Source organism: Stylophora pistillata, unplaced genomic scaffold, assembly GCF_964205215.1.
Source record: "Stylophora pistillata unplaced genomic scaffold, jaStyPist1.2 SCAFFOLD_68, whole genome shotgun sequence".
Taxonomy (NCBI): Eukaryota; Metazoa; Cnidaria; class Anthozoa; order Scleractinia; family Pocilloporidae; genus Stylophora; species Stylophora pistillata.
In genome coordinates, this window is record NW_028290859.1 from 178,258 (window position 1) to 322,436 (window position 144,179).

A 144,179-nucleotide genomic window follows, 5' to 3' on the forward strand; every position below is an offset into this window, starting at 1 on the left:
AAACGCCACTAAAATGAAATCCCAGATGCACTAGACACAGGGGAGCCTCGGAAATAGAGCCGCAACTCCGAGAAATCACGGGCGACGGAGTGGCATGCGTGAGAGTGAGAGGCTGTGCAAAAGGAAGGGGTGAGCCTTGTAGTCACGCCTGCTACTTCCACCTATCACATGACCACGCGGCCAAAATGGATTCGCGGGTGCACTAGATAGTCCCAGGGGAGTCGGGGAGTAGGCGTGCACCTCCTGCCAAATCACGGGCGCCGGTGTGGCACGCCTGCGAGGGAGAGGCTGTGCACTATGAGGCACATGTGCTAAAAAAGGCGGTGAGTCTTGTACTCACGCCCGCTACTTGCACGAAACAAATGACCACGCGGCCAAAATGGATTCCCGGGTGCAGTAGATAGTCTCAGGGGAATCGGGGAGTAGGCGCGCTCCTCCTGCAAGTCACTGGCGTCGGCGTGACACGCCTGCGAGTGAGAGACTGTGCACTAAGAGGCACGTGTGCTAAAGAAGGCGGTGAGCCTTGTATGACAACGCATGCCATTTCCACGAAACGCATGACAACGCGGACAAAACGGATTCCCGGTTGCAGTAGATAGTCCCAGGGGAGTTGGAGAGTAGTCGGGCACCTCCTGCCAAATCACGGCAGCCGTAGTGGCACGCCTGCGAGTGAGAGGCTGTGCACTGTGAGGCACATGTGCTAAAGAAGGCGGTGAGCCTTGTACTCACGCCTGCCACTTCCACGAAACGCATGACAACGCCACCAGAATCAAATCCCAGGTGCACTAGAGCCAGCGGATCCTCGGCAATAGACGCGCAACTCTGGGAACTCACGGGCGACGGAGTGGCATGCGTGAGAGTGAGAGGCTGTGCGAGAGGAAGGGGTGAGCCTTGTACTGACGCCTGCTACTTCCAAGAGACACATCACCACGCGGTCAAAACGGATTCGCGGGTGCACTAGATAGTCCCAGGGGAGTCGGCGAGTAGGCGCGCACCTCCTGCCAAATCACGGGCGCCGGTGTGGCACGCCTTCGAGTGAGAGGCTGTGCACTATGAGGCACATGTGCTAAAAAAGGCGGTGAGCCTTGTACTCACGCCTGCCACTTCCACAAAACGCATGAAAACGCCACCAAAATGAAATCCCAGGTGCACTAGACACAGGGGAGCCTCGGAAATAGAGCCGCAACTCCGAGAAATCACGGGCGACGGAGTGGCATGCGTGAGAGTGAGAGGCTGTGCAAAAGGAAGGGGTGAGCCTTGTAATCACGCCTGCTACTTCCACCTATCACATGACCACGCGGCCAAAACGGATTCGCGGGTGCACTAGATAGTCCCAGGGGAGTCGGGGAGTAGGCGCGCACCTCCTGCCAAATCACGGGCGCCGGTGTGGCACGCCTGCGAGTGAGAGGCTGTGCACTATGAGGCACATGTGCTAAAAAAGGCGGTGAGCCTTGTACTCACGCCTGCCACTTCCACAAAACGCATGAAAACGCCACCAGAATCAAATCCCAGGTGCACTAGACCCAGCGGATCCTCGGCAATAGAGGCGCAGCTCCGGGAACTCACGGGCGACGGAGTGGCATGCGTGAGAGTGAGACGGTGTGCAAGAGGAAGGGGTGAGCCTTGTACTCACGCCTGCTACTTCCAAGAAACACATCACCACGCGGTCAAAACGGATTCGCGGGTGCACTAGATAGTCCCAGGGGAGTCGGCGAGTAGGCGCGCACCTCCTGCCAAATCACGGGCGCCGGTGTGGCACGCCTGCGAGTGAGAGGCTGTGCACTATGAGGCACATGTGCTAAAAAAGGCGGTGAGTCTTGTACTCACGCCCGCTACTTGCACGAAACAAATGACCACGCGGCCAAAATGGATTCCCGGGTGCAGTAGATAGTCTCAGGGGAATCGGGGAGTAGGCGCGCTCCTCCTGCAAGTCACTGGCGTCGGCGTAACACGCCTGCGAGTGAGAGACTGTGCACTATGAGGCACATGTGCTAAAAAAGGCGGTGAGCCTTGTACTCACGCCTGCCACTTCCACAAAACGCATGAAAACGCCACCAAAATGAAATCCCAGGTGCACTAGACACAGGGGAGCCTCGGAAATAGAGCCGCAACTCCGAGAAATCACGGGCGACGGAGTGGCATGCGTGAGAGTGAGAGGCTGTGCAAAAGGAAGGGGTGAGCCTTGTAGTCACGCCTGCTACTTCCACCTATCACATGACCACGCGGCCAAAACGGATTCGCGGGTGCACTAGATAGTCCCAGGGGAGTCGGGGAGTAGGCGCGCACCTCCTGCCAAATCACGGGCGCCGGTGTGGCACGCCTGCGAGTGAGAGGCTGTGCACTATGAGGCACATGTGCTAAAAAAGGCGGTGAGCCTTGTACTCACGCCTGCCACTTCCACAAAACGCATGAAAACGCCACCAAAATGAAATCCCAGATGCACTAGACACAGGGGAGCCTCGGAAATAGAGCCGCAACTCCGAGAAATCACGGGCGACGGAGTGGCATGCGTGAGAGTGAGAGGCTGTGCAAAAGGAAGGGGTGAGCCTTGTAGTCACGCCTGCTACTTCCACCTATCACATGACCACGCGGCCAAAATGGATTCGCGGGTGCACTAGATAGTCCCAGGGGAGTCGGGGAGTAGGCGTGCACCTCCTGCCAAATCACGGGCGCCGGTGTGGCACGCCTGCGAGGGAGAGGCTGTGCACTATGAGGCACATGTGCTAAAAAAGGCGGTGAGTCTTGTACTCACGCCCGCTACTTGCACGAAACAAATGACCACGCGGCCAAAATGGATTCCCGGGTGCAGTAGATAGTCTCAGGGGAATCGGGGAGTAGGCGCGCTCCTCCTGCAAGTCACTGGCGTCGGCGTGACACGCCTGCGAGTGAGAGACTGTGCACTAAGAGGCACGTGTGCTAAAGAAGGCGGTGAGCCTTGTATGACAACGCATGCCACTTCCACGAAACGCATGACAACGCGGACAAAACGGATTCCCGGTTGCAGTAGATAGTCCCAGGGGAGTTGGAGAGTAGTCGGGCACCTCCTGCCAAATCACGGCAGCCGTAGTGGCACGCCTGCGAGTGAGAGGCTGTGCACTGTGAGGCACATGTGCTAAAGAAGGCGGTGAGCCTTGTACTCACGCCTGCCACTTCCACGAAACGCATGACAACGCCACCAGAATCAAATCCCAGGTGCACTAGAGCCAGCGGATCCTCGGCAATAGACGCGCAACTCTGGGAACTCACGGGCGACGGAGTGGCATGCGTGAGAGTGAGAGGCTGTGCGAGAGGAAGGGGTGAGCCTTGTACTGACGCCTGCTACTTCCAAGAGACACATCACCACGCGGTCAAAACGGATTCGCGGGTGCACTAGATAGTCCCAGGGGAGTCGGCGAGTAGGCGCGCACCTCCTGCCAAATCACGGGCGCCGGTGTGGCACGCCTGCGAGTGAGAGGCTGTGCACTATGAGGCACATGTGCTAAAAAAGGCGGTGAGCCTTGTACTCACGCCTGCCACTTCCACAAAACGCATGAAAACGCCACCAAAATGAAATCCCAGGTGCACTAGACACAGGGGAGCCTCGGAAATAGAGCCGCAACTCCGAGAAATCACGGGCGACGGAGTGGCATGCGTGAGAGTGAGAGGCTGTGCAAAAGGAAGGGGTGAGCCTTGTAGTCACGCCTGCTACTTCCACCTATCACATGACCACGCGGCCAAAACGGATTCGCGGGTGCACTAGATAGTCCCAGGGGAGTCGGGGAGTAGGCGCGCACCTCCTGCCAAATCACGGGCGCCGGTGTGGCACGCCTGCGAGGGAGAGGCTGTGCACTATGAGGCACATGTGCTAAAAAAGGCGGTGAGCCTTGTACTCACGCCTGCCACTTCCACAAAACGCATGACAACGCCACCAGAATCAAATCCCAGGTGCACTAGACCCAGCGGATCCTCGGCAATAGACGCGCAACTCCGGGAACTCACGGGCGACGGAGTGGCATGCGTGAGAGTGAGACGGTGTGCAAGAGGAAGGGGTGAGCCTTGTACTCACGCCTGCTACTTCCAAGAAACACATCACCACGCGGTCAAAACGGATTCGCGGGTGCACTAGATAGTCCCAGGGGAGTCGGCGAGTAGGCGCGCACCTCCTGCCAAATCACGGGCGCCGGTGTGGCACGCCTGCGAGTGAGAGGCTGTGCACTATGAGGCACATGTGCTAAAAAAGGCGGTGAGTCTTGTACTCACGCCCGCTACTTGCACGAAACAAATGACCACGCGGCCAAAATGGATTCCCGGGTGCAGTAGATAGTCTCAGGGGAATCGGGGAGTAGGCGCGCTCCTCCTGCAAGTCACTGGCGTCGGCGTAACACGCCTGCGAGTGAGAGACTGTGCACTATGAGGCACATGTGCTAAAAAAGGCGGTGAGCCTTGTACTCACGCCTGCCACTTCCACAAAACGCATGAAAACGCCACCAAAATGAAATCCCAGGTGCACTAGACACAGGGGAGCCTCGGAAATAGAGCCGCAACTCCGAGAAATCACGGGCGACGGAGTGGCATGCGTGAGAGTGAGAGGCTGTGCAAAAGGAAGGGGTGAGCCTTGTAGTCACGCCTGCTACTTCCACCTATCACATGACCACGCGGCCAAAACGGATTCGCGGGTGCACTAGATAGTCCCAGGGGAGTCGGGGAGTAGGCGCGCACCTCCTGCCAAATCACGGGCGCCGGTGTGGCACGCCTGCGAGTGAGAGGCTGTGCACTATGAGGCACATGTGCTAAAAAAGGCGGTGAGCCTTGTACTCACGCCTGCCACTTCCACAAAACGCATGAAAACGCCACCAAAATGAAATCCCAGATGCACTAGACACAGGGGAGCCTCGGAAATAGAGCCGCAACTCCGAGAAATCACGGGCGACGGAGTGGCATGCGTGAGAGTGAGAGGCTGTGCAAAAGGAAGGGGTGAGCCTTGTAGTCACGCCTGCTACTTCCACCTATCACATGACCACGCGGCCAAAATGGATTCGCGGGTGCACTAGATAGTCCCAGGGGAGTCGGGGAGTAGGCGTGCACCTCCTGCCAAATCACGGGCGCCGGTGTGGCACGCCTGCGAGGGAGAGGCTGTGCACTATGAGGCACATGTGCTAAAAAAGGCGGTGAGTCTTGTACTCACGCCCGCTACTTGCACGAAACAAATGACCACGCGGCCAAAATGGATTCCCCGGTGCAGTAGATAGTCTCAGGGGAATCGGGGAGTAGGCGCGCTCCTCCTGCAAGTCACTGGCGTCGGCGTGACACGCCTGCGAGTGAGAGACTGTGCACTAAGAGGCACGTGTGCTAAAGAAGGCGGTGAGGCTTGTATGACAACGCATGCCACTTCCACGAAACGCATGACAACGCGGACAAAACGGATTCAAGGGTGCAGTAGATAGTCCCAGGGGAGTTGGAGAGTAGTCGGGCACCTCCTGCCAAATCACGGCAGCCGTATTGGCACGCCTGCGAGTGAGAGGCTGTGCACTGTGAGGCACATGTGCTAAAGAAGGCGGTGAGCCTTGTACTCACGCCTGCCACTTCCACGAAACGCATGACAACGCCACCAGAATCAAATCCCAGGTGCACTAGAGCCAGCGGATCCTCGGCAATAGACGCGCAACTCTGGGAACTCACGGGCGACGGAGTGGCATGCGTGAGAGTGAGAGGCTGTGCGAGAGGAAGGGGTGAGCCTTGTACTGACGCCTGCTACTTCCAAGAGACACATCACCACGAAGTCAAAACGGATTCGCGGGTGCACTAGATAGTCCCAGGGGAGTCGGCGAGTAGGCGCGCACCTCCTGCCAAATCACGGGCGCCGGTGTGGCACGCCTGCGAGTGAGAGGCTGTGCACTATGAGGCACATGTGCTAAAAAAGGCGGTGAGCCTTGTACTCACGCCTGCCACTTCCACAAAACGCATGAAAACGCCACCAAAATGAAATCCCAGGTGCACTAGACACAGGGGAGCCTCGGAAATAGAGCCGCAACTCCGAGAAATCACGGGCGACGGAGTGGCATGCGTGAGAGTGAGAGGCTGTGCAAAAGGAAGGGGTGAGCCTTGTAGTCACGCCTGCTACTTCCACCTATCACATGACCACGCGGCCAAAACGGATTCGCGGGTGCACTAGATAGTCCCAGGGGAGTCGGGGAGTAGGCGCGCACCTCCTGCCAAATCACGGGCGCCGGTGTGGCACGCCTGCGAGGGAGAGGCTGTGCACTATGAGGCACATGTGCTAAAAAAGGCGGTGAGCCTTGTACTCACGCCTGCCACTTCCACAAAACGCATGACAACGCCACCAGAATCAAATCCCAGGTGCACTAGACCCAGCGGATCCTCGGCAATAGACGCGCAACTCCGGGAACTCACGGGCGACGGAGTGGCATGCGTGAGAGTGAGACGGTGTGCAAGAGGAAGGGGTGAGCCTTGTACTCACGCCTGCTACTTCCAAGAAACACATCACCACGCGGTCAAAACGGATTCGCGGGTGCACTAGATAGTCCCAGGGGAGTCGGCGAGTAGGCGCGCACCTCCTGCCAAATCACGGGCGCCGGTGTGGCACGCCTGCGAGTGAGAGGCTGTGCACTATGAGGCACATGTGCTAAAAAAGGCGGTGAGTCTTGTACTCACGCCCGCTACTTGCACGAAACAAATGACCACGCGGCCAAAATGGATTCCCGGGTGCAGTAGATAGTCTCAGGGGAATCGGGGAGTAGGCGCGCTCCTCCTGCAAGTCACTGGCGTCGGCGTAACACGCCTGCGAGTGAGAGACTGTGCACTATGAGGCACATGTGCTAAAAAAGGCGGTGAGCCTTGTACTCACGCCTGCCACTTCCACAAAACGCATGAAAACGCCACCAAAATGAAATCCCAGGTGCACTAGACACAGGGGAGCCTCGGAAATAGAGCCGCAACTCCGAGAAATCACGGGCGACGGAGTGGCATGCGTGAGAGTGAGAGGCTGTGCAAAAGGAAGGGGTGAGCCTTGTAGTCACGCCTGCTACTTCCACCTATCACATGACCACGCGGCCAAAACGGATTCGCGGGTGCACTAGATAGTCCCAGGGGAGTCGGGGAGTAGGCGCGCACCTCCTGCCAAATCACGGGCGCCGGTGTGGCACGCCTGCGAGTGAGAGGCTGTGCACTATGAGGCACATGTGCTAAAAAAGGCGGTGAGCCTTGTACTCACGCCTGCCACTTCCACAAAACGCATGAAAACGCCACCAAAATGAAATCCCAGATGCACTAGACACAGGGGAGCCTCGGAAATAGAGCCGCAACTCCGAGAAATCACGGGCGACGGAGTGGCATGCGTGAGAGTGAGAGGCTGTGCAAAAGGAAGGGGTGAGCCTTGTAGTCACGCCTGCTACTTCCACCTATCACATGACCACGCGGCCAAAATGGATTCGCGGGTGCACTAGATAGTCCCAGGAGAGTCGGGGAGTAGGCGTGCACCTCCTGCCAAATCACGGGCGCCGGTGTGGCACGCCTGCGAGGGAGAGGCTGTGCACTATGAGGCACATGTGCTAAAAAAGGCGGTGAGTCTTGTACTCACGCCCGCTACTTGCACGAAACAAATGACCACGCGGCCAAAATGGATTCCCGGGTGCAGTAGATAGTCTCAGGGGAATCGGGGAGTAGGCGCGCTCCTCCTGCAAGTCACTGGCGTCGGCGTGACACGCCTGCGAGTGAGAGACTGTGCACTAAGAGGCACGTGTGCTAAAGAAGGCGGTGAGCCTTGTATGACAACGCATGCCACTTCCACGAAACGCATGACAACGCGGACAAAACGGATTCCCGGGTGCAGTAGATAGTCCCAGGGGAGTTGGAGAGTAGTCGGGCACCTCCTGCCAAATCACGGCAGCCGTAGTGGCACGCCTGCGAGTGAGAGGCTGTGCACTGTGAGGCACATGTGCTAAAGAAGGCGGTGAGCCTTGTACTCACGCCTGCCACTTCCACGAAACGCATGACAACGCCACCAGAATCAAATCCCAGGTGCACTAGAGCCAGCGGATCCTCGGCAATAGACGCGCAACTCTGGGAACTCACGGGCGACGGAGTGGCATGCGAGAGAGTGAGAGGCTGTGCGAGAGGAAGGGGTGAGCCTTGTACTGACGCCTGCTACTTCCAAGAGACACATCACCACGCGGTCAAAACGGATTCGCGGGTGCACTAGATAGTCCCAGGGGAGTCGGCGAGTAGGCGCGCACCTCCTGCCAAATCACGGGCGCCGGTGTGGCACGCCTGCGAGTGAGAGGCTGTGCACTATGAGGCACATGTGCTAAAAAAGGCGGTGAGCCTTGTACTCACGCCTGCCACTTCCACAAAACGCATGAAAACGCCACCAAAATGAAATCCCAGGTGCACTAGACACAGGGGAGCCTCGGAAATAGAGCCGCAACTCCGAGAAATCACGGGCGACGGAGTGGCATGCGTGAGAGTGAGAGGCTGTGCAAAAGGAAGGGGTGAGCCTTGTAGTCACGCCTGCTACTTCCACCTATCACATGACCACGCGGCCAAAACGGATTCGCGGGTGCACTAGATAGTCCCAGGGGAGTCGGGGAGTAGGCGCGCACCTCCTGCCAAATCACGGGCGCCGGTGTGGCACGCCTGCGAGGGAGAGGCTGTGCACTATGAGGCACATGTGCTAAAAAAGGCGGTGAGCCTTGTACTCACGCCTGCCACTTCCACAAAACGCATGACAATGCCACCAGAATCAAATCCCAGGTGCACTAGACCCAGCGGATCCTCGGCAATAGACGCGCAACTCCGGGAACTCACGGGCGACGGAGTGGCATGCGTGAGAGTGAGACGGTGTGCAAGAGGAAGGGGTGAGCCTTGTACTCACGCCTGCTACTTCCAAGAAACACATCACCACGCGGTCAAAACGGATTCGCGGGTGCACTAGATAGTCCCAGGGGAGTCGGCGAGTAGGCGCGCACCTCCTGCCAAATCACGGGCGCCGGTGTGGCACGCCTGCGAGTGAGAGGCTGTGCACTATGAGGCACATGTGCTAAAAAAGGCGGTGAGTCTTGTACTCACGCCCGCTACTTGCACGAAACAAATGACCACGCGGCCAAAATGGATTCCCGGGTGCAGTAGATAGTCTCAGGGGAATCGGGGAGTAGGCGCGCTCCTCCTGCAAGTCACTGGCGTCGGCGTAACACGCCTGCGAGTGAGAGACTGTGCACTATGAGGCACATGTGCTAAAAAAGGCGGTGAGCCTTGTACTCACGCCTGCCACTTCCACAAAACGCATGAAAACGCCACCAAAATGAAATCCCAGGTGCACTAGACACAGGGGAGCCTCGGAAATAGAGCCGCAACTCCGAGAAATCACGGGCGACGGAGTGGCATGCGTGAGAGTGAGAGGCTGTGCAAAAGGAAGGGGTGAGCCTTGTAGTCACGCCTGCTACTTCCACCTATCACATGACCACGCGGCCAAAACGGATTCGCGGGTGCACTAGATAGTCCCAGGGGAGTCGGGGAGTAGGCGCGCACCTCCTGCCAAATCACGGGCGCCGGTGTGGCACGCCTGCGAGTGAGAGGCTGTGCACTATGAGGCACATGTGCTAAAAAAGGCGGTGAGCCTTGTACTCACGCCTGCCACTTCCACAAAACGCATGAAAACGCCACCAAAATGAAATCCCAGATGCACTAGACACAGGGGAGCCTCGGAAATAGAGCCGCAACTCCGAGAAATCACGGGCGACGGAGTGGCATGCGTGAGAGTGAGAGGCTGTGCAAAAGGAAGGGGTGAGCCTTGTAGTCACGCCTGCTACTTCCACCTATCACATGACCACGCGGCCAAAATGGATTCGCGGGTGCACTAGATAGTCCCAGGGGAGTCGGGGAGTAGGCGTGCACCTCCTGCCAAATCACGGGCGCCGGTGTGGCACGCCTGCGAGGGAGAGGCTGTGCACTATGAGGCACATGTGCTAAAAAAGGCGGTGAGTCTTGTACTCACGCCCGCTACTTGCACGAAACAAATGACCACGCGGCCAAAATGGATTCCCGGGTGCAGTAGATAGTCTCAGGGGAATCGGGGAGTAGGCGCGCTCCTCCTGCAAGTCACTGGCGTCGGCGTGACACGCCTGCGAGTGAGAGACTGTGCACTAAGAGGCACGTGTGCTAAAGAAGGCGGTGAGCCTTGTATGACAACGCATGCCACTTCCACGAAACGCATGACAACGCGGACAAAACGGATTCCCGGGTGCAGTAGATAGTCCCAGGGGAGTTGGAGAGTAGTCGGGCACCTCCTGCCAAATCACGGCAGCCGTAGTGGCACGCCTGCGAGTGAGAGGCTGTGCACTGTGAGGCACATGTGCTAAAGAAGGCGGTGAGCCTTGTACTCACGCCTGCCACTTCCACGAAACGCATGACAACGCCACCAGAATCAAATCCCAGGTGAACTAGAGCCAGCGGATACTCGGCAATAGACGCGCAACTCTGGGAACTCACGGGCGACGGAGTGGCATGCGTGAGAGTGAGAGGCTGTGCGAGAGGAAGGGGTGAGCCTTGTACTGACGCCTGCTACTTCCAAGAGACACATCACCACGCGGTCAAAACGGATTCGCGGGTGCACTAGATAGTCCCAGGGGAGTCGGCGAGTAGGCGCGCACCTCCTGCCAAATCACGGGCGCCGGTGTGGCACGCCTGCGAGTGAGAGGCTGTGCACTATGAGGCACATGTGCTAAAAAAGGCGGTGAGCCTTGTACTCACGCCTGCCACTTCCACAAAACGCATGAAAACGCCACCAAAATGAAATCCCAGGTGCACTAGACACAGGGGAGCCTCGGAAATAGAGCCGCAACTCCGAGAAATCACGGGCGACGGAGTGGCATGCGTGAGAGTGAGAGGCTGTGCAAAAGGAAGGGGTGAGCCTTGTAGTCACGCCTGCTACTTCCACCTATCACATGACCACGCGGCCAAAACGGATTCGCGGGTGCACTAGATAGTCCCAGGGGAGTCGGGGAGTAGGCGCGCACCTCCTGCCAAATCACGGGCGCCGGTGTGGCACGCCTGCGAGGGAGAGGCTGTGCACTATGAGGCACATGTGCTAAAAAAGGCGGTGAGCCTTGTACTCACGCCTGCCACTTCCACAAAACGCATGACAACGCCACCAGAATCAAATCCCAGGTGCACTAGACCCAGCGGATCCTCGGCAATAGACGCGCAACTCCGGGAACTCACGGGCGACGGAGTGGCATGCGTGAGAGTGAGACGGTGTGCAAGAGGAAGGGGTGAGTCTTGTACTCACGCCTGCTACTTCCAAGAAACACATCACCACGCGGTCAAAACGGATTCGCGGGTGCACTAGATAGTCCCAGGGGAGTCGGCGAGTAGGCGCGCACCTCCTGCCAAATCACGGGCGCCGGTGTGGCACGCCTGCGAGTGAGAGGCTGTGCACTATGAGGCACATGTGCTAAAAAAGGCGGTGAGTCTTGTACTCACGCCCGCTACTTGCACGAAACAAATGACCACGCGGCCAAAATGGATTCCCGGGTGCAGTAGATAGTCTCAGGGGAATCGGGGAGTAGGCGCGCTCCTCCTGCAAGTCACTGGCGTCGGCGTAACACGCCTGCGAGTGAGAGACTGTGCACTATGAGGCACATGTGCTAAAAAAGGCGGTGAGCCTTGTACTCACGCCTGCCACTTCCACAAAACGCATGAAAACGCCACCAAAATGAAATCCCAGGTGCACTAGACACAGGGGAGCCTCGGAAATAGAGCCGCAACTCCGAGAAATCACGGGCGACGGAGTGGCATGCGTGAGAGTGAGAGGCTGTGCAAAAGGAAGGGGTGAGCCTTGTAGTCACGCCTGCTACTTCCACCTATCACATGACCACGCGGCCAAAACGGATTCGCGGGTGCACTAGATAGTCCCAGGGGAGTCGGGGAGTAGGCGCGCACCTCCTGCCAAATCACGGGTTCCGGTGTGGCACGCCTGCGAGTGAGAGGCTGTGCACTATGAGGCACATGTGCTAAAAAAGGCGGTGAGCCTTGTACTCACGCCTGCCACTTCCACAAAACGCATGAAAACGCCACCAAAATGAAATCCCAGATGCACTAGACACAGGGGAGCCTCGGAAATAGAGCCGCAACTCCGAGAAATCACGGGCGACGGAGTGGCATGCGTGAGAGTGAGAGGCTGTGCAAAAGGAAGGGGTGAGCCTTGTAGTCACGCCTGCTACTTCCACCTATCACATGACCACGCGGCCAAAATGGATTCGCGGGTGCACTAGATAGTCCCAGGGGAGTCGGGGAGTAGGCGTGCACCTCCTGCCAAATCACGGGCGCCGGTGTGGCACGCCTGCGAGGGAGAGGCTGTGCAATATGAGGCACATGTGCTAAAAAAGGCGGTGAGTCTTGTACTCACGCCCGCTACTTGCACGAAAGGAATGACCACGCGGCCAAAATGGATTCCCGGGTGCAGTAGATAGTCTCAGGGGAATCGGGGAGTAGGCGCGCTCCTCCTGCAAGTCACTGGCGTCGGCGTGACACGCCTGCGAGTGAGAGACTGTGCACTAAGAGGCACGTGTGCTAAAGAAGGCGGTGAGCCTTGTATGACAACGCATGCCACTTCCACGAAACGCTTGACAACGCGGACAAAACGGATTCCCGGGTGCAGTAGATAGTCCCAGGGGAGTTGGAGAGTAGTCGGGCACCTCCTGCCAAATCACGGCAGCCGTAGTGGCACGCCTGCGAGTGAGAGGCTGTGCACTGTGAGGCACATGTGCTAAAGAAGGCGGTGAGCCTTGTACTCACGCCTGCCACTTCCACGAAACGCATGACAACGCAACCAGAATCAAATCCCAGGTGCACTAGAGCCAGCGGATCCTCGGCAATAGACGCGCAACTCTGGGAACTCACGGGCGACGGAGTGGCATGCGTGAGAGTGAGAGGCTGTGCGAGAGGAAGGGGTGAGCCTTGTACTGACGCCTGCTACTTCCAAGAGACACATCACCACGCGGTCAAAACGGATTCGCGGGTGCACTAGATAGTCCCAGGGGAGTCGGCGAGTAGGCGCGCACCTCCTGCCAAATCACGGGCGCCGGTGTGGCACGCCTGCGAGTGAGAGGCTGTGCACTATGAGGCACATGTGCTAAAAAAGGCGGTGAGCCTTGTACTCACGCCTGCCACTTCCACAAAACGCATGAAAACGCCACCAAAATGAAATCCCAGGTGCACTAGACACAGGGGAGCCTCGGAAATAGAGCCGCAACTCCGAGAAATCACGGGCGACGGAGTGGCATGCGTGAGAGTGAGAGGCTGTGCAAAAGGAAGGGGTGAGCCTTGTAGTCACGCCTGCTACTTCCACCTATCACATGACCACGCGGCCAAAACGGATTCGCGGGTGCACTAGATAGTCCCAGGGGAGTCGGGGAGTAGGCGCGCACCTCCTGCCAAATCACGGGCGCCGGTGTGGCACGCCTGCGAGGGAGAGGCTGTGCACTATGAGGCACATGTGCTAAAAAAGGCGGTGAGCCTTGTACTCACGCCTGCCACTTCCACAAAACGCATGACAACGCCACCAGAATCAAATCCCAGGTGCACTAGACCCAGTGGATCCTCGGCAATAGACGCGCAACTCCTGGAACTCACGGGCGACGGAGTGGCATGCGTGAGAGTGAGACGGTGTGCAAGAGGAAGGGGTGAGCCTTGTACTCACGCCTGCTACTTCCAAGAAACACATCACCACGCGGTCAAAACGGATTCGCGGGTGCACTAGATAGTCCCAGGGGAGTCGGCGGGTAGGCGCGCACCTCCTGCCAAATCACGGGCGCCGGTGTGGCACGCCTGCGAGTGAGAGGCTGTGCACTATGAGGCACATGTGCTAAAAAAGGCGGTGAGTCTTGTACTCACGCCCGCTACTTGCACGAAACAAATGACCACGCGGCCAAAATGGATTCCCGGGTGCAGTAGATAGTCTCAGGGGAATCGGGGAGTAGGCGCGCTCCTCCTGCAAGTCACTGGCGTCGGCGTAACACGCCTGCGAGTGAGAGACTGTGCACTATGAGGCACATGTGCTAAAAAAGGCGGTGAGCCTTGTACTCACGCCTGCCACTTCCACAAAACGCATGAAAACGCCACCAAAATGAAATCCCAGGTGCACTAGACACAGGGGAGCCTCGGAAATAGAGCCGCAACTTCGAGAAATCACGGGCGACGGAGTGGCATGCGTGAGAGTGAGAGGCTGTGCAAAAGGAAGGGGTGAGCCTTGTAGTCACGCCTGCTACTTCCACCTATCACATGACCACGCGGCCAAAACGGATTCGCGGGTGCACTAGATAGTCCCAGGGGAGTCGGGGAGTAGGCGCGCACCTCCTGCCAAATCACGGGCGCCGGTGTGGCACGCCTGCGAGTGAGAGGCTGTGCACTATGAGGCACATGTGCTAAAAAAGGCGGTGAGCCTTGTACTCACGCCTGCCACTTCCACAAAACGCATGAAAACGCCACCAAAATGAAATCCCAGATGCACTAGACACAGGGGAGCCTCGGAAATAGAGCCGCAACTCCGAGAAATCACGGGCGACGGAGTGGCATGCGTGAGAGTGAGAGGCTGTGCAAAAGGAAGGGGTGAGCCTTGTAGTCACGCCTGCTACTTCCACCTATCACATGACCACGCGGCCAAAATGGATTCGCGGGTGCACTAGATAGTCCCAGGGGAGTCGGGGAGTAGGCGTGCACCTCCTGCCAAATCACGGGCGCCGGTGTGGCACGCCTGCGAGGGAGAGGCTGTGCACTATGAGGCACATGTGCTAAAAAAGGCGGTGAGTCTTGTACTCACGCCCGCTACTTGCACGAAACAAATGACCACGCGGCCAAAATGGATTCCCGGGTGCAGTAGATAGTCTCAGGGGAATCGGGGAGTAGGCGCGCTCCTCCTGCAAGTCACTGGCGTCGGCGTGACACGCCTGCGAGTGAGAGACTGTGCACTATGAGGCACATGTGCTAAAAAAGGCGGTGAGTCTTGTACTCACGCCCACTACTTGCACGAAACAAATGACCACGCGGCCAAAATTGATTCCCGGGTGCAGTAGATAGTCTCAGGGGAATCGGGGAGTAGGCGCGCTCCTCCTGCAAGTCACTGGCGTCGGCGTAACACGCCTGCGAGTGAGAGACTGTGCACTATGAGGCACATGTGCTAAAAAAGGCGGTGAGCCTTGTACTCACGCCTGCCACTTCCACAAAACGCATGAAAACGCCACCAAAATGAAATCCCAGGTGCACTAGACACAGGGGAGCCTCGGAAATAGAGCCGCAACTCCGAGAAATCACGGGCGACGGAGTGGCATGCGTGAGAGTGAGAGGCTGTGCAAAAGGAAGGGGTGAGCCTTGTAGTCACGCCTGCTACTTCCACCTATCACATGACCACGCGGCCAAAACGGATTCGCGGGTGCACTAGATAGTCCCAGGGGAGTCGGGGAGTAGGCGCGCACCTCCTGCCAAATCACGGGCGCCGGTGTGGCACGCCTGCGAGTGAGAGGCTGTGCACTATGAGGCACATGTGCTAAAAAAGGCGGTGAGCCTTGTACTCACGCCTGCCACTTCCACAAAACGCATGAAAACGCCACCAAAATGAAATCCCAGATGCACTAGACACAGGGGAGCCTCGGAAATAGAGCCGCAACTCCGAGAAATCACGGGCGACGGAGTGGCATGCGTGAGAGTGAGAGGCTGTGCAAAAGGAAGGGGTGAGCCTTGTAGTCACGCCTGCTACTTCCACCTATCACATGACCACGCGGCCAAAATGGATTCGCGGGTGCACTAGATAGTCCCAGGGGAGTCGGGGAGTAGGCGTGCACCTCCTGCCAAATCACGGGCGCCGGTGTGGCACGCCTGCGAGGGAGAGGCTGTGCACTATGAGGCACATGTGCTAAAAAAGGCGGTGAGTCTTGTACTCACGCCCGCTACTTGCACGAAACAAATGACCACGCGGCCAAAATGGATTCCCCGGTGCAGTAGATAGTCTCAGGGGAATCGGGGAGTAGGCGCGCTCCTCCTGCAAGTCACTGGCGTCGGCGTGACACGCCTGCGAGTGAGAGACTGTGCACTAAGAGGCACGTGTGCTAAAGAAGGCGGTGAGCCTTGTATGACAACGCATGCCACTTCCACGAAACGCATGACAACGCGGACAAAACGGATTCCCGGGTGCAGTAGATAGTCCCAGGGGAGTTGGAGAGTAGTCGGGCACTTCCTGCCAAATCACGGCAGCCGTAGTGGCACGCCTGCGAGTGAGAGGCTGTGCACTGTGAGGCACATGTGCTAAAGAAGGCGGTGAGCCTTGTACTCACGCCTGCCACTTCCACGAAACGCATGACAACGCCACCAGAATCAAATCCCAGGTGCACTAGAGCCAGCGGATCCTCGGCAATAGACGCGCAACTCTGGGAACTCACGGGCGACGGAGTGGCATGCGTGAGAGTGAGAGGCTGTGCGAGAGGAAGGGGTGAGCCTTGTACTGACGCCTGCTACTTCCAAGAGACACATCACCACGCGGTCAAAACGGATTCGCGGGTGCACTAGATAGTCCCAGGGGAGTCGGCGAGTAGGCGCGCACCTCCTGCCAAATCACGGGCGCCGGTGTGGCACGCCTGCGAGTGAGAGGCTGTGCACTATGAGGCACATGTGCTAAAAAAGGCGGTGAGCCTTGTACTCACGCCTGCCACTTCCACAAAACGCATGAAAACGCCACCAAAATGAAATCCCAGGTGCACTAGACACAGGGGAGCCTCGGAAATAGAGCCGCAACTCCGAGAAATCACGGGCGACGGAGTGGCATGCGTGAGAGTGAGAGGCTGTGCAAAAGGAAGGGGTGAGCCTTGTAGTCACGCCTGCTACTTCCACCTATCACATGACCACGCGGCCAAAACGGATTCGCGGGTGCACTAGATAGTCCCAGGGGAGTCGGGGAGTAGGCGCGCACCTCCTGCCAAATCACGGGCGCCGGTGTGGCACGCCTGCGAGGGAGAGGCTGTGCACTATGAGGCACATGTGCTAAAAAAGGCGGTGAGCCTTGTACTCACGCCTGCCACTTCCACAAAACGCATGACAACGCCACCAGAATCAAATCCATGGTGCACTAGACCCAGCGGATCCTCGGCAATAGACGCGCAACTCCGGGAACTCACGGGCGACGGAGTGGCATGCGTGAGAGTGAGACGGTGTGCAAGAGGAAGGGGTGAGCCTTGTACTCACGCCTGCTACTTCCAAGAAACACATCACCACGCGGTCAAAACGGATTCGCGAGTGCACTAGATAGTCCCAGGGGAGTCGGCGAGTAGGCGCGCACCTCCTGCTAAATCACGGGCGCCGGTGTGGCACGCCTGCGAGTGAGAGGCTGTGCACTATGAGGCACATGTGCTAAAAAAGGCGGTGAGTCTTGTACTCACGCCCGCTACTTGCACGAAACAAATGACCACGCGGCCAAAATGGATTCCCGGGTGCAGTAGATAGTCTCAGGGGAATCGGGGAGTAGGCGCGCTCCTCCTGCAAGTCACTGGCGTCGGCGTAACACGCCTGCGAGTGAGAGACTGTGCACTATGAGGCACATGTGCTAAAAAAGGCGGTGAGCCTTGTACTCACGCCTGCCACTTCCACAAAACGCATGAAAACGCCACCAAAATGAAATCCCAGGTGCACTAGACACAGGGGAGCCTCGGAAATAGAGCCGCAACTCCGAGAAATCACGGGCGACGGAGTGGCATGCGTGAGAGTGAGAGGCTGTGCAAAAGGAAGGGGTGAGCCTTGTAGTCACGCCTGCTACTTCCACCTATCACATGACCACGCGGCCAAAACGGATTCGCGGGTGCACTAGATAGTCCCAGGGGAGTCGGGGAGTAGGCGCGCACCTCCTGCCAAATCACGGGCGCCGGTGTGGCACGCCTGCGAGTGAGAGGCTGTGCACTATGAGGCACATGTGCTAAAAAAGGCGGTGAGCCTTGTACTCACGCCTGCCACTTCCACAAAACGCATGAAAACGCCACCAAAATGAAATCCCAGATGCACTAGACACAGGGGAGCCTCGGAAATAGAGCCGCAACTCCGAGAAATCACGGGCGACGGAGTGGCATGCGTAAGAGTGAGAGGCTGTGCAAAAGGAAGGGGTGAGCCTTGTAGTCACGCCTGCTACTTCCACCTATCACATGACCACGCGGCCAAAATGGATTCGCGGGTGCACTAGATAGTCCCAGGGGGGTCGGGGAGTAGGCGTGCACCTCCTACCAAATCACGGGCGCCGGTGTGGCACGCCTGCGAGGGAGAGGCTGTGCACTATGAGGCACATGTGCTAAAAAAGGCGGTGAGTCTTGTACTCACGCCCGCTACTTGCACGAAACAAATGACCACGCGGCCAAAATGGATTCCCCGGTGCAGTAGATAGTCTCAGGGGAATCGGGGAGTAGGCGCGCTCCTCCTGCAAGTCACTGGCGTCGGCGTGACACGCCTGCGAGTGAGAGACTGTGCACTAAGAGGCACGTGTGCTAAAGAAGGCGGTGAGCCTTGTATGACAACGCATGCCACTTCAACGAAACGCATGACAACGCGGACAAAACGGATTCCCGGGTGAAGTAGATAGTCCCAGGGGAGTTGGAGAGTAGTCGGGCACCTCCTGCCAAATCACGGCAGCCGTAGTGGCACGCCTGCGAGTGAGAGGCTGTGCACTGTGAGGCACATGTGCTAAAGAAGGCGGTGAGCCTTGTACTCACGCCTGCCACTTCCACGAAACGCATGACAACGCCACCAGAATCAAATCCCAGGTGCACTAGAGCCAGCGGATCCTCGGCAATAGACGCGCAACTCTGGGAACTCACGGGCGACGGAGTGGCATGCGTGAGAGTGAGAGGCTGTGCGAGAGGAAGGGGTGAGCCTTGTACTGACGCCTGCTACTTCCAAGAGACACATCACCACGCGGTCAAAACGGATTCGCGGGTGCACTAGATAGTCCCAGGGGAGTCGGCGAGTAGGCGCGCACCTCCTGCCAAATCACGGGCGCCGGTGTGGCACGCCTGCGAGTGAGAGGCTGTGCACTATGAGGCACATGTGCTAAAAAAGGCGGTGAGCCTTGTACTCACGCCTGCCACTTCCACAAAACGCATGAAAACGCCACCAAAATAAAATCCCAGGTGCACTAGACACAGGGGAGCCTCGGAAATAGAGCCGCAACTCCGAGAAATCACGGGCGACGGAGTGGCATGCGTGAGAGTGAGAGGCTGTGCAAAAGGAAGGGGTGAGCCTTGTAGTCACGCCTGCTACTTCCACCTATCACATGACCACGCTGCCAAAACGGATTCGCGGGTGCACTAGATAGTCCCAGGGGAGTCGGGGAGTAGGCGCGCACCTCCTGCCAAATCACGGGCGCCGGTGTGGCACGCCTGCGAGGGAGAGGCTGTGCACTATGAGGCACATGTGCTAAAAAAGGCGGTGAGCCTTGTACTCACGCCTGCCACTTCCACAAAACGCATGACAACGCCACCAGAATCAAATCCCAGGTGCACTAGACTCAGCGGATCCTCGGCAATAGACGCGCAACTCCGGGAACTCACGGGCGACGGAGTGGCATGCGTGAGAGTGAGACGGTGTGCAAGAGGAAGGGGTGAGCCTTGTACTCACGCCTGCTACTTCCAAGAAACACATCACCACGCGGTCAAAACGGATTCGCGGGTGCACTAGATAGTCCCAGGGGAGTCGGCGAGTAGGCGCGCACCTCCTGCCAAATCACGGGCGCCGGTGTGGCACGCCTGCGAGTGAGAGGCTGTGCACTATGAGGCACATGTGCTAAAAAAGGCGGTGAGTCTTGTACTCACGCCCGCTACTTGCACGAAACAAATGACCACGCGGCCAAAATGGATTCCCGGGTGCAGTAGATAGTCTCAGGGGAATCGGGGAGTAGGCGCGCTCCTCCTGCAAGTCACTGGCGTCGGCGTAACACGCCTGCGAGTGAGAGACTGTGCACTATGAGGCACATGTGCTAAAAAAGGCGGTGAGCCTTGTACTCACGCCTGCCACTTCCACAAAACGCATGAAAACGCCACCAAAATGAAATCCCAGGTGCACTAGACACAGGGGAGCCTCGGAAATAGAGCCGCAACTCCGAGAAATCACGGGCGACGGAGTGGCATGCGTGAGAGTGAGAGGCTGTGCAAAAGGAAGGGGTGAGCCTTGTAGTCACGCCTGCTACTTCCACCTATCACATGACCACGCGGCCAAAACGGATTCGCGGGTGCACTAGATAGTCCCAGGGGAGTCGGGGAGTAGGCGCGCACCTCCTGCCAAATCACGGGCGCCGGTGTGGCACGCCTGCGAGTGAGAGGCTGTGCACTATGAGGCACATGTGCTAAAAAAGGCGGTGAGCCTTGTACTCACGCCTGCCACTTCCACAAAACGCATGAAAACGCCACCAAAATGAAATCCCAGATGCACTAGACACAGGGGAGCCTCGGAAATAGAGCCGCAACTCCGAGAAATCACGGGCGACGGAGTGGCATGCGTGAGAGTGAGAGGCTGTGCAAAAGGAAGGGGTGAGCCTTGTAGTCACGCCTGCTACTTCCACCTATCACATGACCACGCGGCCAAAATGGATTCGCGGGTGCACTAGATAGTCCCAGGGGAGTCGGGGAGTAGGCGTGCACCTCCTGCCAAATCACGGGCGCCGGTGTGGCACGCCTGCGAGGGAGAGGCTGTGCACTATGAGGCACATGTGCTAAAAAAGGTGGTGAGTCTTGTACTCACGCCCGCTACTTGCACGAAACAAATGACCACGCGGCCAAAATGGATTCCCCGGTGCAGTAGATAGTCTCAGGGGAATCGGGGAGTAGGCGCGCTCCTCCTGCAAGTCACTGGCGTCGGCGTGACACGCCTGCGAGTGAGAGACTGTGCACTAAGAGGCACGTGTTCTAAAGAAGGCGGTGAGCCTTGTATGACAACGCATGCCACTTCCACGAAACGCATGACAACGCGGACAAAACGGATTCCCGGGTGCAGTAGATAGTCTCAGGGGAGTTGGAGAGTAGTCGGGCACCTCCTGCCAAATCACGGCAGCCGTAGTGGCACGCCTGCAAGTGAGAGGCTGTGCACTGTGAGGCAATTGTGCTAAAGAAGGCGGTGAGCCTTGTACTCACGCCTGCCACTTCCACGAAACGCATGACAACGCCACCAGAATCAAATCTCAGGTGCACTAGAGCCAGCGGATCCTCGGCAATAGACGCGCAACTCTGGGAACTCACGGGCGACGGAGTGGCATGCGTGAGAGTGAGAGGCTGTGCGAGAGGAAGGGGTGAGCCTTGTACTGACGCCTGCTACTTCCAAGAGACACATCACCACGCGGTCAAAACGGATTCGCGGGTGCACTAGATAGTCCCAGGGGAGTCGGCGAGTAGGCGCGCACCTCCTGCCAAATCACGGGCGCCGGTGTGGCACGCCTGCGAGTGAGAGGCTGTGCACTATGAGGCACATGTGCTAAAAAAGGCGGTGAGCCTTGTACTCACGCCTGCCACTTCCACAAAACGCATGAAAACGCCACCAAAATGAAATCCCAGGTGCTCTAGACACAGGGGAGCCTCGGAAATAGAGCCGCAACTCCGAGAAATCACGGGCGACGGAGTGGCATGCGTGAGAGTGAGAGGCTGTGCAAAAGGAAGGGGTGAGCCTTGTAGTCACGCCTGCTACTTCCACCTATCACATGACCACGCGGCCAAAACGGATTCGCGGGTGCACTAGATAGTCCCAGGGGAGTCGGGGAGTAGGCGCGCACCTCCTGCCAAATCACGGGCGCCGGTGTGGCACGCCTTCGAGGGAGAGGCTGTGCACTATGAGGCACATGTGCTAAAAAAGGCGGTGAGCCTTGTACTCACGCCTGCCACTTCCACAAAACGCATGACAACGCCACCAGAATCAAATCCCAGGTGCACTAGACCCAGCGGATCCTCGGCAATAGACGCGCAACTCCGGGAACTCACGGGCGACGGAGTGGCATGCGTGAGAGTGAGACGGTGTGCAAGAGGAAGGGGTGAGCCTTGTACTCACGCCTGCTACTTCCAAGAAACACATCACCACGCGGTCAAAACGGATTCGCGGGTGCACTAGATAGTCCCAGGGGAGTCGGCGAGTAGGCGCGCACCTCCTGCCAAATCACGGGCGCCGGTGTGGCACGCCTGCGAGTGAGAGGCTGTGCACTATGAGGCACATGTGCTAAAAAAGGCGGTGAGTCTTGTACTCACGCCCGCTACTTGCACGAAACAAATGACCACGCGGCCAAAATGGATTCCCGGGTGCAGTAGATAGTCTCAGGGGAATCGGGGAGTAGGCGCGCTCCTCCTGCAAGTCACTGGCGTCGGCGTAACACGCCTGCGAGTGAGAGACTGTGCACTATGAGGCACATGTGCTAAAAAAGGCGGTGAGCCTTGTACTCACGCCTGCCACTTCCACAAAACGCATGAAAACGCCACCAAAATGAAATCCCAGGTGCACTAGACACAGGGGAGCCTCGGAAATAGAGCCGCAACTCCGAGAAATCACGGGCGACGGAGTGGCATGCGTGAGAGTGAGAGGCTGTGCAAAAGGAAGGGGTGAGCCTTGTAGTCACGCCTGCTACTTCCACCTATCACATGACCACGCGGCCAAAACGGATTCGCGGGTGCACTAGATAGTCCCAGGGGAGTCGGGGAGTAGGCGCGCACCTCCTGCCAAATCACGGGCGCCGGTGTGGCACGCCTGCGAGTGAGAGGCTGTGCACTATGAGGCACATGTGCTAAAAAAGGCGGTGAGCCTTGTACTCACGCCTGCCACTTCCACAAAACGCATGAAAACGCCACCAAAATGAAATCCCAGATGCACTAGACACAGGGGAGCCTCGGAAATAGAGCCGCAACTCCGAGAAATCACGGGCGACGGAGTGGCATGCGTGAGAGTGAGAGGCTGTGCAAAAGGAAGGGGTGAGCCTTGTAGTCACGCCTGCTACTTCCACCTATCACATGACCACGCGGCCAAAATGGATTCGCGGGTGCACTAGATAGTCCCAGGGGAGTCGGGGAGTAGGCGTGCACCTCCTGCCAAATCACGGGCGCCGGTGTGGCACGCCTGCGAGGGAGAGGCTGTGCACTATGAGGCACATGTGCTAAAAAAGGCGGTGAGTCTTGTACTCACGCCCGCTACTTGCACGAAACAAATGACCACGCGGCCAAAATGGATTCCCCGGTGCAGTAGATAGTCTCAGGGGAATCGGGGAGTAGGCGCGCTCCTCCTGCAAGTCACTGGCGTCGGCGTGACACGCCTGCGAGTGAGAGACTGTGCACTAAGAGGCACGTGTGCTAAAGAAGGCGGTGAGCCTTGTATGACAACGCATGCCACTTCCACGAAACGCATGACAACGCGGACAAAACGGATTCCCGGGTGCAGTAGATAGTCCCAGGGGAGTTGGAGAGTAGTCGGGCACTTCCTGCCAAATCACGGCAGCCGTAGTGGCACGCCTGCGAGTGAGAGGCTGTGCACTGTGAGGCACATGTGCTAAAGAAGGCGGTGAGCCTTGTACTCACGCCTGCCACTTCCACGAAACGCATGACAACGCCACCAGAATCAAATCCCAGGTGCACTAGAGCCAGCGGATCCTCGGCAATAGACGCGCAACTCTGGGAACTCACGGGCGACGGAGTGGCATGCGTGAGAGTGAGAGGCTGTGCGAGAGGAAGGGGTGAGCCTTGTACTGACGCCTGCTACTTCCAAGAGACACATCACCACGCGGTCAAAACGGATTCGCGGGTGCACTAGATAGTCCCAGGGGAGTCGGCGAGTAGGCGCGCACCTCCTGCCAAATCACGGGCGCCGGTGTGGCACGCCTGCGAGTGAGAGGCTGTGCACTATGAGGCACATGTGCTAAAAAAGGCGGTGAGCCTTGTACTCACGCCTGCCACTTCCACAAAACGCATGAAAACGCCACCAAAATGAAATCCCAGGTGCACTAGACACAGGGGAGCCTCGGAAATAGAGCCGCAACTCCGAGAAATCACGGGCGACGGAGTGGCATGCGTGAGAGTGAGAGGCTGTGCAAAAGGAAGGGGTGAGCCTTGTAGTCACGCCTGCTACTTCCACCTATCACATGACCACGCGGCCAAAACGGATTCGCGGGTGCACTAGATAGTCCCAGGGGAGTCGGGGAGTAGGCGCGCACCTCCTGCCAAATCACGGGCGCCGGTGTGGCACGCCTGCGAGGGAGAGGCTGTGCACTATGAGGCACATGTGCTAAAAAAGGCGGTGAGCCTTGTACTCACGCCTGCCACTTCCACAAAACGCATGACAACGCCACCAGAATCAAATCCATGGTGCACTAGACCCAGCGGATCCTCGGCAATAGACGCGCAACTCCGGGAACTCACGGGCGACGGAGTGGCATGCGTGAGAGTGAGACGGTGTGCAAGAGGAAGGGGTGAGCCTTGTACTCACGCCTGCTACTTCCAAGAAACACATCACCACGCGGTCAAAACGGATTCGCGAGTGCACTAGATAGTCCCAGGGGAGTCGGCGAGTAGGCGCGCACCTCCTGCTAAATCACGGGCGCCGGTGTGGCACGCCTGCGAGTGAGAGGCTGTGCACTATGAGGCACATGTGCTAAAAAAGGCGGTGAGTCTTGTACTCACGCCCGCTACTTGCACGAAACAAATGACCACGCGGCCAAAATGGATTCCCGGGTGCAGTAGATAGTCTCAGGGGAATCGGGGAGTAGGCGCGCTCCTCCTGCAAGTCACTGGCGTCGGCGTAACACGCCTGCGAGTGAGAGACTGTGCACTATGAGGCACATGTGCTAAAAAAGGCGGTGAGCCTTGTACTCACGCCTGCCACTTCCACAAAACGCATGAAAACGCCACCAAAATGAAATCCCAGGTGCACTAGACACAGGGGAGCCTCGGAAATAGAGCCGCAACTCCGAGAAATCACGGGCGACGGAGTGGCATGCGTGAGAGTGAGAGGCTGTGCAAAAGGAAGGGGTGAGCCTTGTAGTCACGCCTGCTACTTCCACCTATCACATGACCACGCGGCCAAAACGGATTCGCGGGTGCACTAGATAGTCCCAGGGGAGTCGGGGAGTAGGCGCGCACCTCCTGCCAAATCACGGGCGCCGGTGTGGCACGCCTGCGAGTGAGAGGCTGTGCACTATGAGGCACATGTGCTAAAAAAGGCGGTGAGCCTTGTACTCACGCCTGCCACTTCCACAAAACGCATGAAAACGCCACCAAAATGAAATCCCAGATGCACTAGACACAGGGGAGCCTCGGAAATAGAGCCGCAACTCCGAGAAATCACGGGCGACGGAGTGGCATGCGTAAGAGTGAGAGGCTGTGCAAAAGGAAGGGGTGAGCCTTGTAGTCACGCCTGCTACTTCCACCTATCACATGACCACGCGGCCAAAATGGATTCGCGGGTGCACTAGATAGTCCCAGGGGGGTCGGGGAGTAGGCGTGCACCTCCTACCAAATCACGGGCGCCGGTGTGGCACGCCTGCGAGGGAGAGGCTGTGCACTATGAGGCACATGTGCTAAAAAAGGCGGTGAGTCTTGTACTCACGCCCGCTACTTGCACGAAACAAATGACCACGCGGCCAAAATGGATTCCCCGGTGCAGTAGATAGTCTCAGGGGAATCGGGGAGTAGGCGCGCTCCTCCTGCAAGTCACTGGCGTCGGCGTGACACGCCTGCGAGTGAGAGACTGTGCACTAAGAGGCACGTGTGCTAAAGAAGGCGGTGAGCCTTGTATGACAACGCATGCCACTTCAACGAAACGCATGACAACGCGGACAAAACGGATTCCCGGGTGAAGTAGATAGTCCCAGGGGAGTTGGAGAGTAGTCGGGCACCTCCTGCCAAATCACGGCAGCCGTAGTGGCACGCCTGCGAGTGAGAGGCTGTGCACTGTGAGGCACATGTGCTAAAGAAGGCGGTGAGCCTTGTACTCACGCCTGCCACTTCCACGAAACGCATGACAACGCCACCAGAATCAAATCCCAGGTGCACTAGAGCCAGCGGATCCTCGGCAATAGACGCGCAACTCTGGGAACTCACGGGCGACGGAGTGGCATGCGTGAGAGTGAGAGGCTGTGCGAGAGGAAGGGGTGAGCCTTGTACTGACGCCTGCTACTTCCAAGAGACACATCACCACGCGGTCAAAACGGATTCGCGGGTGCACTAGATAGTCCCAGGGGAGTCGGCGAGTAGGCGCGCACCTCCTGCCAAATCACGGGCGCCGGTGTGGCACGCCTGCGAGTGAGAGGCTGTGCACTATGAGGCACATGTGCTAAAAAAGGCGGTGAGCCTTGTACTCACGCCTGCCACTTCCACAAAACGCATGAAAACGCCACCAAAATAAAATCCCAGGTGCACTAGACACAGGGGAGCCTCGGAAATAGAGCCGCAACTCCGAGAAATCACGGGCGACGGAGTGGCATGCGTGAGAGTGAGAGGCTGTGCAAAAGGAAGGGGTGAGCCTTGTAGTCACGCCTGCTACTTCCACCTATCACATGACCACGCTGCCAAAACGGATTCGCGGGTGCACTAGATAGTCCCAGGGGAGTCGGGGAGTAGGCGCGCACCTCCTGCCAAATCACGGGCGCCGGTGTGGCACGCCTGCGAGGGAGAGGCTGTGCACTATGAGGCACATGTGCTAAAAAAGGCGGTGAGCCTTGTACTCACGCCTGCCACTTCCACAAAACGCATGACAACGCCACCAGAATCAAATCCCAGGTGCACTAGACTCAGCGGATCCTCGGCAATAGACGCGCAACTCCGGGAACTCACGGGCGACGGAGTGGCATGCGTGAGAGTGAGACGGTGTGCAAGAGGAAGGGGTGAGCCTTGTACTCACGCCTGCTACTTCCAAGAAACACATCACCACGCGGTCAAAACGGATTCGCGGGTGCACTAGATAGTCCCAGGGGAGTCGGCGAGTAGGCGCGCACCTCCTGCCAAATCACGGGCGCCGGTGTGGCACGCCTGCGAGTGAGAGGCTGTGCACTATGAGGCACATGTGCTAAAAAAGGCGGTGAGTCTTGTACTCACGCCCGCTACTTGCACGAAACAAATGACCACGCGGCCAAAATGGATTCCCGGGTGCAGTAGATAGTCTCAGGGGAATCGGGGAGTAGGCGCGCTCCTCCTGCAAGTCACTGGCGTCGGCGTAACACGCCTGCGAGTGAGAGACTGTGCACTATGAGGCACATGTGCTAAAAAAGGCGGTGAGCCTTGTACTCACGCCTGCCACTTCCACAAAACGCATGAAAACGCCACCAAAATGAAATCCCAGGTGCACTAGACACAGGGGAGCCTCGGAAATAGAGCCGCAACTCCGAGAAATCACGGGCGACGGAGTGGCATGCGTGAGAGTGAGAGGCTGTGCAAAAGGAAGGGGTGAGCCTTGTAGTCACGCCTGCTACTTCCACCTATCACATGACCACGCGGCCAAAACGGATTCGCGGGTGCACTAGATAGTCCCAGGGGAGTCGGGGAGTAGGCGCGCACCTCCTGCCAAATCACGGGCGCCGGTGTGGCACGCCTGCGAGTGAGAGGCTGTGCACTATGAGGCACATGTGCTAAAAAAGGCGGTGAGCCTTGTACTCACGCCTGCCACTTCCACAAAACGCATGAAAACGCCACAAAAATGAAATCCCAGATGCACTAGACACAGGGGAGCCTCGGAAATAGAGCCGCAACTCCGAGAAATCACGGGCGACGGAGTGGCATGCGTGAGAGTGAGAGGCTGTGCAAAAGGAAGGGGTGAGCCTTGTAGTCACGCCTGCTACTTCCACCTATCACATGACCACGCGGCCAAAATGGATTCGCGGGTGCACTAGATAGTCCCAGGGGAGTCGGGGAGTAGGCGTGCACCTCCTGCCAAATCACGGGCGCCGGTGTGGCACGCCTGCGAGGGAGAGGCTGTGCACTATGAGGCACATGTGCTAAAAAAGGTGGTGAGTCTTGTACTCACGCCCGCTACTTGCACGAAACAAATGACCACGCGGCCAAAATGGATTCCCCGGTGCAGTAGATAGTCTCAGGGGAATCGGGGAGTAGGCGCGCTCCTCCTGCAAGTCACTGGCGTCGGCGTGACACGCCTGCGAGTGAGAGACTGTGCACTAAGAGGCACGTGTTCTAAAGAAGGCGGTGAGCCTTGTATGACAACGCATGCCACTTCCACGAAACGCATGACAACGCGGACAAAACGGATTCCCGGGTGCAGTAGATAGTCTCAGGGGAGTTGGAGAGTAGTCGGGCACCTCCTGCCAAATCACGGCAGCCGTAGTGGCACGCCTGCGAGTGAGAGGCTGTGCACTGTGAGGCACTTGTGCTAAAGAAGGCGGTGAGCCTTGTACTCACGCCTGCCACTTCCACGAAACGCATGACAACGCCACCAGAATCAAATCTCAGGTGCACTAGAGCCAGCGGATCCTCGGCAATAGACGCGCAACTCTGGGAACTCACGGGCGACGGAGTGGCATGCGTGAGAGTGAGAGGCTGTGCGAGAGGAAGGGGTGAGCCTTGTACTGACGCCTGCTACTTCCAAGAGACACATCACCACGCGGTCAAAACGGATTCGCGGGTGCACTAGATAGTCCCAGGGGAGTCGGCGAGTAGGCGCGCACCTCCTGCCAAATCACGGGCGCCGGTGTGGCACGCCTGCGAGTGAGAGGCTGTGCACTATGAGGCACATGTGCTAAAAAAGGCGGTGAGCCTTGTACTCACGCCTGCCACTTCCACAAAACGCATGAAAACGCCACCAAAATGAAATCCCAGGTGCTCTAGACACAGGGGAGCCTCGGAAATAGAGCCGCAACTCCGAGAAATCACGGGCGACGGAGTGGCATGCGTGAGAGTGAGAGGCTGTGCAAAAGGAAGGGGTGAGCCTTGTAGTCACGCCTGCTACTTCCACCTATCACATGACCACGCGGCCAAAACGGATTCGCGGGTGCACTAGATAGTCCCAGGGGAGTCGGGGAGTAGGCGCGCACCTCCTGCCAAATCACGGGCGCCGGTGTGGCACGCCTTCGAGGGAGAGGCTGTGCACTATGAGGCACATGTGCTAAAAAAGGCGGTGAGCCTTGTACTCACGCCTGCCACTTCCACAAAACGCATGACAACGCCACCAGAATCAAATCCCAGGTGCACTAGACCCAGCGGATCCTCGGCAATAGACGCGCAACTCCGGGAACTCACGGGCGACGGAGTGGCATGCGTGAGAGTGAGACGGTGTGCAAGAGGAAGGGGTGAGCCTTGTACTCACGCCTGCTACTTCCAAGAAACACATCACCACGCGGTCAAAACGGATTCGCGGGTGCACTAGATAGTCCCAGGGGAGTCGGCGAGTAGGCGCGCACCTCCTGCCAAATCACGGGCGCCGGTGTGGCACGCCTGCGAGTGAGAGGCTGTGCACTATGAGGCACATGTGCTAAAAAAGGCGGTGAGTCTTGTACTCACGCCCGCTACTTGCACGAAACAAATGACCACGCGGCCAAAATGGATTCCCGGGTGCAGTAGATAGTCTCAGGGGAATCGGGGAGTAGGCGCGCTCCTCCTGCAAGTCACTGGCGTCGGCGTAACACGCCTGCGAGTGAGAGACTGTGCACTATGAGGCACATGTGCTAAAAAAGGCGGTGAGCCTTGTACTCACGCCTGCCACTTCCACAAAACGCATGAAAACGCCACCAAAATGAAATCCCAGGTGCACTAGACACAGGGGAGCCTCGGAAATAGAGCCGCAACTCCGAGAAATCACGGGCGACGGAGTGGCATGCGTGAGAGTGAGAGGCTGTGCAAAAGGAAGGGGTGAGCCTTGTAGTCACGCCTGCTACTTCCACCTATCACATGACCACGCGGCCAAAACGGATTCGCGGGTGCACTAGATAGTCCCAGGGGAGTCGGGGAGTAGGCGCGCACCTCCTGCCAAATCACGGGCGCCGGTGTGGCACGCCTGCGAGTGAGAGGCTGTGCACTATGAGGCACATGTGCTAAAAAAGGCGGTGAGCCTTGTACTCACGCCTGCCACTTCCACAAAACGCATGAAAACGCCACCAAAATGAAATCCCAGATGCACTAGACACAGGGGAGCCTCGGAAATAGAGCCGCAACTCCGAGAAATCACGGGCGACGGAGTGGCATGCGTGAGAGTGAGAGGCTGTGCAAAAGGAAGGGGTGAGCCTTGTAGTCACGCCTGCTACTTCCACCTATCACATGACCACGCGGCCAAAATGGATTCGCGGGTGCACTAGATAGTCCCAGGGGAGTCGGGGAGTAGGCGTGCACCTCCTGCCAAATCACGGGCGCCGGTGTGGCACGCCTGCGAGGGAGAGGCTGTGCACTATGAGGCACATGTGCTAAAAAAGGCGGTGAGTCTTGTACTCACGCCCGCTACTTGCACGAAACAAATGACCACGCGGCCAAAATGGATTCCCCGGTGCAGTAGATAGTCTCAGGGGAATCGGGGAGTAGGCGCGCTCCTCCTGCAAGTCACTGGCGTCGGCGTGACACGCCTGCGAGTGAGAGACTGTGCACTAAGAGGCACGTGTGCTAAAGAAGGCGGTGAGCCTTGTATGACAACGCATGCCACTTCCACGAAACGCATGACAACGCGGACAAAACGGATTCCCGGGTGCAGTAGATAGTCTCAGGGGAGTTGGAGAGTAGTCGGGCACCTCCTGCCAAATCACGGCAGCCGTAGTGGCACGCCTGCGAGTGAGAGGCTGTGCACTGTGAGGCACATGTGCTAAAGAAGGCGGTGAGCCTTGTACTCACGCCTGCCACTTCCACGAAACGCATGACAACGCCACCAGAATCAAATCTCAGGTGCACTAGAGCCAGCGGATCCTCGGCAATAGACGCGCAACTCTGGGAACTCACGGGCGACGGAGTGGCATGCGTGAGAGTGAGAGGCTGTGCGAGAGGAAGGGGTGAGCCTTGTACTGACGCCTGCTACTTCCAAGAGACACATCACCACGCGGTCAAAACGGATTCGCGGGTGCACTAGATAGTCCCAGGGGAGTCGGCGAGTAGGCGCGCACCTCCTGCCAAATCACGGGCGCCGGTGTGGCACGCCTGCGAGTGAGAGGCTGTGCACTATGAGGCACATGTGCTAAAAAAGGCGGTGAGCCTTGTACTCACGCCTGCCACTTCCACAAAACGCATGAAAACGCCACCAAAATGAAATCCCAGGTGCACTAGACACAGGGGAGCCTCGGAAATAGAGCCGCAACTCCGAGAAATCACGGGCGACGGAGTGGCATGCGTGAGAGTGAGAGGCTGTGCAAAAGGAAGGGGTGAGCCTTGTAGTCACGCCTGCTACTTCCACCTATCACATGACCACGCGGCCAAAACGGATTCGCGGGTGCACTAGATAGTCCCAGGGGAGTCGGGGAGTAGGCGCGCACCTCCTGCCAAATCACGGGCGCCGGTGTGGCACGCCTGCGAGGGAGAGGCTGTGCACTATGAGGCACATGTGCTAAAAAAGGCGGTGAGCCTTGTACTCACGCCTGCCACTTCCACAAAACGCATGACAACGCCACCAGAATCAAATCCCAGGTGCACTAGACCCAGCGGATCCTCGGCAATAGACGCGCAACTCCGGGAACTCACGGGCGACGGAGTGGCATGCGTGAGAGTGAGACGGTGTGCAAGAGGAAGGGGTAAGCCTTGTACTCACGCCTGCTACTTCCAAGAAACACATCACTACGCGGTCAAAACGGATTCGCGGGTGCACTAGATAGTCCCAGGGGAGTCGGCGAGTAGGCGCGCACCTCCTGCCAAATCACGGGCGCCGGTGTGGCACGCCTGCGAGTGAGAGGCTGTGCACTATGAGGCACATGTGCTAAAAAAGGCGGTGAGTCTTGTACTCACGCCCGCTACTTGCACGAAACAAATGACCACGCGGCCAAAATGGATTCCCGGGTGCAGTAGATAGTCTCAGGGGAATCGGGGAGTAGGCGCGCTCCTCCTGCAAGTCACTGGCGTCGGCGTAACACGCCTGCGAGTGAGAGACTGTGCACTATGAGGCACATGTGCTAAAAAAGGCGGTGAGCCTTGTACTCACGCCTGCCACTTCCACAAAACGCATGAAAACGCCACCAAAATGAAATGCCAGGTGCACTAGACACAGGGGAGCCTCGGAAATAGAGCCGCAACTCCGAGAAATCACGGGCGACGGAGTGGCATGCGTGAGAGTGAGAGGCTGTGCAAAAGGAAGGGGTGAGCCTTGTAGTCACGCCTGCTACTTCCACCTATCACATGACCACGCGGCCAAAACGGATTCGCGGGTGCACTAGATAGTCCCAGGGGAGTCGGGGAGTAGGCGCGCACCTCCTGCCAAATCACGGGCGCCGGTGTGGCACGCCTGCGAGTGAGAGGCTGTGCACTATGAGGCACATGTGCTAAAAAAGGCGGTGAGCCTTGTACTCACGCCTGCCACTTCCACAAAACGCATGAAAACGCCACCAAAATGAAATCCCAGATGCACTAGACACAGGGGAGCCTCGGAAATAGAGCCGCAACTCCGAGAAATCACGGGCGACGGAGTGGCATGCGTGAGAGTGAGAGGCTGTGCAAAAGGAAGGGGTGAGCCTTGTAGTCACGCCTGCTACTTCCACCTATCACATGACCACGCGGCCAAAATGGATTCGCGGGTGCACTAGATAGTCCCAGGGGAGTCGGGGAGTAGGCGTGCACCTCCTGCCAAATCACGGGCGCCGGTGTGGCACGCCTGCGAGGGAGAGTCTGTGCACTATGAGGCACATGTGCTAAAAAAGGCGGTGAGTCTTGTACTCACGCCCGCTACTTGCACGAAACAAATGACCACGCGGCCAAAATGGATTCCCCGGTGCAGTAGATAGTCTCAGGGGAATCGGGGAGTAGGCGCGCTCCTCCTGCAAGTCACTGGCGTCGGCGTGACACGCCTGCGAGTGAGAGACTGTGCACTAAGAGGCACGTGTGCTAAAGAAGGCGGTGAGCCTTGTATGACAACGCATGCCACTTCCACGAAACGCATGACAACGCGGACAAAACGGATTCCCGGGTGCAGTAGATAGTCCCAGGGGAGTTGGAGAGTAGTCGGGCACCTCCTGCCAAATCACGGCAGCCGTAGTGGCACGCCTGCGAGTGAGAGGCTGTGCACTGTGAGGCACATGTGCTAAAGAAGGCGGTGAGCCTTGTACTCACGCCTGCCACTTCCACGAAACGCATGACAACGCCACCAGAATCAAATCCCAGGTGCACTAGAGCCAGCGGATCCTCGGCAATAGACGCGCAACTCTGGGAACTCACGGGCGACGGAGTGGCATGCGTGAGAGTGAGAGGCTGTGCGAGAGGAAGGGGTGAGCCTTGTACTGACGCCTGCTACTTCCAAGAGACACATCACCACGCGGTCAAAACGGATTCGCGGGTGCACTAGATAGTCCCAGAAGAGTCGGCGAGTAGGCGCGCACCTCCTGCCAAATCACGGGCGCCGGTGTGGCACGCCTGCGAGTGAGAGGCTGTGCACTATGAGGCACATGTGCTAAAAAAGGCGGTGAGCCTTGTACTCACGCCTGCCACTTCCACAAAACGCATGAAAACGCCACCAAAATGAAATCCCAGGTGCACTAGACACAGGGGAGCCTCGGAAATAGAGCCGCAACTCCGAGAAATCACGGGCGACGGAGTGGCATGCGTGAGAGTGAGAGGCTGTGCAAAAGGAAGGGGTGAGCCTTGTAGTCACGCCTGCTACTTCCACCTATCACATGACCACGCGGCCAAAACGGATTCGCGGGTGCACTAGATAGTCCCAGAGGAGTCGGCGAGTAGGCGCGCACCTCCTGCCAAATCACGGGCGCCGGTGTGGCACGCCTGCGAGTGAGAGGCTGTGCACTATGAGGCACATGTGCTAAAAAAGGCGGTGAGTCTTGTACTCACGCCCGCTACTTGCACGAAACAAATGACCACGCGGCCAAAATGGATTCCCGGGTGCAGTAGATAGTCTCAGGGGAATCGGGGAGTAGGCGCGCTCCTCCTGCAAGTCACTGGCGTCGGCGTAACACGCCTGCGAGTGAGAGACTGTGCACTATGAGGCACATGTGCTAAAAAAGGCGGTGAGCCTTGTACTCACGCCTGCCACTTCCACAAAACGCATGAAAACGCCACCAAAATGAAATGCCAGGTGCACTAGACACAGGGGAGCCTCGGAAATAGAGCCGCAACTCCGAGAAATCACGGGCGACGGAGTGGCATGCGTGAGAGTGAGAGGCTGTGCAAAAGGAAGGGGTGAGCCTTGTAGTCACGCCTGCTACTTCCACCTATCACATGACCACGCGGCCAAAACGGATTCGCGGGTGCACTAGATAGTCCCAGGGGAGTCGGGGAGTAGGCGCGCACCTCCTGCCAAATCACGGGCGCCGGTGTGGCACGCCTGCGAGTGAGAGGCTGTGCACTATGAGGCACATGTGCTAAAAAAGGCGGTGAGCCTTGTACTCACGCCTGCCACTTCCACAAAACGCATGAAAACGCCACCAAAATGAAATCCCAGATGCACTAGACACAGGGGAGCCTCGGAAATAGAGCCGCAACTCCGAGAAATCACGGGCGACGGAGTGGCATGCGTGAGAGTGAGAGGCTGTGCAAAAGGAAGGGGTGAGCCTTGTAGTCACGCCTGCTACTTCCACCTATCACATGACCACGCGGCCAAAATGGATTCGCGGGTGCACTAGATAGTCCCAGGGGAGTCGGGGAGTAGGCGTGCACCTCCTGCCAAATCACGGGCGCCGGTGTGGCACGCCTGCGAGGGAGAGGCTGTGCACTATGAGGCACATGTGCTAAAAAAGGCGGTGAGTCTTGTACTCACGCCCGCTACTTGCACGAAACAAATGACCACGCGGCCAAAATGGATTCCCCGGTGCAGTAGATAGTCTCAGGGGAATCGGGGAGTAGGCGCGCTCCTCCTGCAAGTCACTGGCGTCGGCGTGACACGCCTGCGAGTGAGAGACTGTGCACTAAGAGGCACGTGTGCTAAAGAAGGCGGTGAGCCTTGTATGACAACGCATGCCACTTCCACGAAACGCATGACAACGCGGACAAAACGGATTCCCGGGTGCAGTAGATAGTCCCAGGGGAGTTGGAGAGTAGTCGGGCACCTCCTGCCAAATCACGGCAGCCGTAGTGGCACGCCTGCGAGTGAGAGGCTGTGCACTGTGAGGCACATGTGCTAAAGAAGGCGGTGAGCCTTGTACTCACGCCTGCCACTTCCACGAAACGCATGACAACGCCACCAGAATCAAATCCCAGGTGCACTAGAGCCAGCGGATCCTCGGCAATAGACGCGCAATTCTGGGAACTCACGGGCGACGGAGTGGCATGCGTGAGAGTGAGAGGCTGTGCGAGAGGAAGGGGTGAGCCTTGTACTGACGCCTGCTACTTCCAAGAGACACATCACCACGCGGTCAAAACGGATTCGCGGGTGCACTAGATAGTCCCAGGGGAGTCGGCGAGTAGGCGCGCACCTCCTGCCAAATCACGGGCGCCGGTGTGGCACGCCTGCGAGTGAGAGGCTGTGCACTATGAGGCACATGTGCTAAAAAAGGCGGTGAGCCTTGTACTCACGCCTGCCACTTCCACAAAACGCATGAAAACGCCACCAAAATGAAATGCCAGGTGCACTAGACACAGGGGAGCCTCGGAAATAGAGCCGCAACTCCGAGAAATCACGGGCGACGGAGTGGCATGCGTGAGAGTGAGAGGCTGTGCAAAAGGAAGGGGTGAGCCTTGTAGTCACGCCTGCTACTTCCACCTATCACATGACCACGCGGCCAAAACGGATTCGCGGGTGCACTAGATAGTCCCAGGGGAGTCGGCGAGTAGGCGCGCACCTCCTGCCAAATCACGGGCGCCGGTGTGGCACGCCTGCGAGTGAGAGGCTGTGCACTATGAGGCACATGTGCTAAAAAAGGCGGTGAGTCTTGTACTCACGCCCGCTACTTGCACGAAACAAATGACCACGCGGCCAAAATGGATTCCCGGGTGCAGTAGATAGTCTCAGGGGAATCGGGGAGTAGGCGCGCTCCTCCTGCAAGTCACTGGCGTCGGCGTAACACGCCTGCGAGTGAGAGACTGTGCACTATGAGGCACATGTGCTAAAAAAGGCGGTGAGCCTTGTACTCACGCCTGCCACTTCCACAAAACGCATGAAAACGCCACCAAAATGAAATGCCAGGTGCACTAGACACAGGGGAGCCTCGGAAATAGAGCCGCAACTCCGAGAAATCACGGGCGACGGAGTGGCATGCGTGAGAGTGAGAGGCTGTGCAAAAGGAAGGGGTGAGCCTTGTAGTCACGCCTGCTACTTCCACCTATCACATGACCACGCGGCCAAAACGGATTCGCGGGTGCACTAGATAGTCCCAGGGGAGTCGGGGAGTAGGCGCGCACCTCCTGCCAAATCACGGGCGCCGGTGTGGCACGCCTGCGAGTGAGAGGCTGTGCACTATGAGGCACATGTGCTAAAAAAGGCGGTGAGCCTTGTACTCACGCCTGCCACTTCCACAAAACGCATGAAAACGCCACCAAAATGAAATCCCAGATGCACTAGACACAGGGGAGCCTCGGAAATAGAGCCGCAACTCCGAGAAATCACGGGCGACGGAGTGGCATGCGTGAGAGTGAGAGGCTGTGCAAAAGGAAGGGGTGAGCCTTGTAGTCACGCCTGCTACTTCCACCTATCACATGACCACGCGGCCAAAATGGATTCGCGGGTGCACTAGATAGTCCCAGGGGAGTCGGGGAGTAGGCGTGCACCTCCTGCCAAATCACGGGCGCCGGTGTGGCACGCCTGCGAGGGAGAGGCTGTGCACTATGAGGCACATGTGCTAAAAAAGGCGGTGAGTCTTGTACTCACGCCCGCTACTTGCACGAAACAAATGACCACGCGGCCAAAATGGATTCCCCGGTGCAGTAGATAGTCTCAGGGGAATCGGGGAGTAGGCGCGCTCCTCCTGCAAGTCACTGGCGTCGGCGTGACACGCCTGCGAGTGAGAGACTGTGCACTAAGAGGCACGTGTGCTAAAGAAGGCGGTGAGCCTTGTATGACAACGCATGCCACTTCCACGAAACGCATGACAACGCGGACAAAACGGATTCTCGGGTGCAGTAGAGAGTCCCAGGGGAGTTGGAGAGTAGTCGGGCACCTCCTGCCAAATCACGGCAGCCGTAGTGGCACGCCTGCGAGTGAGAGGCTGTGCACTGTGAGGCACATGTGCTAAAGAAGGCGGTGAGCCTTGTACTCACGCCTGCCACTTCCACGAAACGCATGACAACGCCACCAGAATCAAATCCCAGGTGCACTAGAGCCAGCGGATCCTCGGCAATAGACGCGCAACTCTGGGAACTCACGGGCGACGGAGTGGCATGCGTGAGAGTGAGAGGCTGTGCGAGAGGAAGGGGTGAGTCTTGTACTGACGCCTGCTACTTCCAAGAGACACATCACCACGCGGTCAAAACGGATTCGCGGGTGCACTAGATAGTCCCAGGGGAGTCGGCGAGTAGGCGCGCACCTCCTGCCAAATCACGGGCGCCGGTGTGGCACGCCTGCGAGTGAGAGGCTGTGCACTATGAGGCACATGTGCTAAAAAAGGCGGTGAGCCTTGTACTCACGCCTGCCACTTCCACAAAACGCATGAAAACGCCACCAAAATGAAATGCCAGGTGCACTAGACACAGGGGAGCCTCGGAAATAGAGCCGCAATTCCGAGAAATCACGGGCGACGGAGTGGCATGCGTGAGAGTGAGAGGCTGTGCAAAAGGAAGGGGTGAGCCTTGTAGTCACGCCTGCTACTTCCACCTATCACATGACCACGCGGCCAAAACGGATTCGCGGGTGCACTAGATAGTCCCAGGGGAGTCGGGGAGTAGGCGCGCACCTCCTGCCAAATCACGGGCGCCGGTGTGGCACGCCTGCGAGGGAGAGGCTGTGCACTATGAGGCACATGTGCTAAAAAAGGCGGTGAGCCTTGTACTCACGCCTGCCACTTCCACAAAACGCATGACAACGCCACCAGAATCAAATCCCAGGTGCACTAGACCCAGCGGATCCTCGGCAATAGACGCGCAACTCCGGGAACTCACGGGCGACGGAGTGGCATGCGTGAGAGTGAGACGGTGTGCAAGAGGAAGGGGTGAGCCTTGTACTCACGCCTGCTACTTCCAAGAAACACATCACCACGCGGTCAAAACGGATTCGCGGGTGCACTAGATAGTCCCAGCGGAGTCGGCGAGTAGGCGCGCACCTCCTGCCAAATCACGGGCGCCGGTGTGGCACGCCTGCGAGTGAGAGGCTGTGCACTATGAGGCACATGTGCTAAAAAAGGCGGTGAGTCTTGTACTCACGCCCGCTACTTGCACGAAACAAATGACCACGCGGCCAAAATGGATTCCCGGGTGCAGTAGATAGTCTCAGGGGAATCGGGGAGTAGGCGCGCTCCTCCTGCAAGTCACTGGCGTCGGCGTAACACGCCTGCGAGTGAGAGACTGTGCACTATGAGGCACATGTGCTAAAAAAGGCGGTGAGCCTTGTACTCACGCCTGCCACTTCCACAAAACGCATGAAAACGCCACCAAAATGAAATGCCAGGTGCACTAGACACAGGGGAGCCTCGGAAATAGAGCCGCAACTCCGAGAAATCACGGGCGACGGAGTGGCATGCGTGAGAGTGAGAGGCTGTGCAAAAGGAAGGGGTGAGCCTTGTAGTCACGCCTGCTACTTCCACCTATCACATGACCACGCGGCCAAAACGGATTCGCGGGTGCACTAGATAGTCCCAGGGGAGTCGGGGAGTAGGCGCGCACCTCCTGCCAAATCACGGGCGCCGGTGTGGCACGCCTGCGAGTGAGAGGCTGTGCACTATGAGGCACATGTGCTAAAAAAGGCGGTGAGCCTTGTACTCACGCCTGCCACTTCCACAAAACGCATGAAAACGCCACCAAAATGAAATCCCAGATGCACTAGACACAGGGGAGCCTCGGAAATAGAGCCGCAACTCCGAGAAATCACGGGCGACGGAGTGGCATGCGTGAGAGTGAGAGGCTGTGCAAAAGGAAGGGGTGAGCCTTGTAGTCACGCCTGCTACTTCCACCTATCACATGACCACGCGGCCAAAATGGATTCGCGGGTGCACTAGATAGTCCCAGGGGAGTCGGGGAGTAGGCGTGCACCTCCTGCCAAATCACGGGCGCCGGTGTGGCACGCCTGCGAGGGAGAGGCTGTGCACTATGAGGCACATGTGCTAAAAAAGGCGGTGAGTCTTGTACTCACGCCCGCTACTTGCACGAAACAAATGACCACGCGGCCAAAATGGATTCCCCGGTGCAGTAGATAGTCTCAGGGGAATCGGGGAGTAGGCGCGCTCCTCCTGCAAGTCACTGGCGTCGGCGTGACACGCCTGCGAGTGAGAGACTGTGCACTAAGAGGCACGTGTGCTAAAGAAGGCGGTGAGCCTTGTATGACAACGCATGCCACTTCCACGAAACGCATGACAACGCGGACAAAACGGATTCCCGGGTGCAGTAGATAGTCCCAGGGGAGTTGGAGAGTAGTCGGGCACCTCCTGCCAAATCACGGCAGCCGTAGTGGCACGCCTGCGAGTGAGAGGCTGTGCACTGTGAGGCACATGTGCTAAAGAAGGCGGTGAGCCTTGTACTCACGCCTGCCACTTCCACGAAACGCATGACAACGCCACCAGAATCAAATCCCAGGTGCACTAGAGCCAGCGGATCCTCGGCAATAGACGCGCAACTCTGGGAACTCACGGGCGACGGAGTGGCATGCGTGAGAGTGAGAGGCTGTGCGAGAGGAAGGGGTGAGCCTTGTACTGACGCCTGCTACTTCCAAGAGACACATCACCACGCGGTCAAAACGGATTCGCGGGTGCACTAGATAGTCCCAGGGGAGTCGGCGAGTAGGCGCGCACCTCCTGCCAAATCACGGGCGCCGGTGTGGCACGCCTGCGAGTGAGAGGCTGTGCACTATGAGGCACATGTGCTAAAAAAGGCGGTGAGCCTTGTACTCACGCCTGCCACTTCCACAAAACGCATGAAAACGCCACCAAAATGAAATGCCAGGTGCACTAGACACAGGGGAGCCTCGGAAATAGAGCCGCAACTCCGAGAAATCACGGGCGACGGAGTGGCATGCGTGAGAGTGAGAGGCTGTGCAAAAGGAAGGGGTGAGCCTTGTAGTCACGCCTGCTACTTCCACCTATCACATGACCACGCGGCCAAAACGGATTCGCGGGTGCACTAGATAGTCCCAGGGGAGTCGGGGAGTAGGCGCGCACCTCCTGCCAAATCACGGGCGCCGGTGTGGCACGCCTGCGAGTGAGAGGCTGTGCACTATGAGGCACATGTGCTAAAAAAGGCGGTGAGTCTTGTACTCACGCCCGCTACTTGCACGAAACAAATGACCACGCGGCCAAAATGGATTCCCGGGTGCAGTAGATAGTCTCAGGGGAATCGGGGAGTAGGCGCGCTCCTCCTGCAAGTCACTGGCGTCGGCGTAACACGCCTGCGAGTGAGAGACTGTGCACTATGAGGCACATGTGCTAAAAAAGGCGGTGAGCCTTGTACTCACGCCTGCCACTTCCACAAAACGCATGAAAACGCCACCAAAATGAAATGCCAGGTGCACTAGACACAGGGGAGCCTCGGAAATAGAGCCGCAACTCCGAGAAATCACGGGCGACGGAGTGGCATGCGTGAGAGTGAGAGGCTGTGCAAAAGGAAGGGGTGAGCCTTGTAGTCACGCCTGCTACTTCCACCTATCACATGACCACGCGGCCAAAACGGATTCGCGGGTGCACTAGATAGTCCCAGGGGAGTCGGGGAGTAGGCGCGCACCTCCTGCCAAATCACGGGCGCCGGTGTGGCACGCCTGCGAGTGAGAGGCTGTGCACTATGAGGCACATGTGCTAAAAAAGGCGGTGAGCCTTGTACTCACGCCTGCCACTTCCACAAAACGCATGAAAACGCCACCAAAATGAAATCCCAGATGCACTAGACACAGGGGAGCCTCGGAAATAGAGCCGCAACTCCGAGAAATCACGGGCGACGGAGTGGCATGCGTGAGAGTGAGAGGCTGTGCAAAAGGAAGGGGTGAGCCTTGTAGTCACGCCTGCTACTTCCACCTATCACATGACCACGCGGCCAAAATGGATTCGCGGGTGCACTAGATAGTCCCAGGGGAGTCGGGGAGTAGGCGTGCACCTCCTGCCAAATCACGGGCGCCGGTGTGGCACGCCTGCGAGGGAGAGGCTGTGCACTATGAGGCACATGTGCTAAAAAAGGCGGTGAGTCTTGTACTCACGCCCGCTACTTGCACGAAACAAATGACCACGCGGCCAAAATGGATTCCCCGGTGCAGTAGATAGTCTCAGGGGAATCGGGGAGTAGGCGCGCTCCTCCTGCAAGTCACTGGCGTCGGCGTGACACGCCTGCGAGTGAGAGACTGTGCACTAAGAGGCACGTGTGCTAAAGAAGGCGGTGAGCCTTGTATGACAACGCATGCCACTTCCACGAAACGCATGACAACGCGGACAAAACGGATTCCCGGGTGCAGTAGATAGTCCCAGGGGAGTTGGAGAGTAGTCGGGCACCTCCTGCCAAATCACGGCAGCCGTAGTGGCACGCCTGCGAGTGAGAGGCTGTGCACTGTGAGGCACATGTGCTAAAGAAGGCGGTGAGCCTTGTACTCACGCCTGCCACTTCCACGAAACGCATGACAACGCCACCAGAATCAAATCCCAGGTGCACTAGAGCCAGCGGATCCTCGGCAATAGACGCGCAACTCTGGGAACTCACGGGCGACGGAGTGGCATGCGTGAGAGTGAGAGGCTGTGCGAGAGGAAGGGGTGAGTCTTGTACTGACGCCTGCTACTTCCAAGAGACACATCACCACGCGGTCAAAACGGATTCGCGGGTGCACTAGATAGTCCCAGGGGAGTCGGCGAGTAGGCGCGCACCTCCTGCCAAATCACGGGCGCCGGTGTGGCACGCCTGCGAGTGAGAGGCTGTGCACTATGAGGCACATGTGCTAAAAAAGGCGGTGAGCCTTGTACTCACGCCTGCCACTTCCACAAAACGCATGAAAACGCCACCAAAATGAAATGCCAGGTGCACTAGACACAGGGGAGCCTCGGAAATAGAGCCGCAACTCCGAGAAATCACGGGCGACGGAGTGGCATGCGTGAGAGTGAGAGGCTGTGCAAAAGGAAGGGGTGAGCCTTGTAGTCACGCCTGCTACTTCCACCTATCACATGACCACGCGGCCAAAACGGATTCGCGGGTGCACTAGATAGTCCCAGGGGAGTCGGGGAGTAGGCGCGCACCTCCTGCCAAATCACGGGCGCCGGTGTGGCACGCCTGCGAGGGAGAGGCTGTGCACTATGAGGCACATGTGCTAAAAAAGGCGGTGAGCCTTGTACTCACGCCTGCCACTTCCACAAAACGCATGACAACGCCACCAGAATCAAATCCCAGGTGCACTAGACCCAGCGGATCCTCGGCAATAGACGCGCAACTCCGGGAACTCACGGGCGACGGAGTGGCATGCGTGAGAGTGAGACGGTGTGCAAGAGGAAGGGGTGAGCCTTGTACTCACGCCTGCTACTTCCAAGAAACACATCACCACGCGGTCAAAACGGATTCGCGGGTGCACTAGATAGTCCCAGGGGAGTCGGCGAGTAGGCGCGCACCTCCTGCCAAATCACGGGCGCCGGTGTGGCACGCCTGCGAGTGAGAGGCTGTGCACTATGAGGCACATGTGCTAAAAAAGGCGGTGAGTCTTGTACTCACGCCCGCTACTTGCACGAAACAAATGACCACGCGGCCAAAATGGATTCCCGGGTGCAGTAGATAGTCTCAGGGGAATCGGGGAGTAGGCGCGCTCCTCCTGCAAGTCACTGGCGTCGGCGTAACACGCCTGCGAGTGAGAGACTGTGCACTATGAGGCACATGTGCTAAAAAAGGCGGTGAGCCTTGTACTCACGCCTGCCACTTCCACAAAACGCATGAAAACGCCACCAAAATGAAATGCCAGGTGCACTAGACACAGGGGAGCCTCGGAAATAGAGCCGCAACTCCGAGAAATCACGGGCGACGGAGTGGCATGCGTGAGAGTGAGAGGCTGTGCAAAAGGAAGGGGTGAGCCTTGTAGTCACGCCTGCTACTTCCACCTATCACATGACCACGCGGCCAAAACGGATTCGCGGGTGCACTAGATAGTCCCAGGGGAGTCGGGGAGTAGGCGCGCACCTCCTGCCAAATCACGGGCGCCGGTGTGGCACGCCTGCGAGTGAGAGGCTGTGCACTATGAGGCACATGTGCTAAAAAAGGCGGTGAGCCTTGTACTCACGCCTGCCACTTCCACAAAACGCATGAAAACGCCACCAAAATGAAATCCCAGATGCACTAGACACAGGGGAGCCTCGGAAATAGAGCCGCAACTCCGAGAAATCACGGGCGACGGAGTGGCATGCGTGAGAGTGAGAGGCTGTGCAAAAGGAAGGGGTGAGCCTTGTAGTCACGCCTGCTACTTCCACCTATCACATGACCACGCGGCCAAAATGGATTCGCGGGTGCACTAGATAGTCCCAGGGGAGTCGGGGAGTAGGCGTGCACCTCCTGCCAAATCACGGGCGCCGGTGTGGCACGCCTGCGAGGGAGAGGCTGTGCACTATGAGGCACATGTGCTAAAAAAGGCGGTGAGTCTTGTACTCACGCCCGCTACTTGCACGAAACAAATGACCACGCGGCCAAAATGGATTCCCCGGTGCAGTAGATAGTCTCAGGGGAATCGGGGAGTAGGCGCGCTCCTCCTGCAAGTCACTGGCGTCGGCGTGACACGCCTGCGAGTGAGAGACTGTGCACTAAGAGGCACGTGTGCTAAAGAAGGCGGTGAGCCTTGTATGACAACGCATGCCACTTCCACGAAACGCATGACAACGCGGACAAAACGGATTCCCGGGTGCAGTAGATAGTCCCAGGGGAGTTGGAGAGTAGTCGGGCACCTCCTGCCAAATCACGGCAGCCGTAGTGGCACGCCTGCGAGTGAGAGGCTGTGCACTGTGAGGCACATGTGCTAAAGAAGGCGGTGAGCCTTGTACTCACGCCTGCCACTTCCACGAAACGCATGACAACGCCACCAGAATCAAATCCCAGGTGCACTAGAGCCAGCGGATCCTCGGCAATAGACGCGCAACTCTGGGAACTCACGGGCGACGGAGTGGCATGCGTGAGAGTGAGAGGCTGTGCGAGAGGAAGGGGTGAGCCTTGTACTGACGCCTGCTACTTCCAAGAGACACATCACCACGCGGTCAAAACGGATTCGCGGGTGCACTAGATAGTCCCAGGGGAGTCGGCGAGTAGGCGCGCACCTCCTGCCAAATCACGGGCGCCGGTGTGGCACGCCTGCGAGTGAGAGGCTGTGCACTATGAGGCACATGTGCTAAAAAAGGCGGTGAGCCTTGTACTCACGCCTGCCACTTCCACAAAACGCATGAAAACGCCACCAAAATGAAATGCCAGGTGCACTAGACACAGGGGAGCCTCGGAAATAGAGCCGCAACTCCGAGAAATCACGGGCGACGGAGTGGCATGCGTGAGAGTGAGAGGCTGTGCAAAAGGAAGGGGTGAGCCTTGTAGTCACGCCTGCTACTTCCACCTATCACATGACCACGCGGCCAAAACGGATTCGCGGGTGCACTAGATAGTCCCAGGGGAGTCGGCGAGTAGGCGCGCACCTCCTGCCAAATCACGGGCGCCGGTGTGGCACGCCTGCGAGTGAGAGGCTGTGCACTATGAGGCACATGTGCTAAAAAAGGCGGTGAGTCTTGTACTCACGCCCGCTACTTGCACGAAACAAATGACCACGCGGCCAAAATGGATTCCCGGGTGCAGTAGATAGTCTCAGGGGAATCGGGGAGTAGGCGCGCTCCTCCTGCAAGTCACTGGCGTCGGCGTAACACGCCTGCGAGTGAGAGACTGTGCACTATGAGGCACATGTGCTAAAAAAGGCGGTGAGCCTTGTACTCACGCCTGCCACTTCCACAAAACGCATGAAAACGCCACCAAAATGAAATGCCAGGTGCACTAGACACAGGGGAGCCTCGGAAATAGAGCCGCAACTCCGAGAAATCACGGGCGACGGAGTGGCATGCGTGAGAGTGAGAGGCTGTGCAAAAGGAAGGGGTGAGCCTTGTAGTCACGCCTGCTACTTCCACCTATCACATGACCACGCGGCCAAAACGGATTCGCGGGTGCACTAGATAGTCCCAGGGGAGTCGGGGAGTAGGCGCGCACCTCCTGCCAAATCACGGGCGCCGGTGTGGCACGCCTGCGAGTGAGAGGCTGTGCACTATGAGGCACATGTGCTAAAAGAGGCGGTGAGCCTTGTACTCACGCCTGCCACTTCCACAAAACGCATGAAAACGCCACCAAAATGAAATCCCAGATGCACTAGACACAGGGGAGCCTCGGAAATAGAGCCGCAACTCCGAGAAATCACGGGCGACGGAGTGGCATGCGTGAGAGTGAGAGGCTGTGCAAAAGGAAGGGGTGAGCCTTGTAGTCACGCCTGCTACTTCCACCTATCACATGACCACGCGGCCAAAATGGATTCGCGGGTGCACTAGATAGTCCCAGGGGAGTCGGGGAGTAGGCGTGCACCTCCTGCCAAATCACGGGCGCCGGTGTGGCACGCCTGCGAGGGAGAGGCTGTGCACTATGAGGCACATGTGCTAAAAAAGGCGGTGAGTCTTGTACTCACGCCCGCTACTTGCACGAAACAAATGACCACGCGGCCAAAATGGATTCCCCGGTGCAGTAGATAGTCTCAGGGGAATCGGGGAGTAGGCGCGCTCCTCCTGCAAGTCACTGGCGTCGGCGTGACACGCCTGCGAGTGAGAGACTGTGCACTAAGAGGCACGTGTGCTAAAGAAGGCGGTGAGCCTTGTATGACAACGCATGCCACTTCCACGAAACGCATGACAACGCGGACAAAACGGATTCCCGGGTGCAGTAGATAGTCCCAGGGGAGTTGGAGAGTAGTCGGGCACCTCCTGCCAAATCACGGCAGCCGTAGTGGCACGCCTGCGAGTGAGAGGCTGTGCACTGTGAGGCACATGTGCTAAAGAAGGCGGTGAGCCTTGTACTCACGCCTGCCACTTCCACGAAACGCATGACAACGCCACCAGAATCAAATCCCAGGTGCACTAGAGCCAGCGGATCCTCGGCAATAGACGCGCAACTCTGGGAACTCACGGGCGACGGAGTGGCATGCGTGAGAGTGAGAGGCTGTGCGAGAGGAAGGGGTGAGCCTTGTACTGACGCCTGCTACTTCCAAGAGACACATCACCACGCGGTCAAAACGGATTCGCGGGTGCACTAGATAGTCCCAGGGGAGTCGGCGAGTAGGCGCGCACCTCCTGCCAAATCACGGGCGCCGGTGTGGCACGCCTGCGAGTGAGAGGCTGTGCACTATGAGGCACATGTGCTAAAAAAGGCGGTGAGCCTTGTACTCACGCCTGCCACTTCCACAAAACGCATGAAAACGCCACCAAAATGAAATGCCAGGTGCACTAGACACAGGGGAGCCTCGGAAATAGAGCCGCAACTCCGAGAAATCACGGGCGACGGAGTGGCATGCGTGAGAGTAAGAGGCTGTGCAAAAGGAAGGGGTGAGCCTTGTAGTCACGCCTGCTACTTCCACCTATCACATGACCACGCGGCCAAAACGGATTCGCGGGTGCACTAGATAGTCCCAGGGGAGTCGGCGAGTAGGCGCGCACCTCCTGCCAAATCACGGGCGCCGGTGTGGCACGCCTGCGAGTGAGAGGCTGTGCACTATGAGGCACATGTGCTAAAAAAGGCGGTGAGTCTTGTACTCACGCCCGCTACTTGCACGAAACAAATGACCACGCGGCCAAAATGGATTCCCGGGTGCAGTAGATAGTCTCAGGGGAATCGGGGAGTAGGCGCGCTCCTCCTGCAAGTCACTGGCGTCGGCGTAACACGCCTGCGAGTGAGAGACTGTGCACTATGAGGCACATGTGCTAAAAAAGGCGGTGAGCCTTGTACTCACGCCTGCCACTTCCACAAAACGCATGAAAACGCCACCAAAATGAAATGCCAGGTGCACTAGACACAGGGGAGCCTCGGAAATAGAGCCGCAACTCCGAGAAATCACGGGCGACGGAGTGGCATGCGTGAGAGTGAGAGGCTGTGCAAAAGGAAGGGGTGAGCCTTGTAGTCACGCCTGCTACTTCCACCTATCACATGACCACGCGGCCAAAACGGATTCGCGGGTGCACTAGATAGTCCCAGGGGAGTCGGGGAGTAGGCGCGCACCTCCTGCCAAATCACGGGCGCCGGTGTGGCACGCCTGCGAGTGAGAGGCTGTGCACTATGAGGCACATGTGCTAAAAAAGGCGGTGAGCCTTGTACTCACGCCTGCCACTTCCACAAAACGCATGAAAACGCCACCAAAATGAAATCCCAGATGCACTAGACACAGGGGAGCCTCGGAAATAGAGCCGCAACTCCGAGAAATCACGGGCGACGGAGTGGCATGCGTGAGAGTGAGAGGCTGTGCAAAAGGAAGGGGTGAGCCTTGTAGTCACGCCTGCTACTTCCACCTATCACATGACCACGCGGCCAAAATGGATTCGCGGGTGCACTAGATAGTCCCAGGGGAGTCGGGGAGTAGGCGTGCACCTCCTGCCAAATCACGGGCGCCGGTGTGGCACGCCTGCGAGGGAGAGGCTGTGCACTATGAGGCACATGTGCTAAAAAAGGCGGTGAGTCTTGTACTCACGCCCGCTACTTGCACGAAACAAATGACCACGCGGCCAAAATGGATTCCCCGGTGCAGTAGATAGTCTCAGGGGAATCGGGGAGTAGGCGCGCTCCTCCTGCAAGTCACTGGCGTCGGCGTGACACGCCTGCGAGTGAGAGTCTGTGCACTAAGAGGCACGTGTGCTAAAGAAGGCGGTGAGCCTTGTATGACAACGCATGCCACTTCCACGAAACGCATGACAACGCGGACAAAACGGATTCCCGGGTGCAGTAGATAGTCCCAGGGGAGTTGGAGAGTAGTCGGGCACCTCCTGCCAAATCACGGCAGCCGTAGTGGCACGCCTGCGAGTGAGAGGCTGTGCACTGTGAGGCACATGTGCTAAAGAAGGCGGTGAGCCTTGTACTCACGCCTGCCACTTCCACGAAACGCATGACAACGCCACCAGAATCAAATCCCAGGTGCACTAGAGCCAGCGGATCCTCGGCAATAGACGCGCAACTCTGGGAACTCACGGGCGACGGAGTGGCATGCGTGAGAGTGAGAGGCTGTGCGAGAGGAAGGGGTGAGTCTTGTACTGACGCCTGCTACTTCCAAGAGACACATCACCACGCGGTCAAAACGGATTCGCGGGTGCACTAGATAGTCCCAGGGGAGTCGGCGAGTAGGCGCGCACCTCCTGCCAAATCACGGGCGCCGGTGTGGCACGCCTGCGAGTGAGAGGCTGTGCACTATGAGGCACATGTGCTAAAAAAGGCGGTGAGCCTTGTACTCACGCCTGCCACTTCCACAAAACGCATGAAAACGCCACCAAAATGAAATGCCAGGTGCACTAGACACAGGGGAGCCTCGGAAATAGAGCCGCAACTCCGAGAAATCACGGGCGACGGAGTGGCATGCGTGAGAGTGAGAGGCTGTGCAAAAGGAAGGGGTGAGCCTTTTAGTCACGCCTGCTACTTCCACCTATCACATGACCACGCGGCCAAAACGGATTCGCGGGTGCACTAGATAGTCCCAGGGGAGTCGGGGAGTAGGCGCGCACCTCCTGCCAAATCACGGGCGCCGGTGTGGCACGCCTGCGAGTGAGAGGCTGTGCACTATGAGGCACATGTGCTAAAAAAGGCGGTGAGCCTTGTACTCACGCCTGCCACTTCCACAAAACGCATGAAAACGCCACCAAAATGAAATCCCAGATGCACTAGACACAGGGGAGCCTCGGAAATAGAGCCGCAACTCCGAGAAATCACGGGCGACGGAGTGGCATGCGTGAGAGTGAGAGGCTGTGCAAAAGGAAGGGGTGAGCCTTGTAGTCACGCCTGCTACTTCCACCTATCACATGACCACGCGGCCAAAATGGATTCGCGGGTGCACTAGATAGTCCCAGGGGAGTCGGGGAGTAGGCGTGCACCTCCTGCCAAATCACGGGCGCCGGTGTGGCACGCCTGCGAGGGAGAGGCTGTGCACTATGAGGCACATGTGCTAAAAAAGGCGGTGAGTCTTGTACTCACGCCCGCTACTTGCACGAAACAAATGACCACGCGGCCAAAATGGATTCCCCGGTGCAGTAGATAGTCTCAGGGGAATCGGGGAGTAGGCGCGCTCCTCCTGCAAGTCACTGGCGTCGGCGTGACACGCCTGCGAGTGAGAGACTGTGCACTAAGAGGCACGTGTGCTAAAGAAGGCGGTGAGCCTTGTATGACAACGCATGCCACTTCCACGAAACGCATGACAACGCGGACAAAACGGATTCCCGGGTGCAGTAGATAGTCCCAGGGGAGTTGGAGAGTAGTCGGGCACCTCCTGCCAAATCACGGCAGCCGTAGTGGCACGCCTGCGAGTGAGAGGCTGTGCACTGTGAGGCACATGTGCTAAAGAAGGCGGTGAGCCTTGTACTCACGCCTGCCACTTCCACGAAACGCATGACAACGCCACCAGAATCAAATCCCAGGTGCACTAGAGCCAGCGGATCCTCGGCAATAGACGCGCAACTCTGGGAACTCACGGGCGACGGAGTGGCATGCGTGAGAGTGAGAGGCTGTGCGAGAGGAAGGGGTGAGTCTTGTACTGACGCCTGCTACTTCCAAGAGACACATCACCACGCGGTCAAAACGGATTCGCGGGTGCACTAGATAGTCCCAGGGGAGTCGGCGAGTAGGCGCGCACCTCCTGCCAAATCACGGGCGCCGGTGTGGCACGCCTGCGAGTGAGAGGCTGTGCACTATGAGGCACATGTGCTAAAAAAGGCGGTGAGCCTTGTACTCACGCCTGCCACTTCCACAAAACGCATGAAAACGCCACCAAAATGAAATGCCAGGTGCACTAGACACAGGGGAGCCTCGGAAATAGAGCCGCAACTCCGAGAAATCACGGGCGACGGAGTGGCATGCGTGAGAGTGAGAGGCTGTGCAAAAGGAAGGGGTGAGCCTTGTAGTCACGCCTGCTACTTCCACCTATCACATGACCACGCGGCCAAAACGGATTCGCGGGTGCACTAGATAGTCCCAGGGGAGTCGGGGAGTAGGCGCGCACCTCCTGCCAAATCACGGGCGCCGGTGTGGCACGCCTGCGAGGGAGAGGCTGTGCACTATGAGGCACATGTGCTAAAAAAGGCGGTGAGCCTTGTACTCACGCCTGCCACTTCCACAAAACGCATGACAACGCCACCAGAATCAAATCCCAGGTGCACTAGACCCAGCGGATCCTCGGCAATAGACGCGCAACTCCGGGAACTCACGGGCGACGGAGTGGCATGCGTGAGAGTGAGACGGTGTGCAAGAGGAAGGGGTGAGCCTTGTACTCACGCCTGCTACTTCCAAGAAACACATCACCACGCGGTCAAAACGGATTCGCGGGTGCACTAGATAGTCCCAGGGGAGTCGGCGAGTAGGCGCGCACCTCCTGCCAAATCACGGGCGCCGGTGTGGCACGCCTGCGAGTGAGAGGCTGTGCACTATGAGGCACATGTGCTAAAAAAGGCGGTGAGTCTTGTACTCACGCCCGCTACTTGCACGAAACAAATGACCACGCGGCCAAAATGGATTCCCGGGTGCAGTAGATAGTCTCAGGGGAATCGGGGAGTAGGCGCGCTCCTCCTGCAAGTCACTGGCGTCGGCGTAACACGCCTGCGAGTGAGAGACTGTGCACTATGAGGCACATGTGCTAAAAAAGGCGGTGAGCCTTGTACTCACGCCTGCCACTTCCACAAAACGCATGAAAACGCCACCAAAATGAAATGCCAGGTGCACTAGACACAGGGGAGCCTCGGAAATAGAGCCGCAACTCCGAGAAATCACGGGCGACGGAGTGGCATGCGTGAGAGTGAGAGGCTGTGCAAAAGGAAGGGGTGAGCCTTGTAGTCACGCCTGCTACTTCCACCTATCACATGACCACGCGGCCAAAACGGATTCGCGGGTGCACTAGATAGTCCCAGGGGAGTCGGGGAGTAGGCGCGCACCTCCTGCCAAATCACGGGCGCCGGTGTGGCACGCCTGCGAGTGAGAGGCTGTGCACTATGAGGCACATGTGCTAAAAAAGGCGGTGAGCCTTGTACTCACGCCTGCCACTTCCACAAAACGCATGAAAACGCCACCAAAATGAAATCCCAGATGCACTAGACACAGGGGAGCCTCGGAAATAGAGCCGCAACTCCGAGAAATCACGGGCGACGGAGTGGCATGCGTGAGAGTGAGAGGCTGTGCAAAAGGAAGGGGTGAGCCTTGTAGTCACGCCTGCTACTTCCACCTATCACATGACCACGCGGCCAAAATGGATTCGCGGGTGCACTAGATAGTCCCAGGGGAGTCGGGGAGTAGGCGTGCACCTCCTGCCAAATCACGGGCGCCGGTGTGGCACGCCTGCGAGGGAGAGGCTGTGCACTATGAGGCACATGTGCTAAAAAAGGCGGTGAGTCTTGTACTCACGCCCGCTACTTGCACGAAACAAATGACCACGCGGCCAAAATGGATTCCCCGGTGCAGTAGATAGTCTCAGGGGAATCGGGGAGTAGGCGCGCTCCTCCTGCAAGTCACTGGCGTCGGCGTGACACGCCTGCGAGTGAGAGACTGTGCACTAAGAGGCACGTGTGCTAAAGAAGGCGGTGAGCCTTGTATGACAACGCATGCCACTTCCACGAAACGCATGACAACGCGGACAAAACGGATTCCCGGGTGCAGTAGATAGTCCCAGGGGAGTTGGAGAGTAGTCGGGCACCTCCTGCCAAATCACGGCAGCCGTAGTGGCACGCCTGCGAGTGAGAGGCTGTGCACTGTGAGGCACATGTGCTAAAGAAGGCGGTGAGCCTTGTACTCACGCCTGCCACTTCCACGAAACGCATGACAACGCCACCAGAATCAAATCCCAGGTGCACTAGAGCCAGCGGATCCTCGGCAATAGACGCGCAACTCTGGGAACTCACGGGCGACGGAGTGGCATGCGTGAGAGTGAGAGGCTGTGCGAGAGGAAGGGGTGAGCCTTGTACTGACGCCTGCTACTTCCAAGAGACACATCACCACGCGGTCAAAACGGATTCGCGGGTGCACTAGATAGTCCCAGGGGAGTCGGCGAGTAGGCGCGCACCTCCTGCCAAATCACGGGCGCCGGTGTGGCACGCCTGCGAGTGAGAGGCTGTGCACTATGAAGCACATGTGCTAAAAAAGGCGGTGAGCCTTGTACTCACGCCTGCCACTTCCACAAAACGCATGAAAACGCCACCAAAATGAAATGCCAGGTGCACTAGACACAGGGGAGCCTCGGAAATAGAGCCGCAACTCCGAGAAATCACGGGCGACGGAGTGGCATGCGTGAGAGTGAGAGGCTGTGCAAAAGGAAGGGGTGAGCCTTGTAGTCACGCCTGCTACTTCCACCTATCACATGACCACGCGGCCAAAACGGATTCGCGGGTGCACTAGATAGTCCCAGGGGAGTCGGCGAGTAGGCGCGCACCTCCTGCCAAATCACGGGCGCCGGTGTGGCACGCCTGCGAGTGAGAGGCTGTGCACTATGAGGCACATGTGCTAAAAAAGGCGGTGAGTCTTGTACTCACGCCCGCTACTTGCACGAAACAAATGACCACGCGGCCAAAATGGATTCCCGGGTGCAGTAGATAGTCTCAGGGGAATCGGGGAGTAGGCGCGCTCCTCCTGCAAGTCACTGGCGTCGGCGTAACACGCCTGCGAGTGAGAGACTGTGCACTATGAGGCACATGTGCTAAAAAAGGCGGTGAGCCTTGTACTCACGCCTGCCACTTCCACAAAACGCATGAAAACGCCACCAAAATGAAATGCCAGGTGCACTAGACACAGGGGAGCCTCGGAAATAGAGCCGCAACTCCGAGAAATCACGGGCGACGGAGTGGCATGCGTGAGAGTGAGAGGCTGTGCAAAAGGAAGGGGTGAGCCTTGTAGTCACGCCTGCTACTTCCACCTATCACATGACCACGCGGCCAAAATGGATTCGCGGGTGCACTAGATAGTCCCAGGGGAGTCGGGGAGTAGGCGTGCACCTCCTGCCAAATCACGGGCGCCGGTGTGGCACGCCTGCGAGGGAGAGGCTGTGCACTATGAGGCACATGTGCTAAAAAAGGCGGTGAGTCTTGTACTCACGCCCGCTACTTGCACGAAACAAATGACCACGCGGCCAAAATGGATTCCCCGGTGCAGTAGATAGTCTCAGGGGAATCGGGGAGTAGGCGCGCTCCTCCTGCAAGTCACTGGCGTCGGCGTGACACGCCTGCGAGTGAGAGACTGTGCACTAAGAGGCACGTGTGCTAAAGAAGGCGGTGAGCCTTGTATGACAACGCATGCCACTTCCACGAAACGCATGACAACGCGGACAAAACGGATTCCCGGGTGCAGTAGATAGTCCCAGGGGAGTTGGAGAGTAGTCGGGCACCTCCTGCCAAATCACGGCAGCCGTAGTGGCACGCCTGCGAGTGAGAGGCTGTGCACTGTGAGGCACATGTGCTAAAGAAGGCGGTGAGCCTTGTACTCACGCCTGCCACTTCCACGAAACGCATGACAACGCCACCAGAATCAAATCCCAGGTGCACTAGAGCCAGCGGATCCTCGGCAATAGACGCGCAACTCTGGGAACTCACAGGGCGACGGAGTGGCATGCGTGAGAGTGAGAGGCTGTGCGAGAGGAAGGGGTGAGCCTTGTACTGACGCCTGCTACTTCCAAGAGACACATCACCACGCGGTCAAAACGGATTCGCGGGTGCACTAGATAGTCCCAGGGGAGTCGGCGAGTAGGCGCGCACCTCCTGCCAAATCACGGGCGCCGGTGTGGCACGCCTGCGAGTGAGAGGCTGTGCACTATGAGGCACATGTGCTAAAAAAGGCGGTGAGCCTTGTACTCACGCCTGCCACTTCCACAAAACGCATGAAAACGCCACCAAAATGAAATGCCAGGTGCACTAGACACAGGGGAGCCTCGGAAATAGAGCCGCAACTCCGAGAAATCACGGGCGACGGAGTGGCATGCGTGAGAGTGAGAGGCTGTGCAAAAGGAAGGGGTGAGCCTTGTAGTCACGCCTGCTACTTCCACCTATCACATGACCACGCGGCCAAAACGGATTCGCGGGTGCACTAGATAGTCCCAGGGGAGTCGGCGAGTAGGCGCGCACCTCCTGCCAAATCACGGGCGCCGGTGTGGCACGCCTGCGAGTGAGAGGCTGTGCACTATGAGGCACATGTGCTAAAAAAGGCGGTGAGTCTTGTACTCACGCCCGCTACTTGCACGAAACAAATGACCACGCGGCCAAAATGGATTCCCGGGTGCAGTAGATAGTCTCAGGGGAATCGGGGAGTAGGCGCGCTCCTCCTGCAAGTCACTGGCGTCGGCGTAACACGCCTGCGAGTGAGAGACTGTGCACTATGAGGCACATGTGCTAAAAAAGGCGGTGAGCCTTGTACTCACGCCTGCCACTTCCACAAAACGCATGAAAACGCCACCAAAATGAAATGCCAGGTGCACTAGACACAGGGGAGCCTCGGAAATAGAGCCGCAACTCCGAGAAATCACGGGCGACGGAGTGGCATGCGTGAGAGTGAGAGGCTGTGCAAAAGGAAGGGGTGAGCCTTGTAGTCACGCCTGCTACTTCCACCTATCACATGACCACGCGGCCAAAACGGATTCGCGGGTGCACTAGATAGTCCCAGGGGAGTCGGGGAGTAGGCGCGCACCTCCTGCCAAATCACGGGCGCCGGTGTGGCACGCCTGCGAGTGAGAGGCTGTGCACTATGAGGCACATGTGCTAAAAGAGGCGGTGAGCCTTGTACTCACGCCTGCCACTTCCACAAAACGCATGAAAACGCCACCAAAATGAAATCCCAGATGCACTAGACACAGGGGAGCCTCGGAAATAGAGCCGCAACTCCGAGAAATCACGGGCGACGGAGTGGCATGCGTGAGAGTGAGAGGCTGTGCAAAAGGAAGGGGTGAGCCTTGTAGTCACGCCTGCTACTTCCACCTATCACATGACCACGCGGCCAAAATGGATTCGCGGGTGCACTAGATAGTCCCAGGGGAGTCGGGGAGTAGGCGTGCACCTCCTGCCAAATCACGGGCGCCGGTGTGGCACGCCTGCGAGGGAGAGGCTGTGCACTATGAGGCACATGTGCTAAAAAAGGCGGTGAGTCTTGTACTCACGCCCGCTACTTGCACGAAACAAATGACCACGCGGCCAAAATGGATTCCCCGGTGCAGTAGATAGTCTCAGGGGAATCGGGGAGTAGGCGCGCTCCTCCTGCAAGTCACTGGCGTCGGCGTGACACGCCTGCGAGTGAGAGACTGTGCACTAAGAGGCACGTGTGCTAAAGAAGGCGGTGAGCCTTGTATGACAACGCATGCCACTTCCACGAAACGCATGACAACGCGGACAAAACGGATTCCCGGGTGCAGTAGATAGTCCCAGGGGAGTTGGAGAGTAGTCGGGCACCTCCTGCCAAATCACGGCAGCCGTAGTGGCACGCCTGCGAGTGAGAGGCTGTGCACTGTGAGGCACATGTGCTAAAGAAGGCGGTGAGCCTTGTACTCACGCCTGCCACTTCCACGAAACGCATGACAACGCCACCAGAATCAAATCCCAGGTGCACTAGAGCCAGCGGATCCTCGGCAATAGACGCGCAACTCTGGGAACTCACGGGCGACGGAGTGGCATGCGTGAGAGTGAGAGGCTGTGCGAGAGGAAGGGGTGAGCCTTGTACTGACGCCTGCTACTTCCAAGAGACACATCACCACGCGGTCAAAACGGATTCGCGGGTGCACTAGATAGTCCCAGGGGAGTCGGCGAGTAGGCGCGCACCTCCTGCCAAATCACGGGCGCCGGTGTGGCACGCCTGCGAGTGAGAGGCTGTGCACTATGAGGCACATGTGCTAAAAAAGGCGGTGAGCCTTGTACTCACGCCTGCCACTTCCACAAAACGCATGAAAACGCCACCAAAATGAAATGCCAGGTGCACTAGACACAGGGGAGCCTCGGAAATAGAGCCGCAACTCCGAGAAATCACGGGCGACGGAGTGGCATGCGTGAGAGTAAGAGGCTGTGCAAAAGGAAGGGGTGAGCCTTGTAGTCACGCCTGCTACTTCCACCTATCACATGACCACGCGGCCAAAACGGATTCGCGGGTGCACTAGATAGTCCCAGGGGAGTCGGCGAGTAGGCGCGCACCTCCTGCCAAATCACGGGCGCCGGTGTGGCACGCCTGCGAGTGAGAGGCTGTGCACTATGAGGCACATGTGCTAAAAAAGGCGGTGAGTCTTGTACTCACGCCCGCTACTTGCACGAAACAAATGACCACGCGGCCAAAATGGATTCCCGGGTGCAGTAGATAGTCTCAGGGGAATCGGGGAGTAGGCGCGCTCCTCCTGCAAGTCACTGGCGTCGGCGTAACACGCCTGCGAGTGAGAGACTGTGCACTATGAGGCACATGTGCTAAAAAAGGCGGTGAGCCTTGTACTCACGCCTGCCACTTCCACAAAACGCATGAAAACGCCACCAAAATGAAATGCCAGGTGCACTAGACACAGGGGAGCCTCGGAAATAGAGCCGCAACTCCGAGAAATCACGGGCGACGGAGTGGCATGCGTGAGAGTGAGAGGCTGTGCAAAAGGAAGGGGTGAGCCTTGTAGTCACGCCTGCTACTTCCACCTATCACATGACCACGCGGCCAAAACGGATTCGCGGGTGCACTAGATAGTCCCAGGGGAGTCGGGGAGTAGGCGCGCACCTCCTGCCAAATCACGGGCGCCGGTGTGGCACGCCTGCGAGGGAGAGGCTGTGCACTATGAGGCACATGTGCTAAAAAAGGCGGTGAGCCTTGTACTCACGCCTGCCACTTCCACAAAACGCATGACAACGCCACCAGAATCAAATCCCAGGTGCACTAGACCCAGCGGATCCTCGGCAATAGACGCGCAACTCCGGGAACTCACGGGCGACGGAGTGGCATGCGTGAGAGTGAGACGGTGTGCAAGAGGAAGGGGTGAGCCTTGTACTCACGCCTGCTACTTCCAAGAAACACATCACCACGCGGTCAAAACGGATTCACGGGTGCACTAGATAGTCCCAGGGGAGTCGGCGAGTAGGCGCGCACCTCCTGCCAAATCACGGGCGCCGGTGTGGCACGCCTGCGAGTGAGAGGCTGTGCACTATGAGGCACATGTGCTAAAAAAGGCGGTGAGTCTTGTACTCACGCCCGCTACTTGCACGAAACAAATGACCACGCGGCCAAAATGGATTCCCGGGTGCAGTAGATAGTCTCAGGGGAATCGGGGAGTAGGCGCGCTCCTCCTGCAAGTCACTGGCGTCGGCGTAACACGCCTGCGAGTGAGAGACTGTGCACTATGAGGCACATGTGCTAAAAAAGGCGGTGAGCCTTGTACTCACGCCTGCCACTTCCACAAAACGCATGAAAACGCCACCAAAATGAAATGCCAGGTGCACTAGACACAGGGGAGCCTCGGAAATAGAGCCGCAACTCCGAGAAATCACGGGCGACGGAGTGGCATGCGTGAGAGTGAGAGGCTGTGCAAAAGGAAGGGGTGAGCCTTGTAGTCACGCCTGCTACTTCCACCTATCACATGACCACGCGGCCAAAACGGATTCGCGGGTGCACTAGATAGTCCCAGGGGAGTCGGGGAGTAGGCGCGCACCTCCTGCCAAATCACGGGCGCCGGTGTGGCACGCCTGCGAGTGAGAGGCTGTGCACTATGAGGCACATGTGCTAAAAAAGGCGGTGAGCCTTGTACTCACGCCTGCCACTTCCACAAAACGCATGAAAACGCCACCAAAATGAAATCCCAGATGCACTAGACACAGGGGAGCCTCGGAAATAGAGCCGCAACTCCGAGAAATCACGGGCGACGGAGTGGCATGCGTGAGAGTGAGAGGCTGTGCAAAAGGAAGGGGTGAGCCTTGTAGTCACGCCTGCTACTTCCACCTATCACATGACCACGCGGCCAAAATGGATTCGCGGGTGCACTAGATAGTCCCAGGGGAGTCGGGGAGTAGGCGTGCACCTCCTGCCAAATCACGGGCGCCGGTGTGGCACGCCTGCGAGGGAGAGGCTGTGCACTATGAGGCACATGTGCTAAAAAAGGCGGTGAGTCTTGTACTCACGCCCGCTACTTGCACGAAACAAATGACCACGCGGCCAAAATGGATTCCCCGGTGCAGTAGATAGTCTCAGGGGAATCGGGGAGTAGGCGCGCTCCTCCTGCAAGTCACTGGCGTCGGCGTGACACGCCTGCGAGTGAGAGACTGTGCACTAAGAGGCACGTGTGCTAAAGAAGGCGGTGAGCCTTGTATGACAACGCATGCCACTTCCACGAAACGCATGACAACGCGGACAAAACGGATTCCCGGGTGCAGTAGATAGTCCCAGGGGAGTTGGAGAGTAGTCGGGCACCTCCTGCCAAATCACGGCAGCCGTAGTGGCACGCCTGCGAGTGAGAGGCTGTGCACTGTGAGGCACATGTGCTAAAGAAGGCGGTGAGCCTTGTACTCACGCCTGCCACTTCCACGAAACGCATGACAACGCCACCAGAATCAAATCCCAGGTGCACTAGAGCCAGCGGATCCTCGGCAATAGACGCGCAACTCTGGGAACTCACGGGCGACGGAGTGGCATGCGTGAGAGTGAGAGGCTGTGCGAGAGGAAGGGGTGAGCCTTGTACTGACGCCTGCTACTTCCAAGAGACACATCACCACGCGGTCAAAACGGATTCGCGGGTGCACTAGATAGTCCCAGGGGAGTCGGCGAGTAGGCGCGCACCTCCTGCCAAATCACGGGCGCCGGTGTGGCACGCCTGCGAGTGAGAGGCTGTGCACTATGAGGCACATGTGCTAAAAAAGGCGGTGAGCCTTGTACTCACGCCTGCCACTTCCACAAAACGCATGAAAACGCCACCAAAATGAAATGCCAGGTGCACTAGACACAGGGGAGCCTCGGAAATAGAGCCGCAACTCCGAGAAATCACGGGCGACGGAGTGGCATGCGTGAGAGTGAGAGGCTGTGCAAAAGGAAGGGGTGAGCCTTGTAGTCACGCCTGCTACTTCCACCTATCACATGACCACGCGGCCAAAACGGATTCGCGGGTGCACTAGATAGTCCCAGGGGAGTCGGCGAGTAGGCGCGCACCTCCTGCCAAATCACGGGCGCCGGTGTGGCACGCCTGCGAGTGAGAGGCTGTGCACTATGAGGCACATGTGCTAAAAAAGGCGGTGAGTCTTGTACTCACGCCCGCTACTTGCACGAAACAAATGACCACGCGGCCAAAATGGATTCCCGGGTGCAGTAGATAGTCTCAGGGGAATCGGGGAGTAGGCGCGCTCCTCCTGCAAGTCACTGGCGTCGGCGTAACACGCCTGCGAGTGAGAGACTGTGCACTATGAGGCACATGTGCTAAAAAAGGCGGTGAGCCTTGTACTCACGCCTGCCACTTCCACAAAACGCATGAAAACGCCACCAAAATGAAATGCCAGGTGCACTAGACACAGGGGAGCCTCGGAAATAGAGCCGCAACTCCGAGAAATCACGGGCGACGGAGTGGCATGCGTGAGAGTGAGAGGCTGTGCAAAAGGAAGGGGTGAGCCTTGTAGTCACGCCTGCTACTTCCACCTATCACATGACCACGCGGCCAAAACGGATTCGCGGGTGCACTAGATAGTCCCAGGGGAGTCGGGGAGTAGGCGCGCACCTCCTGCCAAATCACGGGCGCCGGTGTGGCACGCCTGCGAGTGAGAGGCTGTGCACTATGAGGCACATGTGCTAAGAAAGGCGGTGAGCCTTGTACTCACGCCTGCCACTTCCACAAAACGCATGAAAACGCCACCAAAATGAAATCCCAGATGCACTAGATACAGGGGAGCCTCGGAAATAGAGCCGCAACTCCGAGAAATCACGGGCGACGGAGTGGCATGCGTGAGAGTGAGAGGCTGTGCAAAAGGAAGGGGTGAGCCTTGTAGTCACGCCTGCTACCTCCACCTATCACATGACCACGCGGCCAAAATGGATTCGCGGGTGCACTAGATAGTCCCAGGGGAGTCGGGGAGTAGGCGTGCACCTCCTGCCAAATCACGGGCGCCGGTGTGGCACGCCTGCGAGGGAGAGGCTGTGCACTATGAGGCACATGTGCTAAAAAAGGCGGTGAGTCTTGTACTCACGCCCGCTACTTGCACGAAACAAATGACCACGCGGCCAAAATGGATTCCCCGGTGCAGTAGATAGTCTCAGGGGAATCGGGGAGTAGGCGCGCTCCTCCTGCAAGTCACTGGCGTCGGCGTGACACGCCTGCGAGTGAGAGACTGTGCACTAAGAGGCACGTGTGCTAAAGAAGGCGGTGAGCCTTGTATGACAACGCATGCCACTTCCACGAAACGCATGACAACGCGGACAAAACGGATTCCCGGGTGCAGTAGATAGTCCCAGGGGAGTTGGAGAGTAGTCGGGCACCTCCTGCCAAATCACGGCAGCCGTAGTGGCACGCCTGCGAGTGAGAGGCTGTGCACTGTGAGGCACATGTGCTAAAGAAGGCGGTGAGCCTTGTACTCACGCCTGCCACTTCCACGAAACGCATGACAACGCCACCAGAATCAAATCCCAGGTGCACTAGAGCCAGCGGATCCTCGGCAATAGACGCGCAACTCTGGGAACTCACGGGCGACGGAGTGGCATGCGTGAGAGTGAGAGGCTGTGCGAGAGGAAGGGGTGAGTCTTGTACTGACGCCTGCTACTTCCAAGAGACACATCACCACGCGGTCAAAACGGATTCGCGGGTGCACTAGATAGTCCCAGGGGAGTCGGCGAGTAGGCGCGCACCTCCTGCCAAATCACGGGCGCCGGTGTGGCACGCCTGCGAGTGAGAGGCTGTGCACTATGAGGCACATGTGCTAAAAAAGGCGGTGAGCCTTGTACTCACGCCTGCCACTTCCACAAAACGCATGAAAACGCCACCAAAATGAAATGCCAGGTGCACTAGACACAGGGGAGCCTCGGAAATAGAGCCGCAACTCCGAGAAATCACGGGCGACGGAGTGGCATGCGTGAGAGTGAGAGGCTGTGCAAAAGGAAGGGGTGAGCCTTGTAGTCACGCCTGCTACTTCCACCTATCACATGACCACGCGGCCAAAACGGATTCGCGGGTGCACTAGATAGTCCCAGGGGAGTCGGGGAGTAGGCGCGCACCTCCTGCCAAATCACGGGCGCCGGTGTGGCACGCCTGCGAGGGAGAGGCTGTGCACTATGAGGCACATGTGCTAAAAAAGGCGGTGAGCCTTGTACTCACGCCTGCCACTTCCACAAAACGCATGACAACGCCACCAGAATCAAATCCCAGGTGCACTAGACCCAGCGGATCCTCGGCAATAGACGCGCAACTCCGGGAACTCACGGGCGACGGAGTGGCATGCGTGAGAGTGAGACGGTGTGCAAGAGGAAGGGGTGAGCCTTGTACTCACGCCTGCTACTTCCAAGAAACACATCACCACGCGGTCAAAACGGATTCGCGGGTGCACTAGATAGTCCCAGGGGAGTCGGCGAGTAGGCGCGCACCTCCTGCCAAATCACGGGCGCCGGTGTGGCACGCCTGCGAGTGAGAGGCTGTGCACTATGAGGCACATGTGCTAAAAAAGGCGGTGAGTCTTGTACTCACGCCCGCTACTTGCACGAAACAAATGACCACGCGGCCAAAATGGATTCCCGGGTGCAGTAGATAGTCTCAGGGGAATCGGGGAGTAGGCGCGCTCCTCCTGCAAGTCACTGGCGTCGGCGTAACACGCCTGCGAGTGAGAGACTGTGCACTATGAGGCACATGTGCTAAAAAAGGCGGTGAGCCTTGTACTCACGCCTGCCACTTCCACAAAACGCATGAAAACGCCACCAAAATGAAATGCCAGGTGCACTAGACACAGGGGAGCCTCGGAAATAGAGCCCCAACTCCGAGAAATCACGGGCGACGGAGTGGCATGCGTGAGAGTGAGAGGCTGTGCAAAAGGAAGGGGTGAGCCTTGTAGTCACGCCTGCTACTTCCACCTATCACATGACCACGCGGCCAAAACGGATTCGCGGGTGCACTAGATAGTCCCAGGGGAGTCGGGGAGTAGGCGCGCACCTCCTGCCAAATCACGGGCGCCGGTGTGGCACGCCTGCGAGTGAGAGGCTGTGCACTATGAGGCACATGTGCTAAAAAAGGCGGTGAGCCTTGTACTCACGCCTGCCACTTCCACAAAACGCATGAAAACGCCACCAAAATGAAATCCCAGATGCACTAGACACAGGGGAGCCTCGGAAATAGAGCCGCAACTCCGAGAAATCACGGGCGACGGAGTGGCATGCGTGAGAGTGAGAGGCTGTGCAAAAGGAAGGGGTGAGCCTTGTAGTCACGCCTGCTACTTCCACCTATCACATGACCACGCGGCCAAAATGGATTCGCGGGTGCACTAGATAGTCCCAGGGGAGTCGGGGAGTAGGCGTGCACCTCCTGCCAAATCACGGGCGCCGGTGTGGCACGCCTGCGAGGGAGAGGCTGTGCACTATGAGGCACATGTGCTAAAAAAGGCGGTGAGTCTTGTACTCACGCCCGCTACTTGCACGAAACAAATGACCACGCGGCCAAAATGGATTCCCCGGTGCAGTAGATAGTCTCAGGGGAATCGGGGAGTAGGCGCGCTCCTCCTGCAAGTCACTGGCGTCGGCGTGACACGCCTGCGAGTGAGAGACTGTGCACTAAGAGGCACGTGTGCTAACGAAGGCGGTGAGCCTTGTATGACAACGCATGCCACTTCCACGAAACGCATGACAACGCGGACAAAACGGATTCCCGGGTGCAGTAGATAGTCCCAGGGGAGTTGGAGAGTAGTCGGGCACCTCCTGCCAAATCACGGCAGCCGTAGTGGCACGCCTGCGAGTGAGAGGCTGTGCACTGTGAGGCACATGTGCTAAAGAAGGCGGTGAGCCTTGTACTCACGCCTGCCACTTCCACGAAACGCATGACAACGCCACCAGAATCAAATCCCAGGTGCACTAGAGCCAGCGGATCCTCGGCAATAGACGCGCAACTCTGGGAACTCACGGGCGACGGAGTGGCATGCGTGAGAGTGAGAGGCTGTGCGAGAGGAAGGGGTGAGCCTTGTACTGACGCCTGCTACTTCCAAGAGACACATCACCACGCGGTCAAAACGGATTCGCGGGTGCACTAGATAGTCCCAGGGGAGTCGGCGAGTAGGCGCGCACCTCCTGCCAAATCACGGGCGCCGGTGTGGCACGCCTGCGAGTGAGAGGCTGTGCACTATGAGGCACATGTGCTAAAAAAGGCGGTGAGCCTTGTACTCACGCCTGCCACTTCCACAAAACGCATGAAAACGCCACCAAAATGAAATGCCAGGTGCACTAGACACAGGGGAGCCTCGGAAATAGAGCCGCAACTCCGAGAAATCACGGGCGACGGAGTGGCATGCGTGAGAGTGAGAGGCTGTGCAAAAGGAAGGGGTGAGCCTTGTAGTCACGCCTGCTACTTCCACCTATCACATGACCACGCGGCCAAAACGGATTCGCGGGTGCACTAGATAGTCCCAGGGGAGTCGGCGAGTAGGCGCGCACCTCCTGCCAAATCACGGGCGCCGGTGTGGCACGCCTGCGAGTGAGAGGCTGTGCACTATGAGGCACATGTGCTAAAAAAGGCGGTGAGTCTTGTACTCACGCCCGCTACTTGCACGAAACAAATGACCACGCGGCCAAAATGGATTCCCGGGTGCAGTAGATAGTCTCAGGGGAATCGGGGAGTAGGCGCGCTCCTCCTGCAAGTCACTGGCGTCGGCGTAACACGCCTGCGAGTGAGAGACTGTGCACTATGAGGCACATGTGCTAAAAAAGGCGGTGAGCCTTGTACTCACGCCTGCCACTTCCACAAAACGCATGAAAACGCCACCAAAATGAAATGCCAGGTGCACTAGACACAGGGGAGCCTCGGAAATAGAGCCGCAACTCCGAGAAATCACGGGCGACGGAGTGGCATGCGTGAGAGTGAGAGGCTGTGCAAAAGGAAGGGGTGAGCCTTGTAGTCACGCCTGCTACTTCCACCTATCACATGACCACGCGGCCAAAACGGATTCGCGGGTGCACTAGATAGTCCCAGGGGAGTCGGGGAGTAGGCGCGCACCTCCTGCCAAATCACGGGCGCCGGTGTGGCACGCCTGCGAGTGAGAGGCTGTGCACTATGAGGCACATGTGCTAAAAAAGGCGGTGAGCCTTGTACTCACGCCTGCCACTTCCACAAAACGCATGAAAACGCCACCAAAATGAAATCCCAGATGCACTAGACACAGGGGAGCCTCGGAAATAGAGCCGCAACTCCGAGAAATCACGGGCGACGGAGTGGCATGCGTGAGAGTGAGAGGCTGTGCAAAAGGAAGGGGTGAGCCTTGTAGTCACGCCTGCTACTTCCACCTATCACATGACCACGCGGCCAAAATGGATTCGCGGGTGCACTAGATAGTCCCAGGGGAGTCGGGGAGTAGGCGTGCACCTCCTGCAAAATCACGGGCGCCGGTGTGGCACGCCTGCGAGGGAGAGGCTGTGCACTATGAGGCACATGTGCGAAAAAAGGCGGTGAGTCTTGTACTCACGCCCGCTACTTGCACGAAACAAATGACCACGCGGCCAAAATGGATTCCCCGGTGCAGTAGATAGTCTCAGGGGAATCGGGGAGTAGGCGCGCTCCTCCTGCAAGTCACTGGCGTCGGCGTGACACGCCTGCGAGTGAGAGACTGTGCACTAAGAGGCACGTGTGCTAAAGAAGGCGGTGAGCCTTGTATGACAACGCATGCCACTTCCACGAAACGCATGACAACGCGGACAAAACGGATTCCCGGGTGCAGTAGATAGTCCCAGGGGAGTTGGAGAGTAGTCGGGCACCTCCTGCCAAATCACGGCAGCCGTAGTGGCACGCCTGCGAGTGAGAGGCTGTGCACTGTGAGGCACATGTGCTAAAGAAGGCGGTGAGCCTTGTACTCACGCCTGCCACTTCCACGAAACGCATGACAACGCCACCAGAATCAAATCCCAGGTGCACTAGAGCCAGCGGATCCTCGGCAATAGACGCGCAACTCTGGGAACTCACGGGCGACGGAGTGGCATGCGTGAGAGTGAGAGGCTGTGCGAGAGGAAGGGGTGAGTCTTGTACTGACGCCTGCTACTTCCAAGAGACACATCACCACGCGGTCAAAACGGATTCGCGGGTGCACTAGATAGTCCCAGGGGAGTCGGCGAGTAGGCGTGCACCTCCTGCCAAATCACGGGCGCCGGTGTGGCACGCCTGCGAGTGAGAGGCTGTGCACTATGAGGCACATGTGCTAAAAAAGGCGGTGAGCCTTGTACTCACGCCTGCCACTTCCACAAAACGCATGAAAACGCCACCAAAATGAAATGCCAGGTGCACTAGACACAGGGGAGCCTCGGAAATAGAGCCGCAACTCCGAGAAATCACGGGCGACGGAGTGGCATGCGTGAGAGTGAGAGGCTGTGCAAAAGGAAGGGGTGAGCCTTGTAGTCACGCCTGCTACTTCCACCTATCACATGACCACGCGGCCAAAACGGATTCGCGGGTGCACTAGATAGTCCCAGGGGAGTCGGGGAGTAGGCGCGCACCTCCTGCCAAATCACGGGCGCCGGTGTGGCACGCCTGCGAGGGAGAGGCTGTGCACTATGAGGCACATGTGCTAAAAAAGGCGGTGAGCCTTGTACTCACGCCTGCCACTTCCACAAAACGCATGACAACGCCACCAGAATCAAATCCCAGGTGCACTAGACCCAGCGGATCCTCGGCAATAGACGCGCAACTCCGGGAACTCACGGGCGACGGAGTGGCATGCGTGAGAGTGAGACGGTGTGCAAGAGGAAGGGGTGAGCCTTGTACTCACGCCTGCTACTTCCAAGAAACACATCACCACGCGGTCAAAACGGATTCGCGGGTGCACTAGATAGTCCCAGGGGAGTCGGCGAGTAGGCGCGCACCTCCTGCCAAATCACGGGCGCCGGTGTGGCACGCCTGCGAGTGAGAGGCTGTGCACTATGAGGCACATGTGCTAAAAAAGGCGGTGAGTCTTGTACTCACGCCCGCTACTTGCACGAAACAAATGACCACGCGGCCAAAATGGATTCCCGGGTGCAGTAGATAGTCTCAGGGGAATCGGGGAGTAGGCGCGCTCCTCCTGCAAGTCACTGGCGTCGGCGTAACACGCCTGCGAGTGAGAGACTGTGCACTATGAGGCACATGTGCTAAAAAAGGCGGTGAGCCTTGTACTCACGCCTGCCACTTCCACAAAACGCATGAAAACGCCACCAAAATGAAATGCCAGGTGCACTAGACACAGGGGAGCCTCGGAAATAGAGCCGCAACTCCGAGAAATCACGGGCGACGGAGTGGCATGCGTGAGAGTGAGAGGCTGTGCAAAAGGAAGGGGTGAGCCTTGTAGTCACGCCTGCTACTTCCACCTATCACATGACCACGCGGCCAAAACGGATTCGCGGGTGCACTAGATAGTCCCAGGGGAGTCGGGGAGTAGGCGCGCACCTCCTGCCAAATCACGGGCGCCGGTGTGGCACGCCTGCGAGTGAGAGGCTGTGCACTATGAGGCACATGTGCTAAAAAAGGCGGTGAGCCTTGTACTCACGCCTGCCACTTCCACAAAACGCATGAAAACGCCACCAAAATGAAATCCCAGATGCACTAGACACAGGGGAGCCTCGGAAATAGAGCCGCAACTCCGAGAAATCACGGGCGACGGAGTGGCATGCGTGAGAGTGAGAGGCTGTGCAAAAGGAAGGGGTGAGCCTTGTAGTCACGCCTGCTACTTCCACCTATCACATGACCACGCGGCCAAAATGGATTCGCGGGTGCACTAGATAGTCCCAGGGGAGTCGGGGAGTAGGCGTGCACCTCCTGCCAAATCACGGGCGCCGGTGTGGCACGCCTGCGAGGGAGAGGCTGTGCACTATGAGGCACATGTGCTAAAAAAGGCGGTGAGTCTTGTACTCACGCCCGCTACTTGCACGAAACAAATGACCACGCGGCCAAAATGGATTCCCCGGTGCAGTAGATAGTCTCAGGGGAATCGGGGAGTAGGCGCGCTCCTCCTGCAAGTCACTGGCGTCGGCGTGACACGCCTGCGAGTGAGAGACTGTGCACTAAGAGGCACGTGTGCTAAAGAAGGCGGTGAGCCTTGTATGACAACGCATGCCACTTCCACGAAACGCATGACAACGCGGACAAAACGGATTCCCGGGTGCAGTAGATAGTCCCAGGGGAGTTGGAGAGTAGTCGGGCACCTCCTGCCAAATCACGGCAGCCGTAGTGGCACGCCTGCGAGTGAGAGGCTGTGCACTGTGAGGCACATGTGCTAAAGAAGGCGGTGAGCCTTGTACTCACGCCTGCCACTTCCACGAAACGCATGACAACGCCACCAGAATCAAATCCCAGGTGCACTAGAGCCAGCGGATCCTCGGCAATAGACGCGCAACTCTGGGAACTCACGGGCGACGGAGTGACATGCGTGAGAGTGAGAGGCTGTGCGAGAGGAAGGGGTGAGCCTTGTACTGACGCCTGCTACTTCCAAGAGACACATCACCACGCGGTCAAAACGGATTCGCGGGTGCACTAGATAGTCCCAGGGGAGTCGGCGAGTAGGCGCGCACCTCCTGCCAAATCACGGGCGCCGGTGTGGCACGCCTGCGAGTGAGAGGCTGTGCACTATGAGGCACATGTGCTAAAAAAGGCGGTGAGCCTTGTACTCACGCCTGCCACTTCCACAAAACGCATGAAAACGCCACCAAAATGAAATGCCAGGTGCACTAGACACAGGGGAGCCTCGGAAATAGAGCCGCAACTCCGAGAAATCACGGGCGACGGAGTGGCATGCGTGAGAGTGAGAGGCTGTGCAAAAGGAAGGGGTGAGCCTTGTAGTCACGCCTGCTACTTCCACCTATCACATGACCACGCGGCCAAAACGGATTCGCGGGTGCACTAGATAGTCCCAGGGGAGTCGGCGAGTAGGCGCGCACCTCCTGCCAAATCACGGGCGCCGGTGTGGCACGCCTGCGAGTGAGAGGCTGTGCACTATGAGGCACATGTGCTAAAAAAGGCGGTGAGTCTTGTACTCACGCCCGCTACTTGCACGAAACAAATGACCACGCGGCCAAAATGGATTCCCGGGTGCAGTAGATAGTCTCAGGGGAATCGGGGAGTAGGCGCGCTCCTCCTGCAAGTCACTGGCGTCGGCGTAACACGCCTGCGAGTGAGAGACTGTGCACTATGAGGCACATGTGCTAAAAAAGGCGGTGAGCCTTGTACTCACGCCTGCCACTTCCACAAAACGCATGAAAACGCCACCAAAATGAAATGCCAGGTGCACTAGACACAGGGGAGCCTCGGAAATAGAGCCGCAACTCCGAGAAATCACGGGCGACGGAGTGGCATGCGTGAGAGTGAGAGGCTGTGCAAAAGGAAGGGGTGAGCCTTGTAGTCACGCCTGCTACTTCCACCTATCACATGACCACGCGGCCAAAACGGATTCGCGGGTGCACTAGATAGTCCCAGGGGAGTCGGGGAGTAGGCGCGCACCTCCTGCCAAATCACGGGCGCCGGTGTGGCACGCCTGCGAGTGAGAGGCTGTGCACTATGAGGCACATGTGCTAAAAAAGGCGGTGAGCCTTGTACTCACGCCTGCCACTTCCACAAAACGCATGAAAACGCCACCAAAATGAAATCCCAGATGCACTAGACACAGGGGAGCCTCGGAAATAGAGCCGCAACTCCGAGAAATCACGGGCGACGGAGTGGCATGCGTGAGAGTGAGAGGCTGTGCAAAAGGAAGGGGTGAGCCTTGTAGTCACGCCTGCTACTTCCACCTATCACATGACCACGCGGCCAAAATGGATTCGCGGGTGCACTAGATAGTCCCAGGGGAGTCGGGGAGTAGGCGTGCACCTCCTGCCAAATCACGGGCGCCGGTGTGGCACGCCTGCGAGGGAGAGGCTGTGCACTATGAGGCACATGTGCTAAAAAAGGCGGTGAGTCTTGTACTCACGCCCGCTACTTGCACGAAACAAATGACCACGCGGCCAAAATGGATTCCCCGGTGCAGTAGATAGTCTCAGGGGAATCGGGGAGTAGGCGCGCTCCTCCTGCAAGTCACTGGCGTCGGCGTGACACGCCTGCGAGTGAGAGACTGTGCACTAAGAGGCACGTGTGCTAAAGAAGGCGGTGAGCCTTGTATGACAACGCATGCCACTTCCACGAAACGCATGACAACGCGGACAAAACGGATTCTCGGGTGCAGTAGATAGTCCCAGGGGAGTTGGAGAGTAGTCGGGCACCTCCTGCCAAATCACGGCAGCCGTAGTGGCACGCCTGCGAGTGAGAGGCTGTGCACTGTGAGGCACATGTGCTAAAGAAGGCGGTGAGCCTTGTACTCACGCCTGCCACTTCCACGAAACGCATGACAACGCCACCAGAATCAAATCCCAGGTGCACTAGAGCCAGCGGATCCTCGGCAATAGACGCGCAACTCTGGGAACTCACGGGCGACGGAGTGGCATGCGTGAGAGTGAGAGGCTGTGCGAGAGGAAGGGGTGAGTCTTGTACTGACGCCTGCTACTTCCAAGAGACACATCACCACGCGGTCAAAACGGATTCGCGGGTGCACTAGATAGTCCCAGGGGAGTCGGCGAGTAGGCGCGCACCTCCTGCCAAATCACGGGCGCCGGTGTGGCACGCCTGCGAGTGAGAGGCTGTGCACTATGAGGCACATGTGCTAAAAAAGGCGGTGAGCCTTGTACTCACGCCTGCCACTTCCACAAAACGCATGAAAACGCCACCAAAATGAAATGCCAGGTGCACTAGACACAGGGGAGCCTCGGAAATAGAGCCGCAACTCCGAGAAATCACGGGCGACGGAGTGGCATGCGTGAGAGTGAGAGGCTGTGCAAAAGGAAGGGGTGAGCCTTGTAGTCACGCCTGCTACTTCCACCTATCACATGACCACGCGGCCAAAACGGATTCGCGGGTGCACTAGATAGTCCCAGGGGAGTCGGGGAGTAGGCGCGCACCTCCTGCCAAATCACGGGCGCCGGTGTGGCACGCCTGCGAGGGAGAGGCTGTGCACTATGAGGCACATGTGCTAAAAAAGGCGGTGAGCCTTGTACTCACGCCTGCCACTTCCACAAAACGCATGACAACGCCACCAGAATCAAATCCCAGGTGCACTAGACCCAGCGGATCCTCGGCAATAGACGCGCAACTCCGGGAAGTCACGGGCGACGGAGTGGCATGCGTGAGAGTGAGACGGTGTGCAAGAGGAAGGGGTGAGCCTTGTACTCACGCCTGCTACTTCCAAGAAACACATCACCACGCGGTCAAAACGGATTCGCGGGTGCACTAGATAGTCCCAGGGGAGTCGGCGAGTAGGCGCGCACCTCCTGCCAAATCACGGGCGCCGGTGTGGCACGCCTGCGAGTGAGAGGCTGTGCACTATGAGGCACATGTGCTAAAAAAGGCGGTGAGTCTTGTACTCACGCCCGCTACTTGCACGAAACAAATGACCACGCGGCCAAAATGGATTCCCGGGTGCAGTAGATAGTCTCAGGGGAATCGGGGAGTAGGCGCGCTCCTCCTGCAAGTCACTGGCGTCGGCGTAACACGCCTGCGAGTGAGAGACTGTGCACTATGAGGCACATGTGCTAAAAAAGGCGGTGAGCCTTGTACTCACGCCTGCCACTTCCACAAAACGCATGAAAACGCCACCAAAATGAAATGCCAGGTGCACTAGACACAGGGGAGCCTCGGAAATAGAGCCGCAACTCCGAGAAATCACGGGCGACGGAGTGGCATGCGTGAGAGTGAGAGGCTGTGCAAAAGGAATGGGTGAGCCTTGTAGTCACGCCTGCTACTTCCACCTATCACATGACCACGCGGCCAAAACGGATTCGCGGGTGCACTAGATAGTCCCAGGGGAGTCGGGGAGTAGGCGCGCACCTCCTGCCAAATCACGGGCGCCGGTGTGGCACGCCTGCGAGTGAGAGGCTGTGCACTATGAGGCACATGTGCTAAAAAAGGCGGTGAGCCTTGTACTCACGCCTGCCACTTCCACAAAACGCATGAAAACGCCACCAAAATGAAATCCCAGATGCACTAGACACAGGGGAGCCTCGGAAATAGAGCCGCAACTCCGAGAAATCACGGGCGACGGAGTGGCATGCGTGAGAGTGAGAGGCTGTGCAAAAGGAAGGGGTGAGCCTTGTAGTCACGCCTGCTACTTCCACCTATCACATGACCACGCGGCCAAAATGGATTCGCGGGTGCACTAGATAGTCCCAGGGGAGTCGGGGAGTAGGCGTGCACCTCCTGCCAAATCACGGGCGCCGGTGTGGCACGCCTGCGAGGGAGAGGCTGTGCACTATGAGGCACATGTGCTAAAAAAGGCGGTGAGTCTTGTACTCACGCCCGCTACTTGCACGAAACAAATGACCACGCGGCCAAAATGGATTCCCCGGTGCAGTAGATAGTCTTAGGGGAATCGGGGAGTAGGCGCGCTCCTCCTGCAAGTCACTGGCGTCGGCGTGACACGCCTGCGAGTGAGAGACTGTGCACTAAGAGGCACGTGTGCTAAAGAAGGCGGTGAGCCTTGTATGACAACGCATGCCACTTCCACGAAACGCATGACAACGCGGACAAAACGGATTCCCGGGTGCAGTAGATAGTCCCAGGGGAGTTGGAGAGTAGTCGGGCACCTCCTGCCAAATCACGGCAGCCGTAGTGGCACGCCTGCGAGTGAGAGGCTGTGCACTGTGAGGCACATGTGCTAAAGAAGGCGGTGAGCCTTGTACTCACGCCTGCCACTTCCACGAAACGCATGACAACGCCACCAGAATCAAATCCCAGGTGCACTAGAGCCAGCGGATCCTCGGCAATAGACGCGCAACTCTGGGAACTCACGGGCGACGGAGTGGCATGCGTGAGAGTGAGAGGCTGTGCGAGAGGAAGGGGTGAGCCTTGTACTGACGCCTGCTACTTCCAAGAGACACATCACCACGCGGTCAAAACGGATTCGCGGGTGCACTAGATAGTCCCAGGGGAGTCGGCGAGTAGGCGCGCACCTCCTGCCAAATCACGGGCGCCGGTGTGGCACGCCTGCGAGTGAGAGGCTGTGCACTATGAGGCACATGTGCTAAAAAAGGCGGTGAGCCTTGTACTCACGCCTGCCACTTCCACAAAACGCATGAAAACGCCACCAAAATGAAATGCCAGGTGCACTAGACACAGGGGAGCCTCGGAAATAGAGCCGCAACTCCGAGAAATCACGGGCGACGGAGTGGCATGCGTGAGAGTGAGAGGCTGTGCAAAAGGAAGGGGTGAGCCTTGTAGTCACGCCTGCTACTTCCACCTATCACATGACCACGCGGCCAAAACGGATTCGCGGGTGCACTAGATAGTCCCAGGGGAGTCGGCGAGTAGGCGCGCACCTCCTGCCAAATCACGGGCGCCGGTGTGGCACGCCTGCGAGTGAGAGGCTGTGCACTATGAGGCACATGTGCTAAAAAAGGCGGTGAGTCTTGTACTCACGCCCGCTACTTGCACGAAACAAATGACCACGCGGCCAAAATGGATTCCCGGGTGCAGTAGATAGTCTCAGGGGAATCGGGGAGTAGGCGCGCTCCTCCTGCAAGTCACTGGCGTCGGCGTAACACGCCTGCGAGTGAGAGACTGTGCACTATGAGGCACATGTGCTAAAAAAGGCGGTGAGCCTTGTACTCACGCCTGCCACTTCCACAAAACGCATGAAAACGCCACCAAAATGAAATGCCAGGTGCACTAGACACAGGGGAGCCTCGGAAATAGAGCCGCAACTCCGAGAAATCACGGGCGACGGAGTGGCATGCGTGAGAGTGAGAGGCTGTGCAAAAGGAAGGGGTGAGCCTTGTAGTCACGCCTGCTACTTCCACCTATCACATGACCACGCGGCCAAAACGGATTCGCGGGTGCACTAGATAGTCCCAGGGGAGTCGGGGAGTAGGCGCGCACCTCCTGCCAAATCACGGGCGCCGGTGTGGCACGCCTGCGAGTGAGAGGCTGTGCACTATGAGGCACATGTGCTAAAAAAGGCGGTGAGCCTTGTACTCACGCCTGCCACTTCCACAAAACGCATGAAAACGCCACCAAAATGAAATCCCAGATGCACTAGACACAGGGGAGCCTCGGAAATAGAGCCGCAACTCCGAGAAATCACGGGCGACGGAGTGGCATGCGTGAGAGTGAGAGGCTGTGCAAAAGGAAGGGGTGAGCCTTGTAGTCACGCCTGCTACTTCCACCTATCACATGACCACGCGGCCAAAATGGATTCGCGGGTGCACTAGATAGTCCCAGGGGAGTCGGGGAGTAGGCGTGCACCTCCTGCCAAATCACGGGCGCCGGTGTGGCACGCCTGCGAGGGAGAGGCTGTGCACTATGAGGCACATGTGCTAAAAAAGGCGGTGAGTCTTGTACTCACGCCCGCTACTTGCACGAAACAAATGACCACGCGGCCAAAATGGATTCCCCGGTGCAGTAGATAGTCTCAGGGGAATCGGGGAGTAGGCGCGCTCCTCCTGCAAGTCACTGGCGTCGGCGTGACACGCCTGCGAGTGAGAGACTGTGCACTAAGAGGCACGTGTGCTAAAGAAGGCGGTGAGCCTTGTATGACAACGCATGCCACTTCCACGAAACGCATGACAACGCGGACAAAACGGATTCCCGGGTGCAGTAGATAGTCCCAGGGGAGTTGGAGAGTAGTCGGGCACCTCCTGCCAAATCACGGCAGCCGTAGTGGCACGCCTGCGAGTGAGAGGCTGTGCACTGTGAGGCACATGTGCTAAAGAAGGCGGTGAGCCTTGTACTCACGCCTGCCACTTCCACGAAACGCATGACAACGCCACCAGAATCAAATCCCAGGTGCACTAGAGCCAGCGGATCCTCGGCAATAGACGCGCAACTCTGGGAACTCACGGGCGACGGAGTGGCATGCGTGAGAGTGAGAGGCTGTGCGAGAGGAAGGGGTGAGTCTTGTACTGACGCCTGCTACTTCCAAGAGACACATCACCACGCGGTCAAAACGGATTCGCGGGTGCACTAGATAGTCCCAGGGGAGTCGGCGAGTAGGCGCGCACCTCCTGCCAAATCACGGGCGCCGGTGTGGCACGCCTGCGAGTGAGAGGCTGTGCACTATGAGGCACATGTGCTAAAAAAGGCGGTGAGCCTTGTACTCACGCCTGCCACTTCCACAAAACGCATGAAAACGCCACCAAAATGAAATGCCAGGTGCACTAGACACAGGGGAGCCTCGGAAATAGAGCCGCAACTCCGAGAAATCACGGGCGACGGAGTGGCATGCGTGAGAGTGAGAGGCTGTGCAAAAGGAAGGGGTGAGCCTTGTAGTCACGCCTGCTACTTCCACCTATCACATGACCACGCGGCCAAAACGGATTCGCGGGTGCACTAGATAGTCCCAGGGGAGTCGGGGAGTAGGCGCGCACCTCCTGCCAAATCACGGGCGCCGGTGTGGCACGCCTGCGAGGGAGAGGCTGTGCACTATGAGGCACATGTGCTAAAAAAGGCGGTGAGCCTTGTACTCACGCCTGCCACTTCCACAAAACGCATGACAACGCCACCAGAATCAAATCCCAGGTGCACTAGACCCAGCGGATCCTCGGCAATAGACGCGCAACTCCGGGAACTCACGGGCGACGGAGTGGCATGCGTGAGAGTGAGACGGTGTGCAAGAGGAAGGGGTGAGCCTTGTACTCACGCCTGCTACTTCCAAGAAACACATCACCACGCGGTCAAAACGGATTCGCGGGTGCACTAGATAGTCCCAGGGGAGTCGGCGAGTAGGCGCGCACCTCCTGCCAAATCACGGGCGCCGGTGTGGCACGCCTGCGAGTGAGAGGCTGTGCACTATGAGGCACATGTGCTAAAAAAGGCGGTGAGTCTTGTACTCACGCCCGCTACTTGCACGAAACAAATGACCACGCGGCCAAAATGGATTCCCGGGTGCAGTAGATAGTCTCAGGGGAATCGGGGAGTAGGCGCGCTCCTCCTGCAAGTCACTGGCGTCGGCGTAACACGCCTGCGAGTGAGAGACTGTGCACTATGAGGCACATGTGCTAAAAAAGGCGGTGAGCCTTGTACTCACGCCTGCCACTTCCACAAAACGCATGAAAACGCCACCAAAATGAAATGCCAGGTGCACTAGACACAGGGGAGCCTCGGAAATAGAGCCGCAACTCCGAGAAATCACGGGCGACGGAGTGGCATGCGTGAGAGTGAGAGGCTGTGCAAAAGGAAGGGGTGAGCCTTGTAGTCACGCCTGCTACTTCCACCTATCACATGACCACGCGGCCAAAACGGATTCGCGGGTGCACTAGATAGTCCCAGGGGAGTCGGGGAGTAGGCGCGCACCTCCTGCCAAATCACGGGCGCCGGTGTGGCACGCCTGCGAGTGAGAGGCTGTGCACTATGAGGCACATGTGCTAAAAAAGGCGGTGAGCCTTGTACTCACGCCTGCCACTTCCACAAAACGCATGAAAACGCCACCAAAATGAAATCCCAGATGCACTAGACACAGGGGAGCCTCGGAAATAGAGCCGCAACTCCGAGAAATCACGGGCGACGGAGTGGCATGCGTGAGAGTGAGAGGCTGTGCAAAAGGAAGGGGTGAGCCTTGTAGTCACGCCTGCTACTTCCACCTATCACATGACCACGCGGCCAAAATGGATTCGCGGGTGCACTAGATAGTCCCAGGGGAGTCGGGGAGTAGGCGTGCACCTCCTGCCAAATCACGGGCGCCGGTGTGGCACGCCTGCGAGGGAGAGGCTGTGCACTATGAGGCACATGTGCTAAAAAAGGCGGTGAGTCTTGTACTCACGCCCGCTACTTGCACGAAACAAATGACCACGCGGCCAAAATGGATTCCCCGGTGCAGTAGATAGTCTCAGGGGAATCGGGGAGTAGGCGCGCTCCTCCTGCAAGTCACTGGCGTCGGCGTGACACGCCTGCGAGTGAGAGACTGTGCACTAAGAGGCACGTGTGCTAAAGAAGGCGGTGAGCCTTGTATGACAACGCATGCCACTTCCACGAAACGCATGACAACGCGGACAAAACGGATTCCCGGGTGCAGTAGATAGTCCCAGGGGAGTTGGAGAGTAGTCGGGCACCTCCTGCCAAATCACGGCAGCCGTAGTGGCACGCCTGCGAGTGAGAGGCTGTGCACTGTGAGGCACATGTGCTAAAGAAGGCGGTGAGCCTTGTACTCACGCCTGCCACTTCCACGAAACGCATGACAACGCCACCAGAATCAAATCCCAGGTGCACTAGAGCCAGCGGATCCTCGGCAATAGACGCGCAACTCTGGGAACTCACGGGCGACGGAGTGGCATGCGTGAGAGTGAGAGGCTGTGCGAGAGGAAGGGGTGAGCCTTGTACTGACGCCTGCTACTTCCAAGAGACACATCACCACGCGGTCAAAACGGATTCGCGGGTGCACTAGATAGTCCCAGGGGAGTCGGCGAGTAGGCGCGCACCTCCTGCCAAATCACGGGCGCCGGTGTGGCACGCCTGCGAGTGAGAGGCTGTGCACTATGAGGCACATGTGCTAAAAAAGGCGGTGAGCCTTGTACTCACGCCTGCCACTTCCACAAAACGCATGAAAACGCCACCAAAATGAAATGCCAGGTGCACTAGACACAGGGGAGCCTCGGAAATAGAGCCGCAACTCCGAGAAATCACGGGCGACGGAGTGGCATGCGTGAGAGTGAGAGGCTGTGCAAAAGGAAGGGGTGAGCCTTGTAGTCACGCCTGCTACTTCCACCTATCACATGACCACGCGGCCAAAACGGATTCGCGGGTGCACTAGATAGTCCCAGGGGAGTCGGCGAGTAGGCGCGCACCTCCTGCCAAATCACGGGCGCCGGTGTGGCACGCCTGCGAGTGAGAGGCTGTGCACTATGAGGCACATGTGCTAAAAAAGGCGGTGAGTCTTGTACTCACGCCCGCTACTTGCACGAAACAAATGACCACGCGGCCAAAATGGATTCCCGGGTGCAGTAGATAGTCTCAGGGGAATCGGGGAGTAGGCGCGCTCCTCCTGCAAGTCACTGGCGTCGGCGTAACACGCCTGCGAGTGAGAGACTGTGCACTATGAGGCACATGTGCTAAAAAAGGCGGTGAGCCTTGTACTCACGCCTGCCACTTCCACAAAACGCATGAAAACGCCACCAAAATGAAATGCCAGGTGCACTAGACACAGGGGAGCCTCGGAAATAGAGCCGCAACTCCGAGAAATCACGGGCGACGGAGTGGCATGCGTGAGAGTGAGAGGCTGTGCAAAAGGAAGGGGTGAGCCTTGTAGTCACGCCTGCTACTTCCACCTATCACATGACCACGCGGCCAAAACGGATTCGCGGGTGCACTAGATAGTCCCAGGGGAGTCGGGGAGTAGGCGCGCACCTCCTGCCAAATCACGGGCGCCGGTGTGGCACGCCTGCGAGTGAGAGGCTGTGCACTATGAGGCACATGTGCTAAAAAAGGCGGTGAGCCTTGTACTCACGCCTGCCACTTCCACAAAACGCATGAAAACGCCACCAAAATGAAATCCCAGATGCACTAGACACAGGGGAGCCTCGGAAATAGAGCCGCAACTCCGAGAAATCACGGGCGACGGAGTGGCATGCGTGAGAGTGAGAGGCTGTGCAAAAGGAAGGGGTGAGCCTTGTAGTCACGCCTGCTACTTCCACCTATCACATGACCACGCGGCCAAAATGGATTCGCGGGTGCACTAGATAGTCCCAGGGGAGTCGGGGAGTAGGCGTGCACCTCCTGCCAAATCACGGGCGCCGGTGTGGCACGCCTGCGAGGGAGAGGCTGTGCACTATGAGGCACATGTGCTAAAAAAGGCGGTGAGTCTTGTACTCACGCCCGCTACTTGCACGAAACAAATGACCACGCGGCCAAAATGGATTCCCCGGTGCAGTAGATAGTCTCAGGGGAATCGGGGAGTAGGCGCGCTCCTCCTGCAAGTCACTGGCGTCGGCGTGACACGCCTGCGAGTGAGAGACTGTGCACTAAGAGGCACGTGTGCTAAAGAAGGCGGTGAGCCTTGTATGACAACGCATGCCACTTCCACGAAACGCATGACAACGCGGACAAAACGGATTCCCGGGTGCAGTAGATAGTCCCAGGGGAGTTGGAGAGTAGTCGGGCACCTCCTGCCAAATCACGGCAGCCGTAGTGGCACGCCTGCGAGTGAGAGGCTGTGCACTGTGAGGCACATGTGCTAAAGAAGGCGGTGAGCCTTGTACTCACGCCTGCCACTTCCACGAAACGCATGACAACGCCACCAGAATCAAATCCCAGGTGCACTAGAGCCAGCGGATCCTCGGCAATAGACGCGCAACTCTGGGAACTCAAGGGCGACGGAGTGGCATGCGTGAGAGTGAGAGGCTGTGCGAGAGGAAGGGGTGAGTCTTGTACTGACGCCTGCTACTTCCAAGAGACACATCACCACGCGGTCAAAACGGATTCGCGGGTGCACTAGATAGTCCCAGGGGAGTCGGCGAGTAGGCGCGCACCTCCTGCCAAATCACGGGCGCCGGTGTGGCACGCCTGCGAGTGAGAGGCTGTGCACTATGAGGCACATGTGCTAAAAAAGGCGGTGAGCCTTGTACTCACGCCTGCCACTTCCACAAAACGCATGAAAACGCCACCAAAATGAAATGCCAGGTGCACTAGACACAGGGGAGCCTCGGAAATAGAGCCGCAACTCCGAGAAATCACGGGCGACGGAGTGGCATGCGTGAGAGTGAGAGGCTGTGCAAAAGGAAGGGGTGAGCCTTGTAGTCACGCCTGCTACTTCCACCTATCACATGACCACGCGGCCAAAACGGATTCGCGGGTGCACTAGATAGTCCCAGGGGAGTCGGGGAGTAGGCGCGCACCTCCTGCCAAATCACGGGCGCCGGTGTGGCACGCCTGCGAGGGAGAGGCTGTGCACTATGAGGCACATGTGCTAAAAAAGGCAGTGAGCCTTGTACTCACGCCTGCCACTTCCACAAAACGCATGACAACGCCACCAGAATCAAATCCCAGGTGCACTAGACCCAGCGGATCCTCGGCAATAGACGCGCAACTCCGGGAACTCACGGGCGACGGAGTGGCATGCGTGAGAGTGAGACGGTGTGCAAGAGGAAGGGGTGAGCCTTGTACTCACGCCTGCTACTTCCAAGAAACACATCACCACGCGGTCAAAACGGATTCGCGGGTGCACTAGATAGTCCCAGGGGAGTCGGCGAGTAGGCGCGCACCTCCTGCCAAATCACGGGCGCCGGTGTGGCACGCCTGCGAGTGAGAGGCTGTGCACTATGAGGCACATGTGCTAAAAAAGGCGGTGAGTCTTGTACTCACGCCCGCTACTTGCACGAAACAAATGACCACGCGGCCAAAATGGATTCCCGGGTGCAGTAGATAGTCTCAGGGGAATCGGGGAGTAGGCGCGCTCCTCCTGCAAGTCACTGGCGTCGGCGTAACACGCCTGCGAGTGAGAGACTGTGCACTATGAGGCACATGTGCTAAAAAAGGCGGTGAGCCTTGTACTCACGCCTGCCACTTCCACAAAACGCATGAAAACGCCACCAAAATGAAATGCCAGGTGCACTAGACACAGGGGAGCCTCGGAAATAGAGCCGCAACTCCGAGAAATCACGGGCGACGGAGTGGCATGCGTGAGAGTGAGAGGCTGTGCAAAAGGAAGGGGTGAGCCTTGTAGTCACGCCTGCTACTTCCACCTATCACATGACCACGCGGCCAAAACGGATTCGCGGGTGCACTAGATAGTCCCAGGGGAGTCGGGGAGTAGGCGCGCACCTCCTGCCAAATCACGGGCGCCGGTGTGGCACGCCTGCGAGTGAGAGGCTGTGCACTATGAGGCACATGTGCTAAAAAAGGCGGTGAGCCTTGTACTCACGCCTGCCACTTCCACAAAACGCATGAAAACGCCACCAAAATGAAATCCCAGATGCACTAGACACAGGGGAGCCTCGGAAATAGAGCCGCAACTCCGAGAAATCACGGGCGACGGAGTGGCATGCGTGAGAGTGAGAGGCTGTGCAAAAGGAAGGGGTGAGCCTTGTAGTCACGCCTGCTACTTCCACCTATCACATGACCACGCGGCCAAAATGGATTCGCGGGTGCACTAGATAGTCCCAGGGGAGTCGGGGAGTAGGCGTGCACCTCCTGCCAAATCACGGGCGCCGGTGTGGCACGCCTGCGAGGGAGAGGCTGTGCACTATGAGGCACATGTGCTAAAAAAGGCGGTGAGTCTTGTACTCACGCCCGCTACTTGCACGAAACAAATGACCACGCGGCCAAAATGGATTCCCCGGTGCAGTAGATAGTCTCAGGGGAATCGGGGAGTAGGCGCGCTCCTCCTGCAAGTCACTGGCGTCGGCGTGACACGCCTGCGAGTGAGAGACTGTGCACTAAGAGGCACGTGTGCTAAAGAAGGCGGTGAGCCTTGTATGACAACGCATGCCACTTCCACGAAACGCATGACAACGCGGACAAAACGGATTCCCGGGTGCAGTAGATAGTCCCAGGGGAGTTGGAGAGTAGTCGGGCACCTCCTGCCAAATCACGGCAGCCGTAGTGGCACGCCTGCGAGTGAGAGGCTGTGCACTGTGAGGCACATGTGCTAAAGAAGGCGGTGAGCCTTGTACTCACGCCTGCCACTTCCACGAAACGCATGACAACGCCACCAGAATCAAATCCCAGGTGCACTAGACCCAGCGGATCCTCGGCAATAGACGCGCAACTCTGGGAACTCACGGGCGACGGAGTGGCATGCGTGAGAGTGAGAGGCTGTGCGAGAGGAAGGGGTGAGCCTTGTACTGACGCCTGCTACTTCCAAGAGACACATCACCACGCGGTCAAAACGGATTCGCGGGTGCACTAGATAGTCCCAGGGGAGTCGGCGAGTAGGCGCGCACCTCCTGCCAAATCACGGGCGCCGGTGTGGCACGCCTGCGAGTGAGAGGCTGTGCACTATGAGGCACATGTGCTAAAAAAGGCGGTGAGCCTTGTACTCACGCCTGCCACTTCCACAAAACGCATGAAAACGCCACCAAAATGAAATGCCAGGTGCACTAGACACAGGGGAGCCTCGGAAATAGAGCCGCAACTCCGAGAAATCACGGGCGACGGAGTGGCATGCGTGAGAGTGAGAGGCTGTGCAAAAGGAAGGGGTGAGCCTTGTAGTCACGCCTGCTACTTCCACCTATCACATGACCACGCGGCCAAAACGGATTCGCGGGTGCACTAGATAGTCCCAGGGGAGTCGGCGAGTAGGCGCGCACCTCCTGCCAAATCACGGGCGCCGGTGTGGCACGCCTGCGAGTGAGAGGCTGTGCACTATGAGGCACATGTGCTAAAAAAGGCGGTGAGTCTTGTACTCACGCCCGCTACTTGCACGAAACAAATGACCACGCGGCCAAAATGGATTCCCGGGTGCAGTAGATAGTCTCAGGGGAATCGGGGAGTAGGCGCGCTCCTCCTGCAAGTCACTGGCGTCGGCGTAACACGCCTGCGAGTGAGAGACTGTGCACTATGAGGCACATGTGCTAAAAAAGGCGGTGAGCCTTGTACTCACGCCTGCCACTTCCACAAAACGCATGAAAACGCCACCAAAATGAAATGCCAGGTGCACTAGACACAGGGGAGCCTCGGAAATAGAGCCGCAACTCCGAGAAATCACGGGCGACGGAGTGGCATGCGTGAGAGTGAGAGGCTGTGCAAAAGGAAGGGGTGAGCCTTGTAGTCACGCCTGCTACTTCCACCTATCACATGACCACGCGGCCAAAACGGATTCGCGGGTGCACTAGATAGTCCCAGGGGAGTCGGGGAGTAGGCGCGCACCTCCTGCCAAATCACGGGCGCCGGTGTGGCACGCCTGCGAGTGAGAGGCTGTGCACTATGAGGCACATGTGCTAAAAAAGGCGGTGAGCCTTGTACTCACGCCTGCCACTTCCACAAAACGCATGAAAACGCCACCAAAATGAAATCCCAGATGCACTAGACACAGGGGAGCCTCGGAAATAGAGCCGCAACTCCGAGAAATCACGGGCGACGGAGTGGCATGCGTGAGAGTGAGAGGCTGTGCAAAAGGAAGGGGTGAGCCTTGTAGTCACGCCTGCTACTTCCACCTATCACATGACCACGCGGCCAAAATGGATTCGCGGGTGCACTAGATAGTCCCAGGGGAGTCGGGGAGTAGGCGTGCACCTCCTGCCAAATCACGGGCGCCGGTGTGGCACGCCTGCGAGGGAGAGGCTGTGCACTATGAGGCACATGTGCTAAAAAAGGCGGTGAGTCTTGTACTCACGCCCGCTACTTGCACGAAACAAATGACCACGCGGCAGAAATGGATTCCCCGGTGCAGTAGATAGTCTCAGGGGAATCGGGGAGTAGGCGCGCTCCTCCTGCAAGTCACTGGCGTCGGCGTGACACGCCTGCGAGTGAGAGACTGTGCACTAAGAGGCACGTGTGCTAAAGAAGGCGGTGAGCCTTGTATGACAACGCATGCCACTTCCACGAAACGCATGACAACGCGGACAAAACGGATTCTCGGGTGCAGTAGATAGTCCCAGGGGAGTTGGAGAGTAGTCGGGCACCTCCTGCCAAATCACGGCAGCCGTAGTGGCACGCCTGCGAGTGAGAGGCTGTGCACTGTGAGGCACATGTGCTAAAGAAGGCGGTGAGCCTTGTACTCACGCCTGCCACTTCCACGAAACGCATGACAACGCCACCAGAATCAAATCCCAGGTGCACTAGAGCCAGCGGATCCTCGGCAATAGACGCGCAACTCTGGGAACTCACGGGCGACGGAGTGGCATGCGTGAGAGTGAGAGGCTGTGCGAGAGGAAGGGGTGAGTCTTGTACTGACGCCTGCTACTTCCAAGAGACACATCACCACGCGGTCAAAACGGATTCGCGGGTGCACTAGATAGTCCCAGGGGAGTCGGCGAGTAGGCGCGCACCTCCTGCCAAATCACGGGCGCCGGTGTGGCACGCCTGCGAGTGAGAGGCTGTGCACTATGAGGCACATGTGCTAAAAAAGGCGGTGAGCCTTGTACTCACGCCTGCCACTTCCACAAAACGCATGAAAACGCCACCAAAATGAAATGCCAGGTGCACTAGACACAGGGGAGCCTCGGAAATAGAGCCGCAACTCCGAGAAATCACGGGCGACGGAGTGGCATGCGTGAGAGTGAGAGGCTGTGCAAAAGGAAGGGGTGAGCCTTGTAGTCACGCCTGCTACTTCCACCTATCACATGACCACGCGGCCAAAACGGATTCGCGGGTGCACTAGATAGTCCCAGGGGAGTCGGGGAATAGGCGCGCACCTCCTGCCAAATCACGGGCGCCGGTGTGGCACGCCTGCGAGGGAGAGGCTGTGCACTATGAGGCACATGTGCTAAAAAAGGCGGTGAGCCTTGTACTCACGCCTGCCACTTCCACAAAACGCATGACAACGCCACCAGAATCAAATCCCAGGTGCACTAGACCCAGCGGATCCTCGGCAATAGACGCGCAACTCCGGGAACTCACGGGCGACGGAGTGGCATGCGTGAGAGTGAGACGGTGTGCAAGAGGAAGGGGTGAGCCTTGTACTCACGCCTGCTACTTCCAAGAAACACATCACCACGCGGTCAAAACGGATTCGCGGGTGCACTAGATAGTCCCAGGGGAGTCGGCGAGTAGGCGCGCACCTCCTGCCAAATCACGGGCGCCGGTGTGGCACGCCTGCGAGTGAGAGGCTGTGCACTATGAGGCACATGTGCTAAAAAAGGCGGTGAGTCTTGTACTCACGCCCGCTACTTGCACGAAACAAATGACCACGCGGCCAAAATGGATTCCCGGGTGCAGTAGATAGTCTCAGGGGAATCGGGGAGTAGGCGCGCTCCTCCTGCAAGTCACTGGCGTCGGCGTAACACGCCTGCGAGTGAGAGACTGTGCACTATGAGGCACATGTGCTAAAAAAGGCGGTGAGCCTTGTACTCACGCCTGCCACTTCCACAAAACGCATGAAAACGCCACCAAAATGAAATGCCAGGTGCACTAGACACAGGGGAGCCTCGGAAATAGAGCCGCAACTCCGAGAAATCACGGGCGACGGAGTGGCATGCGTGAGAGTGAGAGGCTGTGCAAAAGGAAGGGGTGAGCCTTGTAGTCACGCCTGCTACTTCCACCTATCACATGACCACGCGGCCAAAACGGATTCGCGGGTGCACTAGATAGTCCCAGGGGAGTCGGGGAGTAGGCGCGCACCTCCTGCCAAATCACGGGCGCCGGTGTGGCACGCCTGCGAGTGAGAGGCTGTGCACTATGAGGCACATGTGCTAAAAAAGGCGGTGAGCCTTGTACTCACGCCTGCCACTTCCACAAAACGCATGAAAACGCCACCAAAATGAAATCCCAGATGCACTAGACACAGGGGAGCCTCGGAAATAGAGCCGCAACTCCGAGAAATCACGGGCGACGGAGTGGCATGCGTGAGAGTGAGAGGCTGTGCAAAAGGAAGGGGTGAGCCTTGTAGTCACGCCTGCTACTTCCACCTATCACATGACCACGCGGCCAAAATGGATTCGCGGGTGCACTAGATAGTCCCAGGGGAGTCGGGGAGTAGGCGTGCACCTCCTGCCAAATCACGGGCGCCGGTGTGGCACGCCTGCGAGGGAGAGGCTGTGCACTATGAGGCACATGTGCTAAAAAAGGCGGTGAGTCTTGTACTCACGCCCGCTACTTGCACGAAACAAATGACCACGCGGCCAAAATGGATTCCCCGGTGCAGTAGATAGTCTCAGGGGAATCGGGGAGTAGGCGCGCTCCTCCTGCAAGTCACTGGCGTCGGCGTGACACGCCTGCGAGTGAGAGACTGTGCACTAAGAGGCACGTGTGCTAAAGAAGGCGGTGAGCCTTGTATGACAACGCATGCCACTTCCACGAAACGCATGACAACGCGGACAAAACGGATTCCCGGGTGCAGTAGATAGTCCCAGGGGAGTTGGAGAGTAGTCGGGCACCTCCTGCCAAATCACGGCAGCCGTAGTGGCACGCCTGCGAGTGAGAGGCTGTGCACTGTGAGGCACATGTGCTAAAGAAGGCGGTGAGCCTTGTACTCACGCCTGCCACTTCCACGAAACGCATGACAACGCCACCAGAATCAAATCCCAGGTGCACTAGAGCCAGCGGATCCTCGGCAATAGACGCGCAACTCTGGGAACTCACGGGCGACGGAGTGGCATGCGTGAGAGTGAGAGGCTGTGCGAGAGGAAGGGGTGAGCCTTGTACTGACGCCTGCTACTTCCAAGAGACACATCACCACGCGGTCAAAACGGATTCGCGGGTGCACTAGATAGTCCCAGGGGAGTCGGCGAGTAGGCGCGCACCTCCTGCCAAATCACGGGCGCCGGTGTGGCACGCCTGCGAGTGAGAGGCTGTGCACTATGAGGCACATGTGCTAAAAAAGGCGGTGAGCCTTGTACTCACGCCTGCCACTTCCACAAAACGCATGAAAACGCCACCAAAATGAAATGCCAGGTGCACTAGACACAGGGGAGCCTCGGAAATAGAGCCGCAACTCCGAGAAATCACGGGCGACGGAGTGGCATGCGTGAGAGTGAGAGGCTGTGCAAAAGGAAGGGGTGAGCCTTGTAGTCACGCCTGCTACTTCCACCTATCACATGACCACGCGGCCAAAACGGATTCGCGGGTGCACTAGATAGTCCCAGGGGAGTCGGCGAGTAGGCGCGCACCTCCTGCCAAATCACGGGCGCCGGTGTGGCACGCCTGCGAGTGAGAGGCTGTGCACTATGAGGCACATGTGCTAAAAAAGGCGGTGAGTCTTGTACTCACGCCCGCTACTTGCACGAAACAAATGACCACGCGGCCAAAATGGATTCCCGGGTGCAGTAGATAGTCTCAGGGGAATCGGGGAGTAGGCGCGCTCCTCCTGCAAGTCACTGGCGTCGGCGTAACACGCCTGCGAGTGAGAGACTGTGCACTATGAGGCACATGTGCTAAAAAAGGCGGTGAGCCTTGTACTCACGCCTGCCACTTCCACAAAACGCATGAAAACGCCACCAAAATGAAATGCCAGGTGCACTAGACACAGGGGAGCCTCGGAAATAGAGCCGCAACTCCGAGAAATCACGGGCGACGGAGTGGCATGCGTGAGAGTGAGAGGCTGTGCAAAAGGAAGGGGTGAGCCTTGTAGTCACGCCTGCTACTTCCACCTATCACATGACCACGCGGCCAAAACGGATTCGCGGGTGCACTAGATAGTCCCAGGGGAGTCGGGGAGTAGGCGCGCACCTCCTGCCAAATCACGGGCGCCGGTGTGGCACGCCTGCGAGTGAGAGGCTGTGCACTATGAGGCACATGTGCTAAAAAAGGCGGTGAGCCTTGTACTCACGCCTGCCACTTCCACAAAACGCATGAAAACGCCACCAAAATGAAATCCCAGATGCACTAGACACAGGGGAGCCTCGGAAATAGAGCCGCAACTCCGAGAAATCACGGGCGACGGAGTGGCATGCGTGAGAGTGAGAGGCTGTGCAAAAGGAAGGGGTGAGCCTTGTAGTCACGCCTGCTACTTCCACCTATCACATGACCACGCGGCCAAAATGGATTCGCGGGTGCACTAGATAGTCCCAGGGGAGTCGGGGAGTAGGCGTGCACCTCCTGCCAAATCACGGGCGCCGGTGTGGCACGCCTGCGAGGGAGAGGCTGTGCACTATGAGGCACATGTGCTAAAAAAGGCGGTGAGTCTTGTACTCACGCCCGCTACTTGCACGAAACAAATGACCACGCGGCCAAAATGGATTCCCCGGTGCAGTAGATAGTCTCAGGGGAATCGGGGAGTAGGCGCGCTCCTCCTGCAAGTCACTGGCGTCGGCGTGACACGCCTGCGAGTGAGAGACTGTGCACTAAGAGGCACGTGTGCTAAAGAAGGCGGTGAGCCTTGTATGACAACGCATGCCACTTCCACGAAACGCATGACAACGCGGACAAAACGGATTCCCGGGTGCAGTAGATAGTCCCAGGGGAGTTGGAGAGTAGTCGGGCACCTCCTGCCAAATCACGGCAGCCGTAGTGGCACGCCTGCGAGTGAGAGGCTGTGCACTGTGAGGCACATGTGCTAAAGAAGGCGGTGAGCCTTGTACTCACGCCTGCCACTTCCACGAAACGCATGACAACGCCACCAGAATCAAATCCCAGGTGCACTAGAGCCAGCGGATCCTCGGCAATAGACGCGCAACTCTGGGAACTCACGGGCGACGGAGTGGCATGCGTGAGAGTGAGAGGCTGTGCGAGAGGAAGGGGTGAGTCTTGTACTGACGCCTGCTACTTCCAAGAGACACATCACCACGCGGTCAAAACGGATTCGCGGGTGCACTAGATAGTCCCAGGGGAGTCGGCGAGTAGGCGCGCACCTCCTGCCAAATCACGGGCGCCGGTGTGGCACGCCTGCGAGTGAGAGGCTGTGCACTATGAGGCACATGTGCTAAAAAAGGCGGTGAGCCTTGTACTCACGCCTGCCACTTCCACAAAACGCATGAAAACGCCACCAAAATGAAATGCCAGGTGCACTAGACACAGGGGAGCCTCGGAAATAGAGCCGCAACTCCGAGAAATCACGGGCGACGGAGTGGCATGCGTGAGAGTGAGAGGCTGTGCAAAAGGAAGGGGTGAGCCTTGTAGTCACGCCTGCTACTTCCACCTATCACATGACCACGCGGCCAAAACGGATTCGCGGGTGCACTAGATAGTCCCAGGGGAGTCGGGGAGTAGGCGCGCACCTCCTGCCAAATCACGGGCGCCGGTGTGGCACGCCTGCGAGGGAGAGGCTGTGCACTATGAGGCACATGTGCTAAAAAAGGCGGTGAGCCTTGTACTCACGCCTGCCACTTCCACAAAACGCATGACAACGCCACCAGAATCAAATCCCAGGTGCACTAGACCCAGCGGATCCTCGGCAATAGACGCGCAACTCCGGGAACTCACGGGCGACGGAGTGGCATGCGTGAGAGTGAGACGGTGTGCAAGAGGAAGGGGTGAGCCTTGTACTCACGCCTGCTACTTCCAAGAAACACATCACCACGCGGTCAAAACGGATTCGCGGGTGCACTAGATAGTCCCAGGGGAGTCGGCGAGTAGGCGCGCACCTCCTGCCAAATCACGGGCGCCGGTGTGGCACGCCTGCGAGTGAGAGGCTGTGCACTATGAGGCACATGTGCTAAAAAAGGCGGTGAGTCTTGTACTCACGCCCGCTACTTGCACGAAACAAATGACCACGCGGCCAAAATGGATTCCCGGGTGCAGTAGATAGTCTCAGGGGAATCGGGGAGTAGGCGCGCTCCTCCTGCAAGTCACTGGCGTCGGCGTAACACGCCTGCGAGTGAGAGACTGTGCACTATGAGGCACATGTGTTAAAAAAGGCGGTGAGCCTTGTACTCACGCCTGCCACTTCCACAAAACGCATGAAAACGCCACCAAAATGAAATGCCAGGTGCACTAGACACAGGGGAGCCTCGGAAATAGAGCCGCAACTCCGAGAAATCACGGGCGACGGAGTGGCATGCGTGAGAGTGAGAGGCTGTGCAAAAGGAAGGGGTGAGCCTTGTAGTCACGCCTGCTACTTCCACCTATCACATGACCACGCGGCCAAAACGGATTCGCGGGTGCACTAGATAGTCCCAGGGGAGTCGGGGAGTAGGCGCGCACCTCCTGCCAAATCACGGGCGCCGGTGTGGCACGCCTGCGAGTGAGAGGCTGTGCACTATGAGGCACATGTGCTAAAAAAGGCGGTAAGCCTTGTACTCACGCCTGCCACTTCCACAAAACGCATGAAAACGCCACCAAAATGAAATCCCAGATGCACTAGACACAGGGGAGCCTCGGAAATAGAGCCGCAACTCCGAGAAATCACGGGCGACGGAGTGGCATGCGTGAGAGTGAGAGGCTGTGCAAAAGGAAGGGGTGAGCCTTGTAGTCACGCCTGCTACTTCCACCTATCACATGACCACGCGGCCAAAATGGATTCGCGGGTGCACTAGATAGTCCCAGGGGAGTCGGGGAGTAGGCGTGCACCTCCTGCCAAATCACGGGCGCCGGTGTGGCACGCCTGCGAGGGAGAGGCTGTGCACTATGAGGCACATGTGCTAAAAAAGGCGGTGAGTCTTGTACTCACGCCCGCTACTTGCACGAAACAAATGACCACGCGGCCAAAATGGATTCCCCGGTGCAGTAGATAGTCTCAGGGGAATCGGGGAGTAGGCGCGCTCCTCCTGCAAGTCACTGGCGTCGGCGTGACACGCCTGCGAGTGAGAGACTGTGCACTAAGAGGCACGTGTGCTAAAGAAGGCGGTGAGCCTTGTATGACAACGCATGCCACTTCCACGAAACGCATGACAACGCGGACAAAACGGATTCCCGGGTGCAGTAGATAGTCCCAGGGGAGTTGGAGAGTAGTCGGGCACCTCCTGCCAAATCACGGCAGCCGTAGTGGCACGCCTGCGAGTGAGAGGCTGTGCACTGTGAGGCACATGTGCTAAAGAAGGCGGTGAGCCTTGTACTCACGCCTGCCACTTCCACGAAACGCATGACAACGCCACCAGAATCAAATCCCAGGTGCACTAGAGCCAGCGGATCCTCGGCAATAGACGCGCAACTCTGGGAACTCACGGGCGACGGAGTGGCATGCGTGAGAGTGAGAGGCTGTGCGAGAGGAAGGGGTGAGCCTTGTACTGACGCCTGCTACTTCCAAGAGACACATCACCACGCGGTCAAAACGGATTCGCGGGTGCACTAGATAGTCCCAGGGGAGTCGGCGAGTAGGCGCGCACCTCCTGCCAAATCACGGGCGCCGGTGTGGCACGCCTGCGAGTGAGAGGCTGTGCACTATGAGGCACATGTGCTAAAAAAGGCGGTGAGCCTTGTACTCACGCCTGCCACTTCCACAAAACGCATGAAAACGCCACCAAAATGAAATGCCAGGTGCACTAGACACAGGGGAGCCTCGGAAATAGAGCCGCAACTCCGAGAAATCACGGGCGACGGAGTGGCATGCGTGAGAGTGAGAGGCTGTGCAAAAGGAAGGGGTGAGCCTTGTAGTCACGCCTGCTACTTCCACCTATCACATGACCACGCGGCCAAAACGGATTCGCGGGTGCACTAGATAGTCCCAGGGGAGTCGGCGAGTAGGCGCGCACCTCCTGCCAAATCACGGGCGCCGGTGTGGCACGCCTGCGAGTGAGAGGCTGTGCACTATGAGGCACATGTGCTAAAAAAGGCGGTGAGTCTTGTACTCACGCCCGCTACTTGCACGAAACAAATGACCACGCGGCCAAAATGGATTCCCGGGTGCAGTAGATAGTCTCAGGGGAATCGGGGAGTAGGCGCGCTCCTCCTGCAAGTCACTGGCGTCGGCGTAACACGCCTGCGAGTGAGAGACTGTGCACTATGAGGCACATGTGCTAAAAAAGGCGGTGAGCCTTGTACTCACGCCTGCCACTTCCACAAAACGCATGAAAACGCCACCAAAATGAAATGCCAGGTGCACTAGACACAGGGGAGCCTCGGAAATAGAGCCGCAACTCCGAGAAATCACGGGCGACGGAGTGGCATGCGTGAGAGTGAGAGGCTGTGCAAAAGGAAGGGGTGAGCCTTGTAGTCACGCCTGCTACTTCCACCTATCACATGACCACGCGGCCAAAACGGATTCGCGGGTGCACTAGATAGTCCCAGGGGAGTCGGGGAGTAGGCGCGCACCTCCTGCCAAATCACGGGCGCCGGTGTGGCACGCCTGCGAGTGAGAGGCTGTGCACTATGAGGCACATGTGCTAAAAAAGGCGGTGAGCCTTGTACTCACGCCTGCCACTTCCACAAAACGCATGAAAACGCCACCAAAATGAAATCCCAGATGCACTAGACACAGGGGAGCCTCGGAAATAGAGCCGCAACTCCGAGAAATCACGGGCGACGGAGTGGCATGCGTGAGAGTGAGAGGCTGTGCAAAAGGAAGGGGTGAGCCTTGTAGTCACGCCTGCTACTTCCACCTATCACATGACCACGCGGCCAAAATGGATTCGCGGGTGCACTAGATAGTCCCAGGGGAGTCGGGGAGTAGGCGTGCACCTCCTGCCAAATCACGGGCGCCGGTGTGGCACGCCTGCGAGGGAGAGGCTGTGCACTATGAGGCACATGTGCTAAAAAAGGCGGTGAGTCTTGTACTCACGCCCGCTACTTGCACGAAACAAATGACCACGCGGCCAAAATGGATTCCCCGGTGCAGTAGATAGTCTCAGGGGAATCGGGGAGTAGGCGCGCTCCTCCTGCAAGTCACTGGCGTCGGCGTGACACGCCTGCGAGTGAGAGACTGTGCACTAAGAGGCACGTGTGCTAAAGAAGGCGGTGAGCCTTGTATGACAACGCATGCCACTTCCACGAAACGCATGACAACGCGGACAAAACGGATTCCCGGGTGCAGTAGATAGTCCCAGGGGAGTTGGAGAGTAGTCGGGCACCTCCTGCCAAATCACGGCAGCCGTAGTGGCACGCCTGCGAGTGAGAGGCTGTGCACTGTGAGGCACATGTGCTAAAGAAGGCGGTGAGCCTTGTACTCACGCCTGCCACTTCCACGAAACGCATGACAACGCCACCAGAATCAAATCCCAGGTGCACTAGAGCCAGCGGATCCTCGGCAATAGACGCGCAACTCTGGGAACTCACGGGCGACGGAGTGGCATGCGTGAGAGTGAGAGGCTGTGCGAGAGGAAGGGGTGAGTCTTGTACTGACGCCTGCTACTTCCAAGAGACACATCACCACGCGGTCAAAACGGATTCGCGGGTGCACTAGATAGTCCCAGGGGAGTCGGCGAGTAGGCGCGCACCTCCTGCCAAATCACGGGCGCCGGTGTGGCACGCCTGCGAGTGAGAGGCTGTGCACTATGAGGCACATGTGCTAAAAAAGGCGGTGAGCCTTGTACTCACGCCTGCCACTTCCACAAAACGCATGAAAACGCCACCAAAATGAAATGCCAGGTGCACTAGACACAGGGGAGCCTCGGAAATAGAGCCGCAACTCCGAGAAATCACGGGCGACGGAGTGGCATGCGTGAGAGTGAGAGGCTGTGCAAAAGGAAGGGGTGAGCCTTGTAGTCACGCCTGCTACTTCCACCTATCACATGACCACGCGGCCAAAACGGATTCGCGGGTGCACTAGATAGTCCCAGGGGAGTCGGGGAGTAGGCGCGCACCTCCTGCCAAATCACGGGCGCCGGTGTGGCACGCCTGCGAGGGAGAGGCTGTGCACTATGAGGCACATGTGCTAAAAAAGGCGGTGAGCCTTGTACTCACGCCTGCCACTTCCACAAAACGCATGACAACGCCACCAGAATCAAATCCCAGGTGCACTAGACCCAGCGGATCCTCGGCAATAGACGCGCAACTCCGGGAACTCACGGGCGACGGAGTGGCATGCGTGAGAGTGAGACGGTGTGCAAGAGGAAGGGGTGAGCCTTGTACTCACGCCTGCTACTTCCAAGAAACACATCACCACGCGGTCAAAACGGATTCGCGGGTGCACTAGATAGTCCCAGGGGAGTCGGCGAGTAGGCGCGCACCTCCTGCCAAATCACGGGCGCCGGTGTGGCACGCCTGCGAGTGAGAGGCTGTGCACTATGAGGCACATGTGCTAAAAAAGGCGGTGAGTCTTGTACTCACGCCCGCTACTTGCACGAAACAAATGACCACGCGGCCAAAATGGATTCCCGGGTGCAGTAGATAGTCTCAGGGGAATCGGGGAGTAGGCGCGCTCCTCCTGCAAGTCACTGGCGTCGGCGTAACACGCCTGCGAGTGAGAGACTGTGCACTATGAGGCACATGTGCTAAAAAAGGCGGTGAGCCTTGTACTCACGCCTGCCACTTCCACAAAACGCATGAAAACGCCACCAAAATGAAATGCCAGGTGCACTAGACACAGGGGAGCCTCGGAAATAGAGCCGCAACTCCGAGAAATCACGGGCGACGGAGTGGCATGCGTGAGAGTGAGAGGCTGTGCAAAAGGAAGGGGTGAGCCTTGTAGTCACGCCTGCTACTTCCACCTATCACATGACCACGCGGCCAAAACGGATTCGCGGGTGCACTAGATAGTCCCAGGGGAGTCGGGGAGTAGGCGCGCACCTCCTGCCAAATCACGGGCGCCGGTGTGGCACGCCTGCGAGTGAGAGGCTGTGCACTATGAGGCACATGTGCTAAAAAAGGCGGTGAGCCTTGTACTCACGCCTGCCACTTCCACAAAACGCATGAAAACGCCACCAAAATGAAATCCCAGATGCACTAGACACAGGGGAGCCTCGGAAATAGAGCCGCAACTCCGAGAAATCACGGGCGACGGAGTGGCATGCGTGAGAGTGAGAGGCTGTGCAAAAGGAAGGGGTGAGCCTTGTAGTCACGCCTGCTACTTCCACCTATCACATGACCACGCGGCCAAAATGGATTCGCGGGTGCACTAGATAGTCCCAGGGGAGTCGGGGAGTAGGCGTGCACCTCCTGCCAAATCACGGGCGCCGGTGTGGCACGCCTGCGAGGGAGAGGCTGTGCACTATGAGGCACATGTGCTAAAAAAGGCGGTGAGTCTTGTACTCACGCCCGCTACTTGCACGAAACAAATGACCACGCGGCCAAAATGGATTCCCCGGTGCAGTAGATAGTCTCAGGGGAATCGGGGAGTAGGCGCGCTCCTCCTGCAAGTCACTGGCGTCGGCGTGACACGCCTGCGAGTGAGAGACTGTGCACTAAGAGGCACGTGTGCTAAAGAAGGCGGTGAGCCTTGTATGACAACGCATGCCACTTCCACGAAACGCATGACAACGCGGACAAAACGGATTCCCGGGTGCAGTAGATAGTCCCAGGGGAGTTGGAGAGTAGTCGGGCACCTCCTGCCAAATCACGGCAGCCGTAGTGGCACGCCTGCGAGTGAGAGGCTGTGCACTGTGAGGCACATGTGCTAAAGAAGGCGGTGAGCCTTGTACTCACGCCTGCCACTTCCACGAAACGCATGACAACGCCACCAGAATCAAATCCCAGGTGCACTAGAGCCAGCGGATCCTCGGCAATAGACGCGCAACTCTGGGAACTCACGGGCGACGGAGTGGCATGCGTGAGAGTGAGAGGCTGTGCGAGAGGAAGGGGTGAGCCTTGTACTGACGCCTGCTACTTCCAAGAGACACATCACCACGCGGTCAAAACGGATTCGCGGGTGCACTAGATAGTCCCAGGGGAGTCGGCGAGTAGGCGCGCACCTCCTGCCAAATCACGGGCGCCGGTGTGGCACGCCTGCGAGTGAGAGGCTGTGCACTATGAGGCACATGTGCTAAAAAAGGCGGTGAGCCTTGTACTCACGCCTGCCACTTCCACAAAACGCATGAAAACGCCACCAAAATGAAATGCCAGGTGCACTAGACACAGGGGAGCCTCGGAAATAGAGCCGCAACTCCGAGAAATCACGGGCGACGGAGTGGCATGCGTGAGAGTGAGAGGCTGTGCAAAAGGAAGGGGTGAGCCTTGTAGTCACGCCTGCTACTTCCACCTATCACATGACCACGCGGCCAAAACGGATTCGCGGGTGCACTAGATAGTCCCAGGGGAGTCGGCGAGTAGGCGCGCACCTCCTGCCAAATCACGGGCGCCGGTGTGGCACGCCTGCGAGTGAGAGGCTGTGCACTATGAGGCACATGTGCTAAAAAAGGCGGTGAGTCTTGTACTCACGCCCGCTACTTGCACGAAACAAATGACCACGCGGCCAAAATGGATTCCCGGGTGCAGTAGATAGTCTCAGGGGAATCGGGGAGTAGGCGCGCTCCTCCTGCAAGTCACTGGCGTCGGCGTAACACGCCTGCGAGTGAGAGACTGTGCACTATGAGGCACATGTGCTAAAAAAGGCGGTGAGCCTTGTACTCACGCCTGCCACTTCCACAAAACGCATGAAAACGCCACCAAAATGAAATGCCAGGTGCACTAGACACAGGGGAGCCTCGGAAATAGAGCCGCAACTCCGAGAAATCACGGGCGACGGAGTGGCATGCGTGAGAGTGAGAGGCTGTGCAAAAGGAAGGGGTGAGCCTTGTAGTCACGCCTGCTACTTCCACCTATCACATGACCACGCGGCCAAAACGGATTCGCGGGTGCACTAGATAGTCCCAGGGGAGTCGGGGAGTAGGCGCGCACCTCCTGCCAAATCACGGGCGCCGGTGTGGCACGCCTGCGAGTGAGAGGCTGTGCACTATGAGGCACATGTGCTAAAAAAGGCGGTGAGCCTTGTACTCACGCCTGCCACTTCCACAAAACGCATGAAAACGCCACCAAAATGAAATCCCAGATGCACTAGACACAGGGGAGCCTCGGAAATAGAGCCGCAACTCCGAGAAATCACGGGCGACGGAGTGGCATGCGTGAGAGTGAGAGGCTGTGCAAAAGGAAGGGGTGAGCCTTGTAGTCACGCCTGCTACTTCCACCTATCACATGACCACGCGGCCAAAATGGATTCGCGGGTGCACTAGATAGTCCCAGGGGAGTCGGGGAGTAGGCGTGCACCTCCTGCCAAATCACGGGCGCCGGTGTGGCACGCCTGCGAGGGAGAGGCTGTGCACTATGAGGCACATGTGCTAAAAAAGGCGGTGAGTCTTGTACTCACGCCCGCTACTTGCACGAAACAAATGACCACGCGGCCAAAATGGATTCCCCGGTGCAGTAGATAGTCTCAGGGGAATCGGGGAGTAGGCGCGCTCCTCCTGCAAGTCACTGGCGTCGGCGTGACACGCCTGCGAGTGAGAGACTGTGCACTAAGAGGCACGTGTGCTAAAGAAGGCGGTGAGCCTTGTATGACAACGCATGCCACTTCCACGAAACGCATGACAACGCGGACAAAACGGATTCTCGGGTGCAGTAGATAGTCCCAGGGGAGTTGGAGAGTAGTCGGGCACCTCCTGCCAAATCACGGCAGCCGTAGTGGCACGCCTGCGAGTGAGAGGCTGTGCACTGTGAGGCACATGTGCTAAAGAAGGCGGTGAGCCTTGTACTCACGCCTGCCACTTCCACGAAACGCATGACAACGCCACCAGAATCAAATCCCAGGTGCACTAGAGCCAGCGGATCCTCGGCAATAGACGCGCAACTCTGGGAACTCACGGGCGACGGAGTGGCATGCGTGAGAGTGAGAGGCTGTGCGAGAGGAAGGGGTGAGTCTTGTACTGACGCCTGCTACTTCCAAGAGACACATCACCACGCGGTCAAAACGGATTCGCGGGTGCACTAGATAGTCCCAGGGGAGTCGGCGAGTAGGCGCGCACCTCCTGCCAAATCACGGGCGCCGGTGTGGCACGCCTGCGAGTGAGAGGCTGTGCACTATGAGGCACATGTGCTAAAAAAGGCGGTGAGCCTTGTACTCACGCCTGCCACTTCCACAAAACGCATGAAAACGCCACCAAAATGAAATGCCAGGTGCACTAGACACAGGGGAGCCTCGGAAATAGAGCCGCAACTCCGAGAAATCACGGGCGACGGAGTGGCATGCGTGAGAGTGAGAGGCTGTGCAAAAGGAAGGGGTGAGCCTTGTAGTCACGCCTGCTACTTCCACCTATCACATGACCACGCGGCCAAAACGGATTCGCGGGTGCACTAGATAGTCCCAGGGGAGTCGGGGAGTAGGCGCGCACCTCCTGCCAAATCACGGGCGCCGGTGTGGCACGCCTGCGAGGGAGAGGCTGTGCACTATGAGGCACATGTGCTAAAAAAGGCGGTGAGCCTTGTACTCACGCCTGCCACTTCCACAAAACGCATGACAACGCCACCAGAATCAAATCCCAGGTGCACTAGACCCAGCGGATCCTCGGCAATAGACGCGCAACTCCGGGAACTCACGGGCGACGGAGTGGCATGCGTGAGAGTGAGACGGTGTGCAAGAGGAAGGGGTGAGCCTTGTACTCACGCCTGCTACTTCCAAGAAACACATCACCACGCGGTCAAAACGGATTCGCGGGTGCACTAGATAGTCCCAGGGGAGTCGGCGAGTAGGCGCGCACCTCCTGCCAAATCACGGGCGCCGGTGTGGCACGCCTGCGAGTGAGAGGCTGTGCACTATGAGGCACATGTGCTAAAAAAGGCGGTGAGTCTTGTACTCACGCCCGCTACTTGCACGAAACAAATGACCACGCGGCCAAAATGGATTCCCGGGTGCAGTAGATAGTCTCAGGGGAATCGGGGAGTAGGCGCGCTCCTCCTGCAAGTCACTGGCGTCGGCGTAACACGCCTGCGAGTGAGAGACTGTGCACTATGAGGCACATGTGCTAAAAAAGGCGGTGAGCCTTGTACTCACGCCTGCCACTTCCACAAAACGCATGAAAACGCCACCAAAATGAAATGCCAGGTGCACTAGACACAGGGGAGCCTCGGAAATAGAGCCGCAACTCCGAGAAATCACGGGCGACGGAGTGGCATGCGTGAGAGTGAGAGGCTGTGCAAAAGGAAGGGGTGAGCCTTGTAGTCACGCCTGCTACTTCCACCTATCACATGACCACGCGGCCAAAACGGATTCGCGGGTGCACTAGATAGTCCCAGGGGAGTCGGGGAGTAGGCGCGCACCTCCTGCCAAATCACGGGCGCCGGTGTGGCACGCCTGCGAGTGAGAGGCTGTGCACTATGAGGCACATGTGCTAAAAAAGGCGGTGAGCCTTGTACTCACGCCTGCCACTTCCACAAAACGCATGAAAACGCCACCAAAATGAAATCCCAGATGCACTAGACACAGGGGAGCCTCGGAAATAGAGCCGCAACTCCGAGAAATCACGGGCGACGGAGTGGCATGCGTGAGAGTGAGAGGCTGTGCAAAAGGAAGGGGTGAGCCTTGTAGTCACGCCTGCTACTTCCACCTATCACATGACCACGCGGCCAAAATGGATTCGCGGGTGCACTAGATAGTCCCAGGGGAGTCGGGGAGTAGGCGTGCACCTCCTGCCAAATCACGGGCGCCGGTGTGGCACGCCTGCGAGGGAGAGGCTGTGCACTATGAGGCACATGTGCTAAAAAAGGCGGTGAGTCTTGTACTCACGCCCGCTACTTGCACGAAACAAATGACCACGCGGCCAAAATGGATTCCCCGGTGCAGTAGATAGTCTCAGGGGAATCGGGGAGTAGGCGCGCTCCTCCTGCAAGTCACTGGCGTCGGCGTGACACGCCTGCGAGTGAGAGACTGTGCACTAAGAGGCACGTGTGCTAAAGAAGGCGGTGAGCCTTGTATGACAACGCATGCCACTTCCACGAAACGCATGACAACGCGGACAAAACGGATTCCCGGGTGCAGTAGATAGTCCCAGGGGAGTTGGAGAGTAGTCGGGCACCTCCTGCCAAATCACGGCAGCCGTAGTGGCACGCCTGCGAGTGAGAGGCTGTGCACTGTGAGGCACATGTGCTAAAGAAGGCGGTGAGCCTTGTACTCACGCCTGCCACTTCCACGAAACGCATGACAACGCCACCAGAATCAAATCCCAGGTGCACTAGAGCCAGCGGATCCTCGGCAATAGACGCGCAACTCTGGGAACTCACGGGCGACGGAGTGGCATGCGTGAGAGTGAGAGGCTGTGCGAGAGGAAGGGGTGAGCCTTGTACTGACGCCTGCTACTTCCAAGAGACACATCACGACGCGGTCAAAACGGATTCGCGGGTGCACTAGATAGTCCCAGGGGAGTCGGCGAGTAGGCGCGCACCTCCTGCCAAATCACGGGCGCCGGTGTGGCACGCCTGCGAGTGAGAGGCTGTGCACTATGAGGCACATGTGCTAAAAAAGGCGGTGAGCCTTGTACTCACGCCTGCCACTTCCACAAAACGCATGAAAACGCCACCAAAATGAAATGCCAGGTGCACTAGACACAGGGGAGCCTCGGAAATAGAGCCGCAACTCCGAGAAATCACGGGCGACGGAGTGGCATGCGTGAGAGTGAGAGGCTGTGCAAAAGGAAGGGGTGAGCCTTGTAGTCACGCCTGCTACTTCCACCTATCACATGACCACGCGGCCAAAACGGATTCGCGGGTGCACTAGATAGTCCCAGGGGAGTCGGCGAGTAGGCGCGCACCTCCTGCCAAATCACGGGCGCCGGTGTGGCACGCCTGCGAGTGAGAGGCTGTGCACTATGAGGCACATGTGCTAAAAAAGGCGGTGAGTCTTGTACTCACGCCCGCTACTTGCACGAAACAAATGACCACGCGGCCAAAATGGATTCCCGGGTGCAGTAGATAGTCTCAGGGGAATCGGGGAGTAGGCGCGCTCCTCCTGCAAGTCACTGGCGTCGGCGTAACACGCCTGCGAGTGAGAGACTGTGCACTATGAGGCACATGTGCTAAAAAAGGCGGTGAGCCTTGTACTCACGCCTGCCACTTCCACAAAACGCATGAAAACGCCACCAAAATGAAATGCCAGGTGCACTAGACACAGGGGAGCCTCGGAAATAGAGCCGCAACTCCGAGAAATCACGGGCGACGGAGTGGCATGCGTGAGAGTGAGAGGCTGTGCAAAAGGAAGGGGTGAGCCTTGTAGTCACGCCTGCTACTTCCACCTATCACATGACCACGCGGCCAAAACGGATTCGCGGGTGCACTAGATAGTCCCAGGGGAGTCGGGGAGTAGGCGCGCACCTCCTGCCAAATCACGGGCGCCGGTGTGGCACGCCTGCGAGTGAGAGGCTGTGCACTATGAGGCACATGTGCTAAAAAAGGCGGTGAGCCTTGTACTCACGCCTGCCACTTCCACAAAACGCATGAAAACGCCACCAAAATGAAATCCCAGATGCACTAGACACAGGGGAGCCTCGGAAATAGAGCCGCAACTCCGAGAAATCACGGGCGACGGAGTGGCATGCGTGAGAGTGAGAGGCTGTGCAAAAGGAAGGGGTGAGCCTTGTAGTCACGCCTGCTACTTCCACCTATCACATGACCACGCGGCCAAAATGGATTCGCGGGTGCACTAGATAGTCCCAGGGGAGTCGGGGAGTAGGCGTGCACCTCCTGCCAAATCACGGGCGCCGGTGTGGCACGCCTGCGAGGGAGAGGCTGTGCACTATGAGGCACATGTGCTAAAAAAGGCGGTGAGTCTTGTACTCACGCCCGCTACTTGCACGAAACAAATGACCACGCGGCCAAAATGGATTCCCCGGTGCAGTAGATAGTCTCAGGGGAATCGGGGAGTAGGCGCGCTCCTCCTGCAAGTCACTGGCGTCGGCGTGACACGCCTGCGAGTGAGAGACTGTGCACTAAGAGGCACGTGTGCTAAAGAAGGCGGTGAGCCTTGTATGACAACGCATGCCACTTCCACGAAACGCATGACAACGCGGACAAAACGGATTCCCGGGTGCAGTAGATAGTCCCAGGGGAGTTGGAGAGTAGTCGGGCACCTCCTGCCAAATCACGGCAGCCGTAGTGGCACGCCTGCGAGTGAGAGGCTGTGCACTGTGAGGCACATGTGCTAAAGAAGGCGGTGAGCCTTGTACTCACGCCTGCCACTTCCACGAAACGCATGACAACGCCACCAGAATCAAATCCCAGGTGCACTAGAGCCAGCGGATCCTCGGCAATAGACGCGCAACTCTGGGAACTCACGGGCGACGGAGTGGCATGCGTGAGAGTGAGAGGCTGTGCGAGAGGAAGGGGTGAGTCTTGTACTGACGCCTGCTACTTCCAAGAGACACATCACCACGCGGTCAAAACGGATTCGCGGGTGCACTAGATAGTCCCAGGGGAGTCGGCGAGTAGGCGCGCACCTCCTGCCAAATCACGGGCGCCGGTGTGGCACGCCTGCGAGTGAGAGGCTGTGCACTATGAGGCACATGTGCTAAAAAAGGCGGTGAGCCTTGTACTCACGCCTGCCACTTCCACAAAACGCATGAAAACGCCACCAAAATGAAATGCCAGGTGCACTAGACACAGGGGAGCCTCGGAAATAGAGCCGCAACTCCGAGAAATCACGGGCGACGGAGTGGCATGCGTGAGAGTGAGAGGCTGTGCAAAAGGAAGGGGTGAGCCTTGTAGTCACGCCTGCTACTTCCACCTATCACATGACCACGCGGCCAAAACGGATTCGCGGGTGCACTAGATAGTCCCAGGGGAGTCGGGGAGTAGGCGCGCACCTCCTGCCAAATCACGGGCGCCGGTGTGGCACGCCTGCGAGGGAGAGGCTGTGCACTATGAGGCACATGTGCTAAAAAAGGCGGTGAGCCTTGTACTCACGCCTGCCACTTCCACAAAACGCATGACAACGCCACCAGAATCAAATCCCAGGTGCACTAGACACAGCGGATCCTCGGCAATAGACGCGCAACTCCGGGAACTCACGGGCGACGGAGTGGCATGCGTGAGAGTGAGACGGTGTGCAAGAGGAAGGGGTGAGCCTTGTACTCACGCCTGCTACTTCCAAGAAACACATCACCACGCGGTCAAAACGGATTCGCCGGTGCACTAGATAGTCCCAGGGGAGTCGGCGAGTAGGCGCGCACCTCCTGCCAAATCACGGGCGCCGGTGTGGCACGCCTGCGAGTGAGAGGCTGTGCACTATGAGGCACATGTGCTAAAAAAGGCGGTGAGTCTTGTACTCACGCCCGCTACTTGCACGAAACAAATGACCACGCGGCCAAAATGGATTCCCGGGTGCAGTAGATAGTCTCAGGGGAATCGGGGAGTAGGCGCGCTCCTCCTGCAAGTCACTGGCGTCGGCGTAACACGCCTGCGAGTGAGAGACTGTGCACTATGAGGCACATGTGCTAAAAAAGGCGGTGAGCCTTGTACTCACGCCTGCCACTTCCACAAAACGCATGAAAACGCCACCAAAATGAAATGCCAGGTGCACTAGACACAGGGGAGCCTCGGAAATAGAGCCGCAACTCCGAGAAATCACGGGCGACGGAGTGGCATGCGTGAGAGTGAGAGGCTGTGCAAAAGGAAGGGGTGAGCCTTGTAGTCACGCCTGCTACTTCCACCTATCACATGACCACGCGGCCAAAACGGATTCGCGGGTGCACTAGATAGTCCCAGGGGAGTCGGGGAGTAGGCGCGCACCTCCTGCCAAATCACGGGCGCCGGTGTGGCACGCCTGCGAGTGAGAGGCTGTGCACTATGAGGCACATGTGCTAAAAAAGGCGGTGAGCCTTGTACTCACGCCTGCCACTTCCACAAAACGCATGAAAACGCCACCAAAATGAAATCCCAGATGCACTAGACACAGGGGAGCCTCGGAAATAGAGCCGCAACTCCGAGAAATCACGGGCGACGGAGTGGCATGCGTGAGAGTGAGAGGCTGTGCAAAAGGAAGGGGTGAGCCTTGTAGTCACGCCTGCTACTTCCACCTATCACATGACCACGCGGCCAAAATGGATTCGCGGGTGCACTAGATAGTCCCAGGGGAGTCGGGGAGTAGGCGTGCACCTCCTGCCAAATCACGGGCGCCGGTGTGGCACGCCTGCGAGGGAGAGGCTGTGCACTATGAGGCACATGTGCTAAAAAAGGCGGTGAGTCTTGTACTCACGCCCGCTACTTGCACGAAACAAATGACCACGCGGCCAAAATGGATTCCCCGGTGCAGTAGATAGTCTCAGGGGAATCGGGGAGTAGGCGCGCTCCTCCTGCAAGTCACTGGCGTCGGCGTGACACGCCTGCGAGTGAGAGACTGTGCACTAAGAGGCACGTGTGCTAAAGAAGGCGGTGAGCCTTGTATGACAACGCATGCCACTTCCACGAAACGCATGACAACGCGGACAAAACGGATTCCCGGGTGCAGTAGATAGTCCCAGGGGAGTTGGAGAGTAGTCGGGCACCTCCTGCCAAATCACGGCAGCCGTAGTGGCACGCCTGCGAGTGAGAGGCTGTGCACTGTGAGGCACATGTGCTAAAGAAGGCGGTGAGCCTTGTACTCACGCCTGCCACTTCCACGAAACGCATGACAACGCCACCAGAATCAAATCCCAGGTGCACTAGAGCCAGCGGATCCTCGGCAATAGACGCGCAACTCTGGGAACTCACGGGCGACGGAGTGGCATGCGTGAGAGTGAGAGGCTGTGCGAGAGGAAGGGGTGAGTCTTGTACTGACGCCTGCTACTTCCAAGAGACACATCACCACGCGGTCAAAACGGATTCGCGGGTGCACTAGATAGTCCCAGGGGAGTCGGCGAGTAGGCGCGCACCTCCTGCCAAATCACGGGCGCCGGTGTGGCACGCCTGCGAGTGAGAGGCTGTGCACTATGAGGCACATGTGCTAAAAAAGGCGGTGAGCCTTGTACTCACGCCTGCCACTTCCACAAAACGCATGAAAACGCCACCAAAATGAAATGCCAGGTGCACTAGACACAGGGGAGCCTCGGAAATAGAGCCGCAACTCCGAGAAATCACGGGCGACGGAGTGGCATGCGTGAGAGTGAGAGGCTGTGCAAAAGGAAGGGGTGAGCCTTGTAGTCACGCCTGCTACTTCCACCTATCACATGACCACGCGGCCAAAACGGATTCGCGGGTGCACTAGATAGTCCCAGGGGAGTCGGGGAGTAGGCGCGCACCTCCTGCCAAATCACGGGCGCCGGTGTGGCACGCCTGCGAGGGAGAGGCTGTGCACTATGAGGCACATGTGCTAAAAAAGGCGGTGAGCCTTGTACTCACGCCTGCCACTTCCACAAAACGCATGACAACGCCACCAGAATCAAATCCCAGGTGCACTAGACCCAGCGGATCCTCGGCAATAGACGCGCAACTCCGGGAACTCACGGGCGACGGAGTGGCATGCGTGAGAGTGAGACGGTGTGCAAGAGGAAGGGGTGAGCCTTGTACTCACGCCTGCTACTTCCAAGAAACACATCACCACGCGGTCAAAACGGATTCGCGGGTGCACTAGATAGTCCCAGGGGAGTCGGCGAGTAGGCGCGCACCTCCTGCCAAATCACGGGCGCCGGTGTGGCACGCCTGCGAGTGAGAGGCTGTGCACTATGAGGCACATGTGCTAAAAAAGGCGGTGAGTCTTGTACTCACGCCCGCTACTTGCACGAAACAAATGACCACGCGGCCAAAATGGATTCCCGGGTGCAGTAGATAGTCTCAGGGGAATCGGGGAGTAGGCGCGCTCCTCCTGCAAGTCACTGGCGTCGGCGTAACACGCCTGCGAGTGAGAGACTGTGCACTATGAGGCACATGTGCTAAAAAAGGCGGTGAGCCTTGTACTCACGCCTGCCACTTCCACAAAACGCATGAAAACGCCACCAAAATGAAATGCCAGGTGCACTAGACACAGGGGAGCCTCGGAAATAGAGCCGCAACTCCGAGAAATCACGGGCGACGGAGTGGCATGCGTGAGAGTGAGAGGCTGTGCAAAAGGAAGGGGTGAGCCTTGTAGTCACGCCTGCTACTTCCACCTATCACATGACCACGCGGCCAAAACGGATTCGCGGGTGCACTAGATAGTCCCAGGGGAGTCGGGGAGTAGGCGCGCACCTCCTGCCAAATCACGGGCGCCGGTGTGGCACGCCTGCGAGTGAGAGGCTGTGCACTATGAGGCACATGTGCTAAAAAAGGCGGTGAGCCTTGTACTCACGCCTGCCACTTCCACAAAACGCATGAAAACGCCACCAAAATGAAATCCCAGATGCACTAGACACAGGGGAGCCTCGGAAATAGAGCCGCAACTCCGAGAAATCACGGGCGACGGAGTGGCATGCGTGAGAGTGAGAGGCTGTGCAAAAGGAAGGGGTGAGCCTTGTAGTCACGCCTGCTACTTCCACCTATCACATGACCACGCGGCCAAAATGGATTCGCGGGTGCACTAGATAGTCCCAGGGGAGTCGGGGAGTAGGCGTGCACCTCCTGCCAAATCACGGGCGCCGGTGTGGCACGCCTGCGAGGGAGAGGCTGTGCACTATGAGGCACATGTGCTAAAAAAGGCGGTGAGTCTTGTACTCACGCCCGCTACTTGCACGAAACAAATGACCACGCGGCCAAAATGGATTCCCCGGTGCAGTAGATAGTCTCAGGGGAATCGGGGAGTAGGCGCGCTCCTCCTGCAAGTCACTGGCGTCGGCGTGACACGCCTGCGAGTGAGAGACTGTGCACTAAGAGGCACGTGTGCTAAAGAAGGCGGTGAGCCTTGTATGACAACGCATGCCACTTCCACGAAACGCATGACAACGCGGACAAAACGGATTCCCGGGTGCAGTAGATAGTCCCAGGGGAGTTGGAGAGTAGTCGGGCACCTCCTGCCAAATCACGGCAGCCGTAGTGGCACGCCTGCGAGTGAGAGGCTGTGCACTGTGAGGCACATGTGCTAAAGAAGGCGGTGAGCCTTGTACTCACGCCTGCCACTTCCACGAAACGCATGACAACGCCACCAGAATCAAATCCCAGGTGCACTAGAGCCAGCGGATCCTCGGCAATAGACGCGCAACTCTGGGAACTCACGGGCGACGGAGTGGCATGCGTGAGAGTGAGAGGCTGTGCGAGAGGAAGGGGTGAGCCTTGTACTGACGCCTGCTACTTCCAAGAGACACATCACCACGCGGTCAAAACGGATTCGCGGGTGCACTAGATAGTCCCAGGGGAGTCGGCGAGTAGGCGCGCACCTCCTGCCAAATCACGGGCGCCGGTGTGGCACGCCTGCGAGTGAGAGGCTGTGCACTATGAGGCACATGTGCTAAAAAAGGCGGTGAGCCTTGTACTCACGCCTGCCACTTCCACAAAACGCATGAAAACGCCACCAAAATGAAATGCCAGGTGCACTAGACACAGGGGAGCCTCGGAAATAGAGCCGCAACTCCGAGAAATCACGGGCGACGGAGTGGCATGCGTGAGAGTGAGAGGCTGTGCAAAAGGAAGGGGTGAGCCTTGTAGTCACGCCTGCTACTTCCACCTATCACATGACCACGCGGCCAAAACGGATTCGCGGGTGCACTAGATAGTCCCAGGGGAGTCGGCGAGTAGGCGCGCACCTCCTGCCAAATCACGGGCGCCGGTGTGGCACGCCTGCGAGTGAGAGGCTGTGCACTATGAGGCACATGTGCTAAAAAAGGCGGTGAGTCTTGTACTCACGCCCGCTACTTGCACGAAACAAATGACCACGCGGCCAAAATGGATTCCCGGGTGCAGTAGATAGTCTCAGGGGAATCGGGGAGTAGGCGCGCTCCTCCTGCAAGTCACTGGCGTCGGCGTAACACGCCTGCGAGTGAGAGACTGTGCACTATGAGGCACATGTGCTAAAAAAGGCGGTGAGCCTTGTACTCACGCCTGCCACTTCCACAAAACGCATGAAAACGCCACCAAAATGAAATGCCAGGTGCACTAGACACAGGGGAGCCTCGGAAATAGAGCCGCAACTCCGAGAAATCACGGGCGACGGAGTGGCATGCGTGAGAGTGAGAGGCTGTGCAAAAGGAAGGGGTGAGCCTTGTAGTCACGCCTGCTACTTCCACCTATCACATGACCACGCGGCCAAAACGGATTCGCGGGTGCACTAGATAGTCCCAGGGGAGTCGGGGAGTAGGCGCGCACCTCCTGCCAAATCACGGGCGCCGGTGTGGCACGCCTGCGAGTGAGAGGCTGTGCACTATGAGGCACATGTGCTAAAAAAGGCGGTGAGCCTTGTACTCACGCCTGCCACTTCCACAAAACGCATGAAAACGCCACCAAAATGAAATCCCAGATGCACTAGACACAGGGGAGCCTCGGAAATAGAGCCGCAACTCCGAGAAATCACGGGCGACGGAGTGGCATGCGTGAGAGTGAGAGGCTGTGCAAAAGGAAGGGGTGAGCCTTGTAGTCACGCCTGCTACTTCCACCTATCACATGACCACGCGGCCAAAATGGATTCGCGGGTGCACTAGATAGTCCCAGGGGAGTCGGGGAGTAGGCGTGCACCTCCTGCCAAATCACGGGCGCCGGTGTGGCACGCCTGCGAGGGAGAGGCTGTGCACTATGAGGCACATGTGCTAAAAAAGGCGGTGAGTCTTGTACTCACGCCCGCTACTTGCACGAAACAAATGACCACGCGGCCAAAATGGATTCCCCGGTGCAGTAGATAGTCTCAGGGGAATCGGGGAGTAGGCGCGCTCCTCCTGCAAGTCACTGGCGTCGGCGTGACACGCCTGCGAGTGAGAGACTGTGCACTAAGAGGCACGTGTGCTAAAGAAGGCGGTGAGCCTTGTATGACAACGCATGCCACTTCCACGAAACGCATGACAACGCGGACAAAACGGATTCCCGGGTGCAGTAGATAGTCCCAGGGGAGTTGGAGAGTAGTCGGGCACCTCCTGCCAAATCACGGCAGCCGTAGTGGCACGCCTGCGAGTGAGAGGCTGTGCACTGTGAGGCACATGTGCTAAAGAAGGCGGTGAGCCTTGTACTCACGCCTGCCACTTCCACGAAACGCATGACAACGCCACCAGAATCAAATCCCAGGTGCACTAGAGCCAGCGGATCCTCGGCAATAGACGCGCAACTCTGGGAACTCACGGGCGACGGAGTGGCATGCGTGAGAGTGAGAGGCTGTGCGAGAGGAAGGGGTGAGCCTTGTACTGACGCCTGCTACTTCCAAGAGACACATCACCACGCGGTCAAAACGGATTCGCGGGTGCACTAGATAGTCCCAGGGGAGTCGGCGAGTAGGCGCGCACCTCCTGCCAAATCACGGGCGCCGGTGTGGCACGCCTGCGAGTGAGAGGCTGTGCACTATGAGGCACATGTGCTAAAAAAGGCGGTGAGCCTTGTACTCACGCCTGCCACTTCCACAAAACGCATGAAAACGCCACCAAAATGAAATGCCAGGTGCACTAGACACAGGGGAGCCTCGGAAATAGAGCCGCAACTCCGAGAAATCACGGGCGACGGAGTGGCATGCGTGAGAGTGAGAGGCTGTGCAAAAGGAAGGGGTGAGCCTTGTAGTCACGCCTGCTACTTCCACCTATCACATGACCACGCGGCCAAAACGGATTCGCGGGTGCACTAGATAGTCCCAGGGGAGTCGGCGAGTAGGCGCGCACCTCCTGCCAAATCACGGGCGCCGGTGTGGCACGCCTGCGAGTGAGAGGCTGTGCACTATGAGGCACATGTGCTAAAAAAGGCGGTGAGTCTTGTACTCACGCCCGCTACTTGCACGAAACAAATGACCACGCGGCCAAAATGGATTCCCGGGTGCAGTAGATAGTCTCAGGGGAATCGGGGAGTAGGCGCGCTCCTCCTGCAAGTCACTGGCGTCGGCGTAACACGCCTGCGAGTGAGAGACTGTGCACTATGAGGCACATGTGCTAAAAAAGGCGGTGAGCCTTGTACTCACGCCTGCCACTTCCACAAAACGCATGAAAACGCCACCAAAATGAAATGCCAGGTGCACTAGACACAGGGGAGCCTCGGAAATAGAGCCGCAACTCCGAGAAATCACGGGCGACGGAGTGGCATGCGTGAGAGTGAGAGGCTGTGCAAAAGGAAGGGGTGAGCCTTGTAGTCACGCCTGCTACTTCCACCTATCACATGACCACGCGGCCAAAACGGATTCGCGGGTGCACTAGATAGTCCCAGGGGAGTCGGGGAGTAGGCGCGCACCTCCTGCCAAATCACGGGCGCCGGTGTGGCACGCCTGCGAGTGAGAGGCTGTGCACTATGAGGCACATGTGCTAAAAAAGGCGGTGAGCCTTGTACTCACGCCTGCCACTTCCACAAAACGCATGAAAACGCCACCAAAATGAAATCCCAGATGCACTAGACACAGGGGAGCCTCGGAAATAGAGCCGCAACTCCGAGAAATCACGGGCGACGGAGTGGCATGCGTGAGAGTGAGAGGCTGTGCAAAAGGAAGGGGTGAGCCTTGTAGTCACGCCTGCTACTTCCACCTATCACATGACCACGCGGCCAAAATGGATTCGCGGGTGCACTAGATAGTCCCAGGGGAGTCGGGGAGTAGGCGTGCACCTCCTGCCAAATCACGGGCGCCGGTGTGGCACGCCTGCGAGGGAGAGGCTGTGCACTATGAGGCACATGTGCTAAAAAAGGCGGTGAGTCTTGTACTCACGCCCGCTACTTGCACGAAACAAATGACCACGCGGCCAAAATGGATTCCCCGGTGCAGTAGATAGTCTCAGGGGAATCGGGGAGTAGGCGCGCTCCTCCTGCAAGTCACTGGCGTCGGCGTGACACGCCTGCGAGTGAGAGACTGTGCACTAAGAGGCACGTGTGCTAAAGAAGGCGGTGAGCCTTGTATGACAACGCATGCCACTTCCACGAAACGCATGACAACGCGGACAAAACGGATTCCCGGGTGCAGTAGATAGTCCCAGGGGAGTTGGAGAGTAGTCGGGCACCTCCTGCCAAATCACGGCAGCCGTAGTGGCACGCCTGCGAGTGAGAGGCTGTGCACTGTGAGGCACATGTGCTAAAGAAGGCGGTGAGCCTTGTACTCACGCCTGCCACTTCCACGAAACGCATGACAACGCCACCAGAATCAAATCCCAGGTGCACTAGAGCCAGCGGATCCTCGGCAATAGACGCGCAACTCTGGGAACTCACGGGCGACGGAGTGGCATGCGTGAGAGTGAGAGGCTGTGCGAGAGGAAGGGGTGAGTCTTGTACTGACGCCTGCTACTTCCAAGAGACACATCACCACGCGGTCAAAACGGATTCGCGGGTGCACTAGATAGTCCCAGGGGAGTCGGCGAGTAGGCGCGCACCTCCTGCCAAATCACGGGCGCCGGTGTGGCACGCCTGCGAGTGAGAGGCTGTGCACTATGAGGCACATGTGCTAAAAAAGGCGGTGAGCCTTGTACTCACGCCTGCCACTTCCACAAAACGCATGAAAACGCCACCAAAATGAAATGCCAGGTGCACTAGACACAGGGGAGCCTCGGAAATAGAGCCGCAACTCCGAGAAATCACGGGCGACGGAGTGGCATGCGTGAGAGTGAGAGGCTGTGCAAAAGGAAGGGGTGAGCCTTGTAGTCACGCCTGCTACTTCCACCTATCACATGACCACGCGGCCAAAACGGATTCGCGGGTGCACTAGATAGTCCCAGGGGAGTCGGGGAGTAGGCGCGCACCTCCTGCCAAATCACGGGCGCCGGTGTGGCACGCCTGCGAGGGAGAGGCTGTGCACTATGAGGCACATGTGCTAAAAAAGGCGGTGAGCCTTGTACTCACGCCTGCCACTTCCACAAAACGCATGACAACGCCACCAGAATCAAATCCCAGGTGCACTAGACCCAGCGGATCCTCGGCAATAGACGCGCAACTCCGGGAACTCACGGGCGACGGAGTGGCATGCGTGAGAGTGAGACGGTGTGCAAGAGGAAGGGGTGAGCCTTGTACTCACGCCTGCTACTTCCAAGAAACACATCACCACGCGGTCAAAACGGATTCGCGGGTGCACTAGATAGTCCCAGGGGAGTCGGCGAGTAGGCGCGCACCTCCTGCCAAATCACGGGCGCCGGTGTGGCACGCCTGCGAGTGAGAGGCTGTGCACTATGAGGCACATGTGCTAAAAAAGGCGGTGAGTCTTGTACTCACGCCCGCTACTTGCACGAAACAAATGACCACGCGGCCAAAATGGATTCCCGGGTGCAGTAGATAGTCTCAGGGGAATCGGGGAGTAGGCGCGCTCCTCCTGCAAGTCACTGGCGTCGGCGTAACACGCCTGCGAGTGAGAGACTGTGCACTATGAGGCACATGTGCTAAAAAAGGCGGTGAGCCTTGTACTCACGCCTGCCACTTCCACAAAACGCATGAAAACGCCACCAAAATGAAATGCCAGGTGCACTAGACACAGGGGAGCCTCGGAAATAGAGCCGCAACTCCGAGAAATCACGGGCGACGGAGTGGCATGCGTGAGAGTGAGAGGCTGTGCAAAAGGAAGGGGTGAGCCTTGTAGTCACGCCTGCTACTTCCACCTATCACATGACCACGCGGCCAAAACGGATTCGCGGGTGCACTAGATAGTCCCAGGGGAGTCGGGGAGTAGGCGCGCACCTCCTGCCAAATCACGGGCGCCGGTGTGGCACGCCTGCGAGTGAGAGGCTGTGCACTATGAGGCACATGTGCTAAAAAAGGCGGTGAGCCTTGTACTCACGCCTGCCACTTCCACAAAACGCATGAAAACGCCACCAAAATGAAATCCCAGATGCACTAGACACAGGGGAGCCTCGGAAATAGAGCCGCAACTCCGAGAAATCACGGGCGACGGAGTGGCATGCGTGAGAGTGAGAGGCTGTGCAAAAGGAAGGGGTGAGCCTTGTAGTCACGCCTGCTACTTCCACCTATCACATGACCACGCGGCCAAAATGGATTCGCGGGTGCACTAGATAGTCCCAGGGGAGTCGGGGAGTAGGCGTGCACCTCCTGCCAAATCACGGGCGCCAGTGTGGCACGCCTGCGAGGGAGAGGCTGTGCACTATGAGGCACATGTGCTAAAAAAGGCGGTGAGTCTTGTACTCACGCCCGCTACTTGCACGAAACAAATGACCACGCGGCCAAAATGGATTCCCCGGTGCAGTAGATAGTCTCAGGGGAATCGGGGAGTAGGCGCGCTCCTCCTGCAAGTCACTGGCGTCGGCGTGACACGCCTGCGAGTGAGAGACTGTGCACTAAGAGGCACGTGTGCTAAAGAAGGCGGTGAGCCTTGTATGACAACGCATGCCACTTCCACGAAACGCATGACAACGCGGACAAAACGGATTCCCGGGTGCAGTAGATAGTCCCAGGGGAGTTGGAGAGTAGTCGGGCACCTCCTGCCAAATCACGGCAGCCGTAGTGGCACGCCTGCGAGTGAGAGGCTGTGCACTGTGAGGCACATGTGCTAAAGAAGGCGGTGAGCCTTGTACTCACGCCTGCCACTTCCACGAAACGCATGACAACGCCACCAGAATCAAATCCCAGGTGCACTAGAGCCAGCGGATCCTCGGCAATAGACGCGCAACTCTGGGAACTCACGGGCGACGGAGTGGCATGCGTGAGAGTGAGAGGCTGTGCGAGAGGAAGGGGTGAGCCTTGTACTGACGCCTGCTACTTCCAAGAGACACATCACCACGCGGTCAAAACGGATTCGCGGGTGCACTAGATAGTCCCAGGGGAGTCGGCGAGTAGGCGCGCACCTCCTGCCAAATCACGGGCGCCGGTGTGGCACGCCTGCGAGTGAGAGGCTGTGCACTATGAGGCACATGTGCTAAAAAAGGCGGTGAGCCTTGTACTCACGCCTGCCACTTCCACAAAACGCATGAAAACGCCACCAAAATGAAATGCCAGGTGCACTAGACACAGGGGAGCCTCGGAAATAGAGCCGCAACTCCGAGAAATCACGGGCGACGGAGTGGCATGCGTGAGAGTGAGAGGCTGTGCAAAAGGAAGGGGTGAGCCTTGTAGTCACGCCTGCTACTTCCACCTATCACATGACCACGCGGCCAAAACGGATTCGCGGGTGCACTAGATAGTCCCAGGGGAGTCGGCGAGTAGGCGCGCACCTCCTGCCAAATCACGGGCGCCGGTGTGGCACGCCTGCGAGTGAGAGGCTGTGCACTATGAGGCACATGTGCTAAAAAAGGCGGTGAGTCTTGTACTCACGCCCGCTACTTGCACGAAACAAATGACCACGCGGCCAAAATGGATTCCCGGGTGCAGTAGATAGTCTCAGGGGAATCGGGGAGTAGGCGCGCTCCTCCTGCAAGTCACTGGCGTCGGCGTAACACGCCTGCGAGTGAGAGACTGTGCACTATGAGGCACATGTGCTAAAAAAGGCGGTGAGCCTTGTACTCACGCCTGCCACTTCCACAAAACGCATGAAAACGCCACCAAAATGAAATGCCAGGTGCACTAGACACAGGGGAGCCTCGGAAATAGAGCCGCAACTCCGAGAAATCACGGGCGACGGAGTGGCATGCGTGAGAGTGAGAGGCTGTGCAAAAGGAAGGGGTGAGCCTTGTAGTCACGCCTGCTACTTCCACCTATCACATGACCACGCGGCCAAAACGGATTCGCGGGTGCACTAGATAGTCCCAGGGGAGTCGGGGAGTAGGCGCGCACCTCCTGCCAAATCACGGGCGCCGGTGTGGCACGCCTGCGAGTGAGAGGCTGTGCACTATGAGGCACATGTGCTAAAAAAGGCGGTGAGCCTTGTACTCACGCCTGCCACTTCCACAAAACGCATGAAAACGCCACCAAAATGAAATCCCAGATGCACTAGACACAGGGGAGCCTCGGAAATAGAGCCGCAACTCCGAGAAATCACGGGCGACGGAGTGGCATGCGTGAGAGTGAGAGGCTGTGCAAAAGGAAGGGGTGAGCCTTGTAGTCACGCCTGCTACTTCCACCTATCACATGACCACGCGGCCAAAATGGATTCGCGGGTGCACTAGATAGTCCCAGGGGAGTCGGGGAGTAGGCGTGCACCTCCTGCCAAATCACGGGCGCCGGTGTGGCACGCCTGCGAGGGAGAGGCTGTGCACTATGAGGCACATGTGCTAAAAAAAGCGGTGAGTCTTGTACTCACGCCCGCTACTTGCACGAAACAAATGACCACGCGGCCAAAATGGATTCCCCGGTGCAGTAGATAGTCTCAGGGGAATCGGGGAGTAGGCGCGCTCCTCCTGCAAGTCACTGGCGTCGGCGTGACACGCCTGCGAGTGAGAGACTGTGCACTAAGAGGCACGTGTGCTAAAGAAGGCGGTGAGCCTTGTATGACAACGCATGCCACTTCCACGAAACGCATGACAACGCGGACAAAACGGATTCCCGGGTGCAGTAGATAGTCCCAGGGGAGTTGGAGAGTAGTCGGGCACCTCCTGCCAAATCACGGCAGCCGTAGTGGCACGCCTGCGAGTGAGAGGCTGTGCACTGTGAGGCACATGTGCTAAAGAAGGCGGTGAGCCTTGTACTCACGCCTGCCACTTCCACGAAACGCATGACAACGCCACCAGAATCAAATCCCAGGTGCACTAGAGCCAGCGGATCCTCGGCAATAGACGCGCAACTCTGGGAACTCACGGGCGACGGAGTGGCATGCGTGAGAGTGAGAGGCTGTGCGAGAGGAAGGGGTGAGTCTTGTACTGACGCCTGCTACTTCCAAGAGACACATCACCACGCGGTCAAAACGGATTCGCGGGTGCACTAGATAGTCCCAGGGGAGTCGGCGAGTAGGCGCGCACCTCCTGCCAAATCACGGGCGCCGGTGTGGCACGCCTGCGAGTGAGAGGCTGTGCACTATGAGGCACATGTGCTAAAAAAGGCGGTGAGCCTTGTACTCACGCCTGCCACTTCCACGAAACGCATGAAAACGCCACCAAAATGAAATGCCAGGTGCACTAGACACAGGGGAGCCTCGGAAATAGAGCCGCAACTCCGAGAAATCACGGGCGACGGAGTGGCATGCGTGAGAGTGAGAGGCTGTGCAAAAGGAAGGGGTGAGCCTTGTAGTCACGCCTGCTACTTCCACCTATCACATGACCACGCGGCCAAAACGGATTCGCGGGTGCACTAGATAGTCCCAGGGGAGTCGGGGAGTAGGCGCGCACCTCCTGCCAAATCACGGGCGCCGGTGTGGCACGCCTGCGAGGGAGAGGCTGTGCACTATGAGGCACATGTGCTAAAAAAGGCGGTGAGCCTTGTACTCACGCCTGCCACTTCCACAAAACGCATGACAACGCCACCAGAATCAAATCCCAGGTGCACTAGACCCAGCGGATCCTCGGCAATAGACGCGCAACTCCGGGAACTCACGGGCGACGGAGTGGCATGCGTGAGAGTGAGACGGTGTGCAAGAGGAAGGGGTGAGCCTTGTACTCACGCCTGCTACTTCCAAGAAACACATCACCACGCGGTCAAAACGGATTCGCGGGTGCACTAGATAGTCCCAGGGGAGTCGGCGAGTAGGCGCGCACCTCCTGCCAAATCACGGGCGCCGGTGTGGCACGCCTGCGAGTGAGAGGCTGTGCACTATGAGGCACATGTGCTAAAAAAGGCGGTGAGTCTTGTACTCACGCCCGCTACTTGCACGAAACAAATGACCACGCGGCCAAAATGGATTCCCGGGTGCAGTAGATAGTCTCAGGGGAATCGGGGAGTAGGCGCGCTCCTCCTGCAAGTCACTGGCGTCGGCGTAACACGCCTGCGAGTGAGAGACTGTGCACTATGAGGCACATGTGCTAAAAAAGGCGGTGAGCCTTGTACTCACGCCTGCCACTTCCACAAAACGCATGAAAACGCCACCAAAATGAAATGCCAGGTGCACTAGACACAGGGGAGCCTCGGAAATAGAGCCGCAACTCCGAGAAATCACGGGCGACGGAGTGGCATGCGTGAGAGTGAGAGGCTGTGCAAAAGGAAGGGGTGAGCCTTGTAGTCACGCCTGCTACTTCCACCTATCACATGACCACGCGGCCAAAACGGATTCGCGGGTGCACTAGATAGTCCCAGGGGAGTCGGGGAGTAGGCGCGCACCTCCTGCCAAATCACGGGCGCCGGTGTGGCACGCCTGCGAGTGAGAGGCTGTGCACTATGAGGCACATGTGCTAAAAAAGGCGGTGAGCCTTGTACTCACGCCTGCCACTTCCACAAAACGCATGAAAACGCCACCAAAATGAAATCCCAGATGCACTAGACACAGGGGAGCCTCGGAAATAGAGCCGCAACTCCGAGAAATCACGGGCGACGGAGTGGCATGCGTGAGAGTGAGAGGCTGTGCAAAAGGAAGGGGTGAGCCTTGTAGTCACGCCTGCTACTTCCACCTATCACATGACCACGCGGCCAAAATGGATTCGCGGGTGCACTAGATAGTCCCAGGGGAGTCGGGGAGTAGGCGTGCACCTCCTGCCAAATCACGGGCGCCGGTGTGGCACGCCTGCGAGGGAGAGGCTGTGCACTATGAGGCACATGTGCTAAAAAAGGCGGTGAGTCTTGTACTCACGCCCGCTACTTGCACGAAACAAATGACCACGCGGCCAAAATGGATTCCCCGGTGCAGTAGATAGTCTCAGGGGAATCGGGGAGTAGGCGCGCTCCTCCTGCAAGTCACTGGCGTCGGCGTGACACGCCTGCGAGTGAGAGACTGTGCACTAAGAGGCACGTGTGCTAAAGAAGGCGGTGAGCCTTGTATGACAACGCATGCCACTTCCACGAAACGCATGACAACGCGGACAAAACGGATTCCCGGGTGCAGTAGATAGTCCCAGGGGAGTTGGAGAGTAGTCGGGCACCTCCTGCCAAATCACGGCAGCCGTAGTGGCACGCCTGCGAGTGAGAGGCTGTGCACTGTGAGGCACATGTGCTAAAGAAGGCGGTGAGCCTTGTACTCACGCCTGCCACTTCCACGAAACGCATGACAACGCCACCAGAATCAAATCCCAGGTGCACTAGAGCCAGCGGATCCTCGGCAATAGACGCGCAACTCTGGGAACTCACGGGCGACGGAGTGGCATGCGTGAGAGTGAGAGGCTGTGCGAGAGGAAGGGGTGAGCCTTGTACTGACGCCTGCTACTTCCAAGAGACACATCACCACGCGGTCAAAACGGATTCGCGGGTGCACTAGATAGTCCCAGGGGAGTCGGCGAGTAGGCGCGCACCTCCTGCCAAATCACGGGCGCCGGTGTGGCACGCCTGCGAGTGAGAGGCTGTGCACTATGAGGCACATGTGCTAAAAAAGGCGGTGAGCCTTGTACTCACGCCTGCCACTTCCACAAAACGCATGAAAACGCCACCAAAATGAAATGCCAGGTGCACTAGACACAGGGGAGCCTCGGAAATAGAGCCGCAACTCCGAGAAATCACGGGCGACGGAGTGGCATGCGTGAGAGTGAGAGGCTGTGCAAAAGGAAGGGGTGAGCCTTGTAGTCACGCCTGCTACTTCCACCTATCACATGACCACGCGGCCAAAACGGATTCGCGGGTGCACTAGATAGTCCCAGGGGAGTCGGCGAGTAGGCGCGCACCTCCTGCCAAATCACGGGCGCCGGTGTGGCACGCCTGCGAGTGAGAGGCTGTGCACTATGAGGCACATGTGCTAAAAAAGGCGGTGAGTCTTGTACTCACGCCCGCTACTTGCACGAAACAAATGACCACGCGGCCAAAATGGATTCCCGGGTGCAGTAGATAGTCTCAGGGGAATCGGGGAGTAGGCGCGCTCCTCCTGCAAGTCACTGGCGTCGGCGTAACACGCCTGCGAGTGAGAGACTGTGCACTATGAGGCACATGTGCTAAAAAAGGCGGTGAGCCTTGTACTCACGCCTGCCACTTCCACAAAACGCATGAAAACGCCACCAAAATGAAATGCCAGGTGCACTAGACACAGGGGAGCCTCGGAAATAGAGCCGCAACTCCGAGAAATCACGGGCGACGGAGTGGCATGCGTGAGAGTGAGAGGCTGTGCAAAAGGAAGGGGTGAGCCTTGTAGTCACGCCTGCTACTTCCACCTATCACATGACCACGCGGCCAAAACGGATTCGCGGGTGCACTAGATAGTCCCAGGGGAGTCGGGGAGTAGGCGCGCACCTCCTGCCAAATCACGGGCGCCGGTGTGGCACGCCTGCGAGTGAGAGGCTGTGCACTATGAGGCACATGTGCTAAAAAAGGCGGTGAGCCTTGTACTCACGCCTGCCACTTCCACAAAACGCATGAAAACGCCACCAAAATGAAATCCCAGATGCACTAGACACAGGGGAGCCTCGGAAATAGAGCCGCAACTCCGAGAAATCACGGGCGACGGAGTGGCATGCGTGAGAGTGAGAGGCTGTGCAAAAGGAAGGGGTGAGCCTTGTAGTCACGCCTGCTACTTCCACCTATCACATGACCACGCGGCCAAAATGGATTCGCGGGTGCACTAGATAGTCCCAGGGGAGTCGGGGAGTAGGCGTGCACCTCCTGCCAAATCACGGGCGCCGGTGTGGCACGCCTGCGAGGGAGAGGCTGTGCACTATGAGGCACATGTGCTAAAAAAGGCGGTGAGTCTTGTACTCACGCCCGCTACTTGCACGAAACAAATGACCACGCGGCCAAAATGGATTCCCCGGTGCAGTAGATAGTCTCAGGGGAATCGGGGAGTAGGCGCGCTCCTCCTGCAAGTCACTGGCGTCGGCGTGACACGCCTGCGAGTGAGAGACTGTGCACTAAGAGGCACGTGTGCTAAAGAAGGCGGTGAGCCTTGTATGACAACGCATGCCACTTCCACGAAACGCATGACAACGCGGACAAAACGGATTCTCGGGTGCAGTAGATAGTCCCAGGGGAGTTGGAGAGTAGTCGGGCACCTCCTGCCAAATCACGGCAGCCGTAGTGGCACGCCTGCGAGTGAGAGGCTGTGCACTGTGAGGCACATGTGCTAAAGAAGGCGGTGAGCCTTGTACTCACGCCTGCCACTTCCACGAAACGCATGACAACGCCACCAGAATCAAATCCCAGGTGCACTAGAGCCAGCGGATCCTCGGCAATAGACGCGCAACTCTGGGAACTCACGGGCGACGGAGTGGCATGCGTGAGAGTGAGAGGCTGTGCGAGAGGAAGGGGTGAGTCTTGTACTGACGCCTGCTACTTCCAAGAGACACATCACCACGCGGTCAAAACGGATTCGCGGGTGCACTAGATAGTCCCAGGGGAGTCGGCGAGTAGGCGCGCACCTCCTGCCAAATCACGGGCGCCGGTGTGGCACGCCTGCGAGTGAGAGGCTGTGCACTATGAGGCACATGTGCTAAAAAAGGCGGTGAGCCTTGTACTCACGCCTGCCACTTCCACAAAACGCATGAAAACGCCACCAAAATGAAATGCCAGGTGCACTAGACACAGGGGAGCCTCGGAAATAGAGCCGCAACTCCGAGAAATCACGGGCGACGGAGTGGCATGCGTGAGAGTGAGAGGCTGTGCAAAAGGAAGGGGTGAGCCTTGTAGTCACGCCTGCTACTTCCACCTATCACATGACCACGCGGCCAAAACGGATTCGCGGGTGCACTAGATAGTCCCAGGGGAGTCGGGGAGTAGGCGCGCACCTCCTGCCAAATCACGGGCGCCGGTGTGGCACGCCTGCGAGGGAGAGGCTGTGCACTATGAGGCACATGTGCTAAAAAAGGCGGTGAGCCTTGTACTCACGCCTGCCACTTCCACAAAACGCATGACAACGCCACCAGAATCAAATCCCAGGTGCACTAGACCCAGCGGATCCTCGGCAATAGACGCGCAACTCCGGGAACTCACGGGCGACGGAGTGGCATGCGTGAGAGTGAGACGGTGTGCAAGAGGAAGGGGTGAGCCTTGTACTCACGCCTGCTACTTCCAGGAAACACATCACCACGCGGTCAAAACGGATTCGCGGGTGCACTAGATAGTCCCAGGGGAGTCGGCGAGTAGGCGCGCACCTCCTGCCAAATCACGGGCGCCGGTGTGGCACGCCTGCGAGTGAGAGGCTGTGCACTATGAGGCACATGTGCTAAAAAAGGCGGTGAGTCTTGTACTCACGCCCGCTACTTGCACGAAACAAATGACCACGCGGCCAAAATGGATTCCCGGGTGCAGTAGATAGTCTCAGGGGAATCGGGGAGTAGGCGCGCTCCTCCTGCAAGTCACTGGCGTCGGCGTAACACGCCTGCGAGTGAGAGACTGTGCACTATGAGGCACATGTGCTAAAAAAGGCGGTGAGCCTTGTACTCACGCCTGCCACTTCCACAAAACGCATGAAAACGCCACCAAAATGAAATGCCAGGTGCACTAGACACAGGGGAGCCTCGGAAATAGAGCCGCAACTCCGAGAAATCACGGGCGACGGAGTGGCATGCGTGAGAGTGAGAGGCTGTGCAAAAGGAAGGGGTGAGCCTTGTAGTCACGCCTGCTACTTCCACCTATCACATGACCACGCGGCCAAAACGGATTCGCGGGTGCACTAGATAGTCCCAGGGGAGTCGGGGAGTAGGCGCGCACCTCCTGCCAAATCACGGGCGCCGGTGTGGCACGCCTGCGAGTGAGAGGCTGTGCACTATGAGGCACATGTGCTAAAAAAGGCGGTGAGCCTTGTACTCACGCCTGCCACTTCCACAAAACGCATGAAAACGCCACCAAAATGAAATCCCAGATGCACTAGACACAGGGGAGCCTCGGAAATAGAGCCGCAACTCCGAGAAATCACGGGCGACGGAGTGGCATGCGTGAGAGTGAGAGGCTGTGCAAAAGGAAGGGGTGAGCCTTGTAGTCACGCCTGCTACTTCCACCTATCACATGACCACGCGGCCAAAATGGATTCGCGGGTGCACTAGATAGTCCCAGGGGAGTCGGGGAGTAGGCGTGCACCTCCTGCCAAATCACGGGCGCCGGTGTGGCACGCCTGCGAGGGAGAGGCTGTGCACTATGAGGCACATGTGCTAAAAAAGGCGGTGAGTCTTGTACTCACGCCCGCTACTTGCACGAAACAAATGACCACGCGGCCAAAATGGATTCCCCGGTGCAGTAGATAGTCTCAGGGGAATCGGGGAGTAGGCGCGCTCCTCCTGCAAGTCACTGGCGTCGGCGTGACACGCCTGCGAGTGAGAGACTGTGCACTAAGAGGCACGTGTGCTAAAGAAGGCGGTGAGCCTTGTATGACAACGCATGCCACTTCCACGAAACGCATGACAACGCGGACAAAACGGATTCCCGGGTGCAGTAGATAGTCCCAGGGGAGTTGGAGAGTAGTCGGGCACCTCCTGCCAAATCACGGCAGCCGTAGTGGCACGCCTGCGAGTGAGAGGCTGTGCACTGTGAGGCACATGTGCTAAAGAAGGCGGTGAGCCTTGTACTCACGCCTGCCACTTCCACGAAACGCATGACAACGCCACCAGAATCAAATCCCAGGTGCACTAGAGCCAGCGGATCCTCGGCAATAGACGCGCAACTCTGGGAACTCACGGGCGACGGAGTGGCATGCGTGAGAGTGAGAGGCTGTGCGAGAGGAAGGGGTGAGCCTTGTACTGACGCCTGCTACTTCCAAGAGACACATCACCACGCGGTCAAAACGGATTCGCGGGTGCACTAGATAGTCCCAGGGGAGTCGGCGAGTAGGCGCGCACCTCCTGCCAAATCACGGGCGCCGGTGTGGCACGCCTGCGAGTGAGAGGCTGTGCACTATGAGGCACATGTGCTAAAAAAGGCGGTGAGCCTTGTACTCACGCCTGCCACTTCCACAAAACGCATGAAAACGCCACCAAAATGAAATGCCAGGTGCACTAGACACAGGGGAGCCTCGGAAATAGAGCCGCAACTCCGAGAAATCACGGGCGACGGAGTGGCATGCGTGAGAGTGAGAGGCTGTGCAAAAGGAAGGGGTGAGCCTTGTAGTCACGCCTGCTACTTCCACCTATCACATGACCACGCGGCCAAAACGGATTCGCGGGTGCACTAGATAGTCCCAGGGGAGTCGGCGAGTAGGCGCGCACCTCCTGCCAAATCACGGGCGCCGGTGTGGCACGCCTGCGAGTGAGAGGCTGTGCACTATGAGGCACATGTGCTAAAAAAGGCGGTGAGTCTTGTACTCACGCCCGCTACTTGCACGAAACAAATGACCACGCGGCCAAAATGGATTCCCGGGTGCAGTAGATAGTCTCAGGGGAATCGGGGAGTAGGCGCGCTCCTCCTGCAAGTCACTGGCGTCGGCGTAACACGCCTGCGAGTGAGAGACTGTGCACTATGAGGCACATGTGCTAAAAAAGGCGGTGAGCCTTGTACTCACGCCTGCCACTTCCACAAAACGCATGAAAACGCCACCAAAATGAAATGCCAGGTGCACTAGACACAGGGGAGCCTCGGAAATAGAGCCGCAACTCCGAGAAATCACGGGCGACGGAGTGGCATGCGTGAGAGTGAGAGGCTGTGCAAAAGGAAGGGGTGAGCCTTGTAGTCACGCCTGCTACTTCCACCTATCACATGACCACGCGGCCAAAACGGATTCGCGGGTGCACTAGATAGTCCCAGGGGAGTCGGGGAGTAGGCGCGCACCTCCTGCCAAATCACGGGCGCCGGTGTGGCACGCCTGCGAGTGAGAGGCTGTGCACTATGAGGCACATGTGCTAAAAAAGGCGGTGAGCCTTGTACTCACGCCTGCCACTTCCACAAAACGCATGAAAACGCCACCAAAATGAAATCCCAGATGCACTAGACACAGGGGAGCCTCGGAAATAGAGCCGCAACTCCGAGAAATCACGGGCGACGGAGTGGCATGCGTGAGAGTGAGAGGCTGTGCAAAAGGAAGGGGTGAGCCTTGTAGTCACGCCTGCTACTTCCACCTATCACATGACCACGCGGCCAAAATGGATTCGCGGGTGCACTAGATAGTCCCAGGGGAGTCGGGGAGTAGGCGTGCACCTCCTGCCAAATCACGGGCGCCGGTGTGGCACGCCTGCGAGGGAGAGGCTGTGCACTATGAGGCACATGTGCTAAAAAAGGCGGTGAGTCTTGTACTCACGCCCGCTACTTGCACGAAACAAATGACCACGCGGCCAAAATGGATTCCCCGGTGCAGTAGATAGTCTCAGGGGAATCGGGGAGTAGGCGCGCTCCTCCTGCAAGTCACTGGCGTCGGCGTGACACGCCTGCGAGTGAGAGACTGTGCACTAAGAGGCACGTGTGCTAAAGAAGGCGGTGAGCCTTGTATGACAACGCATGCCACTTCCACGAAACGCATGACAACGCGGACAAAACGGATTCCCGGGTGCAGTAGATAGTCCCAGGGGAGTTGGAGAGTAGTCGGGCACCTCCTGCCAAATCACGGCAGCCGTAGTGGCACGCCTGCGAGTGAGAGGCTGTGCACTGTGAGGCACATGTGCTAAAGAAGGCGGTGAGCCTTGTACTCACGCCTGCCACTTCCACGAAACGCATGACAACGCCACCAGAATCAAATCCCAGGTGCACTAGAGCCAGCGGATCCTCGGCAATAGACGCGCAACTCTGGGAACTCACGGGCGACGGAGTGGCATGCGTGAGAGTGAGAGGCTGTGCGAGAGGAAGGGGTGAGTCTTGTACTGACGCCTGCTACTTCCAAGAGACACATCACCACGCGGTCAAAACGGATTCGCGGGTGCACTAGATAGTCCCAGGGGAGTCGGCGAGTAGGCGCGCACCTCCTGCCAAATCACGGGCGCCGGTTTGGCACGCCTGCGAGTGAGAGGCTGTGCACTATGAGGCACATGTGCTAAAAAAGGCGGTGAGCCTTGTACTCACGCCTGCCACTTCCACAAAACGCATGAAAACGCCACCAAAATGAAATGCCAGGTGCACTAGACACAGGGGAGCCTCGGAAATAGAGCCGCAACTCCGAGAAATCACGGGCGACGGAGTGGCATGCGTGAGAGTGAGAGGCTGTGCAAAAGGAAGGGGTGAGCCTTGTAGTCACGCCTGCTACTTCCACCTATCACATGACCACGCGGCCAAAACGGATTCGCGGGTGCACTAGATAGTCCCAGGGGAGTCGGGGAGTAGGCGCGCACCTCCTGCCAAATCACGGGCGCCGGTGTGGCACGCCTGCGAGGGAGAGGCTGTGCACTATGAGGCACATGTGCTAAAAAAGGCGGTGAGCCTTGTACTCACGCCTGCCACTTCCACAAAACGCATGACAACGCCACCAGAATCAAATCCCAGGTGCACTAGACCCAGCGGATCCTCGGCAATAGACGCGCAACTCCGGGAACTCACGGGCGACGGAGTGGCATGCGTGAGAGTGAGACGGTGTGCAAGAGGAAGGGGTGAGCCTTGTACTCACGCCTGCTACTTCCAAGAAACACATCACCACGCGGTCAAAACGGATTCGCGGGTGCACTAGATAGTCCCAGGGGAGTCGGCGAGTAGGCGCGCACCTCCTGCCAAATCACGGGCGCCGGTGTGGCACGCCTGCGAGTGAGAGGCTGTGCACTATGAGGCACATGTGCTAAAAAAGGCGGTGAGTCTTGTACTCACGCCCGCTACTTGCACGAAACAAATGACCACGCGGCCAAAATGGATTCCCGGGTGCAGTAGATAGTCTCAGGGGAATCGGGGAGTAGGCGCGCTCCTCCTGCAAGTCACTGGCGTCGGCGTAACACGCCTGCGAGTGAGAGACTGTGCACTATGAGGCACATGTGCTAAAAAAGGCGGTGAGCCTTGTACTCACGCCTGCCACTTCCACAAAACGCATGAAAACGCCACCAAAATGAAATGCCAGGTGCACTAGACACAGGGGAGCCTCGGAAATAGAGCCGCAACTCCGAGAAATCACGGGCGACGGAGTGGCATGCGTGAGAGTGAGAGGCTGTGCAAAAGGAAGGGGTGAGCCTTGTAGTCACGCCTGCTACTTCCACCTATCACATGACCACGCGGCCAAAACGGATTCGCGGGTGCACTAGATAGTCCCAGGGGAGTCGGGGAGTAGGCGCGCACCTCCTGCCAAATCACGGGCGCCGGTGTGGCACGCCTGCGAGTGAGAGGCTGTGCACTATGAGGCACATGTGCTAAAAAAGGCGGTGAGCCTTGTACTCACGCCTGCCACTTCCACAAAACGCATGAAAACGCCACCAAAATGAAATCCCAGATGCACTAGACACAGGGGAGCCTCGGAAATAGAGCCGCAACTCCGAGAAATCACGGGCGACGGAGTGGCATGCGTGAGAGTGAGAGGCTGTGCAAAAGGAAGGGGTGAGCCTTGTAGTCACGCCTGCTACTTCCACCTATCACATGACCACGCGGCCAAAATGGATTCGCGGGTGCACTAGATAGTCCCAGGGGAGTCGGGGAGTAGGCGTGCACCTCCTGCCAAATCACGGGCGCCGGTGTGGCACGCCTGCGAGGGAGAGGCTGTGCACTATGAGGCACATGTGCTAAAAAAGGCGGTGAGTCTTGTACTCACGCCCGCTACTTGCACGAAACAAATGACCACGCGGCCAAAATGGATTCCCCGGTGCAGTAGATAGTCTCAGGGGAATCGGGGAGTAGGCGCGCTCCTCCTGCAAGTCACTGGCGTCGGCGTGATACGCCTGCGAGTGAGAGACTGTGCACTAAGAGGCACGTGTGCTAAAGAAGGCGGTGAGCCTTGTATGACAACGCATGCCACTTCCACGAAACGCATGACAACGCGGACAAAACGGATTCCCGGGTGCAGTAGATAGTCCCAGGGGAGTTGGAGAGTAGTCGGGCACCTCCTGCCAAATCACGGCAGCCGTAGTGGCACGCCTGCGAGTGAGAGGCTGTGCACTGTGAGGCACATGTGCTAAAGAAGGCGGTGAGCCTTGTACTCACGCCTGCCACTTCCACGAAACGCATGACAACGCCACCAGAATCAAATCCCAGGTGCACTAGAGCCAGCGGATCCTCGGCAATAGACGCGCAACTCTGGGAACTCACGGGCGACGGAGTGGCATGCGTGAGAGTGAGAGGCTGTGCGAGAGGAAGGGGTGAGCCTTGTACTGACGCCTGCTACTTCCAAGAGACACATCACCACGCGGTCAAAACGGATTCGCGGGTGCACTAGATAGTCCCAGGGGAGTCGGCGAGTAGGCGCGCACCTCCTGCCAAATCACGGGCGCCGGTGTGGCACGCCTGCGAGTGAGAGGCTGTGCACTATGAGGCACATGTGCTAAAAAAGGCGGTGAGCCTTGTACTCACGCCTGCCACTTCCACAAAACGCATGAAAACGCCACCAAAATGAAATGCCAGGTGCACTAGACACAGGGGAGCCTCGGAAATAGAGCCGCAACTCCGAGAAATCACGGGCGACGGAGTGGCATGCGTGAGAGTGAGAGGCTGTGCAAAAGGAAGGGGTGAGCCTTGTAGTCACGCCTGCTACTTCCACCTATCACATGACCACGCGGCCAAAACGGATTCGCGGGTGCACTAGATAGTCCCAGGGGAGTCGGCGAGTAGGCGCGCACCTCCTGCCAAATCACGGGCGCCGGTGTGGCACGCCTGCGAGTGAGAGGCTGTGCACTATGAGGCACATGTGCTAAAAAAGGCGGTGAGTCTTGTACTCACGCCCGCTACTTGCACGAAACAAATGACCACGCGGCCAAAATGGATTCCCGGGTGCAGTAGATAGTCTCAGGGGAATCGGGGAGTAGGCGCGCTCCTCCTGCAAGTCACTGGCGTCGGCGTAACACGCCTGCGAGTGAGAGACTGTGCACTATGAGGCACATGTGCTAAAAAAGGCGGTGAGCCTTGTACTCACGCCTGCCACTTCCACAAAACGCATGAAAACGCCACCAAAATGAAATGCCAGGTGCACTAGACACAGGGGAGCCTCGGAAATAGAGCCGCAACTCCGAGAAATCACGGGCGACGGAGTGGCATGCGTGAGAGTGAGAGGCTGTGCAAAAGGAAGGGGTGAGCCTTGTAGTCACGCCTGCTACTTCCACCTATCACATGACCACGCGGCCAAAACGGATTTGCGGGTGCACTAGATAGTCCCAGGGGAGTCGGGGAGTAGGCGCGCACCTCCTGCCAAATCACGGGCGCCGGTGTGGCACGCCTGCGAGTGAGAGGCTGTGCACTATGAGGCACATGTGCTAAAAAAGGCGGTGAGCCTTGTACTCACGCCTGCCACTTCCACAAAACGCATGAAAACGCCACCAAAATGAAATCCCAGATGCACTAGACACAGGGGAGCCTCGGAAATAGAGCCGCAACTCCGAGAAATCACGGGCGACGGAGTGGCATGCGTGAGAGTGAGAGGCTGTGCAAAAGGAAGGGGTGAGCCTTGTAGTCACGCCTGCTACTTCCACCTATCACATGACCACGCGGCCAAAATGGATTCGCGGGTGCACTAGATAGTCCCAGGGGAGTCGGGGAGTAGGCGTGCACCTCCTGCCAAATCACGGGCGCCGGTGTGGCACGCCTGCGAGGGAGAGGCTGTGCACTATGAGGCACATGTGCTAAAAAAGGCGGTGAGTCTTGTACTCACGCCCGCTACTTGCACGAAACAAATGACCACGCGGCCAAAATGGATTCCCCGGTGCAGTAGATAGTCTCAGGGGAATCGGGGAGTAGGCGCGCTCCTCCTGCAAGTCACTGGCGTCGGCGTGACACGCCTGCGAGTGAGAGACTGTGCACTAAGAGGCACGTGTGCTAAAGAAGGCGGTGAGCCTTGTATGACAACGCATGCCACTTCCACGAAACGCATGACAACGCGGACAAAACGGATTCCCGGGTGCAGTAGATAGTCCCAGGGGAGTTGGAGAGTAGTCGGGCACCTCCTGCCAAATCACGGCAGCCGTAGTGGCACGCCTGCGAGTGAGAGGCTGTGCACTGTGAGGCACATGTGCTAAAGAAGGCGGTGAGCCTTGTACTCACGCCTGCCACTTCCACGAAACGCATGACAACGCCACCAGAATCAAATCCCAGGTGCACTAGAGCCAGCGGATCCTCGGCAATAGACGCGCAACTCTGGGAACTCACGGGCGACGGAGTGGCATGCGTGAGAGTGAGAGGCTGTGCGAGAGGAAGGGGTGAGTCTTGTACTGACGCCTGCTACTTCCAAGAGACACATCACCACGCGGTCAAAACGGATTCGCGGGTGCACTAGATAGTCCCAGGGGAGTCGGCGAGTAGGCGCGCACCTCCTGCCAAATCACGGGCGCCGGTGTGGCACGCCTGCGAGTGAGAGGCTGTGCACTATGAGGCACATGTGCTAAAAAAGGCGGTGAGCCTTGTACTCACGCCTGCCACTTCCACAAAACGCATGAAAACGCCACCAAAATGAAATGCCAGGTGCACTAGACACAGGGGAGCCTCGGAAATAGAGCCGCAACTCCGAGAAATCACGGGCGACGGAGTGGCATGCGTGAGAGTGAGAGGCTGTGCAAAAGGAAGGGGTGAGCCTTGTAGTCACGCCTGCTACTTCCACCTATCACATGACCACGCGGCCAAAACGGATTCGCGGGTGCACTAGATAGTCCCAGGGGAGTCGGGGAGTAGGCGCGCACCTCCTGCCAAATCACGGGCGCCGGTGTGGCACGCCTGCGAGGGAGAGGCTGTGCACTATGAGGCACATGTGCTAAAAAAGGCGGTGAGCCTTGTACTCACGCCTGCCACTTCCACAAAACGCATGACAACGCCACCAGAATCAAATCCCAGGTGCACTAGACCCAGCGGATCCTCGGCAATAGACGCGCAACTCCGGGAACTCACGGGCGACGGAGTGGCATGCGTGAGAGTGAGACGGTGTGCAAGAGGAAGGGGTGAGCCTTGTACTCACGCCTGCTACTTCCAAGAAACACATCACCACGCGGTCAAAACGGATTCGCGGGTGCACTAGATAGTCCCAGGGGAGTCGGCGAGTAGGCGCGCACCTCCTGCCAAATCACGGGCGCCGGTGTGGCACGCCTGCGAGTGAGAGGCTGTGCACTATGAGGCACATGTGCTAAAAAAGGCGGTGAGTCTTGTACTCACGCCCGCTACTTGCACGAAACAAATGACCACGCGGCCAAAATGGATTCCCGGGTGCAGTAGATAGTCTCAGGGGAATCGGGGAGTAGGCGCGCTCCTCCTGCAAGTCACTGGCGTCGGCGTAACACGCCTGCGAGTGAGAGACTGTGCACTATGAGGCACATGTGCTAAAAAAGGCGGTGAGCCTTGTACTCACGCCTGCCACTTCCACAAAACGCATGAAAACGCCACCAAAATGAAATGCCAGGTGCACTAGACACAGGGGAGCCTCGGAAATAGAGCCGCAACTCCGAGAAATCACGGGCGACGGAGTGGCATGCGTGAGAGTGAGAGGCTGTGCAAAAGGAAGGGGTGAGCCTTGTAGTCACGCCTGCTACTTCCACCTATCACATGACCACGCGGCCAAAACGGATTCGCGGGTGCACTAGATAGTCCCAGGGGAGTCGGGGAGTAGGCGCGCACCTCCTGCCAAATCACGGGCGCCGGTGTGGCACGCCTGCGAGTGAGAGGCTGTGCACTATGAGGCACATGTGCTAAAAAAGGCGGTGAGCCTTGTACTCACGCCTGCCACTTCCACAAAACGCATGAAAACGCCACCAAAATGAAATCCCAGATGCACTAGACACAGGGGAGCCTCGGAAATAGAGCCGCAACTCCGAGAAATCACGGGCGACGGAGTGGCATGCGTGAGAGTGAGAGGCTGTGCAAAAGGAAGGGGTGAGCCTTGTAGTCACGCCTGCTACTTCCACCTATCACATGACCACGCGGCCAAAATGGATTCGCGGGTGCACTAGATAGTCCCAGGGGAGTCGGGGAGTAGGCGTGCACCTCCTGCCAAATCACGGGCGCCGGTGTGGCACGCCTGCGAGGGAGAGGCTGTGCACTATGAGGCACATGTGCTAAAAAAGGCGGTGAGTCTTGTACTCACGCCCGCTACTTGCACGAAACAAATGACCACGCGGCCAAAATGGATTCCCCGGTGCAGTAGATAGTCTCAGGGGAATCGGGGAGTAGGCGCGCTCCTCCTGCAAGTCACTGGCGTCGGCGTGACACGCCTGCGAGTGAGAGACTGTGCACTAAGAGGCACGTGTGCTAAAGAAGGCGGTGAGCCTTGTATGACAACGCATGCCACTTCCACGAAACGCATGACAACGCGGACAAAACGGATTCCCGGGTGCAGTAGATAGTCCCAGGGGAGTTGGAGAGTAGTCGGGCACCTCCTGCCAAATCACGGCAGCCGTAGTGGCACGCCTGCGAGTGAGAGGCTGTGCACTGTGAGGCACATGTGCTAAAGAAGGCGGTGAGCCTTGTACTCACGCCTGCCACTTCCACGAAACGCATGACAACGCCACCAGAATCAAATCCCAGGTGCACTAGAGCCAGCGGATCCTCGGCAATAGACGCGCAACTCTGGGAACTCACGGGCGACGGAGTGGCATGCGTGAGAGTGAGAGGCTGTGCGAGAGGAAGGGGTGAGCCTTGTACTGACGCCTGCTACTTCCAAGAGACACATCACCACGCGGTCAAAACGGATTCGCGGGTGCACTAGATAGTCCCAGGGGAGTCGGCGAGTAGGCGCGCACCTCCTGCCAAATCACGGGCGCCGGTGTGGCACGCCTGCGAGTGAGAGGCTGTGCACTATGAGGCACATGTGCTAAAAAAGGCGGTGAGCCTTGTACTCACGCCTGCCACTTCCACAAAACGCATGAAAACGCCACCAAAATGAAATGCCAGGTGCACTAGACACAGGGGAGCCTCGGAAATAGAGCCGCAACTCCGAGAAATCACGGGCGACGGAGTGGCATGCGTGAGAGTGAGAGGCTGTGCAAAAGGAAGGGGTGAGCCTTGTAGTCACGCCTGCTACTTCCACCTATCACATGACCACGCGGCCAAAACGGATTCGCGGGTGCACTAGATAGTCCCAGGGGAGTCGGCGAGTAGGCGCGCACCTCCTGCCAAATCACGGGCGCCGGTGTGGCACGCCTGCGAGTGAGAGGCTGTGCACTATGAGGCACATGTGCTAAAAAAGGCGGTGAGTCTTGTACTCACGCCCGCTACTTGCACGAAACAAATGACCACGCGGCCAAAATGGATTCCCGGGTGCAGTAGATAGTCTCAGGGGAATCGGGGAGTAGGCGCGCTCCTCCTGCAAGTCACTGGCGTCGGCGTAACACGCCTGCGAGTGAGAGACTGTGCACTATGAGGCACATGTGCTAAAAAAGGCGGTGAGCCTTGTACTCACGCCTGCCACTTCCACAAAACGCATGAAAACGCCACCAAAATGAAATGCCAGGTGCACTAGACACAGGGGAGCCTCGGAAATAGAGCCGCAACTCCGAGAAATCACGGGCGACGGAGTGGCATGCGTGAGAGTGAGAGGCTGTGCAAAAGGAAGGGGTGAGCCTTGTAGTCACGCCTGCTACTTCCACCTATCACATGACCACGCGGCCAAAACGGATTCGCGGGTGCACTAGATAGTCCCAGGGGAGTCGGGGAGTAGGCGCGCACCTCCTGCCAAATCACGGGCGCCGGTGTGGCACGCCTGCGAGTGAGAGGCTGTGCACTATGAGGCACATGTGCTAAAAAAGGCGGTGAGCCTTGTACTCACGCCTGCCACTTCCACAAAACGCATGAAAACGCCACCAAAATGAAATCCCAGATGCACTAGACACAGGGGAGCCTCGGAAATAGAGCCGCAACTCCGAGAAATCACGGGCGACGGAGTGGCATGCGTGAGAGTGAGAGGCTGTGCAAAAGGAAGGGGTGAGCCTTGTAGTCACGCCTGCTACTTCCACCTATCACATGACCACGCGGCCAAAATGGATTCGCGGGTGCACTAGATAGTCCCAGGGGAGTCGGGGAGTAGGCGTGCACCTCCTGCCAAATCACGGGCGCCGGTGTGGCACGCCTGCGAGGGAGAGGCTGTGCACTATGAGGCACATGTGCTAAAAAAGGCGGTGAGTCTTGTACTCACGCCCGCTACTTGCACGAAACAAATGACCACGCGGCCAAAATGGATTCCCCGGTGCAGTAGATAGTCTCAGGGGAATCGGGGAGTAGGCGCGCTCCTCCTGCAAGTCACTGGCGTCGGCGTGACACGCCTGCGAGTGAGAGACTGTGCACTAAGAGGCACGTGTGCTAAAGAAGGCGGTGAGCCTTGTATGACAACGCATGCCACTTCCACGAAACGCATGACAACGCGGACAAAACGGATTCTCGGGTGCAGTAGATAGTCCCAGGGGAGTTGGAGAGTAGTCGGGCACCTCCTGCCAAATCACGGCAGCCGTAGTGGCACGCCTGCGAGTGAGAGGCTGTGCACTGTGAGGCACATGTGCTAAAGAAGGCGGTGAGCCTTGTACTCACGCCTGCCACTTCCACGAAACGCATGACAACGCCACCAGAATCAAATCCCAGGTGCACTAGAGCCAGCGGATCCTCGGCAATAGACGCGCAACTCTGGGAACTCACGGGCGACGGAGTGGCATGCGTGAGAGTGAGAGGCTGTGCGAGAGGAAGGGGTGAGTCTTGTACTGACGCCTGCTACTTCCAAGAGACACATCACCACGCGGTCAAAACGGATTCGCGGGTGCACTAGATAGTCCCAGGGGAGTCGGCGAGTAGGCGCGCACCTCCTGCCAAATCACGGGCGCCGGTGTGGCACGCCTGCGAGTGAGAGGCTGTGCACTATGAGGCACATGTGCTAAAAAAGGCGGTGAGCCTTGTACTCACGCCTGCCACTTCCACAAAACGCATGAAAACGCCACCAAAATGAAATGCCAGGTGCACTAGACACAGGGGAGCCTCGGAAATAGAGCCGCAACTCCGAGAAATCACGGGCGACGGAGTGGCATGCGTGAGAGTGAGAGGCTGTGCAAAAGGAAGGGGTGAGCCTTGTAGTCACGCCTGCTACTTCCACCTATCACATGACCACGCGGCCAAAACGGATTCGCGGGTGCACTAGATAGTCCCAGGGGAGTCGGGGAGTAGGCGCGCACCTCCTGCCAAATCACGGGCGCCGGTGTGGCACGCCTGCGAGGGAGAGGCTGTGCACTATGAGGCACATGTGCTAAAAAAGGCGGTGAGCCTTGTACTCACGCCTGCCACTTCCACAAAACGCATGACAACGCCACCAGAATCAAATCCCAGGTGCACTAGACCCAGCGGATCCTCGGCAATAGACGCGCAACTCCGGGAACTCACGGGCGACGGAGTGGCATGCGTGAGAGTGAGACGGTGTGCAAGAGGAAGGGGTGAGCCTTGTACTCACGCCTGCTACTTCCAAGAAACACATCACCACGCGGTCAAAACGGATTCGCGGGTGCACTAGATAGTCCCAGGGGAGTCGGCGAGTAGGCGCGCACCTCCTGCCAAATCACGGGCGCCGGTGTGGCACGCCTGCGAGTGAGAGGCTGTGCACTATGAGGCACATGTGCTAAAAAAGGCGGTGAGTCTTGTACTCACGCCCGCTACTTGCACGAAACAAATGACCACGCGGCCAAAATGGATTCCCGGGTGCAGTAGATAGTCTCAGGGGAATCGGGGAGTAGGCGCGCTCCTCCTGCAAGTCACTGGCGTCGGCGTAACACGCCTGCGAGTGAGAGACTGTGCACTATGAGGCACATGTGCTAAAAAAGGCGGTGAGCCTTGTACTCACGCCTGCCACTTCCACAAAACGCATGAAAACGCCACCAAAATGAAATGCCAGGTGCACTAGACACAGGGGAGCCTCGGAAATAGAGCCGCAACTCCGAGAAATCACGGGCGACGGAGTGGCATGCGTGAGAGTGAGAGGCTGTGCAAAAGGAAGGGGTGAGCCTTGTAGTCACGCCTGCTACTTCCACCTATCACATGACCACGCGGCCAAAACGGATTCGCGGGTGCACTAGATAGTCCCAGGGGAGTCGGGGAGTAGGCGCGCACCTCCTGCCAAATCACGGGCGCCGGTGTGGCACGCCTGCGAGTGAGAGGCTGTGCACTATGAGGCACATGTGCTAAAAAAGGCGGTGAGCCTTGTAGTCACGCCTGCTACTTCCACCTATCACATGACCACGCGGCCAAAACGGATTCGCGGGTGCACTAGATAGTCCCAGGGGAGTCGGCGAGTAGGCGCGCACCTCCTGCCAAATCACGGGCGCCGGTGTGGCACGCCTGCGAGTGAGAGGCTGTGCACTATGAGGCACATGTGCTAAAAAAGGCGGTGAGTCTTGTACTCACGCCCGCTACTTGCACGAAACAAATGACCACGCGGCCAAAATGGATTCCCGGGTGCAGTAGATAGTCTCAGGGGAATCGGGGAGTAGGCGCGCTCCTCCTGCAAGTCACTGGCGTCGGCGTAACACGCCTGCGAGTGAGAGACTGTGCACTATGAGGCACATGTGCTAAAAAAGGCGGTGAGCCTTGTACTCACGCCTGCCACTTCCACAAAACGCATGAAAACGCCACCAAAATGAAATGCCAGGTGCACTAGACACAGGGGAGCCTCGGAAATAGAGCCGCAACTCCGAGAAATCACGGGCGACGGAGTGGCATGCGTGAGAGTGAGAGGCTGTGCAAAAGGAAGGGGTGAGCCTTGTAGTCACGCCTGCTACTTCCACCTATCACATGACCACGCGGCCAAAACGGATTCGCGGGTGCACTAGATAGTCCCAGGGGAGTCGGGGAGTAGGCGCGCACCTCCTGCCAAATCACGGGCGCCGGTGTGGCACGCCTGCGAGTGAGAGGCTGTGCACTATGAGGCACATGTGCTAAAAAAGGCGGTGAGCCTTGTACTCACGCCTGCCACTTCCACAAAACGCATGAAAACGCCACCAAAATGAAATCCCAGATGCACTAGACACAGGGGAGCCTCGGAAATAGAGCCGCAACTCCGAGAAATCACGGGCGACGGAGTGGCATGCGTGAGAGTGAGAGGCTGTGCAAAAGGAAGGGGTGAGCCTTGTAGTCACGCCTGCTACTTCCACCTATCACATGACCACGCGGCCAAAATGGATTCGCGGGTGCACTAGATAGTCCCAGGGGAGTCGGGGAGTAGGCGTGCACCTCCTGCCAAATCACGGGCGCCGGTGTGGCACGCCTGCGAGGGAGAGGCTGTGCACTATGAGGCACATGTGCTAAAAAAGGCGGTGAGTCTTGTACTCACGCCCGCTACTTGCACGAAACAAATGACCACGCGGCCAAAATGGATTCCCCGGTGCAGTAGATAGTCTCAGGGGAATCGGGGAGTAGGCGCGCTCCTCCTGCAAGTCACTGGCGTCGGCGTGACACGCCTGCGAGTGAGAGACTGTGCACTAAGAGGCACGTGTGCTAAAGAAGGCGGTGAGCCTTGTATGACAACGCATGCCACTTCCACGAAACGCATGACAACGCGGACAAAACGGATTCCCGGGTGCAGTAGATAGTCCCAGGGGAGTTGGAGAGTAGTCGGGCACCTCCTGCCAAATCACGGCAGCCGTAGTGGCACGCCTGCGAGTGAGAGGCTGTGCACTGTGAGGCACATGTGCTAAAGAAGGCGGTGAGCCTTGTACTCACGCCTGCCACTTCCACGAAACGCATGACAACGCCACCAGAATCAAATCCCAGGTGCACTAGAGCCAGCGGATCCTCGGCAATAGACGCGCAACTCTGGGAACTCACGGGCGACGGAGTGGCATGCGTGAGAGTGAGAGGCTGTGCGAGAGGAAGGGGTGAGCCTTGTACTGACGCCTGCTACTTCCAAGAGACACATCACCACGCGGTCAAAACGGATTCGCGGGTGCACTAGATAGTCCCAGGGGAGTCGGCGAGTAGGCGCGCACCTCCTGCCAAATCACGGGCGCCGGTGTGGCACGCCTGCGAGTGAGAGGCTGTGCACTATGAGGCACATGTGCTAAAAAAGGCGGTGAGCCTTGTACTCACGCCTGCCACTTCCACAAAACGCATGAAAACGCCACCAAAATGAAATGCCAGGTGCACTAGACACAGGGGAGCCTCGGAAATAGAGCCGCAACTCCGAGAAATCACGGGCGACGGAGTGGCATGCGTGAGAGTGAGAGGCTGTGCAAAAGGAAGGGGTGAGCCTTGTAGTCACGCCTGCTACTTCCACCTATCACATGACCACGCGGCCAAAACGGATTCGCGGGTGCACTAGATAGTCCCAGGGGAGTCGGGGAGTAGGCGCGCACCTCCTGCCAAATCACGGGCGCCGGTGTGGCACGCCTGCGAGGGAGAGGCTGTGCACTATGAGGCACATGTGCTAAAAAAGGCGGTGAGCCTTGTACTCACGCCTGCCACTTCCACAAAACGCATGACAACGCCACCAGAATCAAATCCCAGGTGCACTAGACCCAGCGGATCCTCGGCAATAGACGCGCAACTCCGGGAACTCACGGGCGACGGAGTGGCATGCGTGAGAGTGAGACGGTGTGCAAGAGGAAGGGGTGAGCCTTGTACTCACGCCTGCTACTTCCAAGAAACACATCACCACGCGGTCAAAACGGATTCGCGGGTGCACTAGATAGTCCCAGGGGAGTCGGCGAGTAGGCGCGCACCTCCTGCCAAATCACGGGCGCCGGTGTGGCACGCCTGCGAGTGAGAGGCTGTGCACTATGAGGCACATGTGCTAAAAAAGGCGGTGAGTCTTGTACTCACGCCCGCTACTTGCACGAAACAAATGACCACGCGGCCAAAATGGATTCCCGGGTGCAGTAGATAGTCTCAGGGGAATCGAGGAGTAGGCGCGCTCCTCCTGCAAGTCACTGGCGTCGGCGTAACACGCCTGCGAGTGAGAGACTGTGCACTATGAGGCACATGTGCTAAAAAAGGCGGTGAGCCTTGTACTCACGCCTGCCACTTCCACAAAACGCATGAAAACGCCACCAAAATGAAATGCCAGGTGCACTAGACACAGGGGAGCCTCGGAAATAGAGCCGCAACTCCGAGAAATCACGGGCGACGGAGTGGCATGCGTGAGAGTGAGAGGCTGTGCAAAAGGAAGGGGTGAGCCTTGTAGTCACGCCTGCTACTTCCACCTATCACATGACCACGCGGCCAAAACGGATTCGCGGGTGCACTAGATAGTCCCAGGGGAGTCGGGGAGTAGGCGCGCACCTCCTGCCAAATCACGGGCGCCGGTGTGGCACGCCTGCGAGTGAGAGGCTGTGCACTATGAGGCACATGTGCTAAAAAAGGCGGTGAGCCTTGTACTCACGCCTGCCACTTCCACAAAACGCATGAAAACGCCACCAAAATGAAATCCCAGATGCACTAGACACAGGGGAGCCTCGGAAATAGAGCCGCAACTCCGAGAAATCACGGGCGACGGAGTGGCATGCGTGAGAGTGAGAGGCTGTGCAAAAGGAAGGGGTGAGCCTTGTAGTCACGCCTGCTACTTCCACCTATCACATGACCACGCGGCCAAAATGGATTCGCGGGTGCACTAGATAGTCCCAGGGGAGTCGGGGAGTAGGCGTGCACCTCCTGCCAAATCACGGGCGCCGGTGTGGCACGCCTGCGAGGGAGAGGCTGTGCACTATGAGGCACATGTGCTAAAAAAGGCGGTGAGTCTTGTACTCACGCCCGCTACTTGCACGAAACAAATGACCACGCGGCCAAAATGGATTCCCCGGTGCAGTAGATAGTCTCAGGGGAATCGGGGAGTAGGCGCGCTCCTCCTGCAAGTCACTGGCGTCGGCGTGACACGCCTGCGAGTGAGAGACTGTGCACTAAGAGGCACGTGTGCTAAAGAAGGCGGTGAGCCTTGTATGACAACGCATGCCACTTCCACGAAACGCATGACAACGCGGACAAAACGGATTCCCGGGTGCAGTAGATAGTCCCAGGGGAGTTGGAGAGTAGTCGGGCACCTCCTGCCAAATCACGGCAGCCGTAGTGGCACGCCTGCGAGTGAGAGGCTGTGCACTGTGAGGCACATGTGCTAAAGAAGGCGGTGAGCCTTGTACTCACGCCTGCCACTTCCACGAAACGCATGACAACGCCACCAGAATCAAATCCCAGGTGCACTAGAGCCAGCGGATCCTCGGCAATAGACGCGCAACTCTGGGAACTCACGGGCGACGGAGTGGCATGCGTGAGAGTGAGAGGCTGTGCGAGAGGAAGGGGTGAGCCTTGTACTGACGCCTGCTACTTCCAAGAGACACATCACCACGCGGTCAAAACGGATTCGCGGGTGCACTAGATAGTCCCAGGGGAGTCGGCGAGTAGGCGCGCACCTCCTGCCAAATCACGGGCGCCGGTGTGGCACGCCTGCGAGTGAGAGGCTGTGCACTATGAGGCACATGTGCTAAAAAAGGCGGTGAGCCTTGTACTCACGCCTGCCACTTCCACAAAACGCATGAAAACGCCACCAAAATGAAATGCCAGGTGCACTAGACACAGGGGAGCCTCGGAAATAGAGCCGCAACTCCGAGAAATCACGGGCGACGGAGTGGCATGCGTGAGAGTGAGAGGCTGTGCAAAAGGAAGGGGTGAGCCTTGTAGTCACGCCTGCTACTTCCACCTATCACATGACCACGCGGCCAAAACGGATTCGCGGGTGCACTAGATAGTCCCAGGGGAGTCGGCGAGTAGGCGCGCACCTCCTGCCAAATCACGGGCGCCGGTGTGGCACGCCTGCGAGTGAGAGGCTGTGCACTATGAGGCACATGTGCTAAAAAAGGCGGTGAGTCTTGTACTCACGCCCGCTACTTGCACGAAACAAATGACCACGCGGCCAAAATGGATTCCCGGGTGCAGTAGATAGTCTCAGGGGAATCGGGGAGTAGGCGCGCTCCTCCTGCAAGTCACTGGCGTCGGCGTAACACGCCTGCGAGTGAGAGACTGTGCACTATGAGGCACATGTGCTAAAAAAGGCGGTGAGCCTTGTACTCACGCCTGCCACTTCCACAAAACGCATGAAAACGCCACCAAAATGAAATGCCAGGTGCACTAGACACAGGGGAGCCTCGGAAATAGAGCCGCAACTCCGAGAAATCACGGGCGACGGAGTGGCATGCGTGAGAGTGAGAGGCTGTGCAAAAGGAAGGGGTGAGCCTTGTAGTCACGCCTGCTACTTCCACCTATCACATGACCACGCGGCCAAAACGGATTCGCGGGTGCACTAGATAGTCCCAGGGGAGTCGGGGAGTAGGCGCGCACCTCCTGCCAAATCACGGGCGCCGGTGTGGCACGCCTGCGAGTGAGAGGCTGTGCACTATGAGGCACATGTGCTAAAAAAGGCGGTGAGCCTTGTACTCACGCCTGCCACTTCCACAAAACGCATGAAAACGCCACCAAAATGAAATCCCAGATGCACTAGACACAGGGGAGCCTCGGAAATAGAGCCGCAACTCCGAGAAATCACGGGCGACGGAGTGGCATGCGTGAGAGTGAGAGGCTGTGCAAAAGGAAGGGGTGAGCCTTGTAGTCACGCCTGCTACTTCCACCTATCACATGACCACGCGGCCAAAATGGATTCGCGGGTGCACTAGATAGTCCCAGGGGAGTCGGGGAGTAGGCGTGCACCTCCTGCCAAATCACGGGCGCCGGTGTGGCACGCCTGCGAGTGAGAGGCTGTGCACTATGAGGCACATGTGCTAAAAAAGGCGGTGAGCCTTGTACTCACGCCTGCCACTTCCACAAAACGCATGAAAACGCCACCAAAATGAAATCCCAGATGCACTAGACACAGGGGAGCCTCGGAAATAGAGCCGCAACTCCGAGAAATCACGGGCGACGGAGTGGCATGCGTGAGAGTGAGAGGCTGTGCAAAAGGAAGGGGTGAGCCTTGTAGTCACGCCTGCTACTTCCACCTATCACATGACCACGCGGCCAAAATGGATTCGCGGGTGCACTAGATAGTCCCAGGGGAGTCGGGGAGTAGGCGTGCACCTCCTGCCAAATCACGGGCGCCGGTGTGGCACGCCTGCGAGGGAGAGGCTGTGCACTATGAGGCACATGTGCTAAAAAAGGCGGTGAGTCTTGTACTCACGCCCGCTACTTGCACGAAACAAATGACCACGCGGCCAAAATGGATTCCCCGGTGCAGTAGATAGTCTCAGGGGAATCGGGGAGTAGGCGCGCTCCTCCTGCAAGTCACTGGCGTCGGCGTGACACGCCTGCGAGTGAGAGACTGTGCACTAAGAGGCACGTGTGCTAAAGAAGGCGGTGAGCCTTGTATGACAACGCATGCCACTTCCACGAAACGCATGACAACGCGGACAAAACGGATTCCCGGGTGCAGTAGATAGTCCCAGGGGAGTTGGAGAGTAGTCGGGCACCTCCTGCCAAATCACGGCAGCCGTAGTGGCACGCCTGCGAGTGAGAGGCTGTGCACTGTGAGGCACATGTGCTAAAGAAGGCGGTGAGCCTTGTACTCACGCCTGCCACTTCCACGAAACGCATGACAACGCCACCAGAATCAAATCCCAGGTGCACTAGAGCCAGCGGATCCTCGGCAATAGACGCGCAACTCTGGGAACTCACGGGCGACGGAGTGGCATGCGTGAGAGTGAGAGGCTGTGCGAGAGGAAGGGGTGAGTCTTGTACTGACGCCTGCTACTTCCAAGAGACACATCACCACGCGGTCAAAACGGATTCGCGGGTGCACTAGATAGTCCCAGGGGAGTCGGCGAGTAGGCGCGCACCTCCTGCCAAATCACGGGCGCCGGTGTGGCACGCCTGCGAGTGAGAGGCTGTGCACTATGAGGCACATGTGCTAAAAAAGGCGGTGAGCCTTGTACTCACGCCTGCCACTTCCACAAAACGCATGAAAACGCCACCAAAATGAAATGCCAGGTGCACTAGACACAGGGGAGCCTCGGAAATAGAGCCGCAACTCCGAGAAATCACGGGCGACGGAGTGGCATGCGTGAGAGTGAGAGGCTGTGCAAAAGGAAGGGGTGAGCCTTGTAGTCACGCCTGCTACTTCCACCTATCACATGACCACGCGGCCAAAACGGATTCGCGGGTGCACTAGATAGTCCCAGGGGAGTCGGGGAGTAGGCGCGCACCTCCTGCCAAATCACGGGCGCCGGTGTGGCACGCCTGCGAGGGAGAGGCTGTGCACTATGAGGCACATGTGCTAAAAAAGGCGGTGAGCCTTGTACTCACGCCTGCCACTTCCACAAAACGCATGACAACGCCACCAGAATCAAATCCCAGGTGCACTAGACCCAGCGGATCCTCGGCAATAGACGCGCAACTCCGGGAACTCACGGGCGACGGAGTGGCATGCGTGAGAGTGAGACGGTGTGCAAGAGGAAGGGGTGAGCCTTGTACTCACGCCTGCTACTTCCAAGAAACACATCACCACGCGGTCAAAACGGATTCGCGGGTGCACTAGATAGTCCCAGGGGAGTCGGCGAGTAGGCGCGCACCTCCTGCCAAATCACGGGCGCCGGTGTGGCACGCCTGCGAGTGAGAGGCTGTGCACTATGAGGCACATGTGCTAAAAAAGGCGGTGAGTCTTGTACTCACGCCCGCTACTTGCACGAAACAAATGACCACGCGGCCAAAATGGATTCCCGGGTGCAGTAGATAGTCTCAGGGGAATCGGGGAGTAGGCGCGCTCCTCCTGCAAGTCACTGGCGTCGGCGTAACACGCCTGCGAGTGAGAGACTGTGCACTATGAGGCACATGTGCTAAAAAAGGCGGTGAGCCTTGTACTCACGCCTGCCACTTCCACAAAACGCATGAAAACGCCACCAAAATGAAATGCCAGGTGCACTAGACACAGGGGAGCCTCGGAAATAGAGCCGCAACTCCGAGAAATCACGGGCGACGGAGTGGCATGCGTGAGAGTGAGAGGCTGTGCAAAAGGAAGGGGTGAGCCTTGTAGTCACGCCTGCTACTTCCACCTATCACATGACCACGCGGCCAAAACGGATTCGCGGGTGCACTAGATAGTCCCAGGGGAGTCGGGGAGTAGGCGCGCACCTCCTGCCAAATCACGGGCGCCGGTGTGGCACGCCTGCGAGTGAGAGGCTGTGCACTATGAGGCACATGTGCTAAAAAAGGCGGTGAGCCTTGTACTCACGCCTGCCACTTCCACAAAACGCATGAAAACGCCACCAAAATGAAATCCCAGATGCACTAGACACAGGGGAGCCTCGGAAATAGAGCCGCAACTCCGAGAAATCACGGGCGACGGAGTGGCATGCGTGAGAGTGAGAGGCTGTGCAAAAGGAAGGGGTGAGCCTTGTAGTCACGCCTGCTACTTCCACCTATCACATGACCACGCGGCCAAAATGGATTCGCGGGTGCACTAGATAGTCCCAGGGGAGTCGGGGAGTAGGCGTGCACCTCCTGCCAAATCACGGGCGCCGGTGTGGCACGCCTGCGAGGGAGAGGCTGTGCACTATGAGGCACATGTGCTAAAAAAGGCGGTGAGTCTTGTACTCACGCCCGCTACTTGCACGAAACAAATGACCACGCGGCCAAAATGGATTCCCCGGTGCAGTAGATAGTCTCAGGGGAATCGGGGAGTAGGCGCGCTCCTCCTGCAAGTCACTGGCGTCGGCGTGACACGCCTGCGAGTGAGAGACTGTGCACTAAGAGGCACGTGTGCTAAAGAAGGCGGTGAGCCTTGTATGACAACGCATGCCACTTCCACGAAACGCATGACAACGCGGACAAAACGGATTCCCGGGTGCAGTAGATAGTCCCAGGGGAGTTGGAGAGTAGTCGGGCACCTCCTGCCAAATCACGGCAGCCGTAGTGGCACGCCTGCGAGTGAGAGGCTGTGCACTGTGAGGCACATGTGCTAAAGAAGGCGGTGAGCCTTGTACTCACGCCTGCCACTTCCACGAAACGCATGACAACGCCACCAGAATCAAATCCCAGGTGCACTAGAGCCAGCGGATCCTCGGCAATAGACGCGCAACTCTGGGAACTCACGGGCGACGGAGTGGCATGCGTGAGAGTGAGAGGCTGTGCGAGAGGAAGGGGTGAGCCTTGTACTGACGCCTGCTACTTCCAAGAGACACATCACCACGCGGTCAAAACGGATTCGCGGGTGCACTAGATAGTCCCAGGGGAGTCGGCGAGTAGGCGCGCACCTCCTGCCAAATCACGGGCGCCGGTGTGGCACGCCTGCGAGTGAGAGGCTGTGCACTATGAGGCACATGTGCTAAAAAAGGCGGTGAGCCTTGTACTCACGCCTGCCACTTCCACAAAACGCATGAAAACGCCACCAAAATGAAATGCCAGGTGCACTAGACACAGGGGAGCCTCGGAAATAGAGCCGCAACTCCGAGAAATCACGGGCGACGGAGTGGCATGCGTGAGAGTGAGAGGCTGTGCAAAAGGAAGGGGTGAGCCTTGTAGTCACGCCTGCTACTTCCACCTATCACATGACCACGCGGCCAAAACGGATTCGCGGGTGCACTAGATAGTCCCAGGGGAGTCGGCGAGTAGGCGCGCACCTCCTGCCAAATCACAGGCGCCGGTGTGGCACGCCTGCGAGTGAGAGGCTGTGCACTATGAGGCACATGTGCTAAAAAAGGCGGTGAGTCTTGTACTCACGCCCGCTACTTGCACGAAACAAATGACCACGCGGCCAAAATGGATTCCCGGGTGCAGTAGATAGTCTCAGGGGAATCGGGGAGTAGGCGCGCTCCTCCTGCAAGTCACTGGCGTCGGCGTAACACGCCTGCGAGTGAGAGACTGTGCACTATGAGGCACATGTGCTAAAAAAGGCGGTGAGCCTTGTACTCACGCCTGCCACTTCCACAAAACGCATGAAAACGCCACCAAAATGAAATGCCAGGTGCACTAGACACAGGGGAGCCTCGGAAATAGAGCCGCAACTCCGAGAAATCACGGGCGACGGAGTGGCATGCGTGAGAGTGAGAGGCTGTGCAAAAGGAAGGGGTGAGCCTTGTAGTCACGCCTGCTACTTCCACCTATCACATGACCACGCGGCCAAAACGGATTCGCGGGTGCACTAGATAGTCCCAGGGGAGTCGGGGAGTAGGCGCGCACCTCCTGCCAAATCACGGGCGCCGGTGTGGCACGCCTGCGAGTGAGAGGCTGTGCACTATGAGGCACATGTGCTAAAAAAGGCGGTGAGCCTTGTACTCACGCCTGCCACTTCCACAAAACGCATGAAAACGCCACCAAAATGAAATCCCAGATGCACTAGACACAGGGGAGCCTCGGAAATAGAGCCGCAACTCCGAGAAATCACGGGCGACGGAGTGGCATGCGTGAGAGTGAGAGGCTGTGCAAAAGGAAGGGGTGAGCCTTGTAGTCACGCCTGCTACTTCCACCTATCACATGACCACGCGGCCAAAATGGATTCGCGGGTGCACTAGATAGTCCCAGGGGAGTCGGGGAGTAGG